Below are 134101 nucleotides of genomic sequence, written 5' to 3' on the forward strand. Positions count from 1 at the left end.
AGGTTTGCACACACTGCAGCAGGGATTTTGGCCCACTCCTCCATACAGACCTTCTCCAGATCCTTCAGGTTTTGGGGCTGTCGCTGGGCAATACGGACTTTCAGCTCCCTCCAAAGATTTTCTATTGGGTTCAGGTCTGGAGACTGGCTAGGCCACTCCAGGACCTTGAGATGCTTCTTACGGAGCCACTCCTTAGTTGCCCTGACTGTGTGTTTCGGGTCGTTGTCATGCTGGAAGACCCAGCCACGACCCATCTTCAATGCTCTTACTGAGGGAAGGAGGTTGTTGGCCAAGATATCGCGATACATGGCCCCATCCATCCTCCCCTCATTACGGTGCAGTCGTCCTGTCCCCTTTGTAGAAAAGCATCCCCAAAGAATGATGTTTCCACCTCCATGCTTCGCGGTTGGGATGGTGTTCTTGGGGTTGTACTCATCCTTCTTCTTCCTCCAAACACAGCGAGTGGAGTTTAGACCAAAAAGCTCTATTTTTGTCTCATCAGACCACATGACCTTCTCCCATTCCTCCTCTGGATCATCCAGATGGTCATTGGCAAACTTCAGACGGGCCTGGACATGCGCTGGCTTGAGCAGGGGGACCTTGCGTGCGCTGCAGGATTTTAATCCATGACAGCGTAGTGTGTTACTAATGGTTTTCTTTAAGACTGTGGTCCCAGCTCTCTTCAGGTCATTGACCAGGTCCTGCCGTGTAGTTCTGGGCTGATCCCTCACCTTCCTCATGATCATTGATGCCCCACGAGGTGAGATCTTGCATGGAGCCCCAGACCGAGGGTGATGGACCGTCATCTTGAACTTCTTCCATTTTCTAATAATTGCGCCAACAGTTGTTGCCTTCTCACCAAGCTGCTTGCCTATTGTCCTGTAGCCCATCCCAGCCTTGTGCAGGTCTACAATTTTATCCTTGATGTCCTTACACAGCTCTCTGGTCTTGGCCATTGTGGAGAGGTTGGAGTCTGTTTGATTGAGTGTGTGGACAGGTGTCTTTTATACAGGTAATGAGTTCAAACAGGTGCAGTTAATACAGGTAATGAGTGGAGAACAGGAGGGCTTCTTAAAGAAAAACTAACAGGTCTGTGAGAGCCAGAATTCTTACTGGTTGGTAGGTGATCAAATACTTACAGTGGGGAAAAAAAGTATTTAGTCAGCCACCAATTGTGCAAGTTCTCCCACTTAAAAAGATGAGGGAGGCCTGTAATTACACATCAACTATGACAGACAAATTAAGAAAAAAAAATCCAGAAAATCACATTGTAGGATTTTTGATGAATTTATTTGCAAATTATGGTGGAAAATAAGTATTTGGTCACCTACAAACAAGCAAGATTTCTGGCTCTCACAGACCTGTAACTTATTATTTAAGAGGCTCCTCTGTCCTCCACTCGTTACCTGTATTAATGGCACCTGTTTGAACTTGTTATCAGTATAAAAGACACCTGTCCACAACCTCAAACAGTCACACTTCAAACTCCACTTTGGCAAAGACCAAAGAGCTGTCAAAGGACACCAGAAACAAAATTGTAAACCTGCACCAGGCTGGGAAGGCTGAATCTGCAATAGGTAAGCAAATTGGTTTGAAGAAATCAACTGTGGGAGCAATTATTAGGAAATGGAAGACATACAAGACCACTGATAATCGCCCTCGATCTGGGGCTCCACGCAAGATCTCACACCGTGAGGTCAAAATGATCACAAGAACGGTGAGCAAAAATCCCAGAACCACACGGGGGGACCTAGTGAATGATCTGCAGAGAGCTGGGACCAAAGTAACAAAGCCTACCATCAGTAACACACTACGCCGCCAGGAACTCAAATCCTGCAGTGCAAGACGTGTCCCCCTGCTTAAACCAGTACATGTCCAGGCCCGTCTGAAGTTTGCTAGAGTGCATTTGGATGATCCAGAAGAGGATTGGGAGAATGTCATATGGTCAGATGAAACCAAAATAGAACTTTTTGGTAAAAACTCAACTCGTCGTGTTTGGAGGACAAAGAATGCTGAGTTGCATCCAAAGAACACCATACCTACTGTGAAGCATGGGGGTGGAAACATCATGCTTTGGGGCTGTTTTTCTGCAAAGGGACCAGGACGACTGATCCGTTTAAAGGAAAGAATGAATGGGGCCATGTATCGTGAGATTTTGAGTGAAAACCTCCTTCCATCAGCAAGGGCATTGAAGATGAAACGTGGCTGGGTCTTTCAGCATGACAATGATCCCAAACACACCACCCGGGCAACGAAGGAGTGGCTTCGTAAGAAGCATTTCAAGGTCCTGGAGTGGCCTAGCCAGTCTCCAGATCTCAACCCCATAGAAAATCTTTGGATGGAGTTGAAAGTCCGTGTTGCCCAGTGACAGCCCCAAAACATCACTGCTCTAGAGGAGATCTGCATGGAGGAATGGGCCAAAATACCAGCAACAGTGTGTGAAAACCTTGTGAAGACTTACAGAAAACGTTTGACCTGTGTCATTGCCGACAAAGGGTATATAACAAAGTATTGAGAAACTTTTGTTATTGACCAAATACTTATTTTCCACCATAATTTGCAAATAAATTCATAAAAAATCCTACAATGTGATTTTCTGGATTTTTTTTGCTCATTTTGTCTGTCATAGTTGACGTGTACCTATGATAAAAATTACAGGCCTCTCTCATCTTTTTAAGTGGAAGAACTTGCACAATTGGTGGCTGACTAAATACTTTTTTTCCCCACTGTATGTCATGCAATAAAATGCAAATTAATTACTTTAAAATCATACAATGTGATTTGATGGATTTTTGTTTTAGAATCCGTCTCTCACAGTTGAAGTGTACCTATGATAAAAATTACAGACCTCTACATGCTTTGTAAGTAGGAAAACCTTCAAAATCGGCAGTGTATCAAATACTTGTTCTCCCCACTGTATATATATTTTTTATATTTTTTATACTGGCCCCCCGTGGGAAGCCATCAAACAAAGCCGAGCTGCTTGAATTTTTGCGCCAGGAGTGGCATAAAGTCACCCAACATCAATGTGAAAGACTGGTGGAGAGCATGCCAAGACGCATGAAAGCTATGATTGAAAATCAGGGTTATTCCACCAAATATTGATTTCTGAACTATTCCTTAGTTAAAACATTAGTATTGTGTTGATTAAAAATGAACATTAAACTTATTTTCTTTGCATTATTCGAGGTCTGACAACACTGCATCTTTTTTGTTATTTTGACCAGTTGTCATTTTCTGCAAATAAATGCTCTAAATGACAATATTTTTATTTGGAATTTGGGAGAAATGTTGTCAGTAGTTTATAGAATAAAACAAAAATGTTAATTTCACCCAAACACATACCTATAAATAGTAAAACCAGAGAAACATATATTTTTGCAGTGGTCTCTTAATTTTTTCCAGAGCTGTATATCATATATAATCTGCATTTATAAATACAACAAACGTTGTTCAAATATTGTTTCAGTACATGTTGTTCATGGTTTACAAAAGGGTATGGATTCATAAGGCAACTGACATTTGCTACCTTTACATATTACACTGTTTTCCTATTGTTAGTTTCCACAGATCCTCTAGCACAACAGATTTAGCTGCTGCCCCAAGTATCAATTGTAATCTTCTGTTTACCATACTTGGTAACAGATAAAAATGTCCACAAAAATGTCTCCTACATTATTTTGAAGGCATGGCTGCACAAGAGTCAAATAACAGACTACTAGAATAGAATAAAGATGCCTTCCCTATTAAGGGAGGCTGGCGTACAGCCTTTTTTCATCTGAATAACAAATAGGGTCCATTAAAAACCTCTATGGAGCAAATTGGCAGACTGTGTTCTGCTTTTGCGATTAGGCCACTGGAGCTGGTCTGTGTATCCCACGGATTCAGATGAATAGATGTGATAAGACTAACATATGCAGGCAAGATGGTCTTTAAAAGACAGACAAGCCTTGTGGTAGATGGATATAAAGGGGGCAAAGGGCACATCTAATGGAACAATCATGCTAGGTGAAGAAGTGAAGCTACTGTATTTGAAACATGATTGCTATGCAGTGTTTCACATTCACAACAATGCAATGGACCTTATTCATACCAGTCTTGCCCTTTAAACAACAACTTATTAGATGTGTAAAACCACCAGAATGTGAACTCTGGGAAATCATTGAGCTTCAGGGACAAATTTAAAATCAGCAGGAACACGGCCTTCCAAGACTGGCATGGGTAGACTACCCCTGGTTTAGGGACCAACAAGGAAGCGGACTAGTGAATCTTTCCTTGCCCTCCCTCTGTGGATGAGTAGCTGAGTGAGACGCCTCTAGCCTCACTCTCTGGCTTGTCACAGAGAAAAATAGGTAATGGTGAACAGGTTAAACCATCCGCTGTTCCACTCTGCTGTGATGTGTTTCAGCAGGTTGCACATGCCCTGAACAGATTAGACAGCACCTCGGCTAATGCTTCATAAGATGATTACATCTATTTCAGGAGGCATTAGTTCCATAGCAGAGTTGGCAGAGAAATGGTGATTGATCGACAATTTTCAGAAAATAATAATAGATCTAATCCCGCAAACATACACTACATGACCAAAAGTATGTGGACACCTGCTCGTCGAACATCTCATACCAAAATCATGGCCATTAATACGGAGTTGGTCCACTCTTTGCTGCTATAACAGCATCCACTCTTCTGGGAAGGCTTTTCACTAGATGTTGGAACATTGCTGCGGGGACTTACTTCCATTCAGCCACAAGAGCATTAGTGAAGTGGGGCAATTAGGCCTGGCTCGCAGTCTGCGTTCCAATTCATCCCAAAGGTATTTGATGGGGTTGAGGTCTGGGTTCAATGCAGGCCAATCAAGTTCTTCCACACCGATCTCGACAAACAATTTCTGTATGGACCTTGCTTTGTGCACAGGGGCATTGTCATGCTGAAACAGCCTTCCCCAAACTGTTGCCAAAGTTGGAAGCACAGAATCGTCTAGAACGTCATTGTAGGCTTCCTGAGTGGCGCAGCGGTTTAAGGCACTGCACTGCAGTGCTGGAGGCGTCACTACAGGCCCGGGTTCGATCCCAGAATGTGTCACAGCCGGCCGTGACCGGGAGACCCATGAGGTGGCGCACAATTGGCCCAGCGTCGCCCGGGTTAGGGGAGGGTTTGGCCGGCCGGGATTTCCTTGTCCTTTCGCGCTCTAGCGACTCCTTGTGGCAGGCCGGGCGCCTGCAAGCTGACTTCGGTCGCCAGTTGGACGGTGTTTCCTCCGACACATTGGTACGGCTGGCTTTCGGGTTAAGCAAACAGTGTGTCAAGAAGCAGTGCAGCTTGGAAGGGGCGTGTTTTTCTGAGGACGCACGACTCCCGACCTTCGCCTCTCCGGGTCCGTTGAGGCGATGGGACAAGTCTATAACTACCAATTGGATATCACGAAATTGGGGAGTAAAAAATAGAATGTCATTGTATGCTGTAGCGTTAAGATTTCCCTTCACTGGAACTAAGGGGCCTAGCCCGAACCATGAAAAACAGCCCCAGACCATTATTCCTCCTCCACCAAACTTTAAAAGGTTGGCACTATGCATTCGGCAGGTAGCGTTCTACTTGCATCTGCCAAACCCTGATTTGTCCGTCGGACTGCCAGATGGGGAAGAACGATTCATCACTCCAGAGTCCAACGGCGGCAAGCTTTACACCACTCCAGCCGATGCTTGGCATTGCGCATGGTGATCTTACGCTTGTGTGTGGCTGCTCTGCCATGGAAACCCATTTCATGAAGCTCCCGACGAACAGTTCTTGTGCTGACGTTGCTTCCAGAGGCAGTTTGGAACTCGGTAGTGAGTGTTGCAACCGAGGACAGACGATTTTTACACGCTTCAGCACGCGGTGGTTCTATCCTGTGAGCTTGAATGACCTACCACTTCGGCTGAGCCGTTGTTGCTCCTAGACGTTACCACATCACAATAACAGCACTTACAGTTCCCCGGGACAGCTCTAGCAGGGCAGAAATTTGACGAACTGACTTGTTGGAAAGGTGGCATCCTATAACGGTGCCACGTTGAAAGTAACTGAGCTCTTCAGTAAGGCCATTCTGCTGCCAATGTTTGTCTATGGAGATTGCATGGCTGTGTGCTCGATTTTATACACCTGTAAGCAACAGGTGTGGCTGAAATAGCCGAATCCACTAATTTGAAGGGGTGTCCACATACTTCTGTATATACAGTGCATTCGGAAAGTATTCAGACCCCTTCCCTTTTTCCACATTTTGTTACATTACAGCCTTACTATAAAATTGATTAAATAAATACAAATCCTCATCAATTAACACACAATACCCAATAATGACAAAGCGAAAACAGGTTTAGACATTTTTGCCAATTTATTAAAAATCATAACAGAAATACCTTATATACATAAGTATTCAGACCCTTTGCTGAAACTCAAAATTGAGCTCAGGTGCATCCTGTTTCCATTGATCATCCTTTAGATGTTTCTACAACTTGATTGAGTCCACCTGTGGTAAATTCAATTGATAGGACATGATTTGGAAAGGCACACACCTGTCTATATAAAGGTCCCACAGTTGACAGTGCATGTCAGAGCAAAACCTTGGTCAGGGAGGTGACCAAGAACCCGATGGTCACTCTGACAGAGCTCCAGAGTTCCTCTGTGGAGATGGCAGAACCTTCCAGAAGGATAACCATCTCTGCAGCACTCCACCAATCAGGCCTTTATGGTAGAGTGGCCAGACGGGAGCCACTCCTCAGTAAAAGGCACATGACAGCTCGCTTGGAGTTTGCCAAAAGGCACCGAAAGGACTCTCAGACCATAAGAAACAAGATTCTCTGGTCTGATTAAACTAAAATTGAACTCGTTGGATGCCAAGCGTCACGTCTGGAGGAAACCTGGCACCATCCCTACGGTGAAGCATGGTGGTGGCAGCATCAACCTGTGGGGATGTTTTTCCAGAGGCAGGGACTGGGAGACTAGTCAGGATCGAGGGAAAGATGAACGGAGCAAAGTACAGAGAGAACCTTGATGAAAACCTGCTCCAGAGCGCTCAGGACCTCAGACTGGAGCGAAGGTTCACCTTCCAACAGGACAACGACCCTAAGCACACAGCCAAGACAACGCAGGAGTGGCTTCGTAACAAGTCTCTGAATGTCCTTGAGTGGCCCAGCCAGAGACCAGACTTGAACCCGATCAAAAATCTCTGGAGAGACCTGAAAATAGCTGCGCAGCAACACTCCCCATCCAACCTGACAGAGCTTGAAACTCCCCAAATACAGGTGTGCCAAGCTTGTAGCGTCATACCCAAGAAGACTTGAGGCTGTAATCGCTGCCAAAGGTGCTTCAACAAAGTACTGAGTAAAGGGTCTGAATACTTATGTAAATGTGATATTTCCTTTTTTTTTTTTTTTATACATTTGCAAAAATGTCTAAAAACCTGTTTTCACTTTGTCATTATAGGGTATTGTGTGTAGATTGATGAGGGGAAAAAAACAATTCAATCCATTTTAGAATAAGGCTGTAACGTAACAAAATGTGGAAAAAGTCAAGGGGTCTGAATACTTTCCGAATGCACTGCATGTTTTGGTATTGTGGGACAAAACTTGCAGTACCAATCATTAATCATGCGAGTTGAGTCATTTGAATGGACCACACACACACAACATTTTAATGGCAAAGATTATAACCCTGTAGATAAAGTGGTGAATCCTTATATGTATAAGTAACTGCAAGTATATGCTACAAAATAATAGGTCAAGTGAGGGATTCATCATACAATAGTCACTCACACCTTCTGACCAAACGACATCTCAAAATGATGGCCTATATGGTTGTGTTGTTTTTCTGTAGTTCAGCACGAGAAACACTATAGTTGGAGTGCCCACATATAGTTCATTGCATTCCAATGATTACCCATGAATCAGCATTGCACAAGAATCTTGACGCATGGAAGTGGATCAGCGCAAGATATGGGTGTGCTCCTATATAGCCTAACATCTGTTGCGGGGCATTACGTAGTACTCGAAGAGCACGATGTAAAAGGTTAGATATAATCCCCCAATATTTTGTTTAAAGGCTCCTAGCCAAGCTCGGCAATGTGGAAGCTCTACCATGCATTAAGAATATTACAACTTCCACCAGCACATTTCAGTATGAGGGCGTTCAATCCCCTTTAGATTTCATATTCCAAAAGGCCACAAAATCATAACAATATACTCCCGCTCGACAGTTGGCCAACCTTTAAAGCGTTGTATAAATATGGAGGCAGTTAAGCAAATAGGTCTTGTTAATTACATTTTAAACTACTAGACAGGGGCTGTGGTAGACTGTTCACAGTGCTAAATGTTTTTGACAGTGGCATATACATTAATCCATCACAAAGAGAGTTGTCCCCTGCAGTTAATGACCATCATAAAAATGGTATAAGAACAGGGCCAAAGGACCAGGGTGACAAACCCTATTAGCAAAGGACTCTTCCTCATCTGTCAAAGTTATATCGTCAACTCCCTGGACCCCAGGAAGAGTTGCGGCTGCCTTGGAAGCAGCTAATGGGGATCCTAATAAAATACTACATTTTAAAATGTTTAGTAATTTAGCAGATGCTCTTATCCAGAGCGACTTACTTGAGCAATTAGGGTTAAGTGCCTTGCTCAAGGGCACATCGATAGAATGTTCACCTAGTCAGCTTGGGGATTCAAACCAGCAAACTTTCGGTTAGTGGCCCAACGCTCTTAACCGCTAGGCTACCTGCACCAATTACCAACGGCTCGAAATGAGAGGGCTTGAAATTAAGCATTTCACAATGGAGTTAACAGTCCCACAGAAACTCAAACTTGATCAGACAACCACATGAGCCATTGTAATCTTATTAAAGGGATATGAATACGCCAATCTAGTTCCCCTTAGTTACATTTCCCACTGATCACAATGAAAGTCAAAAACTGCTGCATTGTCTTTTGAAACTGTGAAACTTTTATTAGACAATAATGTGATTTTTATTCTGGTTCATGAAAATGAAGGAAGAGCAAGGGTTGTTCAGTTTAGAGTGATTTGAGGTGCTGCTTTTTTGACTGGTTTCCCCTAATAAGTTGTGTAGCAGTTTGATATTAAACTTTTGAGTCTACAAATGAAGTTGCAGTGTCTGTGGATCATTCTTATCAATCGTCCTTAGGCTACATATTGGTGGAAGAAGTGAGATTCGAATCCCCGCCTGCAGAAAGTATGTAAGGCCGACTATGAGGGGGAAATAATACAAAGGGAGCAGCAGAGAGTGTGGCACCTTCCTCTCAACTGAACAACCCCAATCAGCCCTTTCTCTTCCTCCTAAAGCCATAGTAACAGTTGTCAAAATCACAGTACAGTCTCAAAATAAAAGTTTCACATTATCATAAATGTTTACTGCAACAGCTCATGTTAGTACAATGACTGTGGGGATCAATAAACATTGTCAGGTTTGTAAAATCTACATGAAACAAATCTGTTTATTATTCGTTTTACAAGTGACTGCCAATCCTCAAGCTTCAAAAGGGAACTTGGCCAAAAGGCATTGAGAGTGCAATATAATTGTTAGATATTTAAACAACATTTCTACTTAGGTTTAGAGAAAAAACATTTAATATGCATTTAAATAGATTAGATATTTCCTCTCTCCATATCATTGTTGCATCATTGTTTCCCTTTTTGATAACCAGTGGGGGCTTGTGCCAGAAAGAGCATTAACCTGAATTGGAGGATAGAGATTCCATGTGGTCAAGTACAACAAGGTCTGATCAGTGTGTAAAAGGCCTGCACAGCCTTTGAATGCCAACTCACACTGAACTATATATGATGAACTCCTCTAATGTTACTACGTTAAGGTGCTCTTACATTTCTCTGAATTCCATGTCACAGATAATAATACAGAGATTGTAGCATGCTAGCATTCATTTAATCTAGGCTTTGCCACTGCTAATTGCAGAGACAGCTTTGAGAACAGTAATGCGTGGCCCGAGCAATATGTTTTACAATACATTGTAAAACTCAACCTAAGAGGTCAGATTGTAGGTTTTATCATTTGGAGAATGACCATGTCATGAACCTTTGAATGACGAATAAGAATCATGCATTATACCCATCTCCAATAATGCATTGAGGAGATACTTGTATGCCCTTCAATCATTGAAAGGTATCCGGTGAATTATCAAAAAATCTTTACGAAAAAACATCACAGCGGAAGAGTACGAGGAGCACCTTAAAGATACCACAGGCACTGAGAAGCATCTACTGCAATATCAGCAGAGTTCAAAATAACTATATTTCAGAAAAAAAGCCCTACACCTGCAGAATGTGCCCACTGCTCAGGCATAGCAAAATGCAGGTTGAGCAAATGTGACAATAGACACATTTCTAGGGATAACACAAGTATTGTGAATCCCAAAAAGTACTGACTTGTGACCTATCATTCAGCAAAGACCCCCTTTAAAGGGTGATTATAAAATAGTTATTACTTGCCTGCATTTTTGCCACCAGCATAGACATTCACTGTGTCTATCAAATTCCATTCTGTATGTATGAAATAGAATATAAGGGTGAACATGGCTAGACAGTTGAAGGGGGGATATTGGTTTTTGTTATGCTATAACATTCATGACATGCCTCTGATTTATAGTGACAGGTGAAGCATTTTACATACTGGAGTCAATTAAAACAACAATGGATTATTGAATGAATGGATGGATTCCAATATCCTGCTGACTTACCAAGCAGTGCTTGGAACAGGCTGCTTTTGAAGACCCCCATCACTCTCTGAATGGCAGTTTTGAGCTGTTGTTCCTCTGGCTTCCTCAGTTTAGCACAGTAGTCTTCCAAAAGGCCTAGGGCCCTAGCTGTGTCTGCAGGAGGGTTCGGATTGGAGACCAGTTAGCATGTTATTCAAAATAAAGTCATTTTAGTTTATAGTTAAACATAGTCACAAGTGATGAAATAGCAAACATCAGACAAGCACCGGGCCAGGACTAATTTACAAAGCCATTTTGTTTGAAAAAGGTTTACAGTAGCTTGCGCTTCTGCCCACATTTTTTCCCCCATTTGTGAAAGTGATAATAAAAAACGTAATCTTAAGCATGTAATGACAACTGCATGTGCAAAAGACGATGAGGCCACTTGTATGGTTTATAATTAGCAACCATTTTCACTACTAATATGAGAGGCAGTTTTGTAACGGCACAGAAATGTGGAGCATGGATAGTGTCCGCTTGGCACGGGTGTCAGGGGGCAAGATACCACTCAGTCACACAGACACAGGAATCATCGTTGGGCTCAGACCATGTTAACAAGGGAGAACACAGGGAAACAAAGCTGCGCTTTACTCAGGGGTGGGGAGGAGGGGTCCTGTGGCAAGTGTGACAAGACAAAAGTCAACACTAAACTATGTCTTGTTTCTAAGAAACTCATAAGAACAGACTGTAAAATGGTCTTTACTTACTGCTATTGATTTATAATGCCTGTTTAATTGACGTAGCTGTCTGCTGTCTAGTTAGACTTTTACTCCTGGAAACTCTGGAAGGTTGAACGATCTTGCATGACTTTCATTGTACAGTACAGTTGTACAGTTGAACAATTCGGACAGCAATTTTTTTTTATTGCTGTACAAATACAGACCAGTGGCTGTGACCAACTGAGGTCACGCCAGGACAAGCCTCCAAAGACTTATACTTATATGGAGATGCTTTGCGGACTGAACTTACACTACAATCAACATGTATAAAAAGGATATCAAAATCCTTTACTGAATATGATCGCACAATTCTCATAACTTCCAGCCCAACTATGTCTAGTGGTCATTCCCATTATCCATAAGGCTATTCCCTGCAATATTCAATTAAAATAATGCCATCATCACTTTAATTAATAAGGCTTTATAAATGCTTACAAATAAGTATAAATGCTGTATAACTTATACATGCTTTAGAAATAAGGAATTATTAGGCCTAGTACTTAAAATATTTATTCATGCTTATTCATGAAAGCTATTATAAGTGTTTGTTACCTAATATTCCTATCTATAATAAACTACAGGTAACTGCCAAAATAAAGGAAACACTTGAGTAAATGAGGGATACAAATATATTGAAAGCAGATGCTTCCACACAGGTGTGGGTCCTGAGTTAATTAAGCAATTAACATCCCATCATGCTTAGGGTCATCTATAAAAATGCCCAGTTGCCCATTATTTTGGCTTCCATGGCTAGAAGAGATCTCAGTGACTTTGAAAGAGGGGTCTCAAAGGAGCATAGAGAGTGTGTGTCTCAGTCACCAGATCTCCACCCAATTGAACACTTATGGGAGATTCTGGAGTAGCGCCTGAGACAGTGTTTTCCACCACCATCAACAAAACAACAAATTAAGGCATTTCCTGTGGAAGAATGGTGGCTGTTCTGACGGCCCAACTCCCTATTAAGACACTTTGCTGGTGTTTCCTTTATTTTGGAAGTTACCTGTACATTATCAATGACTGTTCTGTTTCATAGGCTACAGTGCCATATGTTAGGTTTATGTTACAAGTTTTGGGGTAATTTTTTATTTTGTTTGCCATTAGCTTACCTACAGGAGCATAACTTAAAGGCTAAAGGCAATTCTGTCCTACAAGCTGACATGGGTCTATAAGTGCTGAATGACAATAAAGAGCCACTGATGTTTTTTCCACTTGTGGCTGCAGTGGCGAGACACCGGTTGTGCCAGTTAAGTTTCTGCTCACCTTTTTTTCTTACAGGCATAGTTGAATCCTGGATCCGTATCAGTGATTTACTCCTGCTCTCAGTTCTCTTCAGTGCATCTTTAAAAGTTTCAGACAGTGGTAACCGCTAGGTAGGAAACCACATCATTGGCGAGTCAGTTGTGCTATAACGTGCGTGCCCTTAGGTTTCCAGTTTTGAAAGCTATATAGGCATTTGCTCCAACAGAATCAGTAGGCTAGTCTAAAACAATAGACTATAGCACAGGGCAAAACAGGCCACAAACAAAAACTATACTTGCAATGTGGCTGTGCATGCTTGTTCAGTTCATCTTCAGCAAAGATGTAGCCTAGCCAATGCTTCGCCGTAATGCATTCAGCCCGAAAGCGTTGAAGTTAAGTAATAAAAATGCAAAATCCTCCTATTTTCTGTGGTCCTGTGAAAAGTGATTTGTCTGTAGCTTGTGTAGGCTATATTTCCGATTAAGGTGCGCTAGTGCTGCTGTGCTGACAGGTGCAACGGCTGTCGCGCGCGTTCTGATGTTCCCGCACAGACAGTTGTCGGGAGATATTATCATGTAATGGACATTAACTATAGGCTAAGTGGTCGGTCGGTATATTCCCTCAATTTACTCACTTTTCTTGAACCCCGGCCCAGCGAGATTTTCCGAGTTTCTATCACTTCCCTTGCAGTTTGATGCTGGCATTGAGTCAATGGCGCTCCCATTTAATGACCTGGGGATTTAAAAAACTAAACCAATGGCAGTCCAAAGAAACGTTAAAGGTGCGGTAACGTTAATCCGCAGAGTGAAATATGCAACCAATACTATTTTAGCGCGTGAAACAACGTTGCAGCATGGGCTATAATGAAATGAGCAGGGGTAGCCGCCTATTTGTAGACTAACAACATATCAAGTTTAATTAGGCTACCTGGCAGCAATTCTTCATAGCCTAATATTTTATCTATTAATTTGGTGTGGCCCAGTTGGCTAAACGAACCAGGTGTGCAGATATCTATGGCTATCAAAATCGATAACATTAGCTGGCCAAAATGTATTGCAAGTCATACCACCACGAATAAAATTGATGGGCTCCATCCAATAACTCAGTTAGCTAAGGTTATGTAGCTGGTGTGATTCTCCGTCATCTTCCTTTGATGTAGCATAAGGCATTCAAACTGAAATTAACTCAATGCTCGCAAACACATGCATCATTGTAGTTTAACCAGCTTGAACCCTAAAACGAACCCCATGACAGTGAAACTGGAAGTTGTCAAAGAGTTCGGTTAATGATAGCCTAATTTCAGTGAGGATGTCTTTCCTGGATGTCAGTGCGCACGCGCCTGTAGGAAAATACCTGCCTGGCTGATCTTGCTGTAAAACGCATGGCTCTGCAATAACCCGTCTATTTTATACATTTCATATATTCTTTGCGAAATATCTGGAACTTCCTCGTCCTCTTATTTGCTGTTCCTTGGCTGCTGTGTCACATCACCACGTTTTTATTCCCAAATCTACAGCCACCGAATGGAAAGCTGCATCATCAGTACCCGTTTTAGCTTAGCAACGGAGAGGTTTGTAACTAGCTACACCTTGATTGACAAAACTTTACATCCAATGGCATGGCGATGTTTTTTGTCCAGGCTCGTGAGTACTGACCAATAGAATTGGTTGTGAAAGGTTCAGAGTTCACTCTGGTGCACGTGGTTTAAAATGTCTGCGCCCTTCCACTAAATAATGATACAGACGAAAATATTGAAACAGCTAAACGTTTACAGCACATAGCTACATTAGAGCTGAGACATCGCCAAGGTAAGGAAGCAATACTTGACAGTACAGCAATACATAAACTGGTGTTATTCCAGTGTAATCGTGATTAATAATATATATTTTTTGCTCACTGAACTAGGCTGCTTGGACGGGGTTTTATAAAATGTAATGTTGGCTAGGTAAAGTTACCACTCTCGAACGTGTTGCATACACGTTCACTCAGCCCTGTCAATGATAGCCTACATTATTGGTAGACAGTGACATTTATTTAAAAAATGTGGTCATGCATTGCAGGGAATCTTGCTGAAGATGTCAGAAACCAGCAATGTCGTTGTACAAAAAGGCACCAGCAGCACAGTTCCCAGAGCTCTGATCATTCAAATGATAGCGGAAAAATTCGAACGGTTGCCTGAACTTGACAGGTACGTTTTTGTAGGCCTATGCCATAGAGAATGATAGAGGTCTCTAGTTGCCAAAATGCTGTGTTAGCATGGGCAGCGCCACAGAGGGCATAGACTATTTTAATGTAGTCAACTGGGTGGGACTTCCACTTCATTGGCTGAACCCTCCTGGTGACCCTGTTGGAGTCATATCCAACCAGTTCATCAGGAGGGATCAGCCAATCTTGAAGAAGAGCATTTACTAATTCAAAATGGAGATAGCTTCAATGGTGCTGCCCATGCTGTCACAGACACTATAGATGGGTCAGCTAACAACTTCACGAAAACTATGCGCACGCTTCTGGCGCAGAAGTCTGTGTGTTGTTGTGATTCTGGATGGCCAGATCGCTTGCAGTAGTGATGGGGAAACTAAGCTTCCTGAAGCATAGTTTAACACGTGTCTGTTTTGTTGCTAAACAACCAACCCGTCTATAATGGCACAGGTACAAAGATGAGTCGTCCATTTCTATGGTCTATGCCTAGAGTGTTAATTGCCTTGACAGCCTTTTGCATTTTGCTCTCATAACATTAACAACCTATGAAATATCACTGTTGTTCTACAGGAAAATCTTCACCTATGGCCCCATGTACCTGGGAGGTAATGGGGCATTTGCAGGACTGATTGCCAACAGCTTATACAGGAGAGCACTGAATGTCACTCAAGGGCGTTTTACATCAAATCTCCCAATGGCTGTCCTACCATTCTTGACAACAGTGGCCATGTATAATGTAGCTGTATCTAAACCATTATTGTCTGGTGAGTGTGTAGTTGTTTTAGTTGCAATTCAAGTTTTCTACAATATTTTAATTGTTTCTGAATTGAATCTGACATTCTTAAACTCATTCAGGTGACCTTAACTGTCCAACCTGTGTCCTGATAAGAGGTGCCCTTGTCGGCGCAGTTGGTGCTGGTGTATATCCTATTCTGTTGGCTTTGCCTGTGAATGCAGGCCTTGCAACCAGGTATGTGCAACTCTTTCCAGTAGGTTGAAGTTGCCCCTAGACACTGATCTTGGGTCAGTTTTTGCATTTCCCCCACTGGTTAAGGTTAGGATTGGGGGAAGGGAAACTGATCCTAGATCTGTACCTTGTAAAATTAACCCCTGAGCATGTATCAACCACAAAAAGGTTTAATCAATGTGCTTGGCTGACTGAATTTGCATAATTATGCCATTCTAATTATCTGACAGGTACAACACTACACCAATGCCAGAAAAGGGAAACGTCCTCCGTTTTTGGATCAACATTACCCAACCAATCCTGAGGAAAATGGGTGTTGTGATAGTGCTACAGGTGTTCTTTGGCACCTACCTAAGCTCCAGACACTTTGACAGCTACTTGAAGTTGCTTCAGTTGTCCACATCAAATGGCGAGGAGCTTGTGGATTAAAACGGTATCAAACTAACCTAAATGTGCTCTGTATTTTTATTTTCTTGAGTCCTTGAATTACATGGACAAACATTTATCTGGATAATCGTAATGTAATAAGACTAAATTATATCAACGCTATCGCTGGAATAAATGTAAATTTATATGCAATGTCAAAGGGCAAAACGAAACCATGGGGATACTGCAGATTGTCATTTTTTCCGCTGTTTGCAATGCCGTCATTTACAGCTGTATCACAGAGGAGTAGAGGCCCATTCATAATTGTAATTCAAGCGGATGGCAGCATTCACATTGCAACGATAACAAAAAACATGGACTGATAACAATAGCTAGGATTTGAATATTGTCTAGAGTTCTAATTCCATGGTCTACATGTTACTTGGTCAAAGTGATGCAAAATCATTTCTGCAATGCATTGTAATTATGAAATTAGATTTAACTACTAAGGTAATGGAATCAGCACTGCGCTTAACTTCCTTCTTTGCAATTCGAACATTGATAATTAAATACTAAAACATGTGCCTGTAAAATGTGCCTAAAGTACTTTAGAATCTAGTACCCGGCTGAAGTTAAAGCAATCCCAGTGTATGTATGTATGTATGTATGTATGTACAGTGCATTCATAAAGTATCCAGACCCCTTGACTTTTTCCACATTTTGTTACAGCCTTATTCTAAAATGGATTCAATTGGTGTTTTCCCCTCAATCTACACACACAATACCCCATAATGACACAACAAAAACAGGTTTAGACATTTTTGCTAATATATACAGTGGGGAGAACAAGTATTTGATACACTGCCGATTTTGCAGGTTTTCCTACTTACAAAGCATGTAGAGGTCTGTAATTTTTATCATAGGTACATTTCAACTGTGAGAGACGGAATCTAAAACAAAAATCCAGAAAATCACATTGTATGATTTTTAAGTAATTAATTTGCATTTTATTGCATGACATAAGTATTTGATCACCTACCAACCAGTAAGAATTCCGGCTCTCACAGACCTGTTAGTTTTTCTTTAAGAAGCCCTCCTGTTCTCCACTCATTATCTGTATTAACTGAACCTGTTTGAACTCGTTACCTGTATAAAAGATACCTGTCCACACACTCAATCAAACAGACTCCAACCTCTCCACAATGGCCAAGACCAGAGAGCTGTGTAAGGACATCAGGGATAAAATTGTAGACCTGCACAAGGCTGGGATGGGCTACAGGACAATAGGCAAGCAGCTTGGTGAGAAGGCAACAACTGTTGGCGCAATTATTAGAAAATGGAAGAAGTTCAAGATGACGGTCAATCACCCTCGGTCTGGGGCTCCATGAAAGATCTCACCTAGTGGGGCATCAATGATCATGAGGAAGGTGAGGGATCAGCCCAGAACTACACGGCAGGACCTGGTCAATGACCTGAAGAGAGCTGGGACCACAGTCTCAAATAAAACCATTAGTAACACACTACGCCGTCATGGATTAAAATCCTGCAGCTCACGCAAGGCCCCCCTGCTCAAGCCAGCGCATGTCCAGGCCCGTCTGAAGTTTACCAATGACCATCTGGATGATCCAGAGGAGGAATGGGAGAAGGTCATGTGGTCTGATGAGACACAAATATAGCTTTTTGGTCTAAACTCCACTCGCCGTGTTTGGAGGAAGAAGAAGGATGAGTACAACCCCAAGAACACCATCCCAACCGTGAAGCATGGAGGTGGAAACATCATTCTTTGGGGATGCTTTTCTGCAAAGGGGACAGGACGACTGCACCGTATTGAGGGGAGGATGGATGGGGCCATGTATCGCGAGATCTTGGCCAACAACCTCCTTCCCTCAGTAAGAGCATTGAAGATGGGTCGTGGCTGGGTCTTCCAGCATGACAACGACCCGAAACACACAGCCAGGGCAACTAAGGAGTGGCTCCGTAAGAAGCATCTCAAGGTCCTGGAGTGGCCTAGCCAGTCTCCAGACCTGAACCCAATAGAAAATCTTTGGAGGGAGCTGAAAGTCCGTATTGCCCAGCGACAGCCCCGAAACCTGAAGGATCTGGAGAAGGTCTGTATGGAGGAGTGGGCCAAAATCATCCCTGCTGCAGTGTGTGCAAACCTGGTCAAGACCTACAGGAAAAGTATGATCTCTGTAATTGCAAACAAAGGTTTCTGTACCAAATATTAAGTTCTACTTTTCTGATGTATCAAATACTTATGTCATGCAATAAAATGCAAATTAATTACTTTAAAATCATACAATGTGATTTTCTGGATTTCTGTTTTAGATTCCGTCTCTCACAGTTGAAGTGTACCTATGATAAAAATTATAGACCTCTAAATGCTTTGTAAGTAGGAAAACCTGCAAAATCGGCAGTGTATCAAATACTTGTTCTCCCCACTGTATATAAAAAAAAGAAAAAAGTATTCAGACACTTTACTCAGTACTTTGTATAAGCACCTTTGGCAGCGATTACAGCCTCAAGTCGTCTTGGGTATGACGCTACGAGCTTGGCACACCTGTATTTGGGGAGTTTCTCCCATTCTTCTCTGTAGATCCTCTCAAGCTCTGTCAGGTTGGATGGGGAGCATCGCTGCACAGCTATTTTCAGGTCTCTCCAGATATGTTCCATTGGGTTCAAGTCCGAGCTCTGGCTGGGCCACTCAAGGACATTGAGACTTGTCCCGAAGCCACTCCTGCGTTGTCTTGGCTGTGTGCTGAGGGTCGTTGTCCTGTTGGCAGGTGAACCTTCGCTCCAGTCTGAGGTCATGAGCGCTCTGGAGCAGGTTTTCATCAAGGATCGCTCTGTACTTTGCTTCGTTCATCTTTCCCTTGATCCTGACTAGTCTCCCTGCCACTGAAAAACATCCCCACAGCATGATGCTGCCACCACGCTTCACCGTAGGGATGGTGCCAGGTTTCCGCCAGACGTGACGCTTGACATTCAGCCCAAAGAGTTCAATCTTGGTTTCATCAGACCAGAGAATCTTGTTTCTCATGGTCTGAGAGTCGTCATGTGCCTTTTACTGAGGAGTTGCATCCATCTGGCCACTCTACCATAAAGGCCTGATTGGTGGGGTGCTGCAGAGATGGTTGTCCTGGAAGATTCTCCCATCTCCACAGAGGAACTCTAGAGCTCTCTGAGTGACCATCGGGTTCTTGGTCACCTCCCTGACCAAGGCCTTTCTCCCCCAATTGCTCAGTTTGGCCGGGTGGCCAGCTCTAGGAAGAGTCTTGGTGGTTCCAAACAAACTTCTTCCATTTAAGAATGATGGAGGCCACTGTGTTCTTGGAGACCTTCAATGCTGCAGACATTTTTTGGTACCCTTCCCCAGATCTGTGCCTCGACACAATCCTGTCTCGGAGCTCTACGGACAATTCCTTCAACCTCATGGCTTGATTTTTGCTCTGACACGCACTGTCAACTGTGGGACCTTATATAGACAGGTGTGTGCCTTTCCAAATCATGTCCAATCAGTTGAATTTACCACAGGTGGACTCCAATCAAATTGTAGAAACATCTCAAGGATGATCAATGAAAACAGGATGCAGCTGAGCTCAATTTCCAGTCTCATAGCAAAGGGTCTGTAAATAAGTTGTATTTTATAAATTTGCAAACATTTCTACAAACATGTTTTCGCTTTGTCATTATGGGGTATTGTGTGTAGATTGAGGATTTAAAAAAATCTATTTTAGAATAAGGCTCTAACGTAACAAAATGTGGAAAAAGTCAATGGGTCTGAATACTTTCCGAAGGCACTGTATCTGTAAGGTCCCTCAGTCGAGCAGTGAATTTCAAACAGATTCAACCACAGACTAGGGAGGTTTCCAATGCCTTGAAGGGTAAAAATAAAGACACTGAATATCCATTTGAGCATGGTGAAGTTATTAATTACACTTTGGATGATGTGTCAATACACCCAGTCACTACAAAGACACAGGCGTCCTTCCTAACTCAGTTGCCGGAGAGGAAGGAAACCACTCAGGGATTTCACCATGAGGCCAAAGGTGACTTTAAAACAGTTACAGAGTTTAATGGCTGTGATCGGAGAAAACTGAGGATGGATCAACAACATTGTAGTTCCTCCACAATACTAATGTGAGTGACAGAGTGAAAAGGAGGAAGCCTGTACAGAATAAAAATATACAGTGTTATGTTTGGGGCAAATCCAATACAACACATAACTTAGTACCACTCTCCATATTTAAGCATAGTGGTGGCTGCATCGTGTTATGGGTATGCTTGTAATTGTTATGGACTGCAGAGTTTTTCCAGGATAAAAAAAATTAACGGAATGGAGCTAAGCACAGACAAAATGCTAGAGAAAAACTTGGTTCAATCTGCTTTCCACCAGACACTGGGAGATGAATTCACATTTCAGGAGGACAATAACCTAAACCCAAGGCCAAATCTACACGAGTTGATTACCAAGAAGACATTGAATGTTCCTGAGTGACTGAGTTAGTTTTGACTTAAATCTACTTTAATCTAATGGCAAAACCTGAAAATGGTTGTCTAGCAATGATCAACAACCAATTTGACAGCACTTGAAGAATTAAAACAATTATAAAATGGGCAAATGTTGCACAATCCAGGTGTGGAAAGCTCTTCGAGACATACAGTGAGGGAAAAAAGTATTTGATCCCCTGCTGATTTTGTACGTTTGCCCACTGACAAAGACATGATCAGTCTATAATTTTAATGGTAGGTTTATTTGAACAGTGAGAGACAGAATAACAACAACAAAAATCCAGAAAAACGCATGTAAAAAATGTTATAAATTGATTTGCATTTTAATGAGGGAAATAAGTATTTGACCCCTCTGCAAAACATGACTTAGTACTTGGTGGCAAAACCCTTGTTGGCAATCACTTTTCTTGTAGTTGGCCACCAGGTTTGCACACATCTCAGGAGGGATTTTGTTCCACTCCTCTTTGCAGATCTTCTCCAAGTCATTAAGGTTTCAAGGCTGACGTTTGGCAACTCGAACCTTCAGCTCCCTCCACAGATTTTCTATGGGATTAAGGTCTGGAGACTGGCTAGGCCACTCCAGGACCTTAATGTGCTTCTTCTTGAGCCACTCCTTTGTTGCCTTGGCCGTGTGTTTTGGGTCATGGTCATGCTGGAATACCCATCCACAACCCATTTTCAATGCCCTGGCTGAGGGAAGGAGGTTCTCACCCAAGATTTGACGGTACATGGCCCCGTCCATCGTCCCTTTGATGCGGTGAAGTTGTCCTGTCCCCTTTGCAGAAAGACAACCCCAAAGCACAATGTTTCCACCTCCGTGTTTGACGGTGGGGATGGTGTTCTTGGGGTCATAGGCAGCATTCCTCCTCCTCCAAACACGGCGAGTTGAGTTGATGCCAAAGAGCTCCATTTTGGTCTCATCTGACCACAACACTTTCACCCAGTTCTCCTCTGAATCATTCAGATGTTCATTGGCAAACTTCAGACGGCCCTGTATATGTGCTTTCTTGAGCAGGGGGACCTTGCGGGCGCTGCAAGATTTCAGTCCTTCACGGCGTAGTTTGTTACCAATTGTTTTCTTGGTGACTATGGTCCCAGCTGCCTTGAGATCATTGACAAGATCCTCCCGTGTAGTTCTGGGCTGATTCCTCACCGTTCTCATGATCATTGCAACTCCACAAGATGAGAACTTGCATGGAGCCCCAGGCCGAGGGAGATTGACAGTTATTTTGTGTTTCTTCCATTTGCAAATAATCGCACCAACTGTTGTCACCTTCTCACCAAGCTGCTTGGCGATGGTCTTGTAGCCCATTCCAGCCTTGTGTAGGTCTACAATCTTGTCCCTGACATCCTTGGAGAGCTCTTTGGTCTTGGCCATGGTGGAGAGTTTGGAAACTGATTGATTGATTGCTTCTGTGGACAGGTGTCTTTTATACAGGTAACAAACTGAGATTAGGCGCACTCCCTTTAAGAGTGTGCTCCTAATCTCAGCTCGTTACCTGTATAGAAGACACCTGGGAGCCAGAAATCTTTCTGATTGAGAGGGGGTCAAATACTTATTTCCCTCATTAAAATGCAAATCAATTTATCATTTTTGACATTCGTTTTTCTGGATTTGTTTGTTGTTATTCTGTCTCTCACTGTTCAAATAAACCTACCATTAAATTATATTTCTTTGTCAGTGGGCAAACGTACAAAATCAGCAGGGGATCAAATACTTTTTTCCCCTCACTGTACCCAGAAAGACTCAGAGCTGTAATCGCTGCCAAAGGTGCTTCTACAAAGTATTGACTCAGGGGTGTGAATACTTATGTAACTGAGAGTTCTGTGTTTCATTTTCAATATATTAGCAAACATTTCTAAAAACATGTTTTCACTTTGTCATTAATGGGTATTTTGTGTAGATAGTGAGAATTCAATTTAATCAATTTTTAATTCAGGCTTTAACTCAACAAAATGTGGATTAAGGGGTATTAATACTTTAAGGCACTGTACATTTGTGTTAGACCTTAATCCTAATGGAAATTAAAGCGTGCATTAAGTGATTATCAGGTTGTACAACAGTTCTGCATTTTGAATGTCCTCTGTAGCTCAATTGGTAGAGCATGGCGCTTGTAACGCCAGGGTAGTGGGTTCGAGCCCCGGGACCACCCATACGTAAAAATGTATGCACACATGACTGTAAGTCGCTTTGGATAAAAGCGTCTGCTAAATGGCTTATTATTATTATTAACTTGGCATATCGCACATTTGGAATCAAAGGTATTTTGAAATGAATTTGTGATGCATGAGCCAATGGCAATTTTAGTGATAGTAAGTTACACCTCTGAATCAGGATCGCAATGCAATGGTTGTTTCTCTGTATAAATCTCAGCCTAAGTCTACCTCATAGCTGTGTTTTAAATGCCCATAAACTGATATTGGGTCCTAAAATTGGATGTTATTTTAACACAAAGGTTCTCAAAAAAAGCATTCAACATACCCTATGTGCATAAGACCATCAGGTGTGGAATCATTATTTTTGAGTGGCCCGACATGGGAAAAGGTTTGAAAGTGCCATATCCTAAGGTAATGCAACTGATAAACAATGCAAAAATGATCAAATTTGGATTTTAAAACAGTCAAAATAGCATAACATTTAGTTGTCAAATGTCAAGTAAGACACTTGATGAGCAACATTTGCTTTGTAGCTCAGTTGGTAGAGCATGGCGTTTGCAACGCCAGGGTTGTGGGTTCGATAGAATAATGTATGTGCTTAACTGTAAGTCGCTCTGGATAAGAGCGTCTGCTAAATGACTAAAATGTAAATGTAAATGTATACTGATATCAAAATGTATAATGGACATTTACTAGCAGGTCAACCAGCCAATCTAAATATTGGCTGAGGATAGTTTTGATTTAAGTTAGTTGGGCTATATCAAATTAATGAATTCTCAATTTCACCAGTGTAGAATACATTATTTTTTGGAAAATGTTTGTGCAAATGACAACAGCCTTCAATTATAGTACATGTTATAGACAGCTAGTGCATACTAAAAGTCTACCACACAATCACATAAAAACTGGATGGAAACGTGGTTACTGAATCGATTTCAGTTGATTTGACCGTGACATTTTCAACATTGGACAGTAACCACCATCACCCCCATTGATTTTTGGTTAGCAGTGGCTAGAGTTTGATGTGGCTGTATTAAAGAAACCCAAATTGCACATTGCACTTACTTTCAGTGTGAGAAACCATTTAACTCTTAGGTCTTAAATACCAAACGTATCCTTTAAAGGCACAATACATTTTTCAGTCAACAGCAGCCCCACCACTTCGTTTGCAACAAAGCTGCGGGATCACAAGGCTGGAGAAATGTACCCACTGAAAATTCATAGGAGCTATGGATGCATGTAGTGACTGTCCACGTGAACATGATAGTTTTAAGGATATTTTGAAGCTATAGTGTTAATAAACATACATTTACACCATATATGCTTCTCTGGCTAAATATTCCATAGTTTTCATTAGAAAACTGTTTAGTTTGCATGCCCAAATAAGTAGCCTTGCTTGCCACTGTTATGACCTGTGATTTTTGGGCACTCACCGCATATCAATATATACACAGATTCTTGGAAGAATATAACTTATAATGCCCAATGAGCTTAGTACAACTGTTGCCCAAAATATAAAGGTTGTTTTAAACAAAGTATTTGTAAACAAACAATGTATAGCTTCAAAATATAAGTTTAAAACTATGATTTTGATCTCATGTACTGTCAGTCCTTTAATGCATAGCTTCATCTATGCATTTGAAGGTGGTTACATAACATTTCTCCAACCCATCCTTCAGCTTTATAGCAAACCAAGTATTTGGGTCTGCCATTTGGCTGAAAAACAAATTAAGGATTGTACCTTTAACAAAGTAAAAATGTGTGTATTTAGCTAACAATTTATTTTTCAGATGCAAAATGCCAAGTAACGCCTTGTGGATTCTTCACATTAAATATAAAATCACTGCCATGCCATCCAACTCGACAAACGTATGAGTGACACTTCCTTACATACATTATTTGTTAGACATTCAGACCTCAGAAGTGGTCTGTCAAAAAGAGTCAATGGCCTACGCTACCAGGTGTGTAAATCCTATTATATGCCTCAACCCCAAATTAATGGGAAAGATAAGTACTATCCAAAATGACTTAAAATTATCATTTTGAACAGCACCTGTCTTTTCTATTAATTTGTGATTCAGGCATATAGCTGGACATTAACTTATTCAGTCAGACGAATTGAGGTCTGAAAACACCTGAAGCCAATTTAAGAGTGAAATATTACTTTAAAACTAAATGCAGCAGCATTATGTTAAAAACAAGTACATCAGACTAGTAGAGTATGCTTTGAGCTCTCCACTCAAATTAAGCCTCACGTGTTTGGGAACCATTACCACATTTTTTTCAATTTTGTTGAGGAATTGATAGATCTTTGTCTGCAGAAAAAGCTTGCTGTTTGAAAAAGAGCAAAAGAGGTTAATATCAATTACATACAGCAACATTCAAGACAAAATACATAACTGAAACGCGTATAATGAAAATAAGATTTATTGTCAATCACTTTATCATACCCATGTTCCTGAAACATTGTTATCTCGTTTAGAAAAAAATGAAAAAAAATGTGTTTGGGACATGTTTCCTGGCACAAAATATTGTATTATACATAATTCTTCAAGACAGACTGACTCAGTTTATACAAAATTGGTGAAATCTATTTCTATCAGGATTACCACATCAATAATACGTTGTTTTTTTTACAACTGGGTTACATTCAAAAGTGTCAACACAAGTCAAGTTAAACTTGTGAAGAAACCATTATATGACCGCTGATATTGTCAATGCAATAGGTAGTGGAACACTTGTCATCCACAATATATTCACTACTTTTTCCAAAGGTGTGGTGGGATACTGGTAAAAGCCAGTCACTTACACTATTTGTTATACTACCTTAAAAAAAATACCAGGCCAAGTTGGCAGCAGCAGGTTCCGCCTCTTCAGCTTCCCCGACAGCGGAATCCACTTTAGCAATAAAGAAAAATAGGGGCGGTAAATAAAAACATCCTTCAGCAGAATAGTGATGTTTCACAAAGAGACCATTTCTAACCAAGCCATGGTAACCAACTATATTTGTTGTTTTCCCCCTCCAATTCTGTTTGAGAGCCAATATGAACTAATAATCTTATACTATAAAACTATTTGTGAAACATCAATCTCTTTTTTTCTCCCCCCAATAAAACTTGACTGCTAAATTCAACAAGCTCCCCATTTCTTTATATTTGGGAGTGAAATCAGTTAGATGTATATTTACAGGTTAAATTATTTATGCATAGAGCTTAATAAAAGAAAAGTTGAATATAAATTGAAGTAACAAATTGAAGTAATTACTCAACTCAAACTAAAAGAGAAACATATGTTCCAGTGTAAACCTAAAGTTACTTTAAAAGCCTCTGGTGAAGGCTAAGACAATGAAAACTTGAAATAACCTTGAAAAACATCTGAGAATGTATCAAATCATCAGCTTTTCTTGTTAAGAGATCCTTACCATGGAGCCAAGCAGACAGGGACGTTCTGTAACCCAGTCATCCAGCATGGTAGAACAATCACCACCTAGAAGAAAACTGGCAACAAGGTTTAACGAGTAACATGTTCTTATATCATTGGTTTCATAAACATTTTCACACATGCTAATTCAACACTTCTTAAGTAATGATCTCAAAACAGTTTTAAGTGTTCATAAATTCCCTTGATATATTTTACTCTGAAGTTAAATCAGGTTCAGTCTCAACATCTGAAAACAGATAAACGTACTTGACCCTACATTTTGAATGATGCGCTTGCACTCTCTGCACACTTCGTGCAGAACTCCACTGAGACGTGGTTCTTGTCCACGTGCAGACAGACGTCACCAGAGGTCTCCTTCTCCATCTTCACATGTTTGCTGGGCAAGGCATAATCGTGGAAGATAATTTCATGCCGTTCACCCAGCTCAGCCTTGACAACAGCTGGGCTAACATACTCTCGTTGGCCAACACTGCTCTCAGGTACCTCATCTCATCTTCCAACCTCTTATTCAATTGGACGTTTACCTGTTTAAGGACGTGGTTTTCTGACAACAGAGACCCGACTTTATTCTCCAGTCCGTTGACGTATTCCTTCTTTTTCAGACTATTCATTTGCGCAGCGATGGCGTTCTTGTTGATCATGCGCCCGGGTGATCTCGCCACTTCCTTTTCTGAACAGCAGACACTCCTGGCGATGGCGTCCTGGACGCGCCGATTCCATAATCTTGATCTGTTGTGTCACCCACACCTAATTCGGTCAATCTAATGTCGAAAAGAGGGGAGACTGCATCCTTCTCAAATGTCCAGTTTAACTTGTCGATTCCAAATAAATCATCAAGCTCTTGTCGTATCGGGTGAATGCTGGCAATTATTGCTGATAAACAAAGGAGTCCGCTCATACTGAACTTTGATCATAAGGTTTATTCATATCACAAGCTTTCAGCATAAGTTACAGGTGACATGCCCACCCGGAGAGCGACGCCTCAGATTGCAATGGCCGCTCTGGCCTCTCTTTGTCTAGCCCCTACTTATAAACAATGCAAAAAGATGGGTGGCTCCCTCTGCTGTCCAATCACCCGTCTCCCCTGGGGCGTCACCCCACAAACGCCACATTTGACCTAACATAAACAACATTCCATTTCTTCATGAAAAACATTTAACAAAGGCATAATCCTAATACACGACATTTCCCCCCTTCGAGACTAACTAAAAGTCTCGAAAACAAACAGAATAGGATTATGACCAGTAACAATTTATCTTATTGAGTATCTTTAACATTAAACCAAAAAACATTATCCTCTAGAGTGTAAATACCTTTCTATGAAATATGAATAATTGTTTATGAAGTGTGAATACATTACTATGAACTATGAACAAATCTTTATGGAGTGTGAGAGCGAAAAACTGTCCGGCAACCTTCGTTCCAAATCCATCCATCAATCAAGACAGTAAAATTCTCTCACGGTCCCTCTGCCCCAGGCAACCACCTAGGTACTCCCGATAAACTCATAAACAATGTAAATGCGTTTGAAACTATGATGTAATTAAATACACATGTAAGCCCCTGCAAACAAAATCCTATCCAAAAAATGTCCACTCTCAGGCTGGTCAACCCATTGGACCCTACAGTGGACCTCTCCCTGCCTAGACTCCCTGTCCCTAAGCATCAACGAAATAAACAAAAACATCTAAGATCCCCACATGTATCCAATAACATCAAATATCATTCTACAAAAATTTATACGTAAGAGTATGACACAAATTATGTATTACACATGAAATATGTCTATATTTCATTGCAGACACTGGAATGTAGTCCACTACACTTCATCTCCCCGTAGTCTCGACTTCCAATGGATTGTTGATGATGGAATCGGAATCTTTCCACACCCTCTTTGTTTCATCTCCTCCAGTCATTGTCCTTTCACATTGTCCCTTCATATTGTCCTTGTTTGAGTATTTCAATCTCCACATATTCCCCCAAATGCTTCTGGAAGAAAAGAAAAGACCAAACAGTATCTTTTGCAAAACAACACTTTCAAATTGAACATCAATATCAACTAAGAATATAAAAATGATATATAAATGATATCGATATATAAATGATATATAAATGATGTATGAATCACATTATCCTATTCCCCCCCTTTGATTCATAAAATCATACTAAAAATCACACTAATATTGAAAAAAAATTGAAAAATGATCAAATATTCAAAAAAATATATTTATCCATTAGTACTCCATCCAGACCCCCTTGTCCATCTTCATCCAGATCAGGAACAGTCAACAACGGCATCTGAGTGTTGTCTCCAGGCATCACTCTCCAACCTATCTCAATATCATAGCTTTCTCAAAGGTCAGTAACAAATTACAAACATCACACACAGTGCTATCAAAACTGCTATTAAAATGTAATCCATCACTGCTCCTACTGGCCTAACTGATCTTGCAACCAAGTCTTCGCTGACCATCCAGCTCCTTCAGATCTACCAAATGCATCCCTTATATTCTTCAATGCATATATAACCCTAGTGATAATATCTGAACTATCTGGACTCAAAGTATAACTAATATTATCAATATGATCTTCCCAAATGTTACACCATACCATGGAAAAAGTCCCCCCCTCTCTCTTGGACTCATCCTTCAATGATAGGCTTGAAGACTATGACATGTCTCCATGTCTTTTTCATCCTATTTCCAACCCTAGATTTATCTGTGTCCGGTGGTACCCCTCTTTTAATGGTAGAAACCTCATATGGAAGCTTCAACGTTGACATGTAACAACATCCTATCCATCCATAGGGTAAGAATATATATGCTTTATCACCATAAACCCTCAAAATATCTCTAAAATTCCCAATAGTCACATTGTCAGGCAAAAGCTAATCTTTTAACCCTCAAAGTCCTGCTCTTCTTACTAACTGGAACATAAAAAGTAACATATTTCTCATTACTACCCTTAAGGTCATGCATATCCAAAGTTATCATATAACATCACAATCTGATATTCCCATAAACATACCCCTTACATCATATGTTTTATTAGAACAAAAACAACTTTTAGCCCTCAATGGTTTCACCTCCAATACTTCAGGATTCGCTGTTACCTGATTTTACTTCCCATCTAACAAATTCCCATAGGGTAATTCATTTAACCAAGAACATCTAAAACCTAGGCTTAAACAAATGTTCTGACAACGACATTATTTTATCTGTTACTGATTGTTGTTGCTGATACACCAGTCATGACAAAGCATAAGATTGACACATACTTGATAGAGGTCGAACGACCGTCTCTAAAATGTTTGGCTGGAATTCTCAACAGACATAGACCCTCAACATTCCTCACTGATCTTACAGAATGAGCTGCTGGAACCAAAGATTCCTACCTGCTATCTTTAATTTTTCACAACAGAAGAATCAAACCCATCCATTTAGTTTCTCTCTTCCCTAACGAGCGGTACTGATCAGATACCTCTCCTTGTCTGTCATTAAAATCAAAGACCTCATCCTGTACCTCCATGATAGTATCCTTCACTATTTCAGATGAATCTATATTCTCTCTACCACTATCTGCTTTCCTTTTTTAACCCTATCCTTACTAAGTTGTTGTTTGTGTCTGTGTCATACTTCCTACATCTGTTACCGCCGTCGTATCATTAATCCCTTTCCAAAGTTACCATTAAAGTAGTTGATTTAGTTGATGTATTAACCTTAATTATTTCTAGTGGGAAAGCTACCGATATCCTATGTGCATTATTTACTGTTGGAGTGACTACTGTAATCTACTCCTCCTGAACTCCCTCGGTGACTGTGGAAGCTTCAACAGACCTCAACTCTTCCATTATAATCGTTACTTTACGAATTACATAGCCTTTTAACCAATAATTCTTAACCGGAACAAATTTTAATGCTTGCACTAGATAAGTACACATATATTCTCCCTGATCTTTCTCTGTAACATTACGCAAAATAAATGAACAATCACTCATAACCCTCTTCCACTTCATATTGTTGTACAAACTATACCTCCTTTGATTAGGTGCAACAGCTTCTACTCCTGGTCCTGATAACAATACTTCTTCTCCATAATTATCTCTCCATGTGGGAGGAACGTCCCCATCCTAACCCTAATAAGTATTTTTCCCCCTAAAATTGGTACTGGAGCTATTGGTTCCCTTATAATCAAATGCGATATATTTATGGCTTTAATAACTATCAATGTTGAAAGAGTTAAATTGCTTCTCACTGTTGTTTTAATATACTGAAGTGTTGATGTCCTTATTGTTATTGTCACGATCGTCATTCATAGAGGAGGACCAAGGCGCAGCGTTGAATGCGAACATTTTATTTATTAGAATGATCCCACGATCAAAACAACAAAACGAAACGTGACGTCCCTGGTTACATAAACAAACCAACACGGAACAAGAAACCACAAATAATGAATGCCTAACGGCTACCTAAGTATGACTCCCAATCAGAGACAACGAGCTACAGCCGTCTCTGATTGGGAGCCACCCTGGCCAACATAGAATTACAACAACTAGAACATAAACAAATGAAAACTCACACCCTGGCTCAACATACTAGAGTCCCCAGAGCCAGGGCGTGACAGTTATTTCATCTAGTTTCCCCAAAGCTTTGAACTCTTTGCTTGTACTTCCATCTATCACCACTAGTGTCCCTTTTTCCAACTCTCAAGTCCTACCTCTAATCCCTGACTTTCAAACTTTTGATTATAAAAAATACACCTATAATTACCTTGATCTCCCTGCTGGGAACTGTAAATATAGATACTCAATCACCCTCAATCTTCTCTTATCATTCAGCAACACATACTTTCTCAATGCATCTGCTCCTAACAGATCTAAACTCCTACCATATCTTCCCACTAAACTCTAAAATTTCCTTCACCACTGTTCTCTCTCTTACTACTAACTTTGAAACTTAGCTTACTGTCTTAGAGTCCCTTCAACCTAGTTCTCCTAACTTATTTTAATCTAATCTTTTCTCCTAACCTTTAAAAACCTTTTCCACTGATTTATTCACAAAATCCCTTTACCACCAAATTTTTAGAATAGGTGATTGGGAAGTCCCCACTTGCTTCTGACTTCTTTACACACAGACTTGGCAAACGACTAAACACCCTTTAGCCTAGCCTGAAATCTCTTGGTGTAAGAATGTAACCCAGAATAACAGTCACCCCTTTTAACTTTATTTTTCAGACAGATTGTCTAATAGGCAGTCTAATAGATTATCATCCTTCCTATGATATTATCTTTTTAAGCAAATATGATTCCCAAAAACCCTACTTTTTTTAAATCCTCTACCAGACAGTCGTCTAGTGTACATCTTATTGTACAATTCAATTTAAACAATGCATCTCTTCCCAACACTGCAATAGGTATATGTTCTAATATTAGTATGTCTATTTTAATTTCTCTTTGATTTTTATAGCAGAGCTCAATTGGTTCCTTAAGAGTAATTAGCTGTTTTACTACCTCAAATCCCTATCCTAATTAGTTAATTTTACATAGTGAGATGTTTAACCTCTTTAGGCTGAACACAAATAAGTTTTTCCCCTATTCACCATTATTTCTCATAGTCCTCTGTTTTTACTTCAATTGTTAGATATTTTCTCTTCTTCTCTAATCGATGTTATCAGCTGACACCCCCCTTCGTACCTTCTAGGCACTCTAGAATCCTTAGGGTTCACCTGGAGAACAGGTGATCTTGACTGCCCCTGTATCTTCCTTAAAAATGTTCTCTGTTGTTTCCTCCTTGCCCATTGCACTCACAGGTAAAGTGACCACCCTGTCCATAATTATAACAGTCTTCTGGAGATTGCTGGAAGTGTAGCTGAAATCTTCCTCCTCCTTCTAAGCCTTCTCGTCCTCTTCCTCTCCAATTCTGTGTCTGTCCAGAAACTGTCTGTGGATATGGAACACCTGGTACCCCCCTTGGTGGCTGGTACAATTGCCTTTGATATTGTTCAGTTGAAGCTGTAACAGTGATTGTTGATTTGGTTCACTCTGATTCTTCATAACCAAAGCTTCTCTTCTCCACCAGTTGTATGATTGAGTTTTCTGAGAGTTTCTTGGTCCTGTTCTTTCTTGCTGTTGACATATCCGGATTCTTCCACAGCTTATATTCTAAGTTCTGTCCTCTAAATATCATCTTCCATCATCTTCTTACTTTTCTTCAGCTTCTTGGCCTCAATGTATTCTTCTCCTCCAATTCTTGGGATCCTTTTCTCCGCAGTTTCTCCTTCTGTATCTGCTCTTCTTGAGTTGTTCATCCAGTTGTGTTACTTCTTCTAAACTAGTCGCTTTATCCAGGCATGATAAGCATCGGTCTATATCTCCTTCTATTTCTTCTGTGCCAGTCCTTGTAGGACAACCTCCTTTTGAATACACAGCACCTTTAGTCTCCTCTTTATCGCTGTCTTCATCTGAACTCGAATCTCTTGTATCCTTCTTCCTTCAACTTCCATCAGAGATCAAATCTCTAGTATCCTTCTTTCCTCTCTTGCCAACTTCCTTCTGATCACAGAGTCATATCCACCCATGATCTCTTCTCAATCACTCTGATCTTCATCTTCATCAAGTTCCATCTTCCTTAACCTCACTCTTCTCTTCCAGACATCTCATTTTCTTCCTTCTGGAGTTTTGGATTCATCTTTCTGGTCGTTTCTGCTTGTCCTCTATCTATTATTCGTTCATCTTCCTCTCCGATGCAATAATCACCCTGCTGGATGATCACTGGAAGCTGAGGATAAACATCCCTAAGCTCTACTTCCTTCTCGTAAGGTGGGTGTCTTTTTGCTGAATCCGTATGTGAGAAAGGTGTACTAACTTCTGCCATTAGTTTTTCTGTCGCCTTCTCTATACCGTTGTTTATCTTATCGCTGGCATCTTTTATCAGTTTTTGTTTGAGAATGAAGGGCAACTTTTGTTTCATTTGCCGGATAACCTAGCAATACTTTAGTTAAAGGATTACTATTTTGTACTATATCAACCGGTGTAATCCCCTTCATAGCCTTGCTGTCCTTTTTCCCCATTATAACTACCCTTTTATATTCCTTTATTGTGAATTATTTTATTTTAGACTATATAGCCTATGGCTTCCCCCCTTTAATTATTAATATAAACTAAACAACAACAAAAAATCAATAAAAATATGAATATGAAAAAATTCAATTAAAATTTCTATTCAAAAACCATTTCTAATTAAAATAAAAAATCAATTAAAAAATCAATTAAAAATTATGAATAATTAAAACCAATTTTTATTTCTATATCATATCTTACCAATTTATATGTTCTAATATTAGTGGTGGTTATCTTACCACAAGCCATCAGGAAAGTAAATGTAAGTTAGTCAACTTCAAAGCAATCCCAAAAACAAAGCCTTCTAACCTTACAACACTACAATTCCCATAAACCCCCTTGCTCTATAAGCACCTAATTATTTAAATTTTACAGAATAATGTCAGTCCTTGATTCCCAACACAACTGTAATTAACCCCAGTGATGCACAGAGCCTCCCAAATGCAAATGTTATTCAAATGATCAGTCTGTTGCCAAGCCTCTGTGAAATTGTCATAACTTCAGATATCCTGTAGGGGAAGATTTTGTAACCAGACCAGTACCAAACCCTTTTTGACTTGATCCTCTGTCGCGTCACGTGACGTGTACGTGACCCCCTCTCTTTCTCTCTCCATTGTTCCTCTCATATGACAAAAACAGAGACACAGGAAAAGATTTTAGTAGTTAATGCAATACTGAGTTACTTCAACCATATTCAATATTCCCCCACTCACATTCGCTTTAAGACTTAATTCAGGACTAAATAGATCGCTCAAAAACATTTTAATTTAATTTTTTATTTATTTTAATCGTCTTTTAATTTAATTTATTATAATTCGTCAACATATATCTAATTTATAAATTCACTACATCTCAACAAATAGTTTCATTTTCAAACACCAGCCGTTTAACGATTAGAAGATTAGTGTCCAAATCTCTCTTGTCTGTGGCTATTTCTCTGTCTCCCCCTGCAGCGTAACAGAAATATGACCCATTTACCCACAATCCCATGTTGTAGGTTTAGTAAAATCCCACGCATGCGCGATACATTCAAAAATACTTTTTCACCGTGGAAGGGAGATTCTTAGATCTCTCCCCAACCCCAAATAGACGGTTAACAGTCCTGCTGTGCCTCCGTTTTCCCCTCATAGTCAACAACATTTAACAGCGCTCACAAAACATAGAACCTGAATTACACAGACAAACATAATTTAAGAGGCTTTATCCCAACGCAGTGGACCTCCACGGTCACATGTTAGCATGCAGCATATTAGCATTTAGCCTTAGCATTTAGCCTTAGCCTGTATGCACCATGTAGCATAAAAACAATGCACCTGACATTGCGCCTTTAATTACTTTTTCCTTTTTCCTAACTTTAGGCTGCCGTGAGTTCTGGATATTTTATGAGCGGTCCCCCCCAAGCAGATATCCCGTCGGATAGAAGATGGGCAAGCAACCCCCACTAAATCTACAACCAAACTCCAGTCCAGGACTGACTGACCTGAAACCCCTAACGCGTTACCAGGATTTTATGGCCCACCCTTCTGGGGTCGCCTCGTTCGTTCCGAGGGCTTATCAAATCCTGCAATGTCCTAACTTGTATACATATCTTGGCCCCGATTGTTCTTGACTTACTATTCAAGCAACACATCTCTATAAACAATTTATAGGCTCTACCCACTTTTGCGCTGTTTTACATTTTTTATAATGATAAGCCAGACCCCCAGTTATCAGCAATAACGCCACACGAGGCACATTTCGGTCCTAATGGTACATCCCTCCAGTGTACAATCACATAGCATCCAAACTAACAACTTCCAAAGCTGTGAGGAAAACTCACCCTTGTCTGGCCATGACTTCAAAACGAGTTAGCTTGGCGGCAACGAATGCAACAAAGAAGATTTGCAGACCAGCCCCACGTTGGGCGCCATTTGTCGTATCGGGTGAATGCTGGCAATTATTGCTGATAAACAAAGGAGTCCGCTCATACTGAACTTTGATCATAAGGTTTATTCATATCACAAGCTTTCAGCATAAGTTACAGGTGACATGCCCACCCAGAGAGCGACGCCTCAGATTGCAATGGCCGCTCTGGCCTCTCTTTGTCTAGCCCCTACTTATAAACAATGCAAAAAGATGGGTGGCTCCCTCTGCTGTCCAATCACCCGTCTCCCCTGGGGCGTCACCCCACAAACGCCACATTTGACCTAACATAAACAACATTCCATTTCTTCATGAAAAACATTTAACAAAGGCATAATCCTAATACACGACACTCTAATCCAACTATACTATCTCCATTCTCTGAGCTAATTTCTTCGTAGGGACTCGTTATAAAATGTATCGTTTCAACAAAGTCAGTGACTTCAATTTCAAAAGGACAATTTGAGATGTGCACCTCCACATCGGTGTTGTCTGAACGACCTCTTCGTCTCGTGATCATTTTAGCTTTTGACGACGGGCACCACCAATTTATTCCCGCTCCAATCTAGATTATCTGTGAGGATACACATAAAGTAAGGACATTGATTAGTAACATTGTTTTTAATTAGGTCTGTTTAATGAATCTGTTGGGTTTCATGGCCCCTAGCAATGAAAGACAAATATTTTAGCATGGTGTCCTGTTCAGTGAGTAAATTAAGCCTATTCTTCAGATTCCCTGTCCATTATCTCAATCTCCATTGGGAAGGGCCTTCTGTCTTGAGGCCAAGCACGTTTCCTTTACCAAATACAAAATCAGTAACATCTTCTTGTGATCCAAAACTGTTGCATTAACAAGTTGTATCTAGTTCGCTAGCTAATGTGTTCTTTATTGCTATATATGTTTGTGGCAAGGCTTGCCTCAGCTAACATAGCTAGCTAGTTAGGTTCTAAAGAACATGTTCCTGATAAATATAAACTAGAGTTGGCTTGCTAAATTACCATCCCTAGTGAATAAGTTGTTGGCAACATCCTCCTCATAATATCTGTGTGGGTTGGTCGAAAAAAAGGACAGAGTTTGAGAAACCCTGGTGTAAAGCACAGCAGAGAATTTGACCAACCTTTACTTGGTGATACTTCAATTCCTGACTTGGAAGACAGACAACACTTCTAAACTTCCATGTTTAGTTGCATAGGGTTCGTTTGAATTTAGAAAATGCTCCGTTACTAAATTATATAAAATGTTTTGGTCATGAAGTAATCCAACAATGTGTGCGCCCTGTCTTCATCAATGAGAAGATTTGAAAATAGACAAGATGGCAGCATACACATTATTGGATTAAGTACTTCATGGAGCAACAAATGTATTTAATTTAATAATGGAGCATGTTCTTAATTCAAACGAACCCCATGCAACTAGTCATGGAAGTATAGAAGAATTGTTGTCTTCCAAGTCGGGAATTGAGAAGGTATCTCCAAGTAAAGGGTTTTCACTAGTTACCACCACAGTCAATGGCTATATCGTAAAATATCATGAAAACAAATATTTGCTTTTTGGTCTTAATTTAAGGTTAGGTACTCCTTACCCTTGCCACCTCATTCTCCTTCACCCTAACAGGGCACTCCCAAGAATTCAGGCACATGTTCACCTCCACAGATGCAACATTTCCCTTCATCTGGCATACGATGTTCTTCCCTTCTGCACACACTTGACACATTACCAAATATTTTACATTTAAGACACTGAAGGGGCTTGTACACAAAAGCTCTTACAAGGTATCTCATGAATCCTAACTTTATATGAGAAGAGAGAGACTTTTCATCAAAGAACAGTAGCATGGATGAAGTGAATTTATTTTCTCTGTCCACCATACAGGTCAGTCGACGTGCACCAACCACTCCATCGATGTCTTCAGTTATATCCTCTGCCTTTATTTATTGCGCAACCCCCTTGATAGGCGCCCTGCTACAAAAATCCACGCAGGAAACATTCCACTCCGATATCTTTTTGAGTCTTAAAACAGGCTTCTTCTGCTCCGCAGACACACAAAAAATCAAAATAAGACCACTTCTTGTGACTCTCACCGACTCCACACTTTCCAGATTTTCCTGGAGACATTAAACGGATTTCCCAAGTAACATTGATCCAAAACCCTGACTCCGACTAAAAACTAGTCTAGTGGTTTCCTATTTTCCAACATAGCTTTACTTCTCGTTTCCCTTTTTCTTCGCCACTGTAACCCACTAATTCTCACTTTCTGTACTATTAGCTTGACTCAACTCACCAGCAGTTTCAAACAAAACCTCAGTTTCCACAATCTTCTGTCCTAACCAGTTCTCTGACCCGTAAGAGCCTACCTAAACCGTTCCACCGGGTTGTCGCTGCTATGCCATTTTGGTGAGGTTTTACGCGGGACTAAATCCTTTCATGGTCTTTTGCGGTCCCGGAATTCCAACTCGGGAATTTGGGCCTCTTTCTAGACCTCCGACCTGAAGATCACTGACGTCATGATTTGACCTCGTATTTTTCCCAGTTGTGTTGAACGCACCATTAGAAAGTCTGTGCTTGGCGCGTCGTTATCTGCTCTGGGATATCAACGATTTTTATAACTAACCCAATAACTAGGCTCATTGTTCTATATGTGGAGTAGTCAATAGTCAACACAGCCACAAAGTCAAAATTGGCTATATCGTAAAAATTCGAGATTTTTTTCTTGTTGCTTTTTTATCTTATTTTAAGGTTAGTAGTGTGGTTAAGGTTAGGTTTAAAATCGGAATTTAAGAAGATACATTATAGAAATAGGTGGGGTTTGTGACTTTGTCTTTGTAGTAACCATGGTAATAATTGTACTTTTTTTCTATTTATTTTCTATAAAAAAAATTTTTTACAGTAACATGTAAAACACAAAATACAGAACAGCCAGAGGCATTACACAGAAAAATAAGGAAGAGAGAAAAAAATAATAATACAAAAAAACGAGGTAAAATCATGACGTCAGTGATCTTCAGGTCGGAACAATAGTTTGCAACTGCAGCCCACAAGTTGAAGTTCAAGTTTTAGTGTCACATGCACAAGTACAGTGAAATGCCTTTCTTGCAAACTCAAAATCCAAAGCAATAATCAATAACACTAGAGAAAAAAAACACAACAAATAAGAATAGGAAATATGAAATACACAATTAAGTAAGTTGGTAAGCAAGCATACTATATACAGGAAATATTTAAAAAGTCAGTTCCAATACCATATTTACATGTGCATGGATACCGGAGTGATGGAGGTAGATATGTATAGGGGTAAGGGGACTAGGCAACAGGATGTAAGATAATCAGAGTAGCAGCATCTTGCATGTGAGTGGGTGTGCGGGTTTGTAGGAGTCAGTATAAATGTATGTGCATATTATGTGTGAGTGAGAAATTATTGAGTGAGTGTTTGTGTGTGTTGGAGTGACAGTGTGTGTGAGTGTGTAGGGCCCTGTGAGTGTGTATAGAGACAGTGCAAATATTGAAATAAAAAGGTCAATAAAGATACAAGGTAAACTCAGTCCGTGTAGCTATTTTGTTAGCTATTTATCAGTCGTATTACATTTACATTATTTAGCAGACGCTCTTATCCAGAGCGACTTACAGGAGCAATTAGGGTTAAGTGCCTTGCTCAAGGGCACATCGACAGATTTTTCACCTAGTTGGCTCGGGGATTAGAACCAGCGACCTTTCGGTTACTGGCACAACGCTCTTAACCACTAAGCTACCTGCCGCCATTACTTGGGGTAGAAGCTGTTCAAGAGCCTGTTAGTGTCAAACTTGATGCACCGGCACCTCTTGCCGTGCGGCAGCAGACAAAATAGTCTATGGCTTGAGTGGTTGGGGTCTTTGACGATTTTCCAGGCCTTCTTTTCACACCGCCTGATAAATGTGTTTGGACCATTTTAAGTCTTTAGTGATTTGGACACAGAGGAACTTGAAGTTGTCTACCTGCTCCGCTGCCACCCCGTCGATGTGGATGGGGGCTTGCTCGCTCCCCACATTGTGCTAGCTTAGCCAGCTAGTCTGGTACACAGCAGGAGGGAGGCAACACTGTGTGCTAGATAGCTAACTAACACACGGTGTCGCCCCCGCCTGCTGTGTACCAGAGAGAACTGTGCCCGATAGGCGGGGGCCGCTAGCACAGCAGGTGGGAGCCTGGGGCGACACCGACACAGTGTGTTAGCTAACTAGCTAGCTTGCTAGTTAGGGACACCGTGTGCTAGCTAGCATGCTAGTTAGCTAGCTAGCACTCAGTGTTGCCTCTCTCCTGCTGTGTACCAGAATAGCTGGCTAAGCTAGCACACAGTGTCCTTCGCTCCCGCCTGCCGAACACCTGCCCTCGCCGTCGTTAACAGAACTGCGGGAAAACAGTGCCCGACATGCAGGGTCGAAAGACACTGTCTATCGCTGTACGGCTAGCTAGCTATCGTTGTTGCCCCCGCCCCTTCTTCTGTGGGGTTTATCAGTGGCTGGCATCCAACGTTATAGAGAGAAATAGTAATGGCACTAACACCACCATGGTTTGTTGGACAAAGCCTATGGGGAAAATGAATGGCGTTTTTGGATAAACGCCGAAAATAAGGTCTGTGGTAAACACAGGCTTAGGAAATCATATACGTTTTGTTGTATGAGATGATTTTCATCAGCTAACGTAACTTTTTGTGAATTTTAAAGAATTTCTGTAATGATAAAAAACAGCAGCACAGATAGTGTCCTCTCTGTTTCACCACGTTCTCCACCGGGTCTGCATCGCACCAAACAGTGGGCACCAAACGGCAGACACCGTAAATCTTCCTCCACTCTTAACGCCACCTCCGTTATCACTCCTTTCAATGGCGCCCTGCTCCAAAGAGCAAAGCAAGTTACAGCTCTTGTCCCTAGTCGCGTGGTCCGGAGCGCCCGCTCCCTCTGGACAGTAGAAACTCAACTGTCCCCAACCTCTTCTCCACCCAACCTGACACCACATATGGATCTCCCAGAAGGCAGGGATCCATTCTCTCCAAAAATCTGTCACAAGAATTTCTATCTCTAATTAATCAAACTTAATGCTCTGAATAATTCCCAGAGGGTGTAAATTCTCTGGTTTAATCATGAATTAAACAAAGGTCCGCAACCAGCAAGAATGATCTGTATTTTTAATAATGGAGAGCTCTGGCGCCAAAAAAACATACATACAGCTTTTATATCCCTTGACACACAAAGGCACTTTGCTCCGCCCACCTTTAAACCGTTTCTTAGTCCCCTTCACCCTGGAATGCTTTCTCAACAGTTTCTAACTCCCCCCCTCTGTTAGTGGGTTGACACTACATTATAACTCTAACATCGTACACACATTTATACTGTATTTGGGGTGAAATCCTTTAGTCATTATTCTTAAAATACAAATGAATCTATCAAAATCTCACTCCCACTGGGCCAGAATCATCTTTGTAATCATCAGGACGAGGCTCAAACCCGGCCACCGCAGTTAATTCATCCTCACTCATGTCATGTTCAAATTCTGTGTGATCCACCATTCCATATTCATTCAAAACATGTTCCACTTTTCCCAACAACAAAAAAATATGCCCGCCATATTCTCCTTCATCAGATCTTGCAGAAGGCTTGTGCATTCCACCATTCCATATTTACTTATAATTTGTTCCACTTTTATCATTTTTTTCCTGTCCGCCATCTTAATGCCACGTTAATGCACAATAACGGCCACCTACTGTACTGGAGCGCCCCCGCCGGTCCTAGCTTAAAAATGGACCAATATAAGTATTTTATTTTTTAAGAAGGGATCCCTACAGATGTAGGAATGCCCACATGCAGGAACACCCCGAATTGCAGGCCATAATTGCACCCTTCTCAGTCGGAAATTCCGAGCTTTAGAAAGATTCCTGAGTTTCCGTCTTGGAATCCTGAGTTGGATGACCATTCAAAACTGTTTTTCCCAGTCGGAGCTAGTTATTTTCCAGAGTTCCCAGTTGTCTTGAAGGCAACTGGAAGTCGAAGATTTCTCAGTTCCCAGTTCATAGTTGTTTTGAACGCGGCATAACTAGTGACGACCCCTGCTCAGACGTTGCATGCATCAACCAATGGTAAAGTGCCATGTCATCGACTGTGTCATCAACTGTGAACTCAGAACAAAACTAGCTATGACTGGAAAAAATCATTTTGTACAGTCATCCAACGAAGTTGGAAACTCGGCATCTTTCTAGAGCTCCGACTTTCTGACCTGAAGTTCACTGACGTCATGTTTTGACCACGTTCTTTTCCGAGTTCCCAGTTGTCTTGAAAGCACCATAATAGCTGCCATAGCAAGGTTATTTATCATTAAATATGATTACATAGTACCTATCTTGACTACATCAAACCGGGAGACGCTAGTTAAGCTAGCTAACATTAGCTAGCTAGGCTAACTGAGGCTGCAGTGCATGCACTTTATAATCCTACAGTTACAAATAACAAGAACGCAATTCAGAATATAAAGTAGCAGCCTACCTGTTGGCTCTTGGTCGTTGTAGCCTATCCTTCTCCTTTAACCTTTTAATTCCGTCATTTTAATTCCATCTTCCATTGATTAGATACAGAGGAGGCTGGTGGGAGGAGCTATACGAGGACAGGCTCATTGTAATGGCTGGAATGGAATAATGTAATGGTACCAAACACATCAAGCACATGGAAACAATGTGTTTGACTCTGTTCCATTTATTCCATTCCAGCCATTACAATGAGCGTGTCCTCCTATTGCTCCTCCCACCAGCCGCCTCTGATTAGATATCTCCTAACTTTTGCCACACACAGAGCGAGGTTCTATGACTGTAGCCTGTTGCCTCTCTGATGACTCATGATTGGCCCACAACAAGCTACATGTGCCACGATCCACTCTCATGAAAAGCAAGAGCAGCAGCATAAATTATAACATTTCTCTCTCTCTCCCGACTGCAGCAGTCACGTTCGGATCTGTATGGGCCCTTCCGGACAAGTCAGCTAAAATTACACATACCCGAGCCCCGTGACAATCATATCAGATCCGACCCAGACCTTTGACATTATTTAGAATTAAGACCTCTAATAATGCTAAAGCAACCGACTGTAGACGAAAGTCGAGGAGTGAAGTCGGAGGAGGTGCATCAGCGACAGCTGAAAGTTGGAAACTAATGTGGTTTTCCAACAGCAAGGCTCAGATCAACATGGCAGTGTTGTGATTGTTTTAAAAGGTTTTCTTTATAATGTCGAAATAAACATGTATCCAACACTCATATCACACACACAAACTTAAATCATATGTTTGTACATTATACAATCAATTAGTGAGAGAGAGCCTCAAATATCACATTTATTTTTATATATGTACTGTACACATGAATCGCGGCAAATTGGTTCCTGTTTCAGATTTACATGGTTATCAAAACCTCATGCCAGGGTAAGTCTACATGAAACACAGCCCTTATTTAAAGTGTTTCTCAAATCCCCTATGGGAAAAATGTATGGTGGAAAAACGATTGGAACCATTTCCCTGTTTGACCGATAGGTTTTCTGGGTTTTATGGCAAACCATCCACATAGACTAACAGATAAGATCTAAACCAGGCAAGAACTTGTAGACCAATTAGGGTTTCCAATCTCTCCAAAATAATGTGGTGATCGATGGTGTCAGAAGCGGCACTAAGGTCTAGGAGCACGAGGACAGATGCGGAGCCTTAGTCTGACGCCATTAAAAGGTAATTTACCACCTTTACCAGTGCAGTCTCAGTACTATGATGGGGTCTAAAACCAGACTGGAGCATTTCACATACATTATTTTGTCTTCAGGATGGCAGTGAGTTGCTGCGCAACAGCTTTTAAAAAAATTATTAAGAGGAATGGGAGATTCAATATAGGCCAATACCTTTAAAAAAATTCCAGGTCAAGGTTTGGCTTTTTCAGGACAGGCTTTATTACTGCCACTTTTAGTGAGTTTGGTACACATCCGGAGGATAGGGAGACGTTTATTATGTTCAACATAGGAGGGCCAAGCACAGGTTTAGAGGCCATGGCTATTTTCGTGAATGTGTCGAGAGATACATGATTAAAAAACTTGTGCGTCTCCATTGATCTTAGGTTCTGGCAGTTCTGTGCAGACCACAGGAGGTTGGTGGCACCTTAATTGGGGAGGACGGGCTCGTGTTAACGGCTGGAGCGGAATTAGTGGAATGGTATCAAATACATCAAACACATGGTTTCCATTTTTTGGATGCCATTCCGTTCGCTCCGTTCCAGCCATTATTATGAGCAGTCCTCCCCTTTTCAGCCCCCACTGGTGCAGACTCAGGACAACTGAGTTTTGGAGAAATGCGCATATTCAAAGAGGAATCTGTAATTTTCTTTCTAATGAATCATGATCTTTTCGTCGAAGAAGTTCATGAATTCATCACTGCTGAAGTGAAGGCCATCCTCACTTGGGGAATGCTGCTTTTTAGTGCTGCTTTTATTAAATTTTTTGGGTGGTCCTCTGTAGCTCAGCTGGTAGAGCACGGCGCTTGTAACGCCAAGGTAGTGGGTTCGATCCCCGGGACCACCCATACACAAAAAAAAAAAAAGTATGCACGCATGACTGTAAGTCGCTTTGGATAAAAGCGTCTGCTAAATGGCGTATTATTATTATATTAGTTAGCTTTGCGACAGTATCAAAAATACATTGTGGATTGTTTTTATTCTCCTCAATCGGGTTGGAAAATTAGGCTGATCGAGCTGCAGTGAGGGCTCTTCTATATTGCACGGTACTGTCTTTCCAAGCTAGTCGAAAAACTTCCAGTTTGGTGGGGCGCCATTTCCATTCCTATTTTCTGGAAGCTTGCTTCAGAGCTCAGGTATTTTCTGTATACCAGGGAGCTAATTTCTTGTGACAAATGTTTTTTGTTTTTAGAGGTGTGACTGCATCTAGGGTATTATACAAGGTTACATTTAAATCCTCGGTTAGGTGGTTAACAGATTTTTGTACTCTGACATCCTTTACGTAGGTGGAGGGAGTCATTTAGTGCGGCTTTTGATAAATATATAATTTGTTTTTTGTGCCTGTTTAAACTGAGGTATGTGTGTCCTCTCAGGGAGCCCCAAATAATGCTGATTGCTCTGGGGAATGAAATACCTTGCAAGATGGGGATATGTTTCAGAGTCTTCTGATGCCCCCGAAAGCTTTATTTCACCAAGATCCCTATTGATGGGCTGCCAATCTTTCCAACTTCAGAGGCACTCCTTACATGTGGGTCCCCATGATTTGGCCCAGAGGACCGGTGAGGACTGCCCTCCGGTACACTTAGGTTCCCTAAACTGGTCTTTCTGATGGGGCGAGGGAGTGACTGAGTGGGTGATAGCGAGGACATCATAGAAGTTAGTGAGCTCTGTGCTGAGCCTCTATATGGCACGATCAGGTGATGCTGCTCATTCTCTTCAGGTCCAAACCTTGTAGGGGTAGATATGATTCCTAGGTTAGGTTTGGTGGACTCTGATCCTGACTGAATTGTCTCATGTGAGAGTCCTTTTCTCTGTCTAATCACTGGTGTTGGTCTCTCTGGATCATCCTCATGCTCCCTTGGAGAAGGTTTTTAATGGAAAACTATCACATCGGGCTCCTTTGAAACTTGATGAATCTCTGGGCAGGACTTTTGGATGACACGTCTTTGAAGGAATTATCTTAAGTTCATTGTCAGTTGTGTCTTTCCACTTTAGAATTTGAGATCTAGGCAGAGTTGTTTTACGACTTAAGGGCCTTTCTTGAGACACGGTTGACCCTGTTTCAATCTTTATTGGATCTTGCTGATTTAGAGAATCAACATCCCCAACACTTCTTGATAATAAAGCCTCTCTTGAAAAAGCCAAACCTTGACCAGGAAAATGTAAAAAACTATCGACCTATATCGAATCTCCCATTCCTCTCAAGAGTTTTTGAAAAAGCTGTTGCGCAGCAACTCATTGCCTTCCTGAAGACAAATAATGTATATGAAATGCTTCAGTCTGGTTTTAGACCCCATCATAGCACTGAGACTGCACTCGTGAAGGTGGTAAATTACCTTTTAATGGCTTCAGACCAAGGCTCTGCATCTGTCCTCGTGCTCCTAGACCTTAGTGCTGCTTTTGACACAATAAATCACCACATTCTTTTGGAGAGATTGGAAACCCTAATTGGTCTACACGGACAAGTTCTTGCCTGGTTTGGATCTCATCTGTCGGAAAGATATCAGTTAGTCTCTGTGGATGGTTTGTCCTCTGACATATCAACTGTAAGTTTCGGCGTTCCTCAAGGTTCCGTTTTAGGACCACTGTTGTTTTCACTATATATTCTACCTCTTGGTGATGTCATTCGGAAACACAATGTCAACTTTCACTGCTATGCGGACGACACACAGCTGTACATTTCGATGAAACATGGTGAAGCCCCAAAATTGCCTATCCTGGAAGCCGGTGTTTCAGACATAAGGAAGTGGCACATTTTTTACTTTTAAACTCGGACAAAACAGAGATGCTAGTTCTAGGTCCCAAGAAACAATGATATCTGCTGTTGGATCTGACATTTAATCTTGATGGTTGTACAGTCGTCTCAATAAAACTGTGAAGGACCTCTGCGTTACTCTGGAACCTGATCTGTCTTTTGACAAACAAATCAAGAATATTTTATGGACAGCTTTTTTTCCATCTTCGTAAAACATTGCAAAAATCTGAAACGTTTGTCCAAAAATGATAAAGAAAAAACGAATCCATGCTTTTGTCAATTCTAGATTAGACTACTCTCCGGCTACTCGGATAAAGCACTAAATAAACATCCGTTAGTGCTAAACACGGCTGCTAGAATCTTGACTAGAACTAAAAAATGTGATCATATTACTCCAGTGCTAGACTCTTCCTGTTAAGGCTAGGGCTGATTTCAAGGTTTTACTGCTAACCTACAAAGCATTACATGGGTCCTGCCGTAAATACCTACACGTACACTATGGTCACAAGACGCAAACAGCTGGAGGCAGGGCTTTCTCCTATAGAGCTCAATTTGTATGTAATGGTCTGCCTTTCCATGAGAGAGACGCAGACTCGGTCTCGACCTTTAAGTCTTTACTGAAGACTCATCTCTTCAGTAGGTCCTACGATTGAGGGTAGTCTGGCCCACGGGTGCGAAGGTGAACGGCAAGGCACTGGAGCGACGAACCGCCCTTGCTGTCTCTGCCTGGCCGGCTCCCCTCTCACCACTGGGAGTCTCTGCCTCTGACCCTATTACGGGGGCTGAGTCACTGGCTTACTTGTGCTGTTCCATACTGTCCCTAGGAGGGGTGCGTCACTTGAGTGGGTTGAGTCACAGACGTGATCTTCCTGTCCGGTTTTGCGTCCCATCGGGCTCGTGAGGTGGAGGAGATCTTTGTGGGCTATACTCAGCCTTGTCTCAGGGTACAGTGGCTTGCGAAAGTATTCACCCCCCTTGGCATTTATCCTATTTTGTTGCCTTACAACCTGGAATTAAAATTGATTTTTGGGGGGGTTGTATCATTTGATTTACACAACATGCCTAACACTTTGAAGATGCAAAATATTTGTTATTGTGAAACAAACAAGAAATAAGACAAAAAAACTAACTTGAGCGTGCATAACTATTCACCCCCCCCCCCCCCCCCCCCCCCAAAGTCAATACTTTGTAGAGCCACCTTTTGCAGCAATTACAGCTGCAGGTCTCTTGGGGTATGTCTCTATAAGCTTGGTACATCTAGCCACTGGGATTTTTGCCCATTCTTCAAGGCAAAACTGCTCCAGCTCCTTCAAGTTGGATGCATTCCGCTGGTGTACAGCAATCTTTAAGTCATACCACAGATTCTCAATTGGATTGAGGTCTGGGCTTTGACTAGGCCATTCCAAGATATTTAAATGTTTCCCCTTAAACCACTCAAGTGTTGCTTTAGCAGTATGCTTAGGGTCATTGTCCTGCTGGAAGGTGAACCTCCGTCTCAAATCTCTGGAAGATTGAAACAGGTTTCCCTCAAGAATTTCCCTGTATTTAGCGCCATCCATCATTCCTTCAATTCTGACCAGTTTCCCAGTACCTGCCGACGAAAAACATCCACCACCATGCTTCACTGTGGGGATGGTGTTCTTGGGGTGATGAGAGGTGTTGGGTTTGCGCCAGACATAGCGTTTTCCTTGATGGCCAAAAGCTCAATTTTAGTCTCATCTGACCAGAGTACCTTCTTCCGTCGCTTTTGGCGAACATCAAACGTGTTTGCTTATTTTTTTCTTTAAGCAATGGCTTTTTTCTGGCCACTCTTCTGTGAAGCCCAGCTCTGTGGAGTGTACAGCTTAAAGTGGTCCTATGGACAGATACTCCAATCTCCGCTGTGGAGCTTTGCAGCTCCTTCAGGGTTATCTTTGGTCTCTTTGTTGCCTCTCTGATTAATGCCCTCCTTGCCTGGTCCATCAGTTTTGGTGGGCGGTCCTCTCTTGGCAGGTTTGTTATTTATTTTTTAGAATTTTCTGAAACAAGTTATTTTTTTAATTTCACTTCACCAATTTGTACTATTTTGTGTATGTCCATTACATGAAATCTAAATAAAAATCAATTTAAATTACAGGTTGTAATGCAACAAAATAGGAAAAACGCCAAGGGGGATGAATACTTTTGCAAGGCACTGTAATTATTGTGTTTTGATGTATTTCTATGACCTTTTAAGACTTTTTCTGGTAGATGTTTTCTAAGACTGTTTGACCAGAAATCAAGGCCTTTTCTGATTCCAAATTTGTAGGATGAAAAATTGTTGGAAAATGTATATTCTAACATATGTACAGTTGAAGTCAGAAGTTTATATACACCTTAGCCAAATACATTTAAACTTAGTTTTTCACAATTCCTGACATTTAATCCTAGTAAAAATTCCCTGTTTTAGGTCAGTTAGGATCACCACTTTATTTTAAGAATGCGAAATGTCAGAATAAATGTAGAGAGAATTATTTCTTTCAGCTTTTATTTCTTTCATCACATTCCCAGTGGGTCAGAAGTTAAGATACACTCAATTAGTATTTGGTAGCATTGCCTTTAAATTGTTTAATTTGTGTCAAACGTTTCGGGTAGCCTTCCACAAGCTTCCCACAATAAGTTGGGTGAATTTTGGCCCATTCCTCCTGACAGAGCTGGTGTAACTGAGACAGGTTTGTACGCCTCCTTGCTCGCACATGCTTTTCAGTTCTTCCCACACATTTTCTATAGGATTGAGGTCAGGGCTTTGTGATGGCCACTCCAATACCTTGACTTTGTTGTCCTTAAGCATTTTGTCACAACTTTGGATGCTTGGGGTCATTGTCCATTTGGAAGACCCATTTGTGACCAAGCTTTAACTTCCTGACTGATGTCTTGAGATGTATCCATATAATATATCCACATAATTTTCCTTCCTCATGATGCCATCTATTTTGTGAAGTGCACCAGTCCCTCCTGCAGCAAAGCACCCCCACAGCATGATGCTGCCACCCCTGTGCTTCACGGTTGGGATGGTGTTCTTATATATATATATATATATATATATATAACACTGCTCAAAAAGATAAAGGGAACACTTAAACAACACAATGTAACTCCAAGTCAATCACACTTCTGTGAAATCAAACTGTCCACTTAGGAAGCAACACTGATTGACAATACATTTCACATGCTGTTGTGCAAATGGAATAGACAACAGGTGGAGATTATAGACAATTAGCAAGACACCCCCCAATAAAGGAGTGGTTCTGTAGGTGGTGACCACAGTATGTCCTATGCTTCCTGGCTGATGTTTTGGTCACATTTGAATGCTGGCGGTGCTTTCACTCTAGTGGTAGCATGAGACGGAGTCTACAACCCACACAATTGGCTCAGGTAGTGCAGCTCATCCAGGATGGCACATCAATGCGAGCTGTGGCAAGAAGATTTGCTGTGTCAGTCAGCGTAGTGTCCAGAGCATGGAGGCACTACCAGGAGACAGGCCAGTACATCAGGAGACATGGAGGAGGCCGTAGGAGGGCAACAACCCAGCAGCAGGACTGCTACCTCCGCCTTTGTGCAAGGAGGAGCAGGAGGAGCACTGCCAGAGCCCTGCAAAATGACCTCCAGCAGGCCACAAATGTGCATGTGTCTGCTCAAACGGTCAGAAACAGACTCCATGAGGGTGGTATGAGGGCCCAATGTCCACAGGTGGGGGTTGTGCTTACAGCCCAACATCGTGCAGGACGTTTGGCATTTGCCAGAGAACACCAAGATTGGCAAATTCGCCACTGGCGCCCTGTGCTCTTCACAGATGAAAGCAGGTTCACACTGAGCACATGTGACAGACGTGCCAGAGTCTGGAGACGCCGTGGAGAACGTTCTGCTGCCTGCAACATCCTCCAGCATGACCGGTTTGGCGGTGTGTCAGTCATGGTGTGGGGTGGCATTTCTTTGGGGGGCCGCACAGCCCTCCATGTGCTCGCCAGAGGTAGCCTGACTGCCATTAGGTACCGAGATGAGATCCTCAGACCCCTTGTGAGACCATATGCTGGTGCGGTTGGCCCTGGGTTCCTCCTAATGCAAGACAATGCTAGACCTCATGTGGCTGGAGTGTGTCAGCAGTTCCTGCAAGAGGAAGGCATTGATGCTATGGACTGGCCGGCCCGTTTTTTTTTTTTGTGTGATTTTGTTGTCAGCACATTCAACTATGTAAAGAAAAAAGTATTTAATAAGATTATTTCATTCATTCAGATCTAGGATGTGTTATTTTAGTGTTCCCATTATTTTTTTGAGCAGTATATATACAGTTGAAGTCGGAAGTTTACATACACTTAAGTTGGAGTCATTAAAACTCGTTTTTCAACCACTCCACAAATTTCTTTTTAACAAACTATAGTTTTGGCAAGTCGGTTAGGACATCTACTTTGTGCATGACACCACAAGTAATTTTTCCAACAATTGTTTACAGACAGACTATTTCACTTATAATTCACTGTATCACAATTCCAGTGGGTCAGAAGTTTACATACACTAAGTTGACTGTGCCTTTTAAACAGCTTGGAAAATTCCAGAAAATGATGTCATGGCTTTAGAAGCTTCTGATAGGCTAATTGACATAATTTGAGTCAATTGGAGGTGTACCTGTGGATGTATTTTAAGGCCTACCTTCATACTCAGTGCCTCTTTGCTTGACATCATGGAAAAATGAAAAGAAATCAACCAAGACCTCAGAACAATAATTGTAGACCTCCAAGTCTGGTTCATCCTTGGGAGCAATTTCCAAATGCCTGAAGGTACCACGTTTATCTGTACAAACAATAGTACGCAAATATAAACACCATGGGACCACGCAGCCGTCATACCGCTCAGGAAGGAGACGCGTTCTGTCTCCTAGAGATGAACGTACTTTGATGCAAAAAGTGCAAATCAATCCCAGAACAACAGCAAAGGACCTTGTGAAGATGCTGGAGGAATCAGGTACAAAAGTATCTATATCCACAGTAAACGAGTCCTATATCGACATAGTCTGAAAGGCCGCTCAGCAAGGAAGAAGCCACTGCTCCAAGACCGCCATAAAAAAGCCAGACTATGGTTTGCAACTGCACATGGGGACAAAGATCGTACTTTTTGGAGAAATGTCCTCTGGTCTGATGAAACAAAAATAGAACTGTTTGGGATTGCTTGCAAGCCGAAGAACACCTTCCCAACCTTGAAGCACGGGGGTGGCAGCATCATGCTTAGGGGTGCTTTGCTGCAGGAGGGACTGGTGCACTTCACAAAATAGATGACATCATGAGGAAGGAAAATGATGTGGATATATTGAAGCAACATCTCAAGACACCAGTCAGGAAGTTAAAGCTTGGTTGCAAATGGGTCTTCCAAATGGACAATGACCCCAAGCATACTTCCAAAGTTGTGGCAAAATGGCTTAAGGGCAACAAAGTCAAGGTATTGGAGTGGCCATCACAAAGCCCTGACCTCAATCCTATAGAAAATGTGTGGGCAGAACTGAAAAAGCGTGTGCGAGCAACGAGGCCTACAAACCTGACTCAGTTACACCAGCTCTATCAGGAAAGGAATGGGCCAAAATTCACCCAACTTATTGTGGGAAGCTTGTGGAAGGCTACCCAAAACGTTTGACCCAAGTTAAACAATTTAAAGGCAATGCTACCAAATACTAATTGAGTGTATGTAAACTTCTGACCCACTGGGAATGTGATGAAAGAAATAAAAGCTGAAATAAATAATTATCTCTACTATTATTCTGACATTTCACATTCTTAAAATAAAGTGGTGATCCTAACTGACCTTAGAGAGGGAATTTTTACTAAGATTAAATGTCAGGAAATGTGAAAAACTGAGTTTAAATGTATTTGGTGAAGGTGTATGTAAACTTCCGACTTCAACTGTGGTCCTCTATAGCTCAATTGGTAGAGCACGGCGCTTGTAACGCCAGGGTAGTGGGTTCGTTCCCCGGGACCACCCATACGTAAAAATGTATGCACACATGACTGTAAGTCGCTTTGGACAGTCAACTTGATACAACAAGTTTGGGATGATTTATGCCTACCATTCATACCAATATTGCAATACTCCCCCTGCATGTAGGCTAATGATGACACACAGTCATGACTATTTTTAAGTCTAAACATCCAAGCCATTATACCCTATTGGGCTCTGGTCAAAAGTAATGCACTATATAGGGAATTGGGTTCCATTTGGGATGTAGGCCCTCCTTCTCCATCTGTTCCCTCTCTGTGGCTCACCGATGACTCAACTGGACATGACCTCAGAGCCACTACAGGCAGCAGAATTCAACACTTCACTCTGTGATTAAATAGAGAACCATTTTGCTCGAAATATAGTCAAAGACCTCTCTCAATGATTTTGCATAATATCCTGCGTTGTGCTAATGGTGAGATTTTATCAGGTGTTTAGATCTCACCAGCCACATAACATTTTATGGCAACTCGATGTACAGTACAAATTATTTGTATGGCAAGAAACGGGGTGTATGCTTATATAGGGATGTCAACCAGAAATTAAAAATAACATAGCCAAAAACTTTTCAGGGTTGACTCACATGCATCTTTATTGAGTTAACGATTTCTACATGATACATACAATGACATGCAATCAATCCCATATCATATGATAATAAATCGACCTTGTGACAAGCCCACTGATTAACATGGAATGGAAATAAACAACTGAGCGCTAATCTCCTTTCCACACCTGGTGAAACGCTTACCAAAAGGAATGCTTGCGTGTTACAACAGAGTACCAATGGTCTGGGAATCTGTGGCCGCATTGAAGGAAACTAGACGTGATTGGCCAAGCTTGAGGTACTAGGGCAGGGTTCAACAACTGGTGGCCCACAGGTGATTTTATTTGGCCCCCCAAGTTTTTTTTGGGACATAAAATACTGTAAAACACCAGCAAATCTGCTCCGAGTGATTTTAATTTAGGAAATCTGTAAGAAAGGTTTGAAATTATGTTTTAGTATAATATTATATCTGTTTTGGCTTCTTGCGGTCAATTTGCAGTCTACACATTATTTGTAATTATGTTCCGGCCCCCTGACCATCCGCTCAAGAAAAAAGATAATCCCACGGTTGAATCTAGTTGATGATTCCTGTACTAGGGGATTACCAATCCTCTCCACCATTACCAGGGCTATTAGAGGAGGAAGCGGAGTGCATCATGTACTTCAAAGGATGCTTCACATCCTGTTTTCACAAAGGGTATAGACTGCTTGCTTTGCTATGTATACAATCAGATTAGAATGTATTTCCTTATTTGCAGCAGTAGCACTTCCTTCAGAGAATGGAAGTTTGAACCAAGACAACTATGTCAGTGTTAAGCAATATGGACCCATACATTGCTTGTAGTAGTCCATGTGTCTTTCAATGTTGTAGCGAATGTATCGTAAAATACGTTAGACCAAAATGCCTGAGTTATTGTACTGTAAGCTTATATTTGCGATTTTTTACTTATCAATGTCATCAATATTCATAATCTATTGATGACAACCACAGAAGTCAATGCTGACTGAAAATAAGTTTGTTGAAATCTGTGAAGCCAATGTTTAGTTAAGATACAGGGTTGCAGAGTACGTTATAAAAAAAAAAATGGAGTGTACCCTTTTTGGTCTTTGTTTACACTGTATGGCTGTGGTTAAACATCTAATGAGTGTAGCCTGTCAGTGCTTGCTCACTCCTCAGAGCTTACCAATTTAAGAGGTTGACTTGAGTGTGGCGCATGCAGCATTCAAGGCTCCTGGTACAAATATTTTCAATTGAAAACAATGGATGTTGATCTTTTAAAGAAAGCCTGTCCACCTTGGCTCCGGGGTGAAGTTTCCCCTTCTCCCCTCCCACTCCTAACCTTAACCATTAGTGGGGGAAATTCTAGGGGCAAAATCACATACTGTCCACCTGGTGGCCCGTGGACCGAATACAACCAGGGATACATTTTTAACTGCACTTATGGAAAGAACACATGAATTTCAGATGTGAACACGTGAAGTGTTCCAAAAATGTCACGTGATCTTATGTGAAGTTAATGTGATAACATGTGACAACATGTACACTACCAGTCAAAAGTTTTGGACATACCTACTCATTCAAGGGTTTTTCTTTATTTTTTACAATGTTTTACATTGTAGAATAATAGTGAAGACCTCAAAACTATGAAATAAGACATATGGAATCATATAGTAACCCAAAAAGTTTTAAACAAATCAAAATATATTTTATATTTGAGATTCTTCAAATAGCCACCCTTTGCCTTGATGACAGCTTTGCACACGCTTGGCATTCTCTCAACCAGCTTCACCTGGAATGCTTTTCCAACAGTCTTGAAGGAGTTCCCACATATGCTGAGCACTTTTTGGCTGCTTTTCCTTCACTCTGCGGTCCGACTCATCCCAAACCATCCCAATTGGGTTGAGGTCGGGGGATTGTGGAAGCCAGGTCATCTGATGGCTAAATTATCATTTTGCAAGTTTCATTGAATCCAGGAAACAAAAATCACTGCAAAAATCAGGTGCGGCAGTTTACTTACAATATATAAAATGTCATGCAATTGATTGTTTTATGGCAAAATATGTTAAACGTTTAGCCTACAGTATAGACTTATAAAACATGACTGTCATCATCGCACACAATACATAGAGAAAAAGAAACATTGTTTTAACTTACATTCAAAAAAAGGCAGATCAATACTTACCCAAGACAAGACAACTGCGTTGCACCATGAGAACAACTTATTGAGTGGTCCCGAGGAGATGGATTATGTTCAGACACTTACCAGCAGATCCGACCCGCTTGCTTACAGCTGCACTAGGGTCAGACAGACTTCCTGTGTATATTAAGACACCACGGAGCCGGTGCGACATTTGGCTCGGAAAACGTACCTCAATCTAGGGATGAGAAATACACACCACATGGTAGGCCTATAATGCAGAGCATCTGGTAATGGCCAGGTAAGAATATTGTAGGCCAGAGACCAGAAGTTGGCTCCTACCACCCGCTTCTGCTCTTGCCCCTTCCACCGCCCATCATCTGTAATTTGCAAACAGGCCACTAAAATTCCCCTTTACAAACATTTTTACATAGTCATTTCAGGATATGGAAAGAAAATGCATTCAAATATATAATGGGCAATGTTGATATAAAATCTAATTTCGATTGTATTCATCTTCCAATACAAATTGAGATAGAATTGACTGCAACCTACAGTATATCATATACAAAATCCCTAAAACCTTGGCAATAGAAAACAAGACTCAAATGAGCACTATAACCCTAAACTTGACCTTTGCACTAACAAGGTTTTCCAGCAAACACAGCTTGGCACCTGCTACAGTACATGGCCAGTATTGTACTTCAACCGGTATAGTCTCACTCAGTCATGTGATGGGAAACCTTGAGTTGATAGTGACATCATTTAAGGAGTCAGGACATGTTGACATAACAGGTCAAATGCAGGCTAAGGCTTTGGGGTGGAGGGTTAGTGACAGTGAGGGTCGACCCTGATTCAAGTCCATCCCTCAACTTCGCTACATGAATACCGGAAAGAAAAGATGTGACTATATCAGCATAATATTTGTAGGGAAAGATTGCCTCAAGGCAAGCAATGTCGAACTCTGTTGACCTTTGGCTGAGTTTTTGATTGATGCTCATATGTGTTTTGACAGAAAAGGCAGAACTGCGGGAAAGCAGTGCCCGACAGGCGAGGGCGAAAGACACTGTCTACCGGTGTCCTAGCTAGCTTGCTACCTATCCCACCTGCTGTGTACCGGAGTCCTAGCTAGCTAGCACCCAGTGTCCGTCACTAACGCCTGCCAAAAATGAACAGAACTGCGGGAAAACAGTGTTGGAAAGATTGTTTACATTGAGAGAGGAACTTTGTGATTCACAATGGGATGTAAAAAAAAAAAAAAAAAAAAAGACTTGGTTGACTTTCTATGTAATTAAAAAGAAAATGTGTCTCCTTGCATATCATGTAACATCGGTAATACCCTGCCGTCTCCCTCTGAGCATTAATGCCGCGTTCAAAACAACTGGGAACTCGGAACTGGGAACTCTCAGTCTCTGAAAAAAACAAGCTCCGACTGGGGAAAATTGTTTTGAAAGGTCATCCAATTTGGAATTCCAACTTGGGAACTCAGGCCTCTTTCTAGAGCTCCAACTTTCCGACCTGAAGATCACTGACGTCATGATTTGACCTCTGAAAAATATGAGTTCCCAGTTGTCTTGAAAGCACCATAAAACTCATGGTACCCTTCGCCAGCTCATATCTGTGTGAAGCTGGATTCAGTGCTCTTGTCTGCATTAAAACCGAATATCGATCCAGAGATGAGGTGCGCACTGTCGAACGCCCCGACTTTGAGAAGCTCTGACATGACATGCATCAAGCACACCCATCTCTTCTTCTTCTTCAAGGTTTATTGCTGCCACCTACTGTACTGGGTAGTAAAAAAATACCCCAAAAACAAAATATGTTTTTGATGAACAAATTCATGCTAATTACCAAAAACAAAAAACACTAAGCAAATTCAGCTACTACCCTGAATTTCAAACAAAAACTACAAATGGTACTCCTTCAGTCAGATTTAAATGTATATTCAGATCCCTGCTCAGGATCCTGGGAGTGGGGGAACTTCTTCATTCAGTACTCCCTGTAACATTTTGGCTATTTGCCGCCTTCACAATGTCTAGCTTCTTAGATTTTTTATTAGTTTGACTAGTGCAATTTATCACTTGCGCTATAAACGCAACACAGTCCACCTTCTTCACTGTTAGTGTGTAGGGATCCTTCTCCTGAATGGCATTCACTGCCGACTGTGGGACATCCACTACCATCTCATCTCTACTCACTCCTTCAGCTATTTTCACTGCCTCCACATATAGGAGACCTGCTGGATAGCCCAGATCCTAGCTACCGCGAGCTCCTTCATCCTTAGAGGGCACTCCAGGAACTCGGGAACGTGATTCCCGTCACAATTACAACAACATGCTTCAGCTGACTCTTCAACTACTACATATTTATTCCTTCAACAAACACTTGCCACGTGTCCAAACTTTTTACAATTGTAACAATGCAGCGGCTTCTGTACATACGGTCTCACCCCATGTCTCCAAAACCCAAGTTTTACATAAATCGGGAGAACCACTTCAAACGACAGTGAAACCGATTGGCTTTGCTCCTTCTTTCCTTTCAAGCGACGTGCGTCTACCACTCCTGAAATGTTATCCCTAAACCACACACCTCTATGTCCAACGTGACACCAGAGATGACACCTTTAACCGGTGCCCTACTCTGAAAAGCATAGCTTCACACATCATATGTCGACATCTTGTAGCCACAGAGATTTCTCCTTTTGCGCTTTTGACACACACGAAATCAACATCGTACCGCTCCTGGTCACTCTGACCGATTCCACTTTACCGAATTCGTCCTTCACCATCTTCGACACCGCAAACGGGTCACCCCAAAAAACATCATTGCTCGTGAATCGCACTCCAACCATAAACTGCTGTTCTTTTCCAACTTAAGCCCTTTTTACTCTACTCTGCTTCACCATCGTCCACTCATTCTCACCAGCTTTACTCGCGCCAAGAGAATCGCACAATGATTCCACCATTGCTTCCATCCTTGTCCCCTGCTGCCTCCACACCCATCTCATTAGTGGTGGTGCGATAAGATGCATTATGTCAGACTCATTTGCAATTGACTGTCATAGCCCCACATTAAAAGCATGTGATGGTAAGTTGAAGACAATCAGAAATACTGTTAGAATGTTTTTCAGTTGAACACCATAGTCTCAAATAAAAAAGTAAACATTGGCTGTTAATTACATTTTTTTTTTCACATGGTTGGGGTGGCGAGAATTTTCAGGCCAAAAAAGTTTGGAACCCCCGATGTAGTAAGTGATGCGTAGTGCGCACGGCATGTAGTAAACGTGGTCTGCAGAATAGACCTTAGGGTTTCCACTAGATGGCACAGCCACAAAGTCAACATCAGCATATCGTAAAAAGTCATGAAAACAAAAAGTTGGTTTTTGGTCGTAATTTAAGGTTAGGGTTAGCAGTGTGATTACGGTTATGTTACAGTTTAAAATCACATTTTAAGAAGATAAATTGTAGAAATAGGAGGGGTTTATGACTTTGTGGATGTGGTACCTAGTGACGACCCACATGTAGTAACGGCCCGAATAGGCCCACAGTTCACTTTCTTGAAGCTGGGGGGCAATGTTGAGTCGATCTAGAATGTGGGGTTTCCATGGAAATAGGGGAACGCAGACATCTCTCAGCAGACAGTAAGTTGTTAAGCAAACATAATCAGTTGTGTTGTGAAGTTTTAGCTAGCCAACATGGGTAAGAAGAAGTCATCTGATGAAGACAAAACTACGTTGGCGGAGGCCTTTATACATTTTCAGTAAGCACTGTTTTATGAACCTTCTTAGCTAATAAACTAAACCAAGGTTGCAACGCTGGTTTATTGCAAATATCACTATCTAAAGCCATTTAACTATGCTGAAGTCAGTGAACTAACATTAGCTAACGTTAGCTAGCAAGCAAGACCGTTTGGCTGGCTAGCTAGCTAGCTAGAATGGCTTATGTCAGTCTACCATGCTAGCTGCGATCTGAATTGAAAAGCCCTACATGTAAAGCCTACTTTTTTATGATCCATTGGTCCAACTAGCTAGCTATTTAGAATGCTGCAGAAATTAACGAGGTATGTTATAGCTAGATACATAACCTTTGAAATAGCCATAGAAATTAAGCCTCTAGCTTGATAGAGCTAAACATTTTGAGCAACAGAAATTGAACTTGCCAGCTTTTTGACATTGACTCCAACCACACATTCCCAGACTATGACTTACTTGTGTGTTGTATTTAGGCTCCAAGTTAAGAGAAAGGAAATACATGAGTGCCAGGAGGAGGTCAGTCAACTCGAGGCAAAGAAGCAAAAATACACAGAATTGGTGAGAACATTAGGCAATTGTGAATTCACAGGGCCTGTATTCATTTTCCATTCCCCAAAACATCAGTAGTTTTATTTTGCAACAATTCTCACTATTCTAGGATATACATTAATAAAAAGGAACATTGTAGTTAGTTTAGACCACAGTTTGATGATGTGTTGGTTATTTCAATCAGCTGTGTAGTGCTAGGACCGAGTTTGGGAAACCCTGGTCTAGACTACCTACAGACTCATTGAGTGACAGAATCTGCACTATAAAATGATTAAGTGTTTTGTGCTCACACAGAGGGAGCAGTTGAAAGAGGAGCAGATGGGGCACATCAAGGTCTTGCGGAAGCAGGCTAAAGAACAGGAGAGTAAGCTGGAGCAGAAAGAGGTGGTCAACAAAGAACAGGTGGAGCAAGCTCTGCAGCAGAACTTGGAGCTGGTCCGTAGCCAGGAGAAAGAACTGGCAGGTAGTCTCTAGGCTCTCCAATACGATATAACATAGTCATAAAGCTACCTGTCAATAATTGTTTTTACCATCCACCGGTACTCCCCACCTGGAATATTATGAATGTGCAATATTAATATAACATGAATACAAATTGTTTGTCCCTGTGCGTGTGAGAGAGCTGCGCGCTGAAGTCAGCCACCTAGAGGAGGAAGTGCTCGTCTTGCAGGCTGAGCGGCACATCAGGCAGGAGTATAAGGTGATCGGAAGCCAAGAGCACCAGCGGCAGATCCAGCACCTGGAGGCTGAGCTGGCTCAGATGCAGAGGGGTTTTCAGGAGATGGCAGGTACATGCACTCACAGGCTTGGCTCCTATAAGGGATGGAAAACTAGGCCTATATTTTCTGGGAAGTCAACTCCTATTCGGACCCCTGGAGCCCTATTCAAACCAGTAACTGGTTTTAGGAATAAACTTTTCTTGCAAAGCGAGATTGAACCTCAAAATAATTTAATCAAAGAAATCATATTTACAAAAACAAAAGTCAATTTATTTACAAGACAGACAGACAGATGTCCTCACAGCTTTTCCTTGACCGTGTCTCTTACTTCTACAGACAATATTCAGCGCACTCTCGACGTGACTTTCAATGAAATTGACAAGAAGACGGTGCATCTCATAGATGAAAAGAAACAGCTGGCTACAGAGGTAAGACATAAGGCACATCAGCAGAACAGATTTCTTTAGTTTTGATGATAACACTGTTTTTCCTCAGAGGGCCATCAAACACCTTGACAAGCAAAGCCGACAGGAGATCAAAGAGAATGAGTGGCTGAAGAGAGAGGTATGGCGCGTTGGATTTGAAAAAGTATGGTGTGTGTGGTCACAGTTCACCGCTTTATTTTACAGTTTGTAATCTGGTAGTCATCATGATTTGTTCTAAAGGAAAGCATAAGAAAGCACAAAAAGACCCATCATTACGTACCAAAATAATATGGTACCAATTGGCTTTTTGTTTGTGAGACCCTATTGTTACACAGTATACATTGAGTGTACAAAACATTAAGAACACTTTCCTAATGTTATTCTTTAACATGACTTCTCCACTTCATCTACACTAATTGAAACGGTTTTAACAAGTGACATCAATAAGAAATCATTTAACCAGGATTCACCTGGTCAGTCTATGTCATGGAAAGAGCTGGTGTTGATAATGTTTGTACACTCAGTGTATATCAAGCAAAATAGGAGCTTCCCACTGGGCACAGACGTCAATTCAACTTCTATTCCACGTTGGTTCCATGTCATTTCGTTGAAATGGTGTGGAAACAACGTTGATTCAACCAGTGTGTGCCCAGTGGGATAATCAGGACTGTTGAATAAAGTGTTACCAGACATGATCAGATAGCACATCCCCTTGCTCTAGGGGGCTGTTCCAGAAAGATGGATTCATGTTTTTGAGAAATATAGATTTAAAATTGATAAGGTATAATTGACTGAACAGCAACAACCAATATACAAGCTTTCTTAATCAACCAGAAAATAAAGAGTTATATGTGGCTGTTTATCAAAGTTAGTTGGCTAATTTAATAATCCTGCTTTCTGGAATACCCCACAGCTTGCCACTTACACAAGAGAGGTATCCATTACAGCATTGGCTGTCCAACAACTGGAGGAGGAGAATCTTGAGCACATGAGTCAACTGTTTGAGCATCGCCTGGAGGACCTGCAAATCTCTAGGTCCCTCACCTCAACACAACTCTTCACCCACATTCATATACTGTAGATTGCCATTTGCCCTGATTTTACTGTCACATTGTGTGACATGACATGTCAAATGTTAGTGAATGAAACTGGACAGCCTGGTCCCAGATCAGTTTGTGTTGTATAGCAAACTCCTATGGTCGTTGTCATGCCATTTTTAGGCAAGACAGCCCAAACAGATCTGGGACCAGGCAATCAATTATATGCAATGCTATTCTATTAATCCACTCGCCTGTGGTAAGACAGCCCTCTCCTTGCTTTCCATCTGTGGTCTCACTCATCTCTCTGCTCTCCTGTCCACAGAAACGTCTTCCTGACTCAGGCGGCAGGACTGGGACCCTCTGACACCACAGTACAGGAGACCATTATGAAGAGTAACGCTGTCAGTGGCCAACAATCAGGTGATGATGATGATCATTTGTATTTTTTATTTGACAAGTTCTTGTACAAATGTCAGCACCAAGCTGAATTAAAAGTACAACTTAATGACATTATTAAATACAAATGAACAAAACACCATAAATATACAAACAACACAGCTATCTTCAACTGTTTAGCAGGCGAACCAATGCTGGGATGGCACTGCAAAGATAGCTCTCGATCCTGCAGTGTAGACTCTAGGTCTAGGATGTCTTTCAAATTGAAACTTTTGATTTCTTTTTTTTTTGCTGACAAGTGATGACATTTGTCCAGTGTTGCCAGTAGTGCAGCTCCTTGACTATAAGCAGGGAAGACCACCAGAGGACAGAATAGTGATTCCTTGTCACTTTTGGAGTTTGTGCAACTGTTGCTGCCTTAGACTGTATTGACAATCATATCACAAATATAAATGTTAGCCTTTCTGAAATACACTCACACGTTTCTTAATCATCTGTTATTGCCATTTACAAATGTAAATTATCACAAACGTCTGACAAAATAATGATTATTGATTTATTTGTCGCATTTCAATGCAGAGACAAAAAATGAGAAAGAAAATAGAAAAATGCACAATTTCACATGAAATGCGAAGCAAAGCTGATGGGCAAACATAAATAACACCTGATCATTTTTGATCCACGATTAAATGTTTTCGGGGGGAACTTTCCTTTGATGATTGGTTAGTAAAACAATCTTCCCCTAAGTGGGTACCAGTGTGCCACTGGGAAGGGTGCTGTGATCAGTATCGTCTAACTCTAATGGGAGGCCCGCCCGGGCACAGGAAGCCACTGAGTAAAAGCTCCCTTCCCAAGACTATTTGGAAACATGGCAACACTCATTTCCGTCTAAGACGGCATGTCCTCTCAGCTCAACTCAAGATAAAAACTTAAACCAAAAATGGCTACCAGCACGTTCCTCTCTTGGAATGTGGCACTTTCATTTACCGAGCTAATTATTTTCACCCCTAACCCTATCCACATTTTCTCCATATTGGATACTGTACAGGCTTTTATCTTTCAGTAAATCACTGTACTCATTTTAACCCCTTCCCCCCCTCCTAATTTCTAATGATTTTCATGGTTCCCACCAGACGGGGTAAGCAGCAGCCCCGTACCTCCCCTCCACCCAGCAATGGAAACATGGCGGGCTCAAAAGCAGGCCAAAGAGCTGGAGAGGGATGAAACAAGTGGCAGCTGCAGTGAGGCAGCCTACAGGCCAACAGAGGACCCCCCTCAGGACCTCAGTGTGCTTCTGTACGGCAGCCAGACCTACATGCAGGTAAGACCCATCTCAGGCTATTCTCTGATTCAACACATCACTTGGAGATGAAATAAAACGTATCTCTAGACGTCGATGGGCATATCTCAATAATCAAATGTGGTTTCCTCTACTCGCCTTTCCTCCATCTGTGCCGACATTAAAGAGGTACCTTATAACACAATTCAACTTAGCTTCCCTCGACCAAGGGCATAAGCTCCAATGTTTACAGCGGTTGTCTCTAAGTGGCATTCACCTTGCATTGGCCAATATGTCTTCCATTTGAGGGTGGCTCAGGTCGAATAGAAAGCAAAAACATGGTCCAACCCATTTTTGTTTTTCTTAGTAGCCAAAGTTCAGTAGAAAGATAAAGCTGTGCTGGCAGCCTCCATCGTCATCTGTGGATAGATATATAGGTCAGCCTCAGCTGAGTGACAGCACAAGCTAGAGCTCGTAGCTACACTGAACAAAAATATAAACGCAACATGTAAAGTGTTGGTCCCATGTTTCATGAGCTGAAATAAAAGATCCCAGACATTTTCCATACGCACAAAAAGCTTATTTCTCTCACATGTTTGCATTCCTGTTAGTGAGCATTTCTCCTTTGCCAAGATAATCCATCCACCTGACAGGTGTGGCATATCAAGAAGCTGACTAAACAGCATGATCATTACACAGGTGCACCTTGTTCTGGGGACAATAAAAGGCTACTCTAAAATGTGCAGTTTTGTCACTCAACACAATGCCACAGATGTCTCAAGTTGTGAGGGAGCGTGCAATTGGCATGCTGACTGCAGGAATGTCCACCAGAGCTTTTGCCAGAGAATTTAATGTTCATTTCTCTACCATAAGCTGCCTCAAACGTCGTTTTAGAGAATTTGGCAGTACGTCCAACCGGCCTCACAACCACAGACCACGTGTATGGCGTCGTGTGGGCAAGCGGTTTGCTGATGTCAATGTTGTGAACATAGTGCCCCATGATGGCGGCGGGGTTATGGTATGGGCAGGCATAAGCTATGGACATTGAACACAATTGCATTTTATCGATGGCATTTTGAATGCACAAAAATACCGTGGCGAGATCCTGAGTCCCATTCTTTTTTTAAAGGCATCTGTGACCAACAGATACATATCTGTATTCCCAGTCATGTGAAATCCATAGATTAGGGCCTAATTTATTTATTTCAATTGACTGATTTCCTCATATGAACTGTAACTCAGTAAAATCAATGAAATTGTTGCATGTTGCATTTATATTTTTGTTCAGTATAAATATTACAGCAGTGTGTGGCTTGGGTGTTCCTTATGCATGCTGATAAATCACAGCAATAGTCTGTATCCAAACCATGTGCCCACCTGATTCACTTGGGAATTTCATCTTACCACAGTATTGAAGAGAACATGATTTCAGTAAGGTGCTAAACAAAGTCATGAACGTGACATAGAACTTGGCTATTCTTTTGACACGTGCCATTCATTTTAGACTCAGAAGGTATTGAATCAGACATTCAGTGCTTTATTGAATCCTCCCAAAAAAGTCCCAGGGACAGAGGCTTTGGAGAGTGAAGGAATGGAGAAAGCGAGCCTTAGGAATTGACTCTCTGTGCCACTTCCTCTTGGCAGTGGATGCAATCGAGACAACGTAGGGATCTGAGAGTAACAATCTCTCTCCTTGTTGCGATGGGTGATCTCGGGCCAAACAGGATGCATCTCTTATATGGGACTACTACTCCCCTTTTCTCCCTTCCCCCTCTCTGTGCTGGCCAGCAGGGAGACATGCACCTGGGCCCTCTGGAGCAGAAGCTGCTGACTGTGGTGGGCCAGGCCCTTCCCCTGCACCCTGTGCAGTCTGAGACCCCCGGCTCCGAAGGCTCCTCCTCAGCCCCAGGGATGCTCCAGGCTCCCGAGGACTGGCCCCTCACTGCCCGCATCATCCACAAGAGGTTCAAGTAGCCAGGCCCAAGCACTAATACACACACTTTTGTAAATCTAGCATTGGCCTCATGTTGGCATCAGAGACATGTATTCCCATTAAACGTGCAATGATACAACGCAAGGGTCCAGGAATGTTTTCTTAAGGAACAATGATTGTGCCATATGCTTCACAGGTTTAAATCAGCCCTGGGCCGATATCTACAAAGCAGCTCAGTAGAAGTACTGATCTAGGATCTGTCGATACAATCATCTTATTCATTAAGATCTAAAAGACAACTGATCCTAGATCAGCACTCTTAATCAGATGCTTTGTGGATACAGGCCCTGGTTATAACCTGAGGGAATTAGTGATTCACTTGTCTCACTCTTCACCAAATATAAACCTCTACCTCATTTATACCCAAATGGGTATAATCCCCCCCCCCCTGTAATACAGTTGATTACAATTCATTATTATCCATTCACACAGACACCCACACAAACTCAAGATACTGGTGCAAAACACTTTGTGGAAGCTGCACTTTATTGGAAAAATCAACCAAAGTCTGCATACATACATTTATTTATATATTTAATATAAACAAAAATATAAATCTGCGGGGACAATGCAGCAAATATGCTAATTTGATTAATAGAATAACCTTCATGTTCTGACCATCCTGCACATATCCCACCCACCCCCATGATGGAAAGGATCTATTTTATATACACAACGCACCGATCAACAGTGCTCCATTTCCCCCTGCTCAACTGGACCCTACTGCCCACTTACCCAACATTTGTTCAAATATTAATTCATTTAACATACTTTATCTGTGCCTGATTGATTTGTATGGCTTAATAGACCAATAGAATAGTCCCAAAACTGCTAACCCAGCCCTTCTGGCACTCTAGACAAGCTAGAGCAAACAAAGTATTTAAATGATTTCAAATAGTATTTCAACCCAGGGCTGCCACTTAGACAGAGCTGACCCCACAGTGACACAACCACAGCTCTTTCCCCTGCCTCCTGTGAAGACCACCTTCTTTCCCCCAACCCCAATGCTGGTCTATGTAAAGATGGCCAGAGCATGAAGGACACTCTGCACATTCATTTTGGAAAGGCAGCCATAGAATTGTTCCATGTAAAATAAATTACATGCCAAGTGTAAAGCATAAATGTGGATCGTTCCCAACGCAATGCTGGCAAATCACAAATGCAGTGCTTTGCTAGTGAGTGAAAATGTTCCCTTTCAACAAATAAAGACCCTAGCTCACAGAATTGACTGTTGAATCATTACACTTGTTTGATATCTATATCACCCCAAGGTTGTGACTTTGAGCTACTAAGAACTGTGCTTGACATTATACTTGTTCAGTGATTAGAGCTGCATCCGTCTGTTGAGTCGGTTACATTTTTCCATCTTTATATAAAACACTTTTTTGTTTTACTCAGTCACTCTCAAACTCCAATTATACAATCAAATCAAACCCATGTATAAACCTGAATACCTCCCACAAGGAAAAGTTCAATGTCATTCTTTTTTTTTTTTTTTTTCATATCCTTCGTGGGTATAAATAAATACAAACAATACACAAGGAATGTCTACTGCAAACGTAATACATATATATTTTTTGAAAATCATAGTATAAAACAGAGGTTAGCGTTACTAATCAGTTATGGTTAAATTAGATAATGCACGATTGATGAGCGGATCAAGCAATTGTGTGTGATAAACCACTATTTCCCATACATAACAGCAAAGTCAAAATGTCTCCCTTTCCGCAACCATTTTCATCTTTTACAGAAGACAAATGGGATGAGTGATCCCTGTAGAGGGTTTAGAATGGCAGCGCACTGTTTCTCGGAAGACAATTTACAAAATGGGATCCGTGTCCTATACTTGATGCCTCTTGGACATGGTTTCCCCCCCTTGATTCCTTCACAAGTCCTTATGTGCTGATACTTTCGACGAGGAATATAACAGCTAACTGGATTTTTGCTTGAAAGTTAAAGTCTCGCTGCTTCATGGTTTGTCTTCAGAGGGCAAAAGCCTCCTTTTTAGGTTACATGAACTGCATCTGCAGAGAGAAAGATAAAAGGCCATGTTGAATGTATTCACTTTTTTTCACAATTATTATTGTGCCAAATATTAATACTCCTTGTTTCCCTTGATAACAAACCAATTTCCTTCACAAGAAACGTAGGCCAGAATACAATAAAAACATTTGTAGATAGTTTTCTTTTTCTAGCACTTTCGTTCTCGGATGTGTGTTTGATCAGCACAGCAGTGTGTCCTCAATGAAGGTCATTGACACGATTCAGTAAATTGCCAGTCCTGTGTCATCACTAGTTGAGAGGTCCTCCGGCACATAACAGGACTGACGATTCTTAGATCAAAAATGCCCTCCATCCAGGGCATACTGTTGGCCAAATCAAACACACCTGAAAGCGCAGTGCAGAAAAATTACTATCTATTAATTAAATTCTGGCCACATTTTGATTTAATTTGATGCAAATGGAATGTATGCAATGAAGATAACAGCAAACAAACAAAAAAAGTCAAAACCGATTAAGTGTTTGAAGCAGGGGTTGGAACCGGTTCAGGGAACAGAACTGAAAACTGGAAAAGAACAACATTTTTCAAGGAACAGAAACGGAACAATACAGAACCTTTATTTTAAAAGCATGGGAACCGGATAATAACGTTCTTTTACGTTCCAGGCATTTTTTTCAAGTTCCACAACAAAACACCTATGCAAAGCCCTCACTTTGTCACTCAAACTTATTACACTGTCTGCAAGCTAAAAATCTTTGCCTGTACATGTTTAGGCTACCTGCCCCTCCGAAGCATAGGCTACTGTACTGACGTTACAAGCTTGATTCAGAAGATAGGGAGAGAGATTTTTAATTAGCTAGAGAAGAATGGATTAACTTTTTCAATGCTAGTTAAGGATACTATAGGCCTAGTTATCACATTTCACATTGGATCTATTAACTACAAAAAAGGTAAGAAGTGTTTTTAATTCTGGTGCTAGCTAGCTTTTTAGATAAATAAAGGCCATGTTGAACATATTCACTTTTTTTCAAAATTATTATTAGCTAGCTCAAGCTTGTTAGCTAGCTCAAGCTTTCAAGCTTTTTAGCTAGCTAGCTCAAACTAAGGACATTCAAAGTTCCTCCACAGAAGCTGCTCCTCCTAGGTATAATTCTGTGGACCTAATTCATATAATGCATGTCATAAGATGCCCAAGCACATAAAGCCTCCTCAACTCTCTCTCCCCATTTGCGAAATTTCAGTCACATCTTGCGCCATGTAAACAACTAGCTTGCCTGGTCTATCCGCACTGATTGATTAAGTAATTTAATGAGCTAAATGTAAGAAACTTGATTTCACAGGCAAAAACAAAAAAGGAACAATATAAACCGGTACTTTTTGGGGGGTTTGAACCGGTTCAGAACTTTATTTTGCTGGTCGGAACAGTGGAACAAAAGGAAACATGGTTCTGTTCAGAACGAAACAATTGGAACATAATTTTGGTTCCAACCCCTGGTTTGAAGCTTGAATTGCAGCATGATAAACAAACATATAGTGCTGAAGTCCACTCTAGAGAAAATAAACATATTTAGCAGAATTGTCACAGAATTCTCTAAGGGTATAAATAAATACAAACAATACACAAGGAATGTCTACTGCAAACGTAATACATATATATATATTTTTGAAAATCATGGTATAAACAGAGGTTAGCGTTACTAATCAGTTATGGTTAAATTCGATAATGCACGATTGATGAGCGGATCAAGCAATTGTGTGTGATAAACCACTATTTTCCATACATAACAGCAAAGTCAAAATGTCTCCCTTTCCGCAACCATTTTCATCTTTTACAGAAGACAAATGGGATGAGTGATCCCTGTAGAGGGGTTAGAATGGCAGCGCACACTGTTTCTGGGAAGACAAATTACAAAATGGGATCCGTGTCCTATACTTGACGCCTCTTGGACATGGTTTCCCCCCTTGATTCCTTCACAAGTCCTTATGTGCTGATACTTTCGACGAGGAGTATAACAGCTAACTGGATTTTTGCTTGAAAGTTAGAGTCTCGCTGCTTCATGGTGTCTTCAGAGGGCAAAAGCCTCCTTTTTAGAATTGTCACAGAATTCTCTCAAAGGGCTCCATTTTGTCAGCATAGACGAGTGTCAAAAGAAACCATATTACTCCAATACTAGTGGTGACATGTATTTTAATGCATGTAATGGACAGTATGCATATTTGATGCACACCAATGTGGCTTTGTTTTAAAATAAATGTCTCAGTTTATGAAGTGATATGGTCTGTTAACAACAGCACTATGTTTATTACGCTGTCAAAATGTCACATGGACCAATGTACTTTTTGAAAAGTGTCATTTCGCAGTCTAGGTCAGACTTCAGTACAGACATGCAAGGCAACGGAGCAAGCGACATCTTACAGGTGGTTGAGTGATTATGAAGGGAATGACTGGGCCATTATTAAGCGTTGAAGCACAAATAATTATCAAACCCAAGAGACACTGGTGTGTTGGCAAGCGGAGCAGAATTGTGCAGATATGAGCATGGAGCGCACACGCTGAGATGCACACACTCACACTAACATACACAGGACATGTTGTACCTAAAGATGTTCTACAAGAAATCCTTGAGAGAGAGTTGCGCAAAGGGATCCTTTCCTGGTGCTCTGAGAGGACTCAGACTGGAAGGACTAGAAGCTGCCGAGGGCTAGTTCAGAGAGAGAATGACAGGGTGAGGGGAATCCAGGAACAGCTAAAGAGAGGGAAATTACAAACAAGAGGGGAAAACCTAGCTACAGATATAAAGGGAGTAGAATGGCGAGAACAGGGTCAGGTCCAGAGTGTAGCTACCTAACACGGTCAGAGTGGAGGTAAAAAACCCTGCTTCACAAGATAATATATTCTCCTAAGGTGACTACCATTCTGATTTAGAGCCTACTGAAGAGATGAAAGTAGGATGAGGGTGTTATATCCTATTCAAAATACTATTTTTACATGCCAGGCATCATTCAGAATAATCGCTGAAATGGCACAAGGGTGAACGTGAAAGCTCATTCTGAATAGAATTCCCAAAGCGCAGAATTCCTATTGACCACCAGAATAGAATTCCGTAAGTCACTTGCCACATTAAACCATTTACCAGTGATATATGGAATAACCATGTGTGTATATTCCAATACCACTCTTATGGAGAATGGGTTGGTGGCTGGACAATGCATCCTGCAGATACAGTTGAAGTCGGAAATGTACATACACCTTAGCCAAATACATTTTAACTCAGTTTTTCACAATTCCTGACATTTAATCCTAGTAAAAAATTCCCTGTTTTAGGTCAGTTAGTTTTAACAATGTGAAATGTCAGAATAATAGTAGAGAGAATGATTTATTTCAGCTTTTATTTATTTCATCACATTCCCAGTGGGTCAGAAGTTTACATACACTCAATTAGTATTTTGGTAGCATTGCCTTTAAAATTGTTTAACTTGGGTCAAACGTTTTGGGTAGCCTTCCACAAGCTTCCCACAATAAGTTGGGTGAATTTTGGCCCATTCCTCCTGACAGAGCTGGTGTAACTAAGTCAGATTTGTAGGCCTCCTTGCTCGCACACGCTTTTTCAGTTCTGCCCACAAATGTTCTATAGGATTGAGGTCAGGGCTTTGTGATGGCCACTCCTATACCTTGACTTTCTTGTCCTTAAGCCATTTTGCCACAACTTTGGAAGTATGCTTGGGGTCATTGTCCATTTGGAAGACCCATTTGCGACCAAGTTTTAACTTCCTGACTGATGTCTTGAGATGTTGCTTCAATATATTCACATAATCTTCCTTCCTCATGATGCCATCTATTTTGTGAAGTGCACCAGTCCCTCCTGCAGCAAAGCTCCCTCACAGCATGATGCTGCCACCCCCGTGCTTCGGCTTGCAAGCCATCCCCTTTTCCCTCCAAACATAACGATGGTCATTATGGCCAAACAGTTCTATTTTTGTTTCATCAGACCAGAGGACATTTCTCCGAAAAGTACGATCTTTGTCCCCATGTGCAGTTGCAAACCGTAGTCTGGCTTTTTTATGGCGGTTTTGGAGCAGTGGCTTCTTCCTTGCTGAGCGGCCTTTCAGGTTATGTCGATATAGGACTCGTTTTACTGTGGATATACAGTGGGGAAAAAAAGTATTTAGTCAGCCACCAATTGTGCAAGTTCTCCCACTTAAAAAGATGAGAGGCCTGTCATTTTCATCATAGGTACACGTCAACTATGACAGACAAAATGAGAAAAAATAATCCAGAAAACCACATTGTAGGATTTTTAATGAATTTATTAGCAAATTATGGTGGAAAATAAGTATTTGGTCAATAACAAAAGTTTCTCAATACTTTGTTATATACCCTTTGTTGGCAATGACACAGGTCAAATGTTTTCTGTAAGTCTTCACAAGGTTTTCACACACTGTTGCTGGTATTTTGGCCCATTCCTCCATGCAGATCTCCTATAGAGCAGTGATGTTTTGGGGCTGTCGCTGGGCAACACAGACTTTCAACTCCCTCCAAAGATTTTCTATGGGGTTGAGATCTGGAGACTGGCTAGGCCACTCCAGGACCTTGAAATGCTTCTTACGAAGCCACTCCTTCGTTGCCTGGGCGGTGTGTTTGGGATCATTGTCATGCTGAAAGACCCAGCCACGTTTCATCTTCAATGCCCTTGCTGATGGAAGGAGGTTTTCACTCAAAATCTCACGATACATGGCCCCATTCATTCTTTCCTTTACACGGATCAGTCGTCCTGGTCCCTTTGCAGAAAAACAGCCCCAAAGCATGATGTTTCCACCCCCATGCTTCACAGTAGGTATGGTGTTCTTTGGATGCAACTCAGCATTCTTTGTCCTCCAAACACAACGAGTTGAGTTTTTACCAAAAAGTTCTATTTTGGTTTCATCTGACAATATGACATTCTCCCAAACCTCTTCTGGATCATCCAAATGCACTCTAGCAAACTTCAGACGGGCCTGGACATGTACTGGCTTAAGCAGGGGGACACGTCTGGCACTGCAGGATTTGAGTCCCTGGCGGCATAGTGTGTTACTGATGGTAGGCTTTGTTACTTTGGTCCCAGCTCTCTGCAGGTCATTCACTAGGTCCCCCCGTGTGGTTCTGGGATTTTTGCTCACCGTTCTTGTGATCATTTTGACCCCACGGGGTGAGATCTTGCGTGGAGCCCCAGATCGAGGGAGATTATCAGTGGTCTTGTATGTCTTCCATTTCCTAATAATTGCTCCCACAGTTGATTTCTTCAAACCAAGCTGCTTACCTATTGCAGATTCAGTCTTCCCAGCCTGGTGCAGGTCTACAATTTTGTTTCTGGTGTCCTTTGACAGCTCTTTGGTCTTGGCCATAGTGGAGTTTGGAGTGTGACTGTTTGAGGTTGTGGACAGGTGTCTTTTATACTGATAACAAGTTCAAACAGGTGCCATTAATACAGGTAACGAGTGGAGGACAGAGGAGCCTCTTAAAGAAGAAGTTACAGGTCTGTGAGAGCCAGAAATCTTGCTTGTTTGTAGGTGACCAAATACTTTTCCACCATAATTTGCAAATAAATTCATAAAAAATCCTACAATGTGATTTTCTGGATTTTTTCTCCTCAATTTGTCTGTCATAGTGGACGTGTACCTATGATGAAAATTACAGGCCTCTCTCATCTTTTTAAGTGGGAGAACTTGCACAATTGGTGGCTGACTAAATACTTTTTTCCCCCACTGTAGATACTTTTGTACCTGTTTCCTCCAGCATCTTCACAAGGTCCTTTTGCTGTTGTTCTGGGATTGATTTGCACTTTTCGCACCAAAGTATGTTCATCTCTAGGAGACAGAACGCGTCTCCTTCCTGAGCGCTATGACGGCTGCGTGGTCCCATGGTGTTTATACTTGCGTACTATTGTTTTACAGATGAACGTGGTACCTTCAGGCATTTGGAAATCTACAATTTGTTTTCTGAGGTCTTGGCTGATTTATTTTGATTTTCCAATGATGTCAGGCAAAGAGGCACTGAGTTTGAAGGTAGGCCTTGAAATACATCCACAGGTACACCTCCAATTGACTCAAATGATGTCAATTAGCCTATCAGAAGCTTCTACAGCCGTGACACAATTTTCTGGAATTTTCCAAGCTTTTTAAAGGCACAGTCAACTTAGTGTATGTAAACTTCTGACCCACTGGAATTGTGATACAGTGAATTATAAGTGAAATAATCTGTCTGTAAACAATAGTTGGAGAAATTACTTGTGTCATGCACAAAGTTGATATCCTAACCAACTTGCCAAAACTATAGTTTGTTAACAAGAAATTTGTGGACTGGTTGAAAAACTAGTTTTAATGACTCCAACCTAAGTGTAGGTCAACTTCCGACTTCAGCTGTAGGTTTTTCATACAGACAGCAGGCAGACCACCTCAGTGGGAGTTGAAGTTGGCCACAGAGTCAGACTTCATTCTATTGCAAAAGGCAGTAGAGAGCATGGTTGGGCTCAATTCCATTTCAAGTCGGTCAATTCAGGAAGTAAACTGAACTAAACTTGCCAAATTGCAAAGGAATTGACCCCATTCTAAAAGATACCAGTTTGAGGATGTGGACAATCTAACCAGGCTCCTCCGAGGGCAGGGAGCATTTGTAAACACTCCAGGGGGTGAAGTTTCCCCTAGGTACAGATCAAGGATCAGCTTCCTAAAATGAATGCTGAGATCTGCATTACGGCGAAACAGCTGGTCATCCAGCAACGTAATAAATAATCAATCCTAGTACATACTCTGCTGTTCTATCGTGTGTGTATTATGTCAGAGGGAATAAAACAGTGTTTGTTGTTTGAAATAATGTTGTAATATCGCAAACGGACGTTGCAGTTTCACCGTAACGGATTCCTACTTTATCCATGAGTGCGGAAATGCTAAACTGAAACAAGATCAGCGTCTAGGGGGCAACATCACCTGCTCCCTGGCATCCGTTCAGAGAAAAGCTACCAGGGAAGGGACTAGAATGGAGAGTCCAGTACCTGTGCTCCTGGGGCTGAGCCAAAGGGGTTGGCCGGTCTCATGACTGGTTGGCTGTACATCATAGTGGGCTGGGTCATCATTGCCATGGAACCCATCTGGGGAGGCTGAAGGAAGACAAAACAGAAGAAATGGTGATCCTTCTGACAGAATTGCTCATGTTTTTTCAGTGATATTTGACGGGTTATATAGTAGTACGATGTCTCGGTTCAAGCACAGTGGAGTTTTAACAGACCAAAATAATTGTTAATGTTGTCCTCGGGTGATTTGACGCTGGTTACTGGTTAACTATAGTTCAAATATACAGTGGCTTGCGAAAGTATTCACCCACCTTGGCATTTTTCCTATTTTGTTGCCTTACAACCTGGATTTTTTGGGGGGGTTTGTATCATTTGATTTACACAACATGCCTACCACTTTGAAGATGCAATTTTTTTGTGTGTGAGAAACAAACAAGAAATAAGACAAAAAAAACAGAACTTGAGCATGCACAACTATTCATGCCCCCAAAGTCAATACTTCGTAGAGCCACCTTTTGCAGCAATTACAGCTGCAAGTCTCTTGGGGTATGTCTCTATAAGCTTGGCACATCTAGCCACTGGGATTTTTTCCCATTCTTCAAGGCAAAACTGCTCCAGCTCCTTCAAGTTGGATGGGTTCCGCTTGTGTACAGCAATCTTTAAGTGATACCACAGATTCTCAATTGGATTGAGGTCTGGGCTTTGACTAGGCCATTCCAAGGCATTTAAAATGTTTCCCCTTAAATCACTCAAGTGTTGCTTTAGCATTATGCTTAGGGTCATTGTCCTGCTGGAAGGTGAACCTCCGTCCCAGTCTCAAATCTCTGGAAAACTGAAACAGGTTTCCCTCAAGAATTTCCCTGTATTTAGTGCCATCCATCATTCCGTCAATTCTGACCACTTTCCCAGTCCCTGCCGATGAAAAACATGGTGTTCTCGGGGTGATGAGGTGTTGGGTTTGCGCCAGACATAGCGTTTTCCTTGATGGCCAAAAAGCTCAATTTTTGTCTCATCTGACCAGAGTACCTTCTTCCATATGTTTGGGGGAGTCTCCCACATGCCTTTTGGCGAACACCAAACGTGTTTGCTTATTATTCTTTAAGCAATGGCTTTTTTCTGGCCACTCTTCTGTAAAGCCCAGCTCTGTGGAGTGTACGGCTTAAAGTGGTCCTATGGACAGATACTCCTATATCCGCTGTGGAGCTTTGCAGCTCCTTCAGGGTTATCTTTGGTCTCTTTGTTGCCTCTGATTAATGCCCTCCTTGCCTGGTCCGTGAGTTTTGGTGGGTGGCCCTCTCTTGGTAGGTTTGTTGTGGTGCCATATTATTTCCATTTTTTAATAATGGATTTAAAATGTTCAAATGTGGGATGTTCAAAGTTTCTGATATTTTTTTATAACCCAACCCTGATCTGTACTTCTCCACAACTTTGTCCCTGACCTGTTCGGAGAGCCCCTTGGTCTTTATGGTGCCGCTTGCTTGGTGGTGCCCCTTGCTTAGTGGTGTTGCAAACTCTGGGGCCTTTCAGAACAGGTGTATATATACTGAGATCATGTGACACTTAAATAAAGTACACCTGTGTGCAATCTAAGTAATTATGTGACTTCTGAAGGTAATTGGTTGCACCAGATCTTATTTAAGGGCTTCATTGCAAAGGGGGTGAATACATACAGTGGGGGGAAAAAAGTATTTAGTCAGCCACCAATTGTGCAAGTTCTCCCACTTAAAAAGATGAGAGAGGCCTGTAATTTTCATCATAGGTACACGTCAACTATGACAGACAAATTGAGGAGAGAAAAATCCAGAAAATCACATTGTAGGATTTTTAATGAATTTATTTGCAAATTATGGTGGAAAATAAGTATTTGGTCACCTACAAACAAGCAAGATTTCTGGCTCTCACAGACCTGTAACTTCTTCTTTAAGAGGCTCCTCTGTCCTCCACTCGTTACCTGTATTAATGGCACCTGTTTGAACTTGTTATCAGTATAAAAGACACCTGTCCACAACCTCAAACAGTCACACTCCAAACTCCACTATGGCCAAGACCAAAGAGCTGTCAAAGGACACCAGAAACAAAATTGTAGACCTGCACCAGGCTGGGAAGACTGAATCTGCAATAGGTAAGCAGCTTGGTTTGAAGAAATCAACTGGGAGCAATTATTGGGAAATGGAAGACATACAAGACCACTGATAATCTCCCTCGATCTTGAGCTCCACGCAAGATCTCACCCCGTTGGGTCAAAATGATCACAAGAACGGTGAGCAAAAATCCCAGAACCACACGGGGGGACCTAGTGAATGACCTGCAGAGAGCTGGGACCAAAGTAACAAAGCCTACCATCAGTAACACACTACGCCGCCAGGGACTCAAATCCTGCAGTGCCAGACGTGTCCCCCTGCTTAAGCCAGTACATGTCCAGGCCCGTCTGAAGTTTGCTAGAGTGCATTTGGATGATCCAGAAGAGGATTGGGAGAATGTCATATGGTCAGATGAAACCAAAATAGAACTTTTTGGTAAAAACTCAACTCGTCGTGTTTGGAGGACAAAGAATGCTGAGTTGCATCCAAAGAACACCATACCTACTGTGAAGCATGGGGGTGGAAACATCATGCTTTGGGGCTGTTTTTCTGCAAAGGGTCCAGGACGACTGATCCGTGTAAAGGAAAGAATGAATGGGGCCATGTATCGTGAGATTTTGAGTGAAAACCTCCTTCCATCAGCAAGGGCATTGAAGATGAAACGTGGCTGGGTCTTTCAGCATGACAATGATCCCAAACACACCGCCCGGGCAACGAAGGAGTGGCTTCGTAAGAAGCATTTCAAGGACCTGGAGTGGCCTAGCCAGTCTCCAGATCTCAACCCCATAGAAAATCTTTGGAGGGAGTTGAAAGTCCGTGTTGCCCAGCGACAGCCCCAAAACATCACTGCTCTAGAGGAGATCTGCATGGAGGAATGGGCCAAAATACCAGCAAGTGTGTGAAAACCTTGTGAAGACTTACAGAAAACGTTTGACCTGTGTCATTGCCAACAAAGGGTATATAACAAAGTATTGAGAAACTTTTGTTATTGACCAAATACTTATTTTCCACCATAATTTGCTAATAAATTCATTAAAAATCCTACAATGTGATTTTCTGGATAATTTTTTCTCATTTTGTCTGTCATAGTTGACGTGTACCTATGATGAAAATGACAGGCCTCTCTCATCTTTTTAAGTGGGAGAACTTGCACAATTGGTGGCTGACTAAATACTTTTTTTCCCCACTGTATGCATGCACCACTTTTCCGTTATTTATTCTTTTAATTTCACTTCACCAATTTGGACCATTTTGTGTATGTCCATTATATGAAATCCAAATAAAAATCCATTTAAATTACAGGTTGTAATGAAACAAAATAGGAAAAAACACCAAGGGGGATGAATACTTTTGCAAGGCACTGTAGCTCCATAATGAGACACCAGCACTGGGATGTAGAAGTTAACGGCTACGGCTGAATCAGCTCGTCTTGATGCATATCGACAGCTTGCATTGTCAATCATTACAAGACAGCATCCATTACAATGTCTGGGTCACTTTTCCATTTGATTCATCATGGACCTTTTGGCTAGTCTGTGGATGTAGAAATGAACGAGAACATAGTACACAATTTACTGTGCAATACAGTGTCAAATTGGTCCTTGTGTCACATTTTTCAAAAGCCAAACACTGATTAAAAACACAAGGTATTCCCCACCAAGATTTTCTTCCCCGATAGAATTTAGAACCCCAGAAAACAGGGTCATGTTCATTACCGCACGCAATTTTGCAACAGAAAACGAAAATGTGCATTTCTTATTGGACATTAGTGGTGCGCGGGTCAGCTGTTTGTTCACCCGCAATTGCTAATAACCCATCCGCAACCACTCGACTATGTGCTAGTGAAAATCTGAGGCCCGCACCCAACCCTAACCCGCAAATATAGAAAATGCACTTTAGGCTACAGTCAAAGACTGCAGAACAATTTTTTGACCGGGGTGCAGGATTTTGTTTTGCCATTAAGATAGGTTTCTGCTTATAATTTCCAACATTTTGGTAGGCTACTTGTTAGTCAACATTGTCTATAATTAGAAGCATGTAGCTTCTCTTTTGTCATTATATGTTGTCCTAGAAGACTAAATGAACCCTTTCTCAACAGAATAATGTAATGTAATGGATCAATAGAACAAATGCTTCAATCTAGTTGACATCGGTGAAGTTCTGTCATCTTTCATGGACTAAAGACTTTTAGGGACTAGGGAGAAAATACAATAAAGCAAAAACAAACGGTTAAGATTTTCTGTGCAAAATGTCCAAATGACATCAGTTTGACCGGTTGTAAGGAAAAAGAAAGCTGTGAAAACGACCCAACATGTTTCTGATAAGATTTTAGTTTGGCTTCGATGCATATTTTGTGTGGTTGAAATACTAAAATCAGCTGTTATGATAAAGACAGCACCTCTACTGATCCTATCTGAGCATTGCATTCTCTCATGATGCAGAAATAAATAAATCATATTTCTCCACTCTTGTTCCCAAGTTCAAATGTTGCCTACATTTGGTGTATCATTTTACTGCAAGAAATGCTTAATTCTGCAGGAGTTACTATTAAGGCTATAGCCCTATTCGCCACACTGGACTAATATTACTAGAGAACGTTGGTTATGTATTTATTACCCCAGAATGTACGTTATTCCAGAGGACGATTCGGATGGGATACGTTTTTTTCAAAACTGCCCACTGTAATTTTGTATTATATACACTACCGTTCAAAAGTTTGGGGTCACTTAGAAATGTCCTTGTTTTCGAAAGAAAATCATTTTTTTTGTCCATTAAAATAACAAATTGATCAGAAATACAGTGTAGACATTGTTAATGTTATAAATGGCTATTGTAGCTGGAAACGGCTGATTTTTAATGGAATATCTACATAGGCGTACAGAGGCCCATTGTCAGCAACCATCAGTCCTGTGTTCCAATGGCACGTTGTGTTTGCTAATCCAGGTTTATCATTTTAAAAAGGCTAATTGATCATTGGAAAACCCTTTTGCAATTATGTTAGCACAGCTGAAAACTTTGTGCTGATTAAAGAAGCAATAAAGCTGGCCTTCTTGAGACTAGTTGAGTATCTGGAGCATCAGCAATTGTGGGTTCGATTACAGGCTCAAAATGGCCAGAAACAAATAACTTTCTTCTGAAACTCGTCTGTCTAATCTTATTCTGAGAAATGAAGGCTATTCCATGCGAGAAATTGCCAAGAAACTGAAGATCTCGTACAACGCTGTGTACTACTCCCTTCACAGAACAGCGCAAACTGCCTCTAACCAGAATAGAATTAGGTAAGTATTCAGACCCCTTGGCTTTTTCCACGTTGTTACGTTACAGCCTTATTCTAAAATTGATTAAATAGTTTTTTCCCCCCTCAATCTACACACAATACCCCATAATGAGCAAGATTATTATTTATATTTTAAGGAATCTTTGCAAATGTATTACAAATAAAAACACGGAAATATCACATTTACATAAGTATTCAGACCCTTTAATCAGTACTTTGTTGAAGCACCTTTGGCAGTGATTACAGCTTTGAGTCTTCTTGGGTATGACGCTACAAGCTTGGCACATCTGTATTTGGGGAGTTTCTCCCATTCTTACTTGCAGATCCTCTCAAGCTCTGTCAGGTTGGATGGGGAGCGTCACTGCACAGCTATTTTCAGGTCTCTCCAGAGATGTTCGATCAGGTTCAAGTCCGGTCTCTGGCTGGGCTACTCAAGGACATTCAGAGACTTGTCCAGAAGCCACTCCTGTGTTGTCTTGGCTGTATGCTTAGGGCCGTTGTTCTCTTGGAAGGTGAACCTTCTCCTCAGTCTGAGGTCCTGAGAACTCTGGAGCAGGTTTTCATCAAGGATCTCTGTGTACTTTGCTCTGTTCATCTTTCCCTCGATCCTGACTAGTCTCCCAGTCCATGCTGCTGAAAAACATTCCCACAGCATGATGCTGCCACCACCATGCTTCACCGTAGGGATGCCAGGTTTCCTCCAGACGTGACGCTTGGCATTCAGGCCAAAGAGTTCAATCTTGGTTTCATCAGACCTGAGAATCTTGTTTCTCATGGTCTGAATCCTTTAGGTGCCTTTTGGCAAACTCCAAGCGGCCTGTCATGTGCCTTTTACTGAGGCGTTGCTTCAGTCTGGCCGCTCTACCATAAAGGCCTGATTCGTGGACTGCTGCAGAGATGGGAGAACCTTCCAGAAGGACAACCATCTCCACGGAGGAACTCTGTCAGAGTGACCATCGGGTTCTTGGTAACCTCCCTAACCAAGGCCCTTCTCCCCCAATTGCTCAGTTTGGCCAGGCGGCCAGCTCTAGGTAGAGTCTTGGTGGTTCCAAACTTCTTCCATTTAAGAATGATAAAGGCCACTGTGGTCTTGGGGACCTTCAATGCTGCAGACATTTTTTGGTACCCTTCCACAGATCTGTGCCTCGACACAATCCTGTCTTGGCGCTCTACCAACAATTCCTTCGACCTCATGGCTTGCTTTTTCTCTGACATGCACTGTCAACTGTGTGATCTTATATAGACAGGTGTGTGCCTTTCTAAATCATGTCCAATCAACTGAATTTACCACATTTGGACTCCGAAGTTGTAGAAACATCTCAAGGATGATCAATGGAAACAGGATGCATCTGAGCTCAATTTCGAGTCTCATAGCAAAGGGTCTGAATACTTATGTAAATAAAATGTTTGTTTTTTAATACATTTGCTGACATTTCTAAAAACCTGTTTTCACTTTGTCATTATGGGGTATTGTGTGTAGATTGATGAGGAAAATTTTAATTTAATCAATTTTAGAATAAGGCTGTAACGTAACAAAATGTCAAGGGATCTAAATACTTTCCGAATGCACGTAGGCTATGCGCAGCACTTCGTTCAATTTATCGAATCAGTTATAGTTTTCTTGCTCAAACCGCGAGCCCCACCTGTAAAACTCAGACATTTCTCTCAAAACACATGGATGTCGATTCGCATGGGACTAGTATTAGCAGAGGAAACAGTAAGTTATTCTGGTTAGTCAATGTCCAGATTTCAGCTTCCATTTAACTCATCTAAACAGTAGGCTACAGTTTCCTTGACATAGGCCTATTTGAAGTCTCGTTTTGTGATTGGCGAATTTGTATAGCGCCTCACAATCATCCTCTTTACAGTGGCGACGCGTCATTCAGGGCAGGTGGGGCAGAGCCGCATACATGAGTTAATAAAGCCGCATACAAACATGGTCTCTTTTTTGCTTTCTTGAGTAAGGCAGCTCCAAAATGCAGGTGTTTCAGCCTAGCTCAGTGCTTTCTGTGGTGGTGGGGCAGCCAGCAGAAAATACGGCGCGTAGGGGTTGGTAATGTTCTCTAGTTGCGCCGTGATTGGCTCAGTGTTCTGTCACTCATGGGGACACTACGTCACCGCAAAATCTACGGGTAGAGCTCGAAAATTCAAGCCCCTTGGGTGCTGCCATATACTTATATTAGAAGTGCCCATCCAAGAAGGCTCAAGGTCATTGGCCACAGATAAAATGTCAAATCACGTTATATCTACCGTAGCTTTGATTGGACTGATCATGTCAACATCATACTTTCAAAATCTTAGCTAGCAAGCTAGACAAGCAGTCAATCATGCATCAAGTCGGCAATCTACTGGCAAATCCTTTTCAGTCCTTGTCATATGAAGAGAAATTATACATAAAACGTATCAGTGCTCATCGGCCATAAACATTACACAACAAGTTGGAAATCGCAAATTCAACAATGAGTGCTAAGGCACCACTGCAGCCCCGGGTTCGATCCCAGGCTGTGACACAGCCTGCTGTGACCAGGAGACCCATGAGGCGGCGCACAATTGGCCCAGCGTCGTCCGGGTTAGGAGAGGGTTTGACTGGCCGGGATGTCCTTGTTTCATCGTGCTCTAGCGACAACTTGTGGCGGGCCGGGCACCTGCAAGCTGACTTCGGTCGTCAGTGTTTCCTCCAATACATTGGTACGGCTGGCTTCCGGGTTAAGCGTGCAGTGTGTCAAGAAGCAGTGCGGCTTGGCTCTTGACCTTCGCCGAGTCCGTAGGGGAGTTGCAGCGATGAGACAAGATCGTAACTACCAATTGGATATCAGGAAAAAGGGGGTAATGCCATCGGCCAGAAAAGTTTGAATACATTGGCCATGCTGTCAATCCAGCAGGACTTCTGCCGCGTTCAAAACAACTGGAAACTCGGAACTGGGAAATCTCAGACTTCAGTGAGTTAAAGACAACTGGGAACTGAAAACTAGCTCAGACTGGGAAAATACGAAAAATGTTTAAACGGTCATCCAACTCGGAATTCCATGTCGGGATTTCGGGCCTTTTTCTAGAGCCCACAAGAAGGACCGCCGCGCCACCTTCCTGTTCAAGTGAGCACAGCACAACAAGGTGAATCCAAAAATTTATTGTATGCTGCTGCATAAATGATATAATATGCCAGGGAGATATGTATCCTGCAGCAAAGAAAGTAATACTAAGTGTATGTTGTGTAGTAAGCTGTTAGTAGCCCATGTGCCTCACCCTAATAATTTGGTCCCTTTCCGCCTCATAATTTAGCCTACTGTTCTGACTTGGTGGTGCACACGTAGCCTATAGCCTGTTTTAGAGAAATATAATCATTGAATATTGTAAGAGCTTTCATTGTCCGCTTATATGCCCCCTTTATTTATCCTACGTTTCTGTCGCTGTATATTTCAAAAGAGCTTAACAAATAGTTATTGACTACATCCGTTCTAGCTCGCTCATTAACATCTTAATCCAAATTACGGATTGCCTCTTATCCGCTTGTCGTCCCCTTATGCCATAGTTTGTACATCTCAATTGTCAGTAGAAACCACATTTGTTTAAGCAAGTCAGCCATATCAGCTATGTTTTTTTTAAAGGCAGTAAATGAGGCTGAATTAACTGTTTAGCCAGGTGTAGCAGTGGTAAGGATTCACTACATGGTGCTGAAAAGAAAGCTCTGCTGTTGGGACAGCTTTATGTAGGCCCTAATAGTTTGTGGGCACCGTTATAGTGAAATTAATGTATTGTTTAGTGTTGTGTTGTGGGCTTTGCTGGCATGCATCCCATGTTTTTTTTTTTGTTGAGTTTGCCCAACCAAGATTTACATGCTAAAATCGCCACTGCTCTTTCACCACTTCAAATCTTTTCCAAACATTACTTTTCTGGCCCTCCCTTCTCTTTATTTTTTACTCTCCTTTTCCAGCTTTTGTCTAATTGAATTAAACATTTCAACAATATCCTTTTTGCCTCCGTGGACTGATAGTTTTTTCTGCCAGTTCCCAAAAGCATTATTTGGCGATTGGCTGTGTAGACAATTTGGCGCGCATACAGTTAAACCCTGCAATTTAGGCTTATCCACTAATACCAGAAAGCCTAAAAGAATGCAAGAAAAACCGCAATGTAGAATATATAAATTAATAAATCCTTATATGTATAATTATTTTGCAAAGTATTGTTTATCTTTATTCAACCTCCCGCCACCCACCCGCCCTTCAGCCACACAATATTTAATGACCTTAACCCCATCCACCCCTCAGATATAACCGTGGGACTGCGGGTTATGAGTCAACCCGCGCATCACTAAATGACTTGCCCAGGTAGTCCCTCCCCGTTTCAGTCCGTTTGATGCCGAATGAACATGAACCAGGGAGACGAGGCATCAGGCAGGGGATTCTAGCCCGGCTAAGCTCTGGTGGAGTTGAGTGAGTCAGAACAGGGAGTAGTCTTTACATAACCCATCATGCTGCAGTCAAAATCCGGCAGGCGGTGTCAGCTATCTCACACTGCCCTCTACGTCCACCCACCTAAGGAGCTGTTCGTGAACCTCAGGAAACAGCAAAGGGAGCACACCCCTATCCACATCGATGGGACCGCAGTGAAGGCGGAAAGCTTCAAGTTCCTCGGCGTACACATGACTGACAATCTGAAATGGTCCACCCACACAGTGTGGTGAAGAAGGTGCAATAGCGCCTCTTCAACCTCAGGAGGCTGAAGAAATTCGGCTTGGCCTCTAAGACCCTCACAAAATTTTACAGATGCACAATTGAGAGCATCCTGTCGGGCTATATCACCGCCTGGTACGGCAACTGCACCACCCGCAACCGCAGGGCTCTCCAGAGAGGGGTACGGTCTGCCCAACGCATCACCGGGGGCACACTGCCTGCCCTCCAGGACACCTACAGCACCCAATGTCACAGGAAGGCCAAAAAGATCATCAAGGACATCAACCACCCGAGCCATGGCCTGTTCACCCCACCATCATCCAGAAGGCGAGGTCAGTACAGGTGCATCAAAGTTGGGACCGAGAGACTGAAAAACATATTCTATCTCAAGGCCATCAGACTGTTAAATAGCCATCACTAGCCGGCTACCACCCGGTTACTCAACCCTGCACCTTAGAGGCTGCTGCCCTATATACATAGACATGGAATCACTTGTCACTTTAATAATGTTTACATATTGCTTTACTCATCTCACATGTATATACTGTATTCTATTCTACTGTATTTTAGTCAATGCCACTCCGACATTGCTCGTCCTAATATTTATATATTTCTTAATTCCATTATTTTAGATTTGTGTGTATTGTGGTGAATTGTTAGATACTACTGCACTGTTGGAGCTAGGAACACAAGCATTTCACTACACCCGCAATAACATCTGCTAAATATGTGTATGTGACCAATTTGATTTGATTAGGAACACCTTCCAAATATGGAGTTACACCCCCTTTTGCCCTTCGAACAGCCTCAATTCGTTGGGGCATGGACTCTACAAGGTGTCGAAAGTGTTCCACAGGGAGGCTGGCCCATGTTGACGCCAATATTTCCCACAGTTGTGTCAAGTTGGCTGGATGTCCTTTGGGTGGTGGACCATTCTTGATACACACAGGAAACTGTTGAGCCTGAAAAACCCAGCAGCGTTGCAGTTCTTGACACACTCAAACCGGTGCGCCTGGCACCTACTACCATACTCCGTTCAAAGGCACTTAAATCTTCACCCTCTGAATGGCACACAAACAAACAATCTATGTCTCAAGGCTTAAAAATCCTTCTTTAACCTATCTCCTCACCTTCATCTACACTGATTAAAGTGGATTTAACAAGTGACATCAATAAGGGATCATAGCTGTCACCTGGATTCACCTGGTCAGTCTGTCATGGAAAGAGCAGGTGCTCGTAATGTTTTGTACACAGTTTATGCTGGTGAAATTTAACATTTTGATCATTGCAAGGAGTTGGCCCTGTGGCCACTTTGAAAGCATAGGGATGGGCACCTTTGCATCGGAAGATCTGTATTCATAAAGTGTCTAGGATCAGGCCCCCTCTGTCCATTCCTTATAATCTAAAAGGCAAAACTGATCCTACAATGAGACGTTTTATGAACCCGAGCCCTGGAGTGAACCAGAGCTAAATGTGTGTGTCTGTCTATCTATATCTATATTTTTTTTTTTTAAGGTTCCGAGGCATGGCTGCATTAGCTTGAAAATAAGATCTCACCCCCCCCCCCCCCCAAAAAAAAAAAATACTTACCATTCCATATGCCATCATTCCCGTCGGCGTCGTTGCAGGGAAGGCCATGACAGATGGTGCCTGTGATGACAAGCAAAGATGATCACACAATAAACCAGGACACTCAGTCACTTTCACGCAAAGTTAGCATATAACTAAGTGTAAATAACGACAGTTTTATATTCATGTTTATTTAGTTCATTAATCACTTTTGCAAAATAACAGGTGCAAATGCTTAGTCAATTTGGTCCGTATAGTTCCCGCCTCTCCAGAAACAACCCACCTGAACAAAGTTGTCTTTGTTCATCTCTCAGACAAGCTACAATTGTCCCATTCACATGCAACACTTCAGTCACATTGCCTGCCTGCTTCCACTTTGGCAAGACTAATGGCACATCTGGGAAACATTTGGCATGCCTGTCCTTATTCCCCCTAGTTTACCCTTACAGTGTGTGTTAGGGTGAGAGAGAGAGCCCTGAAGCAAGAAGCTGTTACTTGCAGGTGCAGAGCTGCTCTTCTGAAAAAGACAGAGAAGGGGGGCTTTTATAGAGAAACTGCTAGACTCTCAAACAGCCCTCAGTGTAGTAACAAACCCCGATTTGTTTCAACATCACAGGCCATTCAGTTGCATGAAAAGGCACCCTCAGGAAGGAAATATTTAATTAGCAAATCAAGCCATTGAAAAACGGAAAGAATGAACAAGTGGACGTATATAAAACATAAATGTGGGTTTCATTACATAGTCAGCACTTGTTTCGATAGTCCAACAGCCATTTTTCAACTTCTCACATTGATCAAATGCTTTGCATAAAAGCATACTCGGCAGACAATATCGGCCATGCAAAACGATTGCAGACTTGAATAGGAAAATATGGAGGTAAATATCAGGTTCTGGAGAAGCTCACTCCCTGCTACTCTACCTCTGCATTAGTCATCATAGCCCAGCCCCTTCTGACATTTGACAACAACACTAAACACAATGAGATTTCAGGCCACGGAGTCCACTGTGGAAGGTTTAGCGTAAATCACAGTCAATTCAATGGGACAGAAACCATTCCTAGCAACCACTTTGTTGCATGGCAGTAAAGTTCTGATTCAAAGGACTCATCAGAAAGTGTTCAGGGTGAGGCGAAAAAACTAAAGTTTATGTTGCTTAAAACATTATTTGAAGTATCTGCGTTTTCCTAACACAAACTTTTGGAAACCAGTTTTGATTGAGTAGCCCAAAGGTTTACATCTTACAAGGCCATCTCAATCAAACATAACGCTTACAAATATTGGTGTACAGCAGTTTTTTTTGGGGGGATGTCAAGTATCAGGGAGACTGAACATCCAAACATCCAACAAGACAGCGACAATTTTTTTAAATCTGTATTTCCCTTCAAAACAATGGCCGCTTTCAACGGCTAGAAAAGGTGAGTGTCATTATTCTCGGTGACCAGGGTAACCACCGTAATGAAAAAACATTGACTTTTTTTGTCATTGATTTTACTACCATTAACCTGCCACTGAATTATCAGTTAGAATGTGGCAAATCTTAACTCTGGGTTTTCACCAGATACTATTTATAATGACCAAACGGAAAATCAGTAATTTTCAATGAAAGGAGGTGATGTGCGGAGACTTGACTGTTGGTGATGCTATCAGAGTTGCGCAAGGTTGAACTTTATGCAAATCATGAGCAAAGTCGCTTTGCAATAATAATCAAATCGTGGTAGGTCTCGCTAGCCAGCTTTGACACTGTGCTGGATAGGCTCCCAGCCAACATGCTGTTTTGCACACTGTTCAGAAGAAATAACCGCGAGGGAAAATCTAGGAGATGCCTTACAGCAAAGTAATATCTGGTTAAAACATAGCATAAAACATGTTAGTTATAGATCATACAGCTACCCAAGATCCTACCCCAGTTTCTCATCCTTCCTCCCATTGGCCTCAACAGTATCAATAGACAACGATAGCATGGTCTTTCGGCATATTTCCTTAACAGTGGACACTTGATAATAGCTGACTAGGCTATTTTTATTTTTTTAAAGAATGCTTATTTAACATTCTTATGGAACACTATACCCACTCACAAAACATTTATGGAAACCCTTCACTTGAACCTTCAGTCATGAGCTTGGATTACACCGTCTTAATAATGACATTTGAAAGTGTTGTGAACAGGCGAGATCAGCTTATGGAAACAGACCTTGCTAACTTTTACAGAGTTGGGGTGGTCTAGTGGTTAACACCACCACCCTCAACACATACGTGAAGGGCACACAGTAGCAAAACGTGCGTTCTTATTGTAGAAATTCAGATAGAGTCACCCTACTAAACTATATTGTCATGTTATGACTGTCATGATGTCATAACAGTTGTCATTATTATACAGGTCATTATCACCCTCATAATGCAGGCTCTGAGTAAGGTGTGACCACAAGTTCAATAAAAAAGACGGCAAAGGATTATAAAAAATTTCACTAGGTGTAACGACTGTCCATGGACGTATTCTTATAGTCTAGAGACATGTCGTTAGACCTAGTATAAACCAGCCTTTCGAGAACAAAGGGCTGAGCTGAGGAGGAGAGGTCAGTCATGACAGAACATGCAGTCGCATCTGTGTTAGATTGAAGTCAGCAGGTCGTAAGGCGCCCACGGTGCAGACCGCAGGGTGGGTGATGAGTGACCCAGGCCTCTTGGCCCACAAGTCAGAGAGAACGCTTGGCTGGGTGAATGTGTGGGATTAATACCAGGCATGCCAGCTTTGGTCAAAGAGCAAGAAATGTTACAACCATTGAGACTTACGTATTGTGGGAAATGCATTCCGTTCTGTATTTTTTCCCCAGGAGAACAATTATACAATGCAGCAGACATTTGAGACGGAGATTAGAAAATATTGTAAGAATAAAAAAAATACAAGTTTAGTTCACACAGTAAAAACAAACACACACACTAACAAAGGCAGTTGGTGCTTTCTGTCCATATGATCCGTATGCACCAGGAACTTAAACCAAGCAGCGTTTGGGTTGAATAAACAATTCCAAAAGCAGATGAGATAATGGCACATTTCCTTTCATAAATCGTATAATTTATATTGATCAATGCATTCAAAAAAATTTATCAGAACTTTAGAAACTATAGTTAAGACTTATACTGAACAAACCTACCATGGTGGCAGGGTTCCATGTGGTAGAGGGAGCAGTCTTTGGTTGCCAATTGTTTCCACCTGTCAACTTCTTCTCACCAGGCTGACTCCAATGAATATCACTAAATAAATATTTGAAATGTTAATTATTTTCATTTAACTGCCACATCAGTATGGTAAATAAAAGTTCCCTGTAGCTCAGTTGGTAGAGCATGGCGCTTGCAACGCCAGGGTTGTGGGTTCGTTTCCCACAGGGGGCCAGTATGAAAATGTATGCACTCACTAACTGTAAGTCACTCTAGATAAGAGTGTCTGCTAAATGACTAAAATGTAAAAAAAAGTGATTCCAGTTTAGTTATCATTGCATTCTTACTTTTTTGCCACACCATTGCCAATTCCCAAATCTGAAAAGGAAAGAGAATGCATTGTCAGTTGAGTGCATAGAGCCACTGACTTGACAGTGTCCAATAAAGCTGGCATGTGACACTTCATCTGGAAGCTGGTCAGCTAAAAATGTTGAGTATCCATCAATAGCACATATGCAGTGGACCAGTATAGTAAAGTGGGAGAAAGGTCTAAGAAGCATGTTAATGATACATACTGCCCACAAGGTTGGCCAAGGACGAGTCCAGGTCATCAGACACAAGCTTCCCAGGCTGCTGCCCGCAGGGGGTTAGCACCTGGCTGGGCGAGGAGGCCACTGTGGGTATGAGGATGCCACCTAAAACATTGTTTTAAAAGAAAAAAGGGGGCAGGGTGGAGGGTAGGAGAGTAAAAACAAGGTAGTAAAAGAACGCCACAGACGACACACAACAACAACACACAACACCAGAGACGAAACAGGTAAGAGGATGTTGGTTAACGTGAGCAAAATGGGAAGCAGGTGTCGCATGTGAAAATTACAATGAAGTTGCTGGCTGACCAGGACTAAGGAGTATGTAGTCAACTCACCCAGTCATGCATATGCCATGCAAAAGCCAAGGGCCAAAGTGTGTGTTCACCCAATGAACAAGGGAGAGAAACAAAACATTGGTGAGATTGTGAGCGAAGCGCCCCAAAATCCACACATTACATTCATGTGTACATTCTCTTCACTAAAACTTTATTGAGCACCAAAAGGCACTTTGCTGCCAAATGCACCCATCGGTGACGTGCTTATGACTCCATAGGCATAACTACTCAGGGGCAGTAGGCTATATTGAGAGAGATTGAAATAGTGCCAATACTAATTTCCTAAGCTCTTCCATTTTCCTTAAAGATCATGCAAGATTAGACAATGTGATGGAGGAATAAAATGACTAGCTGGACTTTAAAGGAATAATATACTAAAAAACGTAAAAATCATGCATTTTACATCCTATGATGTATCATGGAATGTTTTTGATTTCCAGAAAGTGCTTTATCTTGGAGACAGTTGTAATAAAAATGGACCAAGTACTAATACTGGCTGTATTTTGAAAGTTATACATCTTGAAAACTTGATTGCTGACATGCAAAACATTCTGGGACTATATCAATATGAATGAAACAAATACCAAAATATAGTTTTGTTGTGTTATGTTACAGTGTAATGCTGAGGAAAGCAGTACCCTGAGTCTTTGGGTTCTATTCATGACAAACTGCCATGTTGCAGGCCCCGGCAGTGAAAGACTTCAAGAAGTGCTAGCTAAAGAAGCTCAAAAGGCACTATAGCAGACCTTGCCAGTTCTGAAACCCGCCATGTCTCGAATGACGGACAAGTAATTGAAAATAGTGCATGTGAATCCCTGAGGGAAGTCTGTGCTTTCCCATCCAAAATAGCACCAAAAAAATATCTAACATAATCATGAATACCGGTACTTATTTTGGAAAACTTTGAAGCAAATCATTCATGCCCATATTTCATGGTGGTAAATTTTCTCAATCATTGATCAAGCACTCGCTGCAATTATTTTGAAGTAATTTCCAAAACATCCAATCCCCAAGCACTGCGATGGCCCATGAGGTGAGTTGCCACCAGTCATGAGGCGAGTTGGACCCAGTGGGCAGCAGAGTGGATGTGGCGCCCATGGGAGAAGCATTATGTTGCCCCTAGACACTGTTCTAAGTTCAGCTTTGTGATTCCCCCCTGATGGTTAAGGTTCGAATTAGGAGAGGGTAAGCTGATCCTTGAGCTGTGCCGAAGGGTAACTTCTATGTGGAGCTTGTGCATGTGATGAGAGGGATAGGGAGTTGGGAGAGGTAGGGGGATGTGTGATCTTTACCAGCAGAGTCCACGTTGTTACCAAACACAGAGTCAAAGTCGACATTAAGGCCTCTGGCGGTCTGAGGCTGCGGGGTGGGAGATGCTGAGAACCCTGGGTCAAAGGAAGCAGAAGAGGGTTGGGGGCTGATATTAGTTGAGGCATTAATCAAGCCATTAAGCTTTCTGGTGCAAAATGGAAGTATTTCTTTCACTTGTTAACTTAAGTATGATGGTTCCACCATCTTCAGCCATCTTGCGGACACCCTTCTTGTCCATTCAAATCTATTCTGTACACCCAAGTTTTCTTTTCGGGCCAGAGATAAGACAAGGGGACAGTAGGAATGGCAAGCCCCAGGTACTTACCTCCAAATAGACCTGCTACAGCGGGGGGCTCAGATTGAAAGAGAGGAGTGGTAGGGTAAGATGCTGGCCCACAGAAGGAGTCTGACACACAACCAGAGCCAAGCAGGAGGAATGGACAGCAAACAGAGGGGGTTTTAGAAGGCACGTTGAGAAACAAGATGAATGAAAAGTATAGTTCCAGAAAAGTACGTGCAGAAGAAGATAGTCAAAATTGAAAAGTAAAATCTAGCAGAGCAGTTTGTGAAAAGGAAGGAATTCTTCAAAAAGCCAAACGCAAAACACTAGCACTAAAAGCAAACGGCAATCAGGAAAGCAAGTAGACTAGAGCAAACATGAACCCGGCGTAGGTTCAGGGTCCTATGTTTCCAGAAAACATAGGTCAGTTGGATTCCCCATCATAGTACCTGAGATAAACTGCTCTATCCGCACTGTGTGCTCATGATCAGATGCAATGGAGGTGCTTGAATCAATAAAGGGATTGTAATGATCTGGAGAATCAAAAATATAATACAAAATAAATATAAAATTCAAGCAACAATGTGATTGTTTTCCTTATCACTTTAAAAATTCAAAAACAAGTGACAGAAGTCTTATGTTACATTATATGCTATGAACATACATGGGTAAGGAAACAGAGTGAATGTAAATATTGTGTCATCATGGCACACAGTCAAACCAAAGCAAATAATATACTGTAAGGGTTTTAGGTAATGGTGCTAGCAATTGACAAAGACCACACGGTCGAAATGCATCAGCTTTTTAAAAATAAAAGAGCACCATGAACTTAAAACATTGTTGGTGAGGTCATTTATGGGAGATGCTTTCACCTTTCCTTATTTGGAATACCAAGGATCTACAATGTCTCCGATAAGCACCGGATTCCTGAAAGAACGTTGGTAGCGCCAGCACATCAAACCACTACATCACATACCGTATGTAAACACAATCACATGCACCCACACAGCTTGAGTTGGAAATACTAGGAGAAAGAGGGCATAATGGTGCATGCAGGCTGAATATGACAATGGGCACAATTTGACAACGCCACCATAATAGAGAAATAAAGAAAAATTTTGTTTACCACCAAACATTTCATGACTGGGTGTCCTAGAACTAACACCATCGGAAGATTCAACAGGTAGGTGGACAGCATCAACAACAGGGTGTGATAGGAAAGGGTTAAAGTTTGGAATGGAGTCGTAGACAGCTTCTGTAGAAATGAAAGGATCTACACAGGCAAAGGGAACAAACAGAAGAAGAGAACCGGGAGATGTTAGTAGAGGACGATGAGTCAGGTTAAACGAAGCGTGCAGAAACACAACACAGGGTGCGGCAGAACATAAATCCCATGCCAGAATTCTTCATGAACTGTGAGTTTTCGTATCACAAATACTCAAAGTATCATTGCAAGGAGATAAAACAGCCTTATGTTGTCACCCAGAGTCACAATAATTGTATCTAAGCTATAGCAAGCAATATGACATGAAGCAGGTTCTTTCATCACATGCATCTAACCCCATAGTGTGTTTACACCAAAGGCTATATACTAAACATGTGCACCAGTCCAAAATGTTGACTTGACATGAAACAAAGACAGCGCCTTAAAAGGGACACGTCGGGATTTTGGCAGAGGCCCTTTATCTACTTCCCCAGAGTCAGATGAACTTGTGGATACCATATTTATGTCTCTGTGTCCAGTATAAAGGAAGTTAGAGGTACTTCCGCGAACCAGTCCTAACTAGCATTAGTTCAATGACTGGAAGTCTATGGGTATAGACTTCCAGTCATTGCGCTAACGCTAGTTAGCATTGGCTTGCGAAAGTACCTCTAACTTCCTTCATACTAGACACAGAAACATACAAATGGTATCCACTAGTTCTTCTGACAAGTACATCTGGAAACCAAATATTAAAATTGAACCAATGCAGCACATTTGTTGTAAAGGTTTTTAAAAAGTATACTTGATAAAACTATAAAAACCTGGAACTTTGCAGGACCGGCAAAAAGTAACAGTAAATTCACACTGTATGTCACAGTATGAGAGAACCACCACTCCCTCAATGACTACAGTATTAGAATAAAACACAACAAAGAACAATGTTTTTAGTTGAGGGACACCAAACTTGGTGTATTTGTAAGTGAAAAGACAAACACAGTTAGGTTGGTTTGTATCTAATCATTTCAACCTTATCATTATTTACTTTCCATTGACACAAGACCCTGAATTCCAAAGCACACACAACATTACAAGGCACTCAAGATAAAGGTGCCTCTTAATTTGGCACCTCCGTCATGAAGTTTAAATACCAATGCCATGAATGACAACCGGAACAGTCAAGTCTAGCTCCCCTGTAGCTCAGTTGGTAGAGCATGGTGCTTGCGACGCCAGGGTTGTGGGTTCGTTTCCCACGGGCGGCCAGTATGAAAATGTATGCACTCACTAACTGTAAGTCGCTCTGGATAAGAGCGTCTGCTAAATGACTAAAATGTAATGAATGAAGGACAAAAGGTGTCATAGCAATCAGGTAAATTAATAACTTGAATAATACTATGAATAAATAAGTTTACAGTCATGATACAAATGGGCCAGAGTTGCTGACAGTTTGTCTAGCAAACTACCTAACTGTGATTTAACTGTTGATCGACTTTAGCTGATATTAAGAGAGCGGCCTTACCACCCAATTTCTAATTCAAGTTCACCAATAGCTTTCAGGAGTTAGGTCAAATACACAAGTTACAGTACCTTGCAAAAGTATTCATCCCCCTTGGCGTTTTTCCTATTTTGTTGCATTACAATCTGTAATTTAAATGGATTTTTATTTGGATTTCATGTAATGGACATACACAAAATAGTCCAAATTGGTGAAGTGGAATGAAATAAATAACGGAAAAGCGGTGCGTGCATATGTATTCACCCCCTTTGCTATGAAGACCCTAAAGATCTGGTGCAACCAATTACCATGCATACAACTGTTCTGAAAGGCCCCAGAGTCTGCAACACCACTAAGCAAGGGGCACCACCAAGCAAGGGGCACCACCAAGCAAGCGGCACCATAAAGACCAAACAGGTCAGGGACAAAGTTGTGGAGAAGTACAGATCAGGGTTGGGTTATAAAAAAATATCATTAACTTTGAACATCCCACGGAGCACCATTAAATCCATTATTAAAAAATTGAAAGAATATGGCACCACAACAAACCTGCCAAGAGAGGGCCACCCACCAAAACTCACGGACCAGGCAAGGAAGGCATTAATCAGAGAGGCAACAAAGAGACCAAAGATAACCCTGAAGGAGCTGCAAAGCTCCACAGCAGAGATTGGAGTATCTGTCCATAGGACCACCTAAAGCCGTACACTCCACAGAGCTGGGCTTTACGGAAGAGTGGCCAGAAAAAAGCCATTGCTTAAAGAAAAAAATAAGCAAACACGTTTGGTGTTCGCCAAAAGGCAAGTGGGAGACTCCCCAAACATATGGAAGAAGGTACTCTGGTCAGATGAGACTAAAATTGAGCTTTTTGGCCATCAAGGAAAACGCTATGTCTGGCGCAAACCCAACACCTCTCATCACCCCGAGAACACCATCCCCACAGTGAAGCATGGTGGTGGCAGCATCATGCTGTGGGGATGTTTTTCCATCGGCAGGGACTGGGAAACTGGTCAGAATTGAAGGAATGATGGATGGCGCTAAATATAGAGAAGTTCTTGAGGGAAACCTGTTTCAGTCTTCCAGAGATTTGAGACTGGGACAGAGGTTCACCTTCCAGCAGGACAATGACCCTAAGCATACTGCTAAAGCAACACTCGAGTGGTTTAAGGGGACACATTTAAATGTCTTGGAATGGCCTAGTCAAAGCCCAGATCTCAATCCAATTGAGAATCTGTGGTATCATTTAAAGATTGCTGTACACCAGTGGAACCCATCCAACCTGAAGGAGCTGGAGCAGTTTTGCCTTGAAGAATGGGCAAATATCCCAGTGGCTAGATGTGCCAAGCTTATAGAGACATACCCCAAGAGACTTGCAGCTGTAATTACTTCAAAAGGTGGCTCTACAAAGTACTGACTTTGGGGGGGGGGGGGTGAATAGTTATGCACGCTCAAGTTCTGTTTTTTTGTCTTATTTCGAATCTTCAAAGTGGTAGGCATGTTGTGTAAATCAAATGATACAAACCCCCCCCAAAAAAATCTGGTTAATTCCAGGTTGTAAGGCAACAAAATAGGAAAAATGCCAAGGGGGGGTGAATACTTTCGCAAGCCACTGTATATCCCCCACCAGCAAACTTAAGTTAATAAGCTGTTTAAGTAGGCACAGGCTTGCTTGGACATGTATCCACTATGACATTTGTACAGGCCTATCACATTAGTTTACCCAGAGAAATACAATGAAAGAGTGTGTGTGTGTCTGTATGTATGTAGAGTCAATAAGGGGTGTAAAACAGGCATCCACGGTGTGACGGGAGCTCTCACCTCCCCATGTGTTGGCTGTCGGTAGGCCACTGGAGATGGGCAGTGCCTGCTGCTGAAACGCAGGCTGCAAGTCCAGCAGGTCGCTCGCCGCCTTGGAAGTGCTTGAGTGGGGAGGAGGAAGAGAAGTAGAAAAGACAAAAAGACACAGTCTCCCAAAAGCAAAACCCCAAACTCTACCGTAGCCTTTTCAAAAGGTTTTCATAACGCTCAAGGTAGAAGTTGTATCTAGCAGAGGATGGGGGGGGGGGGGGGGGGAAACTTTCTACCTATTCCTTACTCCCACCCCTCACCTACAAAAAAAAGGGTTAAAACAATCCCAAACATTTTAAGCACACACACTGAAGACAAACTCTGCAGTCATTTTTAAGCAGTCGAGTGGGAGAAACGGTGGTCTCTCTGAAAGTCACATGCAATCAATACCCTCTGTACAGCCAGAAAGGCTCCTTGAACAGCTACCATGATCTGCTTCTAACATGGGAATGCAATACGTTCTAGCCGTGCAGTTAAGCAACAGCACCCTTGCCATTCACCTTTACGTTGGAGCTACAATTGAATAATTCTTATTTTTAATGCTTACATTTATGCATGAGATTATTTTTGAGAAGTACATTGACATTCGTGCAGCTGTGGCACTACAGATGCGTTCCACTGGCATCAGTTTCATTAGGTGGGCAAAGGCACAGGAAGGAGCGTGTAAGAATAGATGGGCAGGCCTATTAATAGTGTTTGGCTCTATGGTTACATAGCACTGACTGTCTAGTCTGGCTTCTCTAGGAATAGGCCCTGAGCTACTGAGCAGTGGCTTGCTAGTGTGGAATGAGGGGGAGGTTTGCCCAGTCTAAATTCAACAACCTCAACCACTAGGCTATTATTAATTCCCCACTCAAAGATCTGAAACAACTGAATGGGTAAGCAAATATAAACATAAGATACTATTCCCTATAGGGCTCTCGTCAAAGGTAGTGTACTTTATAGGGAATAGGGTGCCATTTGGGACATAACCATAAACTCCACAAGGAGCTATAATTATATCAGTGCCTGGGCACTATGCATGTAACCTAGTATTTCGGCCAACTCCGCCACTTTTACATTAATGTGCGTGTGCGCTGGAATGTTGATGTGTACTTAACAGAATGTAATTACAATAGTAGACATGGGTACATAAAACCACTACAGATAACTGCCAAAATGAAGGAAACACCAACATAGTGTCTTAGTAGGGCGTTGGGCAACCACGAGCCAGTACAGCTTCGATGCACCTTGGCATAGATTCTACAAGTGTCTGGAACTTTATCGGAGGGATGCTACACCATTCTTCCAGGAGAAATTCCATCATTTGGGGTTTTGTTGATGGTGGTGGAAAACGCTGTCTCAGGCACCACTCCAGAATCTCCCATAAGAGTTCCATTGGGTTGAGATCTGGTGACTGAGACAGCCATGTGTGGCATGGATATGGCTAAGGGCTAGGATAGAATGGGTGCTCTCACCTGTTTGTGAAGCTGGGCGTGGAGAAGAGGTCGATGGCCGGTGCTGTGTTGATGGTCCCTCCGTCCATGGACATAGGGGAGGCAGCCGTGGTGGCAGAGAAAGAAGGCCCCTTCTGGAGTTCCTTTAGACGATGCTCCTAAGTGGAACAGGACAAATTCAACAAAACCGAACACCCAGGCCTACCTACAGTATACTGGCCAGATCAATTAAAATACAAGCTCTGAAAATGTTAATTTTTAACTTAATTTAAATGGCGGTAGGGAGTCACTGGAATCATCAGGCAATGACTGATGACCTCATGAGAACAACCTATGAGCTAAAAAAAAGATCCCAAAATGCTGAAAAGCCAGAACAGATTAAACCCAGTAGGGCAATAAGCAGAGAGAGCGAGGGCACTAGAAGGAAAATGTACCTTCAGCGCTTTTAGGCGAGCCTGCTCTTCCTCCAGAGCTGCCTGTTTTTCCCTCTCGTCCACTTTGGTGAAAGATATGCCCGTGTTGGCCAGAGAGGAGACGGCGTTGGAGAGTGTGCTAGCCCTTGATGGACAGAAAAAGAGGAAGCGAGAGAGAGACAGGGGTCAGTTAGTGGGGGGGGGAAATTGTCAAAAGTGCTGTGCTGGCATTAGCAGAGTTCTACAAGCTCAGTAATAGAAAGTGGTGCATATTTTTACAACTGCACTTTGATAGTTGAGGGCTACAATACTAAACAGGAGGTTGGCATAACATAGAAAGGATTTCTGCTTGAGTGGGATAGTTCCATTTTATAATACACTAAACAGAAAACCTGTATGAGCACTGATGGTCAGTGCACATAATTATAGTGCATTCAAAAGACACAAAAAAGAAACAAAAATCTAATGCCCCTGATATTATTAACAATATAGGACTTGCATAGATTGAAGATAAAAACACTGCAACTGTAGCTCCCGGTGCATTTGTCAATATTTTCAAGGAAACAACTGGCAAAACACAAATGAAAAGCATACATCGGACCACAGTAACAAAACATATTGTTGGGATTGCTGCCCACCAACAAACACGTCAGCTCCAACTCAAACCCACTTGCTAAATGTGGTGTCTGAGCAAACAGGCTTTGTCTGAGTGGACTGCATTGTACTGGGAGTTGGCAGTGAGCAAAGGGAAGGGAAAAGGCCTACCTGCTGGCTGCTGTTGAATCTTTCACCTTCTTCCCTTCTAAAGAAGCCAAATGCTGCTCCAAGGCATCTAAGAGGCTACTGGGGGCCTATGATAATGGAAAGACACAGTGAGTTCAAAGTTTGGAGGAACATTTTTTAAAATCACAACCAGGTAACAGCAGACGGAAACACAAACAGTAAGCATGCTCAGCTATTTCACAATGCACACAAAGAGAACGTACTAGGCTTACAAAACACAGAAAGAGAGTGAGATACAGATACTTACACAAACTGTTATCTGAAGATGGAAAGTTAAGGAAAGATACAGAATATAAAGGTGGTAATTGTCAGAGATAATAAAATAGGTTTTGGGAGAAAAAAGGTACCTACTGTAACTAAAGGAATATCTATTTAAATCCAAAACCGTCCAAATACAAAGCAAAAATGAGGGACCTTGTAAAATACTGCTTGTCTTGGTAAAGCACCATCTGAACATGGTCATAAGAAAAGTAAAAACATAATGTTAAACTTGTTATTCTATGATTAGATATGTAAGTGAGAGATATACAGGTAAATGCCAAAATAAAGGAAACCCTTGAGTAAATTATGTATACAAAGTATATTAAAAGCAGGTGCTTCCACATCGATGTGGTTCCTGAGTTAATTAAGCAATTAACAGTCCATGTATAAAAATGCCCAGTTGCCCATTATTTTGGCTACCATGGGGGGGGGGGGGGGTTAAATCCTCTTAAATGTAACTAAATGTAATCTACGTAATCACCAAAAGTAATTATTTATCATGAGAGGGCCATAAACAATAACTAATAATGCTGCATACTCTAAGAAAGGTTACAATCTCACCTTTCTGGTAAAAATAGTTATAAATTGCTGAGGTGTAGTCACTTTTGAGGACACAAGCTCAAGTAAACAGTACAAATATGATCAAATGACATTTTATATATTACTTATTTCCTATTCAACAAAACTGTATGAATAATAATCAATTTATAAAACAACTAAGATTACACCTTCCTTATAACTGTAAAATACATTTGTATATTTCATGTTAGAGAAAATGTGCATATTTTCTAAAAGGTCTCTCTTGATCAAAACGTCTGCCCACATCGCTGTGAACGTCACAGAGCTCTAGCTTGCCTTCCTGAACTCGCTACGAACTCACCATTCATCTCATATTAATCTTGTCCATCTATGACAAACAAAGTGTTTGTTTAAAATCTATAAATCATTTTAGATTACTGGCTATAAAACCGATCTCTGAAGTCCAAAGAGCGAATGAAATGGTAGGAGGGACATCCTAGCTTCAAGTGGAGTCAGATTTCACATCCTGCTTCATACAGGCAGAATAGACATACTCCTGCGTCCGTGAGAATCAGGGCTACCACTCAATGCAAGCCGCTTCGTTCTTCGGTGTCCACAGATACATTTATCAGAGGAAATGTCGGTCGGAATCGGTACCAGAACCATGCAGGTCCCCTAAACAGGGGACTTTATATTGTTTTAGTTAAAGGGTGTGGCTACCGGAAATCCCCACAAGGATAGTAAAACAAGGAAAATTCTCCCTCCTGGGGACATTTCCCAGGTCCCCATGAGGACAAAGGCTATTTTAGGCTTAGAGGTTAGGTTTAGTGTTAGCAGTTAAGGTTAGAATTAGGGTAAGGTTTAGGGAAAATAGGAGTGTAAATACATTTTAGGTCCCCACAAGGATGGTAAAACATATGCTGTGTGTGTGTGTGTGTGTGTGTCAGTCACCAGGGCCCAGTTTTTGATCTGAATTTCACCTATCGGATAGGATTAAATGCATAGGAATAGAATGAATAGAGGGGACGAATCATTGTCTTAAATGGGGACTCCCGTTCTATTCATTCTATATCAATGCATTTAATCCGAGAGGCAAAATCCAGATAGATCATTTTTGAAAAACTGGGCCCAGAACTGGGCCCGAGACAGCGTTTTCCACCGCCATCAACAAAACACCAAATGATAGAATTTCTTGTGGAAGAATGGCGTCGCATCCCTCCAATAGTTCCAGACACTTGTAGAATATATGCCAAGGTGCATTGAAGCTGTTCTGCCAACCCGTGGTGGGCCCAACGCCCTATTAAGACACTATGTTGGCGTTTCCTTTATTTTGGCAGTTACCTATAGCTAACCCCATAGAAAATGTGGCCCTTCTTGAAAGGTGACATGTAATGGTATAATAGAATACCTTGGGTGTATTATTTACCTCCCACTCATTTCATCTCGGCTCTAGCCTACTCGGTATAGCCCTTGACAAAGGCAGATGTTAACACCTTTATGTGCTGTATGCCGTGCAAGGTCAGGGGAGAGTGAGGCCCTGTTCGAATGCAAATAAAGTGCACCCTTCCTTTCTCCCTGCCTTGATCACACGTCTTAGAAGTGATTGGATAGATGAGAGAAAGGTTATCAGCCCATTGCTATTGCTTTCACCAATCCAACCAAATCAGATATGTGATTATTTGAAGGGAGGAAGGAAAGAAGCATTTTGAAAGTATTCGGACAGGGACTGAGTCTGGCATTTCCTCTATGGCGGGGCTACATGCAGTGTGGGCCCAGCAAGCAATGCGTTATAGCTATAGCTGTGCATAGGTACAGAGCTGTGGAGCATTTTGGAAGGTCTGAAACTGCAGCAGGTAGCAGGGTGGTGAGAGAGGCCGGCAGCCAGCACACTGGGGGGGTGGAGGCTACGGTGGGGTTGGGTAGAGGCTACGAACCCAGTTTAGGTGGTAGGGTTGGGTAGAGGCTACGAACCCAGTTTAGGTGGTAGGGTTGGGTAGAGGCTACAAACCCAGTTTAGGGGGTAGGGTTGGGTAGAGGCTACGAACCCAGTTTAGGGGGTAGGGTTGGGTAGAGGCTACAAACCCAGTTTAGGGGGTAGGGTTGGGTAGAGGCTACGAACCCAGTTTAGGGGGTAGGGTTGGGTAGAGGCTACGAACCCAGTTTAGGGGGTAGGGTTGGGTAGAGGCTACAAACCCAGTTTAGGTGGTAGGGTTGGGTAGAGGCTACAAACCCAGTTTAGGGGGTAGGGTTGGGTAGAGGATACGGACCCAGTTTAGGGGGTAGGGTTGGGTAGAGGCTACGAACCCAGTTTAGGGGGTAGGGTTGGGTAGAGGCTACAAACCCAGTTTAGGGGGTAGGGTTGGGTAGAGGCTACGAACCCAGTTTAGGGGGTAGGGTTGGGTAGAGGCTACGAACCCAGTTTAGGGGGTAGGGTTGGGTAGAGGCTACAAACCCAGTTTAGGGGGTAGGGTTGGGTAGAGGCTACGAACCCAGTTTAGGGGGTAGGGTTGGGTAGAGGCTACGAACCCAGTTTAGGGGGTAGGGTTGGGTAGAGGCTACGAACCCAGTTTAGGGGGTAGGGTTGGGTAGTGGCTACGAACCCAGTTTAGGGGGTAGGGTTGGGTAGAGGCTACGAACCCAGTTTAGGGGGTAGGGTTGGGAATAGGATACGAACCCGGTTTAGGGGGTAGGGTTGGGAATAGGATACGAACCCGGTTTAGGGGGTAGGGTTGGGAATAGGATACAAACCCCGTTTAGGGGGTAGGGTTGGGAATAGGATACAAACCCGGTTTAGGGGGTAGGGTTGGGAATAGGATACAAACCCCGTTTAGGGGGTAGGGTTGGGAATAGGATACGAACCCGGTTTAGGGGGTAGGGTTGGGAATAGGATACGAACCCAGTTTAGGGGGTAGGGTTGGGAATAGGATACGAACCCAGTTTAGGGGGTAGGGTTGGGAATAGGATACAAAGGACAGAGTCAATCATGGACACTAGGCTATAAGTTCTCTCTAAGGGGTGGGTTTTGAATTAGATAACTGTGTCTGCATGTCATATGTGTGGGGGGAGTGCTTTCCAGAGCCTGTGTGCCAAGCAGCTGAAGGCCCTGGCACCTATGGGGGAGAGGCGGAATGTGGGGGTGACAACGAAACCAGCAGAGCGGAGGTTAGGGGGCATAGGCTGGGAGAAGGTCAGAGAGTTAGGTGGGTGCCAGGTTGTGGAGGGCTTTGTAGGTGAGGAGGAGTATCTTAAAGTCAATACGGGATTGCACAGGGAGCCATTGTAGATTGTGGAGTATTGGTGTGATGTGTTCAGTTGATCTGGTGCGGGTGAGGATGCTGGCAGCAGAGTTTGCTTTTACCTTGCTTTTAGCATCTTACCTGGGAGAGGTCTGGGATGTCCCCTCGATCAATCCCTACTTGCTGAAAGGAAGAAGAGAGGAGGGTCAAGATGACATGGAGGTAAAAGTGAATGTAGGAGTAAAAAATTATCTTATCACACAGAAGTTTGCAAAGGAGGGATCTTACCTCTGCTACTTTGAGGAATTCAGAGATTCTCGTCATTCGAGTGAGGAATTTCTTGTAGACGTCAAGGCCCTCCTTGCATTGAGTTTTCTTCATGTCAAAGTACTTCTCTGTGAAATGAATAGACAGGAAAATTATAATGGAGCACTGGAACTGAAGCAAAATAGCAGTGATAAAAACTCTGGTATGAACAGACATTTTATAAAATCAGGATAAACTGTATCAAACAATTAAAACAGCCTTTACAAATGAATGGGAGAGAGGTTTAATTTTCTATAGTACAATTCCAGAAGTAACGGTTTTCTCAAATCAGAAACTTGGCAGTTAAAATGTGGATGTCTGCAGGATGTATACAAACTCTCCAGAGGGGCTTGTAAACCTCTCACTGATGTTTGCTCATCTCCAATTTGATCCCCCCCACATTAGACATTATTTCCATTCCCAACAGACAAAAATCACACATGCACAGATATACAAAGTAGTTGAATTCAGACTGTGTGAAAGACAGCCAGCACAGAGTAGTTGAATTCAGACTGTGTGAAAGACAGCCAGCACAGAGTAGTTGAATTCAGACTGTGTGAAAGACCAGTCTCTCCACCAGCATTGGGCTCAATTACATTTTAACACAGTCCCTTCAGGAAACATATTTAATATGAATGAGAAGAATTGGAAACTAGATTTTTTTATGTGTTTCAGAAATCAAATAGAATGGCTCAGTTCAAAAAGGGAATTCACCCAACCCCTAACCTATAAACACAGACCTTATGTCACCCAGCACAACTAGAACACTAGAGCAAAACAGAGTAGTAGCACTGCCCTTGGTCGGCCCCCGTTAAGTCAGCCTGGTAGCGTGGAGCAGCCTGATAGTGAGTGGTGGTAAACATTTGAGGCCAGGGATACAGTATGAACTCCGTAAGACAGGGTGCATCATCAAAGGTGTCTTTGCATTATCAAAGTGCTCAATGGTAACGATGATACGGCAATAAGGACTTGCTTTTGGCAGGAGAGAGCCTTTTGAGAGCCGGAAGGCAGAAGCACTTACCCAGCAGGTTGATAATGCCTTCATTGTAGGCCGCAAACAGTCGAATGGAATCTTTGAACAGAAGCATGAAGGCCGCGTTGATCACTCCGTTGGTGAGCTCGTTGGCGTTGACCTGGAGATGGAGGGGGAATCCAAAGCACATTCATTTAATTGACAGTCAACCCATCGAGCACTCATTGGTCCGACTCACAGAGCTCCCAATCCACAGGACAGAGCTAAAAGATCGACTACTCAATCATCGACTATGTTTTTTGCAATACTTTGACATATGAGAGCTGAAGAGTTTTAGGCCATAGCAATACAACAATGTACAAAATGTCAAGCATTGAAAACTCACGTTGAAATCAAGTAGAGCATCCATCTGGTTTTGGACAATGGGTATGGTCTTCAGTAACTTCTCTGTGTTCATGGTTCTCATAACGCCATCCGCCCTTGTGTAAAGATAATTTTCCAATCATTAAGGGCCCAATACTAATGGCTTTGGACTGTCATGAATGTGTGTACTAAACTAAAGCACGCAATTTAAAAGAATGCACTTACACAGATGCCAAATCAACCCCTAAACTATATGCACTTGTGGAAGAATAAGCAATATGCCAAAAAATATCCTAAACACTTCTCAGGACTCGACTGTATAGTATTTATACAATACGGAGGATGCTAGCTGAGCCTGATGCTATAAGGAAATGTGAATAGATAATTAAAGTCCTTACCCTCGTTTCACTTTTGTAAAGTCAAAAGCGACATGTCGATACGACACAGCCTTCTCATTCAGGTAGCGACTATACCTCCTTATGAACGTTGACATGTCATAGCCTGAAAAAGACAATAGGGGAATTACTCTTTGAGCATCAGGTGCATCTTGATCGTGATATACATCTCACGGTAGTTAACTGCCACATTACCATATTTTCTAACAACAAGCATATACTCTTAACTTGTTATTAGGGAAAATAAGGGATGCATTTGAGCTTGAATAAGCGAAAGCACATTCTTCCATTGATTTAGGGAAGTCACGACTCCTGAGGTTTTGGTGGATTTATGTGCTATATGCCGTCGGACAAATATACAGGCAGACTTTAGGACACTTGAAGTGTGTGTTCCAGTGTTGCCATGATACCAATGTCATACTATCATGATACTTGTGAAAGCCTTACATGGCAAAAGAAAACTGACTGAATTGTATGGCCCTTTATTGAGGAAAACCTGTTTTATGTGAAATAGTGTGTGCAAAAGCTTGAAAAATAAACAAATGGGACTCATAAGGCTGTCACATTTATTTTCCAAGCTATTGAACATTCAGTCCGTTTCCTGATTTCTGATTTTTTTCACAACTGCAATACTGAGTATTGTGACAACACTACTTACAACAAGATATGGAAATGACCATGAACTAGCATAAATACTGTATGTATCGTAAATATAGTCTGTCCCATATTTCTCCTAAAGCAAAGGCCCAACAAGCTGTCGCCAACAGCTCACCATCTAGTGGATTTCTGTCATGAGCGCTATACTCCAACCTAAATCCAGTCATCAAATCAAATCAAATCTTATTGGCCACATGCGCCGAATACAACAGGTGCAGACATTACAGTGAAATGCTTACTTACAGCCCTTAACCAACAGTGCATTTAATTTTTTATAAAAAAGTAAAATAAAACAACAAAAAAGTGTTGAGAAAAAAAGAGCAGAAGTAAAATAAAATAACAGTAGGGAGGCTATATATACACAGGGGGGTACCGGTGCAGAGTCAATGTGCGGGGGCACCGGTACCATCATCCTTAAACAAACTGACAGCTCCCTATAACCCTAATTTATAATTAACACAACTTGACAAAAATCATATGGGTTATGATTAGGGGCGCATTGTCTCTACCATTACACTCCCACTGGTCTGGGCTTCCAAGCATCTTGTTAACATGGGAAACAACCTTCAGTAAATACATTCTGCTGGGCTTGATGTGAGCTGAGTCGGCCATGTTGCCATTTCATTGGGAATAGAGCGAGGGGGAAAAGGGCAGAACTGTCTAAAAGAACAGTTCTCCGCATCTCTCATAGTTTTGCAGGTCTCATTATATCTGAATGCCTTAAAAAAGGTGCTACACATAGGATGTTTATAGATTTTTTGCATTGTAATTTCAGAAACTGTCCATAATATATCTGGCTCTAATAGTGTAATGATATTGTTTCACACTATTACTTACCTGCCAGTGTTGTGATTGGCTGTGATCGATTTCTCCCGCCGGAGCGGCATCTGTTGTCAAACTGGGAAAGCTGTTCTGACTTTGTGGCTGTGTTATCTAGTGGGAATCGCTCAGTCATTCTACACTGTTCGCTCAAGTTCAATTTATGTGAGAAAACAAGCACTGAATAGTTTAGGGAATCATTGTACCATCTAAAATCGCTGTGAAATATCTTTCCATTAACAACAAGTATCATTTTACAGCTGTTTGAAGCTGGTGGACTAAAACGAAAAGTTACTTTCGGTTTTGGTCCACCAGACTCAAACAGCTGTAAAAAACTATATTTTCACTAGATAACACAGCCAAAGTCAGAACAGCTTTCCCAGTTTGACAACAGATGCAGCTCCAGTGGGAGAAATCAATAGGCAAATATCACAACACTGGCGGGTAAGTAATACTGTGAAACACTAGCATTCCACTATTAGCGGCAGATATATTATGGACATTTTCAGAAATTACAATGCAAAAATTCAAATGTGTAGCATCTTTAAGATACTGCCGCATTTCACCTCATACAGTTAAGACGATACTGAACCCGTGATAAAATACAGAGTGCTACAGCAAAGTTTGTGCAGAGCTGACGTTACTCACCTTGTAGGCCACTTTTGTCCAAAAAGTTACTGAGGTTGAAAAGCGTATTCCTTGAAGCCATGTACTGAATAAATCTCTGCAACACAGAAACATGTGTGCAAACCTTCATAGATAGTCAATCTTTTGCATTCACCAACAGCAATACAAGACATAACCGCTTTTGAAAATGCATAGCAATGTTACATAAGAGAGCCTTCTCAAAAGAAGAAGTGTGATAAAATTACACAATTCTGTAAACTGGATATTGCTGACACTTTTCAAACCACTAGTTTTAAAAGGATTTCAAAATACCTTAACACCACACTATTAGTGTCACTTCTGACACTGATTTTAGTTATTTTTTTATACGTAAAATCTTTCATGACATCATAATTAAGAGAGATAGGTATCACCAGGAGTAGAGCATGTTACAATGGTACAATTACAGTAAGTATGGCAAGATAGACTCTGAATTCCAATCAACCCCTGTGTCTTGCATGACATGCCTCTCTGATCACCAAGGCGTCAGATCCATTCTACATATGGCTCTGCTGGAAGTGTTGAGTTGCAGAGCTCCGGGTTGAAAAAAATCCCCAGGTACAGGATCAGATTCCTCTCCCCCAGTCCTAACCTTAACCATTAGTGTTAATGGCCCTATATCAGAGTAGGGGCAGCTTCAGCCTACACAGTGGAGTTGCAGAAAGGTTTCGCTCACCTCGTTACCGTAGACCATGGTGTGGTGTGTGGTGGTGAGACACTTGAAGACCACCACCCAACTGGTGCTGGCCGTACGCTCAAACAACGTGTCTGCCAGCTGAGGGATGTTCACGTTCATCTCATTGGTGCAGTGGATCAAGTCTAGGGGAGAGAGTGGGGGAAAAAGTGGTCACTGTAGGGTCCTATTGGCATATTATTGTGTGTGTGTGTGTGTGTGTGTGTTTGATTGCTTGCGAGTGAGTGAATAAGCATGGGCAAATGCTATTTTGAACAACCAGTTCCACAGAATCAAGGCGTTGTGGTGAGCTAATGACAAACTTCCTGGGACAGGCACTCGTCACTTTGACCCACCAGGTTTGACTGAGGGCACTAAGTCCTTGTGGTGCTGTTGTTTGGCACAGCCCAGGATAGGTTGCACCCAGTGTTTATGTTCAGGCTGTTGTCACAAACGTCTGAGGATAGCACATGCATCCTGGGCATTATTTTGCCTTTGGTAGGGCTCCCATGCCATCTGGCCTGTAGTGAAAGCTGATGCCTTCTGGCACCTTTCCATCAGTGCCATGAGACTGTGCTCTCATGCCAGATCTCATCAGGTCATTCATGCACCCTCAAATACAGGCCTTACACACAAACACACACAGATTTCTCGCTCTCACTCACACAAACTGAAGATGGTGCGTCACTGAAAACGCAAGAGGAGATCTGCTGCTAGCACTGATAAGATTTCACCAATTATGTTAGTCATTTTAGCAGACACTCTTATCCAGAGCGACTTACAGTTAGTGAGTGCATACATTTTTCATACTGGCCCCCCATGGGAATCAAACCCACAACCCTGGCGTTGCAAGCGCCATGCTCTACCAACTGAGCAACCGTACTATGACAACAGTAGCTACACAAAAATATAAACGCAACATGTAATGTGTTGGTCCCATGAGCTGAAATAAAAAAGAGTCCAGAAATATTCCATACGAACAAAAAGCTTATTTTTCTCACATTTTGTGCACACATTTGTTTACATCCCTGTTAGTGAGCATTTCTCCTTTGCCAAGATAATCCATCCACCTGACAGGTGTGGCATATCAATAAGCTGATTAAACAGCATGATCATTACACAGATGCACCTTGTGCTGGGGACAAAATGCCACTAAAATGTGCAGTTGTCACAACACAATGCCACAGATGTCTCAAGTTGATGGAGCGTGCAATTGGCATACTGACTGCAGGAATGTCCACCAGAGCTGTTGCCAGAGAATGTAATGTTAATTTCTCTACCATAAGCCTCCTCCAACGTCGTTTTAGAGAATTTGGCAGTACATCCAACTGGCCACACAACCGCAGACCACGTGTAACCATGCCAGCCCAGGACCTCCACATCCGGCCTCTTCACCTGCGGGATCGTCTTAGACCAGCCACCCGGACAGCTGATGAAACTGTGGGTTTGCACAACCGAAGAATTTCTGCACAGAAACTGTCCCAGGGAAGCTCATCTGCGTGCTCGTCATCCTCACCAGGGTCTTGACCAGAATGCAGTTCAGCGCCGTAACCGACTTCAGTGGGCAAATGCTCACCTTCGATGGCCACTGGCACGCTGGAGAAGTGTGCTCTTCACGGATGAATCCCGGTTTCAACTCTACCGGGCAGATGGCAGATAATCTGATGACACCATTTGTAACACAAGCACTTGAGTAGAGTTCAGCTTAGACGGCTGTCAGCCAGGACACAGAATAAAAGCCAACCGTCACACGCACTCTCTCTAGGTGCATTGTAAGTGCAAAAGGCTGATTATACAAGCACCAACCTATCTTACCTGTAAAATCCATTGAGACCCTGTACACTGATTTTGAAGCAACCCATGTGACTTTAGGGGGCCGTTCCCGCAATACAATATTCAAAACAATCACTTGCCAAACGGTTGCTTGGCAAATGATGTCTATAAATATTTTAGTGTAATTATTTGTCATACAAACCAAATCATTTTCAACAGATCAAACTAAATATCCATTAACTAAATCACAGAAAAAGACAGTAATAACTAGTCTGCATTTCACTGTAACCTAAAGTGCTGCTAGGTTTGTTGACTTATATATTTTTCCTTATAGTTATATCTAAGATTACACATTTCTGAAAATGGAACAATGCTACCTGCTCTCTGCTTGTGAAATGGGGGGGGGGGGGGGGGGGGGTATTTGAATTATACTCGTCATCCTCCTTTCATATCGGTTTCAAAGCAAAAAAGCTATTGACTCAGCAGCAGCATGCTTTTCACTTCCTGGATTTTATGAGAGGAAACTGAATTGAAATGAATCCCAGCTCCGCAAGCACCTTATACAGGCATATAGCAGTCATATAGGCTGCTACAGAAGCCTAAAGAAAAGAGGTATGCGCTCAACACCTAGAGGTGCAGTCTAAAATAAAAAAAGGGAAACTGAATGTGGTTGAATGCATGTCGCATCTCTCTCCAAATCTTCAGTAAACCTGCTATGTCTGACTGGCACATCCCTAAGGGTAGTAGAGAAGAAACTGACCATCTATTCACAGGAAGTATTAAAAGCCTTAAAAATCTATTTAAGTGCAGAATTAATAAGATGTTAGTCAACCTGAGCATTGCACCTTGTGGTAGACAAAATACAGATGGTAATAAGAGTCTTGCATAGCTGCATACCATAAACTTGCGTTTGCTCTGCTAACATCTGGAGACACTACCGTCAGAAAGCAGCAGAGGAAGCAGACAAAAACTATAACCTACTAAAATGGCTCGGATTACACTTGGAACGACAGCCGATGCCTAAAAAAAACTACTAGTGAACATAGACTTTCATTGTTTATCAACATTCTAATTAATGTAGCGTTTCTGAAACCCTTTGATTCTGACTCCCAACGTCTACCAAGGTATGGTTCTGGTAAAAATGTTTTTTTTTTAAGTGTTTAAATTACCCAAAATCTTTCTGATTTATAAAACAGGTTGAATTGGGCAAAATGCCTGACACATTGGTTCAAAATGAGAGCCAGGCGGAGCAAAGACCAGCACCTTAACTTGCAGTTTCACGCCACAAAGCAAACCAAGACTAATTTACATGTTCTCTCATCTGACCCATGTAGTCGGTCTGATTGTGAAACTTCCAAGAAATTTCACGCTTGAATTCAGAGCTTTTCGACGTGTACAGTAAGCACTGCAATCATGTACATAACGGTCACAAATCTTATGCAACAGAGATATAGGGTCTCTTGTGAGAGGAGTCGCTCTCACCAAAATAACACTGTTGGTCATTTGTCCGTTATTTTAGTTACCCAACCAAGTTTAAACAACCGGTCTGTTTGTAAAACACCACCAGCCTGAAAATCCTAGAAGGCCTACAGATTCACTCTAATGCCAAATCATCATCATCATCATCATCATCATCATCACAATGAAACAGAGTACCGATAAGACAAGTCAGTCTTTGTGACTCACTATGGACCTGGTAGAATATGGGGCAAACCAGACTAAAATACCAAGACAATGGCAGCAAGTGCCATTTTAACAGTGTGCAAATTCAGCTTCTCACATCCGCACTGATTTTGGCAAGGATGTCAGCTGAAATTGCAAAGGTCTCGAATCCAAAGCATGAAAAAAGGAAGTGAGCGCAAAGAACAAGCTGGTGGGAATCAGACAGGGCTCTATTCTGAATACTTTGTGGTTTGGGAGGGTTGTGTGGAAAGTTTAAAAATGAAAAGCATGACAAAAGGATTCCAGTAATGACAAACCACGTTATTTTGGATAGAGAGACTGCATTGCCAATGTCTGCAAAAGAAGAGCCTGCATCAGCAGCTGTAGCCACGTCAAGTCATAATCAAAACATATGCAATAAAAGTGAAAATGATTACTAAACCTTCCTATCAAATAAAAGCTAAGTCACTTTCATAAGCTACTGTATATAATTTATTTGCAATCAATTTATAAAAAATTATAATACATGTTAACATTAATACATGTGATTCATGAGTCCAGATTTAGTGTGATAACATTAAGTGCTATGAAATGCTCATGCGGTGGTTGACCTGGACTTCCCGTTGAAAGTGTTTTATCCCCACCCACCATTTTCTCAGCCATTGAGTCCACACACATTTATTCCAATTGCAAGGGTCAAGGGCTTGTACATAGGTCAACCGTACTGTAGATTAGGGTATTTAATAGCCATTACATGCTAGTGATGACATGGCCAAGGAACCTGACATGAATTTAAAGCATTATCATTAACTAAACATAGTCCAATAAAAAGTAGAAGACCCCATGAGGAACTCTGGACAAGTAAGCAATGATTGGAATGCAATGGCCGAGGCATTTCCCTCGCATTCCCTTGAGAGCTCCTTAATTAACGCACCAGATTTCAAGGCCCAAACATGCAAGGAACAGACTGATGGCTTCGGCAAACAGTTCCAATAGGCTCAGCAGAACACAAGGTGTACAGGGGGAAGATTATAATAATGAAGTCCGTTTTTTCCACTTATTGGAAATATTAGGTAGCATTAATTACCCCAAAACACTTCCTGCCTCCGGCAGAACCCAAATCTAGCCTATAAGTACATCTGTTTGACATAAAAAATACATGAAGTACTCGTTATGAGCATTGCCAATGACACTATTCATTTTGAAGAGACAGATGCCACCCATAAACATGAGCTTGCAGGCCACCATAGTGAAGCTATAGGCCTAAAAGGGTTCAACATCTAAATAAAGAGTAATTTGTGGTACAACTAATTGCTTGTCGACGACTGAATTACAAAAACTAGGCTTGAGTTTGAAGAACATGTTGCCAGAAGTGGATTTATTTTGGTTGGGAATGTAGACAAGTTAATTTAGCAAGTTTAGTTGAATCGTTTTGTGGAGGACATTTTCAAATTACACAACTGCACTTACTTGAAATTTGTCAAATCGTCACAGCACTCTATTCAAATGGTGTGTGGGGAGACAGAGTGGACAGACAATACGCTTTCATTATCAATGACAGGAAGTCGATCAAAAGGGTATTAGTCTTTTCCTACCCTCCCAAACGATCAGCTCCCTGACATTTTGGGAATATCTCTCTCCATCTCAACATCCTGCCCGGCTGTTGACACACAGGAAGTGAGTTTATTTCCGAAGCCAGCTAGTTCACCCTAAACCAGTGGTGTAGTGGAGGGTAAAGAACACAACCGATGTTTATGTACCTTTTTTAGTTTACACATCCATTGCGGAAATATGCATTGAAAATGTTGGGTGTTACTTTATTCACCGCAAACGGCGATCAGTGTTTACCCACAAATAATTGTTTTGCACTACCCTAAACATGGCATTGATGTAGCATACAGCTTTGAATCAAGGCTCTGCCTCCTCCAGTAAATCTATTTTAAGCAGAACAGCAGCAGTAACACTATAGTCAATTCAATCAATTTATTTTCAGAGGATATCTCCCCATTTTAGAATTTTCATTTCAATTAATTTTCTGAATTGTAGAGGAATATGTTCCAGGGGAGTACAATTAGGTTAGTTCACTACGTGATCTTGCAGTGGACAGATGTGCGGGATGATTACAGTGCATTGAAAAATTCTCAGCTAGAGTACTCTGTGGCTCTTTCAAGGTCTGCATTTGCCTCAGTGGCATTCGTAACCAGTTTCCTGTTTTCCTCTATATTAGGGACCAGCTCTATACAGCATCTGGGTGATATGATAAAATATATATTTTATAGAGTTGACCATGCTAAAAGTGTTCAGTTATAGCAAAACAGGTACAGTGAGTCAATCTTTAAAAATCTTGCCAAAGATCCTGAACAGAAGACAAACTACCCACTTCACTTCATTGTAGACAAGTGGCTACTGAGGTTTATCTATGATATGGGCCAATAGAGATACATTGCATGGATGGTAAAATCAAGCTCGGAATATGGAGGTTAAAGAATGAATGTTTGATGGTAGTGCCCAGTTTGCAGCTTTGGATCATGATATTGAATCTCAAAGGCTTTTCAGAGTTACAGTGGGCTCCATTTAGTGGGGCCGACGGCATCAGCACTCTTTTTGAGGGACTGTCATTCGATGCCTGCGGTCACATGCTGAGTGGGCTGCGTTCTGCAGGGTAGATGGGGGGGTTTAAGGGTGAACTTGTGGCAGAGCTTCTCATGCTGCATGTGTTAGCGTGTCCTCTGGCCTGACCCAACAGACTGCTACCTCGGTGGTTACAGGGCAGAGCGGTAGGCATTAGGCAACCCTGGTGCTGGTGTGCTGCAGGTATGCATACATTGCACACACACTGTAGACTGAACTCATGTGCTCAAAACACTTTAGCTATACTAGGGACTCACAGCTTTTCATGTACCCTTGTTTTCTTAATTGATTGAACTTCAGTCAGACTGGCACACTGCTATATTCAAGAAAGGAAAAACTAAATTTTCACCTAAATGTGGATTTAAGGACTAGAATGTATATACATTACTATAACTAATCTTCCATGAATAGCTTTTAACAGGAACATTTGTTTTTGATAGTTCCTCTGAGTGAACCAGGTAAAAAATAAAATAATGACAGGTGAGGGATGAGAAGGATCATTCACAAGTGTATCAATAGATGTCAATTATGCTTGCAGGCCCTTAGTAAGGGTGAGGCCTTCAGAGTAACATAAGGCCTTATTAAATAACTTCATGTAGGCTATACAGGCTAGTTGATAGATAGGCCTTTGTTAAGCAGGTTGTATGCCACAAGGAAGAAACAGCAGTATCATATCATTTAATTATTTTACATTGAAATAATTCAAGCTATAGGCTTAGGCAACCTAGTGGGATCTAAAACCCCACTAACACACTGTGCGGTCTACATAGGTTAAGAAAAGAAGAAAAAAAAAAGCAGCAACCAAGAGTAGGTTCACATTCAGTGCTTCAGAGGGCAATTCATACACACAATGAAGGCTCACCATCTATAAAACAAGCAAAATAAATGGTGTCTTCATGGCATGGTCTCTGGGCCTTTACTAGTCCTGTATTAGCAGACCGATATAGCAGTCTGTAGCGGCTTCCCACGGCTATGCTTCATGGCACGTTTACACTGTTATTATTACCATAGCTAAATAAAATAAAAAAGGAGTGCCCAATTCAACCAATCCCATCAGAAACAATCCTCCTTGTGCTTTAGAAGTCCACATTTTGAATCGATGTAGGCTTACTCATCATGCAATGTTAAAACTCAAATGCATAGAATTCAAACGTGCTTCCTTGCTCAGCAAGGAGAATATTATGGTCACCCGTTTGATTGCATATGGTTGTCTCCATTTCAAATACAGACCGCAAACAAGAAAGGAGCTCTGGGGCACTCCACTCCACACACTGCTGAGGTTTGAAATCTACGTGGATCATGCCCCTTACCCTCAGCAGATTCTAGGGAGCATCATGTTGCAGGATTGACTCACGAGTCAAGCTCCCAGAATAAGCTTGGATCCTATAGAACACGCTTGCTCAGTAATCAGTATTACCACATGCACAGAGAGGAGAGAAGTCCTCACAACTTCACATTGTACTAAAATGACCTTTTACATATTTGGTTAATTATCCAACGGAAACCCACTCCTACTCAGGGCCTTAAGTAGGAGGTGGTTGAGTGTTCAAGTGACATAATACCTTGTCCCATGCAGCTAACCTCTATTGTCATGCAAATAGGTCCAGGAACCGAAACAAGTGTTTTGTACAATACAATACAGATATTGTAGGCTTAAATCATTTCAAAGTAACAAGATAAGGTAAACTCATGCTTCCTAGTTTCAGTCTCGCTAACACACCCAGTATTCTGGACAACCTTTTTTATTTAAGTAGCTACAATAAAGATTTCAGAATACAACATTTCAAAGTAAATTCCTTCTGGAAATAAACAAGCTTTAACTCTCATCATCATGTTTGTCCAATTGTAAAGAACTTGGCAAAAACACAAAGGCTTCAATCAAAAGGGAACAATTCCAAATGGAATTCCAGGCATGATGACTCATTGAAGGAAGGTGACGTTATAGTCAAGTACAAAGGTCCTCATAACAGACGTTTCTTTTTTTAACTTTATTTTTCACCAAATGTAGCCATCGTGTCAGGTGATGTGGGAAGTTGGGAATCATACTTTCTTTACCTCATTATGATCACACATCCTGTTCTGGGAAACAAAACAAGTTAAGTGCCACAATGACAAAATAAATGTTCCATTTACAGTGCTTGAAAAGTCCCTAAAGCATCAAATAGACTACACTTGCGATTAACCCTTGCACTTTGGGATGGACAGAAATGGGTTCACGTAACAGCAATTAAACCATAAAATCCCTAACATGCAATAAAAGTGCAGTCTTTTCCCGCTCTATAAATAGATGCATGCAATATTGAGTTGGGTAAGTTACACTGATTACAACAAACTGGAAACTAAAGTGATAGGCTATAGCTTGTCTATATTTCTAAAATGGCAGGAGCCGTCATCTTGGAGTAGATTTTGCACCTGCTCTTAACCATAGCAGACCAGCAAACAAGAGCAGGCTCATAGCGTGGAAAAGACAACAGTTTGACCTTTGGCCATTTTTTTCCGCTCTGGTAACTAAAGAATGCGGACACTGGCCGGAAACCCAACCCAAATCAAAGGAGCTAAGAGAAGGGGGCCATATCTTGCGTACAAATCAGACAGGAGGGGAGCTAGACACGCCACTGCTAATTCGGTCTGAGGAAACGCCAACTCCAAGTGCTGCCGGCCCTCCTGAAGTACCTCCAACCTTTGTCACATTCCTGCTCCGCTCCTGCCAGCCCCAGACTACAAAAGGAGCCTTGAGAGGCCCTCCCCAGCAGCCTTCTTATGAAGTTGAAGCCAATCAAGAAGCCTTCTAGGGACAGGAGTCAGTGAGGTATGGCCTCTCTACTCACTCTTTCAGTTTTGAGTTTCAGACATGCCCTCCAAAACCCCCATCAAATACCACACATGACATTTCTTATTACGGAGCCAATGCTAAAAATAGTGCCCAACAGGAAATTGGTTTCACTGTCTAGTCACCGAAACATATGCAAATAAGCAGCATGGTGTGAACAGCTCTTGATGTGGTGATGCCTGCTGTCAATCTGCTTCAGCACTATAATATAAAATATAATATAATAATATATAATATAATATAATATAATATATAATATGCCATTTAGCAGACGCTTTTATCCAAAGCGACTTACAGTCATGCGTGCATACATTTTTGTGTATGGGTGGTCCCGGGGATCGAACCCACTACCTTGGCGTTACAAGCGCCGTGCTCTACCAGCTGAGCTACAGAGGACCACTGTAGCTGATGCTAGGGTGCTGAGAATGACCCAGAAATAAAACCCATTGAGTGGGAGTAACCCGACACGGCAAGGGCAAACACCAGGAAGAGACTAGATGAAAAACCAACCTAGACTGGGCCTGAACAAATTTTACACCCACCATAAACCAGGATACAGCCGAAAAGGGTCATGCTAATGCCAACTTAAAACCTGTTCAGTCATCAAGAAGGCTGGCTATTGTAATTGCAAATAGTCACTGTAATGGAAAATGGTTCCACTGGTGACTAAATAGGTTGGCCATAAATACTTGATACCTCCAGTTTTTCATGAACAAGACTTGGTGCACTCTTATGTAGGTGTTATTTTTGTGCGTTAACATGCAATGACACAATTTCAGTTTGTTGGAAATGAAAAGGTTTAACCACTGCTAATGTATTTTTTAATGAGACCTGCTTGTGCCTCTCTTTCACCAGCCAGTCTGTGCAACATTACAAGTGGTCGTTTTCTCATGAACTAGTTCTCCTTGAAAAATACTTAACACATAGATCTGCAACATATAACAGCAACAGCCCGCCAACCCACCAATTTTCCAGGTATCCCCCGAAAACACAGACAAGAACCTAGGCATGTCTGCGAAGCTTCAGTGGTGTGTTGAGGTCGCTATTGTTTTACCCCAGTAAAAGATGTGGCCAGGTTGAGGATCTTTAAGATTAAGATCACTATATTTGTCAATGGCGAAAGTACATAGATGTCGGAATTCAGATATGACGTGATTGTTTTAGCACAATCCACAGAATTTTGGCGCTACGGCGTGGTTCAATGCACTAATATATCGGCACAATCAACTTTACAGTTTTTCAAATTGCCAGCGTCTTGTAGCGCAAATTAGGATCATGTATACTGTGCGAATGACAATACAAAAAAAAAAAAAAAAAAAGAGTAAGAGAGCGCAAAGTACAATACGGCAAACTTAGCAAACAAGGCAATTCTGGTAAGTGCATGGAGACCGCCACTGTGCATTAGAGTCATCCCAAGTCATAAGACCCTGCTTTCGAATCCTGGTCTGGAGGTGGGTCTGACCTTGGTTTTATCTGGGTCTGTTTTGGTGAACCCTGGATTTATGGGGCGGCAGGTAGCCTAGCAGTTAGAGAGGCAAGCCAGCAACCAGAGGGTTGCAAGTTCAAATCCTGGGTCTGACAGGAAAAATCTGACAGGAAGAGAGCTGACAACTCAAGGGTTTCTGGTATCAAATCCTAGATGATGTTCTGAGGGCAAATGGGGGGTGCAACTCAATATTAGGTAGGTGTTCCTGTTTTGTACACTCAGTTTATACATTACATTTGGAAAGCATTCAGACCCCTTCCCCACATTTTGTTACAGCCTTATTCTAAAATTGATTAAAATTCTAAAAACTTGTTTTTGCTTTGTCATTATGGGGTATCGTGTGTAGATTGATGAGGGGAAAAAACAATTTAATCAATTTTAGAATAAGGTTGTAACGTAACAAAATGTGGAAAAGGTCAAGGGGTCTGAATACTTTCCGAATGCACTGTATATGTGTGTCTTTTGGATAAAGCGTAAGTCCAATTTTGGTGGACCTTGTATACAGAAGGAAGAACCGGGAAAAGCTGGGTAGGTAGCCTGTTGTATTAGGGACTTTAAATTGAGCAAAACATCACTGCTGTACTCTGAGTACACACTGATGACATGCTTCAATAGAAAATATTTATATTGAGAAAGCACTTCCATACCTTTATGTAGATCGTTCACCTACACATACAGTTGAAGTCGGAAGTTTACATACACCTTAACCAAATACATTTAAACTCAGTTTTTCACAATTCCTGACATTTAATCCTAGTAACAATTCCCTGTCTTAGGTCAGTTAGGATCACCACTTTATTTTAAGAATGTGAAATGTCTGAATTATAGTAGAGAATGATTTCTTTCAGCTTTTATTTATTTCATCACATTCCCAGTGGGTCAGAAGTTTACATACACTCAATTAGTATTTGGTAGCATTGCCTTTCAATTGTTTAACTTGAGTCAACTGTTTTGGGTAGCCTTCCACAAGCTTCCCACAATAAGTTGGGTGAATTTTGGCCCATTCCTCCTGACAGAGCTGGTGTAACGGAGTAGGTTTGTAGGCCTCCTTGCTCGCACACACTTTTTCAGTTCTGCCCACAAATGTTCTATAGGATTGAGGTCAGGGCTTTGTGATGGCCACTCCAATACCTTGACTTTGTTGTCCTTAAGCCATTTTGCTACAACTTTGGAAGTATGCTTGGGGTCATTGTCTATTTGGAAGACCCATTTGCGACCAAGCTTTAACTTCCTGACTGATGTCTTGAGATGTTGCTTCAATATATCCACATCATTTTCCTTCCTCATGATGCCATCTATTTTGTGAAGTGCACCAGTCCCTCCTGCAGCAAAGCACGCACTCAGCATGATGCTTCCACCCCCGTGCTTCGCGGTTGGGAAGGTGTTTTTCGGCTTGCAACCCTTCCACTTTTTCCTCCAAACATAACGATGGTCATTATGGCCAAACAGTTCTATTTTTGTTTCATCAGACCAGAGGACATTTCTCCAAAAAGTACGATCTTTGTCCCCATGTGCAGTTGCAAACCATAGTCAGGCTTTTTTATGGCGGTTTGAAGCAGTGGCTTCTTCCTTGCTGAGCGGCCTTTCAGGTTATGTTGATATAAGACTTGTTTTACTGTGGATATAGATACTTTTGTACAGGTTTCCTCCAGCATCTTCACAAGCTCCTTTGCTGTTGTTCTGTGATTGATTTGCACTTTTCGCACCAAAGTACGTTCATTTCTAGGAGACAGAACGCGTCTCCTTCCTGAGCGGTATGACGGCTGCGTGGTCCCATGGTGTTTATACTTGCGTACTATTGTTTGTACAGATGAACGTGGTACCTTCAGGCGTTTGGAAGTTGCTCCCAAGGATGAACCAGACTTGTGGAGGTCTACCATTTTTTTTCTGAAGTCTTTGCTGATTTCTTTTGATTTTCCCATGATGTCAAGCAAAGAGGCACTGAGTTTGAAGGTAGGCCTTGAAATACATCCACAGGTACACCTCCAATTGACTCAAGTGATGTCAATTAGCCTATCAGAAGTTTCTAAAGCCATGACATTATTTTCTGGAATTTTCCAAGCTGTTTAAAGGCACAGTCAACTTTGTGTATGTAAACTTCTGACCCACTGGAATTGTGATACAGTGAATTAAGTGAAATAATCTGTCTGTAAACAATTGTTGGAAAAATTACTTGTGTCATGCACAAAGTAGATGTCCTAACCGACTTGCCAAAACTATAGTTTGTTAACAAGAAATTTGTGGAGTGGTTGAAAAACGAGTTTTAATGACTCCAACCTAAGTGTATGTAAACTTCCGACTTAAACTGTACATTGCTCATCAAATATACCAACACATATGGTTGGATTAAGTATAGTTATACTTTAACCAATTCCTTCCAAGATTACTTACCCGATTTATTTTATTGTGTATTATGTGCACGCAAGTTGATTTCACAATGCTCATGAACATGGGTGTGGTATGAGGTGAGGTGCACTGTGGTCAGAAAGATCCCATGGTACTTATCACAAGAATAGGGCGTGTTAACCCCAGTATCCTGACTATATTCCCAACCTAGCCCTCAACCATCATGGCCACGGCTAATCATCTCCTGATCCCTAATTGGCATACATCACTCCTCACTGTGATAGCTGTGTCTTATCCATAGGCACCAAAAAGGGGGAAAACTGACTGAAGGAAGAACTGTGACTGAACTATGGTTAAATGTCAGGAAGTGCGGAGGGTATGTCTTTTACATGCCTAGTCAGACCATCTTGCCGTCAATGACACTAAAAGTTAAGTTTCTGTCGAGGTTCCCCATTGAACGACTAAAGAACTGAGTCAGCCAATGATACTGGGAGGAGAAACCCCCAGATAACGTCTAGGTCCGCTGAGCATAAGATCATGTAGAGACACTCAATGGACAGTAAATTGCCTCTAGGCATGTAACAAAGGCTACAGTCGCTATTGAAATTAGATAAATGGACCATGCACGTCTCAATAGAAGCCTGCATAAACAAATTAGAGCAGTTATGCGATTTATATTAGTAAATCATTGCATTAGATATAATTTTATTATAACCATCATTCTTGGTAGAAGTCAAACCATTTCTTGAAAAGTTTAAAACGTTACAATAAGTAGTAGCCTATAGGCTATGACGTGATTGTAATCCAGTTAATCTCATTGTTTACATGCCAAGCACGTGCCAAGGCTAATTTCCATTGTAAAATTGACAGCATGGCATCTGACTCGAATTTAGGGTAATTGTAACATTTCTAGTTAATCTCGCATCGTTTCATAGGTATGCGACCATCAAACAAGAACTACTTGATTATAGCCTACGGGTCAGTTTATGTTCGTAGGCCTCAGCCAGAGTCCAAACAATTACTAACGAATACACACACTTGATCAAACGCAACATTGTAGCAACTCTCCGACACATTGATACTTACAATCTAAATGTTTCTTTTTTGGCCCCATAATTTCATGCGTGGTCGCCTTGCACACAGTTTTAGACACCGCAGAGCCGGTAACACTGTGTTGAGCTGCGGTTATCCTGTCCGTAATGCTTTGCCCAGACATCTTCTCACTTCTGTATTAAAATATAGAACAAATGTTTCAAATCCTGTGGAATCGCTATTGTCCTCTGTAGCTTCCACAGTTCTGCCACATGACACAAAATAAAGAGGGGAAAATGAGACGGCAGGAACGTTACTCGTGTAGCTCAATCCCAGGGTGATATGCAGCCCACATCCACGATTTTTTAGGCTGAAATGTAAGTTTGGTTGTATATTATATTGGATACAAACCCAGAGTTTTTACTTCTATTCAGTTCCGAATGTCCTCTCTCTCCCCTCTCCCGAACAATTCTTCCTCTCACACTGACTGACTCCCCCTCTCTCTTTCGTTCCCACTGAAGAAGTCGGTGCTATTTTCTACTTCGCCTCCCCCTGCTGGCTCTAATGGACTGGAGGCTTGCAGGAAAATGGCGGGTCTGATTCCTCCAGGGACAGGCTATATAGCCTATCAGAAAGGAAGAGGCGAAGCAGTAGCCTCAACTCCACCCAAAATCTGTGCGCGAAGATTTGGGGCGCGTCCCTGTGCCCAGGGTTATATTTGCCATTTTGTACTAATTATCATGTGCCATCATTTTGCAATGGTGAAACTTGCACTCCTATAGAGATAAATAGTAATAGTAAAGTCACCCGTGTTAACCTTAGACCTTATTTTCAGCTTTTATTCCAAAACCCTATTATTTTTCCATTAATCTTTCCCGTAGGGATGGCTGAACCAACCAGAGGTCACTAATTTCCCGGTTTTAGGATTTCAAACTGGTGAGCTCTATAGATCTGAAATAATTGGATGGTGAAACTTGCCAGCCAACCAGAAAAGCAAGGCGAAGCTATTCAGGCATTCTTGAAAGTCAGGGCAATCCTTGTCCTGCAAAGAAACATTATTTTCATAGTTTACACTTTTTATTTTGCAAGCATTGGGCATTTAGAATGAAATGTCGAGTGGAGCTTTATGACATCACGTGCCCGTGTACCTTAAATCATAATGTATTCGAACAACAGCGTTTCCATCATCATTTGTCGCAATAAAGACAAAATAAAAATCCACCGTCTCCATTACACATGTTGAAATGATTTTTTTGCGACACTGCTTTTGTCTAATAAACCTGGGTCAATTGAAACCTGCCTATTGAGTGTCACATTTGGTCAAGATGAGAGTGAATTGCTATTTTGATAGGTGAGGCTTACTTTATCGAATGAAGTTTCATAATGCTTAGGTGGTTATTGCCAAGTACCTAAACTCAACGATGATTTCATCCACAGAGTTGATAGCAGACTAAAGTTTTTTTAATGAACCGCGACTCCTTCAAGTCGCTATGGAGCTGATACTTCAAAATGTAAATTCTTAAACCCTTACCGTGTACCTATGTTTGTCCTCTGTTGTAACGTGCCTTTGCTGAAATTCATACGTTTTAATGAAATGTTAATCAAATACAACCACCGACTGTTTCCTTGTTGAGATTATATTGGCACGTACATTCGAGCTGAGTTGCCAATTTAGAGAAACTGCAATGAGAAAACAGTTGGTGGTTGTATTTGATTAACTTTTTATGAAAAAGTATGGATTTCACAAACAAAGAAAGGCACGCAACAACAGAGGACAAACGGTAAGGGTTTAAGAATGTGCATTTTTTAAAGTATGGTCTGCATAGTGAAAAAAAACTATAGTCTGCGCTCAACTCCGTGGATGAAATCATCTTGGGGGGGTGCATGCCATCAGAGCCAATACACAACACAACACAACACTAAACAATACATTAATTGCACTATAACGGTGACAAACGGGGCCCACAAACTGTTAGGGCTTAAATAAAGCTGTCCCAACACCTTACCACTGCTACATTGGCTATCAGTGGAGCCTTGTCTGGCAGCGAAACAGTTCATTCAGCCTCATTTACTGACTTTAAAAAAAACATAGCTGATATGGCTGACTTGCTTAAACAAATGTGGTTTCCATTGACAATTGAGATGTACAAACTATGGCATAAGGGGATGACAAGCGGATAAGAGACAATCCGTAATTTAGATTAAGACATTAACGAGCGAGCTAGGACAGACGTAGTCAATATAACTATTTGTTCAGCACTTTTGAAATGTACAGCGACAGAATTCAGAACATGGGCCATTCTTACAGTGTTCTCCCTGTACACCAAGTCAGAACCGTAGGATAAATAAAGAGGGCATATAAGCAGACCATGAAAGCTCTTACAATATTTGATGATTACGTTTCTCTAAAACAGGTTATAGGCTACATGTGCACCCCCAAGTCAGAACAGTAGGCGAAATTAAGAGGGGAAAATAGACCAAATTATTAGGGTGAGGCACATGGGCTACTAACAGCTTACTACACAACATACACTTAGTATAACTTTCTTAGCTACAGTATACATATCTCCCTGGCATATTACATCATTTATGCAGCAGCATACAATACATTTTTGGACTCACCTTGTTGTGCTTTGCTCACTTGAACAAGAAAAATCAGAAAAAAATTGCTTGGGTGGCTGGAGTCTTTGGGCATTTTTCGGGCCTTCCTCTGACACCACTTGATATAGAGGTCGTGGATGGCAGGGAACTCGGTCCCAGTGATGTACTGGGCTGTCCACACCACCCTTTGTAGCGCTTTGCGGTCAAGAGAGATGCAATTGCCATACCAAGCGGTGATGCAGCCAGTCAAGATGCTCTCGATGGTGCAGCTGTAGAACTTCTTGAGGATCTGAGGGCCCATTTCAAATCTTTTCAGCCTCTTGAGGAGGAAGAGGCGCTGCCGTGCCCTCTTCACGACTGTGCAGGTGTGTGTGGACCATGTTCAGTCCTTAGTGATGTGGACTCCAAGGGACTTGACGCTCTCGACCCGCTCCACAACAGCCCCGTCGATGTGGATGTGCTCTCCCCTCTTTCTCCCATAGTCCACGATCAGCTCCTTGGTCTTACTGACATTGATGGAGAGGTTGTTGTCCTGGCACCACACTACTAAGTCTCTGACCTCCCTGTAGGCTGACTAATCGCTGTCGATGATCAGGCCTACCACCGTTGTGTCGTCAGCAAACTTGATGATGGTGTTGAAGTCGTGCGTGGCCATGCAGTTGTGGGTGAACAGGGAGTACAGGAGGGGACTAAGCACACACCCCTGAGGGGCCCCTGTGTTGAGGGTCAGTGTGGCGGATGTGTTGTTGCCTACTCTTACCACCTGGCGGCAGCCCGTCAGGAAGTCCAGGATTCAGTTGCAGAGAAAGGGGTTCAGTCCCAGGGTCGCTAGCTTGGTGATGAGCTTGGAGGGGACTATGGTGTTGAATGCTAAGCTGTAGTCTGCATTCTCACATAGTTATTTCCCCTCTTGTCCAGGTGGGAGAGGGCAGAGGGAGAGAGGTGGGAGGTGGGAGATGGCAGTGCAATTGAGATTGCGTCATCTGTGGATCTGTTGGGGGCGGTATGCAAATTGGAGTGGGTCTAGGGTGTCTAGGAGATGGTGTTGATGTGTATCATGACCAGCCTATCATAAGCACTTCATAATTACAGATGTGAGTGCTACAGGGTGATAGTCATTTAGGCAGGTTACCTTGGAGCTCTTGGGAACAGGGACAATGGTGGTCAGCTTGAAACATGTTGGGATTACAGACTGGACAAGGAGAGATTAAAAATGTCTGTCACCTTCCAGCTGGTCTGCACATGCTTTGAGAACGCGCCCTGGTATTCCGTCTGTCCCGGCGGCCTAGTGATTGTATGCGTCCATGTCACGAGGGGTATGTATGGGAGTTCTGATGGGTTCTAAATGTAGCAGTTCGGCAAATTTGCCTGAGCGGCCAAGTGTTGAAATATATGTTTTATAAGAAAATGTGCAAGAATTGAAGGTGGCAACACATTTTTGAGTCATCATAAGAATGTTTTACTGTCATATACGAAAAAAATCAGCTTCTCCCTCGATGGGGATCGATCAACTTCACTTTTTAAGGCTTCAGCCCACCACCTAACAATGAAAGGTGAAAGGTGCACATTGTTATATTAGCAGAACACTGCTTCTATGGTATTATGTAAAGGGTTGTTTATTACTAAATTTGAAAGTTATCAAAACAATTCGTTTAGAATATCTACATAAATTCAGCATTTTTCTCATATTACTCTGTAGGCTACTGACCTATTCAAAGCTTCCTTCGGCATGTCACCATACATCTGCCTGTAGTTATCGAATTTAACCTGCAGGAGGTTTGTTTGTTGTGATTGAGTGGGGGGAAACAGCTGCAGGTAAGTTTCTGACAGATGGGTGTGTCTTGGTGGTGGCAAGGACACACCCAAGAAACATCCACATCAAACTACACCCCCGAGCCAACTCACGTTTGGCTTCTGTCATGGCCGACAGCATTTCTTGAGGAGCAAGCCAAAAAACATGGCCAAATCAGCGGGTGCAGTTCCTCTTTAAAGTAGAAGTCTGCGATTTAAAATACAACAAACCAGGGTCCCTGACACTTGTTTTGGTATGCAACGGAGGGATGTGGCTAGGGAAATGTAACCCCTCAAATTCATAGACAAAACATGCAATTTTGGAAACTTTCAGTAATTTTTATAACATGTAAATGGGATATAAAATAATAAATATATGTTTTTCATATGAAAAATAGAATTTCCCCTTTTTTTTAGCGTACAATATATCTCAGTATTTGAATTATTTATTTTATACTGTTATTTTCGCTCATCTTTATCAACAGTCAAAAATGTCAGACCCCACTGTTTCAGCGGTGTGGTGGTGTTTTGGGGCTGAACGTGGCAATTGTAAATGTTGAAGAGTTGCTTCACAGCATTGCTGATTTTATGTTTTTTCATCATGGTATATCCACTGGAAACTCATCGACAACATGGACAAAGAGATAAAGAATCAGCAAAAATACATGCTTTTCCAATTATAAATTCCCAAAGTTTTCATAGATTTCCAAAAGTATTTATTACCACAGTTTCTGAAAAATCCTGGAACTTTGCCATATGACCAGGAATTTTGCAACCCTAATGGAATGTAGTTAATGTCAAATTTAGAATACTTTATCAATTCAAGAATGTAATAAAAAATGGCAAAATGTCTTTAAGCGCTTGCTTTTTTTCCAGTATAGACTTTGCTCATGTCAAACCGATAACAGATGTATCTTCATCATTCAATCTCAGGTTAGGTGAAAAGAATTCAACCTAATTTTCAATTGAGGAATGCACTTTTTGGGAGGTAGGCTACATAAGTCTAGCAAACACTCAAGTAAATTCAGATCAAGATGTTCACAGATCCTTGTATTATAGAAATGTGAAATTATTTTTGACACCCTCACATTGGTGGGTCACAGAGTGCACTTTGATTATCGCAGAGAGACAAGCCATCATCCAGACAATGTTCATACAGACCGTGTTGCCTACAAATCAGTTTACAACATAATGAACATGAGACATCCTTTAAAAAATCTCCCAAATTGATTGAACAGGTCTTTCAGAAATGTGCAATTGGTTGATGGATTTGGAAGAAATCGTCTATTTTAATAATCTATTCCTTTTAGCTTTGGTTTGTCTGCGGTTTACATTATAATTCAGAATCACTGTGCACATAGGTTATATAAACTCTAAAACAATATCATTCAGATGAGCATTTATTTTCACTCCCATGCAGACAACTGACTCAACTGCTAAACTGTTAAGTGACCACCTACCTTTCCAAAAAAAACTGTAGCCTACACAGCAACTATAAAACATCTGTAAATCAAGTCCACCTAATGTAATTGAAAGAAAACAATACAATTTGGACCCAGGTGTGATTTACATACACATGAATTTAATGCAACCCTGGATAACATTTAAAAAACCACTTCTTGTTCCCATCACATACAATTTATTCACTTAGGAGGACACCTATTGGCCAATATCTGCAATTAACTAAGATGATTCCTTAATACTTTTAGGATAATAGGATTATGCATTTCGTTATTTATTTTTTGTCATATTGTGTTTTGTCAATACAAATACTACCATAGGGCCCCATTCAACATGTTATATTTTACTCAAAACAGCATTAATCTTGGCCTGACCCACAAAACAACACACACAAACTGTTGATGCTAAGAAATGCATTTTTGAGAAAATAAGTAAAATACAGTATGGGTTCATAGCTCTTTCTCCTCTCCGTGGCCATCCGTGGCCTCTTTTTCTACATTCACTTGGTCATCTTTCAATACATTCACTGGCTAACAGTGACTGATTAATGTTTGACTGTGGACTGCACCAGACCTCAATAGGCCTACTAAGGGTGCGCTCAAACTAAAACGCGTGTCCGATACAGCGGTGTGGTGGGTAGAAATTATTAGGTAAAAACGCAGTTCTATGTTTTCAATTGGTTGACTGATATGCCATTGCAACTTTTCTGACAGACAGCGCAACACAAAGGCCCTACCACAATACACTGCTCCCATTGAAAATGCGTTTTTACGCATGTTTGTCTGGTTTGAAGGACTTGACTCTTTGAAGTCCCGCCCTACTCAACTACCCATTCAAACCAATGGAGAAAACCACTCACATTGAACCCATAGAAGGCCGCAACAGTTTGCATGCATGAAAACCCTAGAGTCGCGCTCCCCTTCCCTCCGTGATTGCTCCTCTTGCATGTGAGCTAGAGACACTCAAATCAAAAGTTATGCAATGTTATTATTATTATTATTTTTATATACGTAAACCAAGAGGATAGCCTGGTCAGGGCTGGAGCTTCTTGGTAGCTCCATCTAGCCACTTCAAACAGCTGGTGAATTAACTCAAATGGTAGAGCGCTCGCTTATCAATGGAGAGGTATAACGTTAGGTGGTGGTCCGAAGCATCGTATCTGCTATAGCTTTCGAGATGATCGGTCTCTGGCGAGCTGGTTTTTACATTTTATTTATCCTGAACATATTCCCGTTAGTTGGCAATGTCAATTATTGCACATTTTTTCAAAATACTTTTATGTTCGCTAGTTGGACAGGCAAACGCTACCAAGTACTAAATAGTAAACCAATCAAAACTCGTGTACTATCCAGGGACCATCATCTGCTGATCACGTCTGCCAATCACGTTCTCCGTGCCTAAGGTACGTAAACACAACTGGCGACAACTCGAGAGAGATCTCAGTCTGAAACTGCAATCAGGTAAAGTCTATTTTTATATTTGTAATCTATTTAGTTATAGAAATGTGATACCATCAATGCAAGCTGTAAAATAACTCCCAACTTGATTTAGAACGCAGCGACCTTAGCAATGTAGCTTGCAAGCTAGCTACAACAAGTAGACCTGTTGCTAGCTAGCAGGAGCAGATAGCTTTATCACTAGAACGTCATTCCGGGACATAGAGCTTTAGCTATCATTATTCCAAGTAATAATTTAAGACTAAAAAAAATCTATAGGAAAAGTATTGTAATGCTAATACAGTCACCAAAGCAGGATTAAGGAATTTCATTCATGCTGACAAATAACATGCTACATTATCCCTGTCAATAGGGGGGATACTCTAAATGACTAAAATGTAAATGTAAATGTAATAGGCATAGTTGGAGTAGGATGCAGAGCACCCTGCCTCTGTCCTTCTCGTAGCAGACTAGTTGTTGTAATTTTTTTTAGACTGTCAGAATGTTCATTCCTAGCTCATAAACTACAATCCTTTGCTGTGATTTATTTGATTAATTATTGTCTTTAACTTTTGTCTCCCAAGATCTATTCAGCTCCTCTCCTGTGTCCTGCTCCCAGAGATCAATCAAGTGCTATACACCATGCATTGGCTCAGCTGATTCACTCTCATGCGAGGAGAAACATCCAACCCACTTTGGACTAGCCCTGCCGTCACTATTAGACATTGAGACCTGTTATTTTCTTTGTATGTTTTGTCTTACAGTCTGTACACCTTCTAGTGCATTTTAGAGTTGAAGAGCACAAACTACAGATAAACATGCTTGTTAGAGCATCTCGAAGACTAAATTCAATAGATTCAGTTTGACAAGGTGAAAAACTGATTGTTTTACTATTGTAACATGCAGTTAGTGCCCCCCAGGCACTTCTCTCTCTAAATACATTGATTGGTAGGTTACACTATATTTAGATTGTTCAAATACTGCCTGAGGCACCTTTGCTATTTGTCTCCATACTCAATAAATGGTGAGACACAAAATGTGAGTTTTCTTTGTTCCAATTTACAGTGGGGTAAAAAAGTATTTAGTCAGCCACCAATTGTGCAAGTTCTCCCACTTAAAAAGATGAGAGAGGCCTGTAATTTTCATCATAGGTACACGTCAACTATGACAGACAAAATGAGAAAAAAAAATCCAGAAAATCACATTGTAGGATTTTTAATGAATTAATTTGCAAATTATGGTGGAAAATAAGTATTTGGTCAATAACAAAAGTTTCTCAATACTTTGTTATATACCCTTTGTTGGCAATGACACAGGTCAAACGTTTTCTGTAAGTCTTCACAAGGTTTTCACACACTGTTGCTGGTATTTTGGCCCATTCCTCCATGCAGATCTCCTCTAGAGCAGTGATGTTTTGGGGCTGTCGCTGGGCAACACAGACTTTCAACTCCCTCCAAAGATTTTCTATGGGGTTGAGATCTGGAGACTGGCTAGGCCACTCCAGGACCTTGAAATGCTTCTTACGAAGCCACTCTTTCGTTGCCTGTGTGTGTTTGGGATCATTGTCATGCTGAAAGACCCAGCCACCCACGTTTCATCTTCAATGCCCTTGCTGATGGAAGGAGGTTTTCACTCAAAATCTCACGATACATGGCCCCATTCATTCTTTCCTTTACACGGATCAGTCGTCCTGGTCCCTTTGCAGAAAAACAGCCCCAAAGCATGATGTTTCCACCCCCATGCGTCACAGTAGGTATGGTGTTCTTTGGATGCAACTCAGCATTCTTTGTCCTCCAAACACGACGAGTTGAGTTTTTACCAAAAAGTTCTATTTTGGTTTCATCTGACCATATGACATTCTCCCAATCCTCTTCTGGATCATCCAAATGCACTCTAGCAAACTTCAGACGGGCCTGGACATGTACTGGCTTAAGCAGGGGGACACGTCTGGTACTGCAGGATTTGAGTCCCTGGCGGCATAGTGTGTTACTGATGGTAGGCTTTGTTACTTTGGTCCCAGCTCTCTGCAGGTCATTCACTAGGTCCCCCCCGTGTGGTTCTGGGATTTTTGCTCACCGTTCTTGTGATCATTTTGACCCCACGGGGTGAGATCTTGCGTGGAGCCCCAGATCGAGGGAGATTATCAGTGGTCTTGTATGTCTTCCATTTCCTAATAATTGCTCCCACAGTTGATTTCTTCAAACCAAGCTGCTTACCTATTGCAGATTCAGTCTTCCCAGCCTGGTGCAGGTCTACAATTTTGTTTCTGGTGTCCTTTGACAGCTCTTTGGTCTTGGCCATAGTGGAGTTTGGAGTGTGACTGTTTGAGGTTGTGGACAGGTGTCTTTTATACTGATAATAAGTTCAAACAGGTGCCATTAATACAGGTAACGAGTGGAGGACAGAGGAGCCTCTTAAAGAAGAAGTTACAGGTCTGTGAGAGCCAGAAATCTTGCTTGTTTGTAGGTGACCAAATACTTATTTTCCACCATAATTTGCAAATAAATTCATTAAAAATCCTACAATGTGATTTTCTGGATTTTTTTTCCTCAATTTGTCTGTCATAGTTGACGTGTACCTATGATGAAAATTACAGGCCTCTCTCATCTTTTTAAGTGGGAGAACTTGCACAATTGGTGGCTGACTAAATACTTTTTTCCCCCACTGTATATGCATGAAACGTACATTATGGAAAACATGTCTCACATTCAGTCATGGTTAGTAGTACAATAATGGATTGGCAAAAATGTGGCACTGTCAACTTAGAAGGTTAGTAGGAAAGTTAGCCTACTCATTTAAACCACCTAAATATATTTGCGTTCACTGAACATTTAGTGTTTGAAACGCAAACATTTATTTCCCAACTGCTTTTGCTATAATCCTGCAGACTATCATTCTCCATACCTTATATCAGTGGAGGCTGTTCAGAGGAGGAAGGGGATGTTTGTAAACATTTAAAAAGGTAACTTTAGATAAAACTACACTAAATATAATCACATCACCAAATAATTGATTAAAACACTATTTTCCAAAGGTCTACAGTAGCCTCAACAGCACTCTCTAGGGTAGCACCATGGTGTAGCCGGAGGACAGCTAGCTTCCGTCCTCCTCTGGGTACATTGACTTCAATACAAAACCTAGGAGGCTGATGGTTCTCACCCACTAACACAGTAATTACACAGTAAACTATCAGAGCTCTTGCAGCATGGACTGACATGTCCACCCAATCAAAGGTTCAGAGAATTAATCTAGTACTGAAAGCATAAGCTACAGCTAGCTAGCTAGCACTGCAGTGCATAAAAGGTGAGTAGTTGACTCAAAGAGAGAGAAAGACAGAACAGTTTAACAAATTAATTTATTCCAAAATTAAGGAGAAGCAAGAGAGAAAGTAACTTTTTTTCACTTTCACTTAGCTAGCGAATGCAGCTAGCTAGTTTAGCCTACTGAAACACCCTGCTCAAACAGAGGGATGCTATGTTAGCTAGCTGGCTATGACTTTCCAACACAACACTGGAACTCTTCCAAGTCAAGGTAAGCTTTTGGTTTTACTAATTTATTGCCACCGGGGCCCGCCGGTGTAACTGCTTACTAACTGCTTACTGACTGTACACTAACGTTACTGCATGATTGTAGCGAGTTTACAAACGTGTTAGTTCTATTAGCTATGCTGACTATGACGTTACTTTAGCTGATATGGTGACAACGATGTAGGCTGTGTGTCGCGGTTTGGCTTGGAAAGGTTTTTTGCCTGGTCACATACAGCTGATGTGTTGTGCATTGAAGTCCACAAGCGAAAGGAAGAGGTGAGAGGAGGAGAGCGCATAGATGGGAGAAGGAATACAACGTGGCTGCTATGAAAGTGAACTGTGTTTACGCGTGATCAGGGGTGTATTCATTCCGCCGATTCTGTTGAAAAACGTTTCTTAAACGGAAGCAAACGGGAATAAACATACCTGAATTTGTCCAATAAAAACTATTGTTTGCAACTGCTGGACTACACCCTATATCAGCTAGATGCAGGCAAGAGTGTGTAAAGTGGTATTGAATGTCACTGTCACCTCAAATCTATCTCTCGACCTGTGTTCACCAACGTTGTAAACTTTCATTCATAGGCTAGGTTGTAGCAACCTCATGATGGGTATAGGGAACATTTGAGTATCATGTAGTAGCCTAAACCTATCGCTGTTACATTGAACTGGGTGAATGGAATATGAATGAGTCATCCAATATGCTGTAATAGAAATAAGGCCATGCTCATAAAAAATTAAGTCCTCCCTCATCTTAAACGGCACTGACATACATTTAAACGGCACTGATATACATTTCTGTGACTAATTAGCTAACTTTAGCTTGCTAGCTCAGTGACAGCTGCGAAGAAATATGCACCTCTTCCTGTTTACAGCGTTCCCTATGATAAATCAGACTAGCGCCACACAACCAACAAGTGGCCAGAATTATATTACACCCGGGTTGGTTTAAAAAACCCATTGACAATGCATGGGAAATGGTTCAGGGCTGTTTAGCCAAAGAATCCCGGGCCGAGACGTGGGAGCCAGCCAGCATATGTTGCGGCGGCGGCAGCCAGACGTGTATAGCCGCAGAGCCAGCCAGCCCGCGGGAGCCCGCATTTAAGCCATGGGGACACATTCCACATCACTCAATGGAAGCCACACTGATGGTGGTACAACCTGACATTGACTCATCCTGAAGTCATGCACTAGTAGATGTCCCTTTACTGCTGTGCCACCAGCAGATTCTTATTATTCACACATCCCCTTTACGGTCAAATCAATGGTTGGTTCTCATCGAGGGGCTGTAGTGGAACAGGTTGAGAGCTTCAAGTTCCTTGGTGTCCACATCACCAACGAACACACCAAGTCCAAACACACCAAGACAGTCGTGAAGAGGGCACGACAAAGCCTATTCCCCCTCAGGAGACTGAAAATATTTGGCATGGGTCCTCAGATCCTCAAAAAGTTCTACAGCTGCACCATCGAGAGCATCCTGACTGGTTGCATCACCGCCTGGTATGGCAACTGCTCGGCCTCCGACCGCAAGGCACTACAAAGGGTAGTGCGTACGGCCCAGTACATCACTGGAGCCAAGCTTCCTGCCATCCAGGACCTCTATACCAGGCGGTGTCAGTGGAAGGCCCTCAAAATTGTCAAAGACTCCAGCCACCCTAGTCATAGACTGTTCTCTCTGCTACCGCACGGCAAGCGGTACCGGAGCGCCAAGTCTAGGTCCAAAAGGCTTCTCAACAGCTTCTACCCCCAAGCCATAAGACTCCTGAACAGCTAATCATGGCTACCCAGACTATTTGCACTGCCCCCCCCCCCCCCCACCCCACCCCATCCCATCCCATCCCATCTTTTTACGCTGCGGCTACTCTGTTAATTATTTATGCATAGTCACTTTAACTCTACCCACATGTACATATTACCTCAACTAGCCGGTGCCACGCACATTGACTCTGCACCGGTACCCCCTGTATATAGCCTCCCTACGGTTATTTTATTTTACTTCTGCTCTTTTTTTCTCTCAACACTTTGTTTTATTTTACTTTTTTATTAAACAATAAATGCATTGTTGGTTAAGGGCTGTAAGTAAGCATTTCACGGTAATGTCTACACCTGTTGTATTCGGCGCATGTGGCAAATAAAATTTGATTTGATTTATAAAAGTATTCCAGTATCGAGATCCATGATTCCCCTTCAAGTGAAATATCACAATCAATTGTAACTATCAACTCAAGCAACAATCAGCCAAAAGCTAATATTTTAAGTAGGTACTCTACCTATCAATTGATCCCTCTTGGGAAACTACTTCATCTATTAGGAATAAAACACGCAAACATTTTATATAACTATTATTTAATTATTCTGGAAACTTACACACGTACAAATAATATCTTAAAACCATAGAGATTGAGACCAGAACAGCAACATCCTCTGGCCTTGTAAAATTTAGAAACGTTAACTGCAGGAAAGGTATGTAATTGTTAAGT

At 41.8% G+C, this 134101-nt stretch overlaps 3 protein-coding genes and 1 pseudogene across 11 annotated transcripts; 2 read left to right on the forward strand and 2 right to left on the reverse strand.

The window, feature by feature from the left end:
- Positions 1–14406: 14406 nt before the first annotated feature.
- On the forward strand, positions 14407–16951 carry LOC311136522 (transmembrane protein 126A-like). Its single transcript, XM_084170685.1, has 5 exons — positions 14407–14520; positions 14773–14900; positions 15482–15675; positions 15767–15881; positions 16109–16951. Exons 2-5 carry the CDS (start codon positions 14788–14790, stop codon positions 16305–16307), a joined length of 621 nt encoding a protein of 206 aa, XP_084026811.1. The 5' UTR covers positions 14407–14520; positions 14773–14787; the 3' UTR covers positions 16308–16951.
- An 8779-nt stretch (positions 16952–25730) lies between these two features.
- LOC311136521 lies at positions 25731–35893 on the reverse strand (annotated as a pseudogene). Its single transcript has 4 exons — positions 35726–35893; positions 26611–27192; positions 26335–26410; positions 25731–25811 (listed from the first exon to the last, which is right to left on the reverse strand). The product of its transcript is annotated as an uncharacterized misc_RNA (transcript).
- A 22299-nt stretch (positions 35894–58192) lies between these two features.
- Positions 58193–64682, forward strand: ccdc83 (coiled-coil domain containing 83). 3 transcript variants are annotated; one of them, XM_084170682.1, is made up of 10 exons: positions 58193–58294; positions 58760–58844; positions 59130–59298; positions 59456–59623; positions 59891–59982; positions 60050–60118; positions 60893–61014; positions 61342–61439; positions 62549–62736; positions 64483–64682. In XM_084170682.1, the coding sequence occupies exons 1-10, from the start codon at positions 58230–58232 to the stop codon at positions 64666–64668; spliced, it is 1242 nt and encodes a 413-aa protein (XP_084026808.1). In that variant the 5' UTR covers positions 58193–58229; the 3' UTR covers positions 64669–64682. The 3 variants fall into 3 exon arrangements, with proteins under 3 accessions (XP_084026808.1, XP_084026809.1, XP_084026810.1); XM_084170683.1 differs by having other exon boundaries at positions 64486–64682; XM_084170684.1 differs by lacking the exon at positions 58760–58844 and having other exon boundaries at positions 58207–58294.
- A 1942-nt stretch (positions 64683–66624) lies between these two features.
- Positions 66625–121374, reverse strand: LOC311136519 (phosphatidylinositol-binding clathrin assembly protein-like). 6 transcript variants are annotated; one of them, XM_084170681.1, is made up of 22 exons: positions 120860–121297; positions 107049–107191; positions 106355–106430; positions 104234–104336; positions 103858–103951; positions 103521–103632; positions 102482–102588; positions 102335–102376; positions 98160–98245; positions 97416–97539; positions 97003–97139; positions 95516–95616; positions 92131–92277; positions 91454–91537; positions 91050–91130; positions 90706–90798; positions 89064–89183; positions 88836–88866; positions 88485–88584; positions 85354–85413; positions 73718–73822; positions 66625–66711 (listed from the first exon to the last, which is right to left on the reverse strand). In XM_084170681.1, exons 1-22 carry the CDS (start codon positions 120987–120989, stop codon positions 66697–66699), a joined length of 2091 nt encoding a protein of 696 aa, XP_084026807.1. In that variant the 5' UTR covers positions 120990–121297; the 3' UTR covers positions 66625–66696. The 6 variants fall into 6 exon arrangements, with proteins under 6 accessions (XP_084026807.1, XP_084026804.1, XP_084026802.1 ...); XM_084170678.1 differs by lacking the exons at positions 91050–91130; positions 92131–92277 and having other exon boundaries at positions 89064–89162; positions 120860–120999; positions 121217–121374; XM_084170676.1 differs by lacking the exons at positions 91050–91130; positions 92131–92277 and having other exon boundaries at positions 120860–120999; positions 121217–121374.
- Between the last annotated feature and the right edge of the window lie 12727 nt (positions 121375–134101).

This window comes from Coregonus lavaretus (assembly GCF_964263955.1).
Source record: "Coregonus lavaretus genome assembly, chromosome: 10".
Taxonomy (NCBI): Eukaryota; Metazoa; Chordata; class Actinopteri; order Salmoniformes; family Salmonidae; genus Coregonus; species Coregonus lavaretus.

What these genes read in the sequence shown, in the direction of transcription:
- LOC311136522 (XM_084170685.1), top strand. Translation starts at nt 14,788, where the DNA reads ATGTCAGAAACCAGCAATGTCGTTGTACAAAAAGGCACCAGCAGCACA. An exon ending in ATCTAAACCATTATTGTCTG is followed by an intron (nt 15,676 to 15,766) that starts GTGAGTGTGTAG and finishes AAACTCATTCAG; the next exon opens with GTGACCTTAACTGTCCAACC. An exon ending in AATGCAGGCCTTGCAACCAG is followed by an intron (nt 15,882 to 16,108) that starts GTATGTGCAACT and finishes ATTATCTGACAG; the next exon opens with GTACAACACTACACCAATGC.
- ccdc83 (XM_084170682.1), top strand. Translation starts at nt 58,230, where the DNA reads ATGGGTAAGAAGAAGTCATCTGATGAAGACAAAACTACGTTGGCGGAG. An exon ending in GAGGCCTTTATACATTTTCA is followed by an intron (nt 58,295 to 58,759) that starts GTAAGCACTGTT and finishes TGTTGTATTTAG; the next exon opens with GCTCCAAGTTAAGAGAAAGG. An exon ending in CCAGGAGAAAGAACTGGCAG is followed by an intron (nt 59,299 to 59,455) that starts GTAGTCTCTAGG and finishes TGCGTGTGAGAG; the next exon opens with AGCTGCGCGCTGAAGTCAGC.
- LOC311136519 (XM_084170681.1), bottom strand. Translation starts at nt 120,989, where the DNA reads ATGTCTGGGCAAAGCATTACGGACAGGATAACCGCAGCTCAACACAGT. An exon ending in AAAAAAGAAACATTTAGATT is followed by an intron (nt 107,192 to 120,859) that starts GTAAGTATCAAT and finishes TCTCTCCCCTAG; the next exon opens with ACTTGATCCACTGCACCAAT. An exon ending in AATTCCTCAAAGTAGCAGAG is followed by an intron (nt 102,377 to 102,481) that starts GTAAGATCCCTC and finishes TCTTCCTTTCAG; the next exon opens with CAAGTAGGGATTGATCGAGG.